Source organism: Patagioenas fasciata, chromosome 1 (assembly GCF_037038585.1).
Source record: "Patagioenas fasciata isolate bPatFas1 chromosome 1, bPatFas1.hap1, whole genome shotgun sequence".
Classification (NCBI taxonomy): Eukaryota; Metazoa; Chordata; class Aves; order Columbiformes; family Columbidae; genus Patagioenas; species Patagioenas fasciata.
Genome location: NC_092520.1, coordinates 99,926,645 through 100,069,709, shown reverse-complemented (window position 1 = coordinate 100,069,709; position 143,065 = coordinate 99,926,645). Strand labels below are relative to the sequence as shown.

Below are 143,065 nucleotides of genomic sequence, written 5' to 3'. Positions count from 1 at the left end.
CAGGCAGAGAGCAGCCCAAAAGTGAGTACAAGAGAAACACATAAATCAGAGGGTACAGATGGATTCTCCCTCACCCAACTCTGCTGCAAGCAGCAGACTGCAGTGAAGTCAGTGCAATATCATTCCCAACATTCCTCGAGAAGCCTCCCTACTTCAAATCCCCCCAACACTGCTTTTTCTCCCCAGCAGCAGGCAGGATCCCCACTCTCTTCCATAGGAGTCTCTTGATGCCAGCTGTGTCCTGCCACCAAAAGGCTGGGATCTTGCCCCACCACTGAGACATGCTCAGGCCAGGGTGAGGTACCCAAGTGCCAAGGTCATGCTGGGGCAATTAAAGAAGTTCAATTAAAGCAGACAGCTGTGCACCGTCCACAGAACCTCTCCTCTGACAGTCACCAACTCTGTTGTGCCAATGGCAGAAAAGAAGTATGTGCCGTGTCTTTGCTGCAGCAGCTCACAGCCAAGGTGCTAATCTGTGCCAGAGAGAAAGCACCCGCCACATCTCCCTGGCGGCTGCTCACCTGCAGAGGGAATACCCTCCAGCAACACGTCCAGGCATATACTCTTAGAAATCATCCCAGTGTGACCTGGCAGAGCTTTATGAGTGGGGTCCCTCATAGGAAGCCTGAACAGCCCCACCGCCAGCTGGCTGGTTGTGAGATGGCCACCAGCAGAGCTGCTGCAGCTTTCCTGCCCCTGCCGTGGAGGTGATCCGGAAAGATGGGTTGTCACCACGGGATTGTAAACTCCTCGTGGCAGGGCAAGTCTTTGATCCCTCTGACAGCACCAAGCACAACAGGGGGAAGCAGAGGGACGGTGCCCAGCTGACCCCTTTTGGCACTCACCAAACATAAATGTTTATTAATAATAATAACACAATAAAGAGAGCCAAAACCAGCAGACCCTGCGAAACAGTGCAACAGTTACCTGCCAGCTGAACCCTCGCAGCAGCACCAATAAACACAGTACAAGCAGAAATTATCAAAGACAACTTGGGAGGAAACCACAAGAAATGGCAGTTGAGCCTTATTAGTGCTATAAATCATAGAACTGGTTTCAGTTCCTGCAGCTCCTCACAAACCGTGTGACGCTGTCTCTCGCACAGCAAGCAACAGGGGTCTGCACAGCCTGGAGGCACAAAACAAAGCAGGCGGGGAAAGGCGCCGCTTTTTGCCAATGTAATTCTTAATTTAATTGTAAATCAAAGGCAGAGGGGTTCTATTGCTGTCTGTGAGCGATGAAGGGCAGAGCAAGACGTGTGAGGCGGGAGAAACGTGGACTTTCTGGGGTTTGAAAACTTCTTTAAGTGTGTGTTCCAGGCAGTTATTCTCACAAGGCTATCTGCTTGTTTATTTATTTATTTGTTTGAAGACTTACCATCCCTGAGCTCTGTGTTTGCCTGGTTGTCCTTACCTCCTGGTATATCTTGAGGTTTTTTCCTCCAGGAGTGATTTTGACAATGGGAGCTACAATGTTCGATTCCTCCTCTGACTCTCCTCTGAAGTGGAAGGGGCATACAGAAGGGTTAGTCATCTCATCTCTAATTTTGACAGTGTTTGAAGCTTCTTGAAGCACACAGTCATTTTTTTTTTACCTGGGACCTTCCCATCCCCAGCCATTGATGTGCATCATTGATTATCCTTCTTTTCCTGCACAGAAAAATTCATTCTATACTGAATTCTCCCGGCAGGACGTTAGACTCACCAATAACCGCTGTTATCTACTTTGTTCAGAGAAGCAATGAACCTAGGAATTAATAATAATCATTACTTATTTTTAGTATTATTTAAGAGCCAGCAATGTGCTCAGCATAGTAAGAGACCAAAGATGGAGACAGCCTAGAAATACCTGCCGCTGGGGAAAATTCCGGCTCCCAGGAGCAGCTCCAGAGACTTTAAAGGGAGTCCCCAACCCAAAGAGAAATCCCAAGCATTAAATTTTGTTTTTAAAGCACATCTAAACAACAGCACCCTGATCATTATGTGATGCTCCATGCACTAGTGTTGCAAGCAATACCTAGTAAAGATAAAACGCCAGTAGGCAGCACAGTGTGGAGCAGTAAAGCAAATGACAAAGACTCAGACCAGAGTGCTCTAAGAAGTTCAAAGGAGGAACAAGTTCTGTGTCTTACTGAGTTTGCTTTAAGTTTGAATTATTGATTGTCTTCTCCTGGACAGCAAGAAGACAAGAGTCACACAAGCCTGATTGCTTTTCTTCTCAGAAACCAATCCTTAACCCCCTCACATGAAATGCAGTAAAAGTTTTCACATCCTTGGGCTCAGGTTAGATGAAGGGATTGTGGCTGGGACTGCACATCAGGAGAGGAAGCGCCACCAGGTTGGTGAAGTCTGATTACAAAGCACCCAGGCAGGCACTGCAATACACTATAGCTTGCTTGGGTCCTCTGCATGTCTGAAATGCCTGATAAATGAGGGACTGTTGGTAGAAAAGAAATTATAAATACGAGGGAGTATTTTTGTCCTGTCTTGTGTTATTTCCCTGCAGCAGCACTGGGGCAGATTCCCTCAGCTAACTGAGCTGTGCTTTGCAATAGCAAAAGCTCAGAAGAGAATGCCACAGTGACTTCAACCTGCCATGCAACCCCTGTGTGATCTTTGATGCAACCACGTCAGCTAGAGACTTCTTTAAAAGGTTAAAGTAACCCACTCTTCCAGTCACACAGGGAAAACGCAGGTTCTACATTGCCAGCAGCTACCCAGAGGCAAAGGCATGGGCCAGATGGACCGTTTCCAAACCACAAGTACGACGCGTGGCTGGGGCAGAAGCAGAAGGCGCGTTGTTCATGCTTCTGAGTGTTAAGCGACCAGCGGCAAATGGCCCATGTAGATGAGCCATTTCTTCTCTGCATTCATTGAGCTGCAGGAGCCAGTTTGGTCTGCAGGCTTGTGTGAGGCCAGGGAAAGATTTGCAGCCTGGCCCTGGCAGGGGACAGCAGCTGCCATTATAGTTTGGTGATCATAGGCTAAGACACCCCCTGCCAGATGAAGCTGTCCTCCCCTGTCTCCTGCCACCAGTTCTCACCCTGAGGTCATCTTTGGTTTTGGCTTCATGAGAACTGATCCCTTTTTTCCTTGGTTAATTTTAATCCGGACTTGATTCAGGTCACTGTGTGGCCTCACATGCTCTTGCATATAGTGAGTGAGTGAGTGAGTGAGTGAGTGAGTGAGTGAGTGAGTGAGTGAGTGTTTGTGTGCGTGTGTGCGTGCTGGAAAGCAGGACCAGGCAGCCAGCAGGAGAGCGTTCTGCTTACTACAGCAACTGCTTATTGCCACTGTGGCTTTTGGGTTTTGTTTGGGTTTTTCAAAGGAGAACTAACAATCATGGGGCAAAACAGTCAAGCTCTGCCTCTCTGCTTATGGCTCCAACACGTTCACAGTAATCTTGTGCTCCTGAGTAAGAAAAACCTGTGAACTTTTCTCAGACATGGACCAACCACATGCTCTGCTAATATGCCTCTGTGTTATGGGCAGCCTCATAAAACTTTGAAGGCATACAGTATGAACTCCACAGTCTTGCTGGGCACACAGCTTCTGCTGACTCTGGTGCCTTGACAAATGTCTAGGTGTAAAGATCATCTGTCCCATTGTCTGAAGTCCAAGATAGCCTAGGCTTCTTGCAGTCATGTTGTAGGACAGCCTACAGAAGTATATTAGCTATTGAAACATTTTGTCTGCAGCTGCTGTTGCTGGTGACTGGCAAAGCAAAGATTAATAGGATACTTAGCTTTGTTTTGACTCAGTCTGGTTGATCTTTTGTGTGTGTGACCACTGCTTTCAGTAGCAATACCTATATATGCCTGCTTGAAATGACTGTGAAGCTTGGGCTTGATCAATCACTATCTTGCTTGGGGAGCAGGGCTTTGTGGAGTTTCTGAAAATAAGCACATGACACCAAGATTTACCCAAAAGCACATCACTTCCTCCTCGTCAAGATCATGAAGCCCCAAAATTCATCTGCTTCTTCCAACATCACCTTCTGATCCCTCCAGTCCTGAGCTGGGAGCCTGGAGGCAGCTCTGTGCCAGGCCAGCTGCCAGCCTGCAAGGACATTCCAGCAGAGTGAGCGTCCAGCAGTCATACGTGGTTTGTCAGAGGTCAGGGAATGAGTGACACTGGGAGCCATCATGAAAAGATGCTGTTCCTGACCTGTTTTGCTGCACAGCAGGGGAAGTCTCCCATCAGGATGGAGGAATCTGTCCCTTTTCCTCCCACACAAGACTGCCACTTGGCATGCTCTTGACAGGGGAGGTGGGGTTGGTATGTCACCTCATCACACAACTATTTTAATCTACCAAGGCTTGCATTGCTTGTCTGAGAAAGAGTCAGACCACAGGAAGTGAGGAGCGGCATGTGCAGGTGAAAGAGGAGGGGTTTGGCCATCTCAGAGAGGATGGTTGCTGGAAAGGAATGATTGAAATGCAATATCCAGTAGCCCTGGACCAAGCAGACATTTGATCCATGATCGCAGCATCCCTTCCATTCTCCAGGCAGTACAACGGAATATCCATAGTACTAAGGATTTTTTAAATAATTAATCTGTAGGAGTCTTCAGGAACTTACTTTGAACTTTCAGACCTTTCTCCTCAATCTCATCAGCACTGAAAAGTAAAAGAGAAAAGAATAGGATGTTTTATTTAACAGAGCACAAACACACAAACTAAGCTAAAGGTCCAGTATGCTGGGTTTGTATCAGAGATGCTAGCTAGGGCCTTGGCGTATCGCTGAAACATCCAAGACTCCATTTCCCAATTTATAATGTGCGGTGTTTGTCTAAGGATGTGAAATGCCTGAGACAGAGTCAATTCATGCATGACACCAGTCACCTTGCCAAATCCAAACAAAACTGATTCCAACATCAGGCTGCAATACTGGAAACAGAAATGTCCTTGACACATGATGGTGAGCATGGTCTGTCTTGTCTTGATAATGTTTCTGTCTCTGCTAGATGCCTTCACTGTCTACAGCCTTTGCCTTCTGCTGAAAATTTCTTTCACCCAGGCTGTCCTCTGCTCCTCTCTGTGCCATACTGACCCAGCATCTGACTTAAAATCAACTTCCAAACACCATTTCCGCTGTCCTGGATCCCTCCATCACTGCGTCTCCTTCTAAAGTGTAACTAGGCTCCAGATTTTTATACAGCTCTGTTACAGGGAATGAGAATCTGATTAGACCCTCCAAACAGCATTATCTTCCCACCCCTCTCATTACTTAGAGCTCTTCTGAAGACAATAGATAATCAGATGTACCCAGGGAAACAGCTGGGGTAAGCACAGGGATAGAAAAGCTAACTTAAGAGAAAAGGCACCAAGAGAAAAACAGTGAACCGCACTTTCAAGTTTTGCCAGCATAACAAAGAGTGTGGGAACAAATTACAACCGTCAGGGAGATACCTCTGGCAATGAAAGCCCCAGTTTCTTCAGGAAACTGGTGTAAGTTATACTGGCAAAAGCTGTATCTCCAGTAGAAGTTTGTCAGAAAACCCTTCCCAGGGCAAGCAGAGCCCACAATATTAAAAGGCAATAATACAGCCCAGCTGTAGGAAGCCTCTTTTCATGAGGAGAAATATTTTCCTGTGACAAGTCTCAAGCAGTTAAGCTCCAGAGAGCTTCACAGTAGAGGCAGAGGCTTTGTACATTCTCTATATGAATATGTATTTAATTATGACTCCAATGCAGAACACATTAACATAAATAAAGAGAAGGAATAGAAAGCGGGGAGGGGGAAGGTCTGGTTTTCACCTGTCTCCGTTAGCAGTAGCCCTGACTCCTTGTCATTCTAGGAAGTACACAGAGCTGTGCTTGGACATTACAGCTTACCCATCTTCTCCCAGCAGCTAGGATCAGCCTCCTCAGCTCTGCTGGCCTTGCTTAGGGACTAGTATACATAGAACCATGGTCAGATAACCAGGAACCAACATGATAAAGAGACATAGTATGCTGAGGAACAGGGAAAGAAGAGGGTGTGGGTTGGGTTTGGGTTTTTTTTGAGGCCATCTGCAGACCCACAGAGCCTGAGAAGAAGAAAAGTTAGCCACAGGAAACCCTCTGTCCCCACATTAGAGCACAAGTCTGATGAGGAGCAGCTGAGGGAACTGGGGCTGTTCAGCCTGGAGAAAAGGAGGCTGAGGGGAGACCTTGTTGCTCTCTATAACTACCTGAAAGGAGATTGTAGCGTGGAGGGTGTTGGTCCCTTCTCCCAAGTAACAAGTGATAGGATGAGAGGAAATGGCCTCAAGTTGCTCCAGGGGAGGTTCAGATTGGATATTAGGAACAATTTCTTCACAGAAAGGGTTGTCAGGCACTGGAACAGGCTGCCCAGGGAAGTGATGGAGTCACCATCCAGGGAGGCATTTAAAAGACGTGTAGATGAGGTTCTTAGGGACATGGTTTAGTGCCAGCGTTAGGTTAATGGTTGGACTCGATGATCTTTAGGGTCTCTTCCAACCAAAATGATTCTATGATTTTCCAGAGCATTTACATTGGGGGAGACATCCCCTCAGGCCAGCAGAGCTTACTTCTGACTGCAGGCATCTCCGTGTCTGAGGGTGAAGTAGGGCTCTCTTCCTGACCCCAGCCCTCCAGCCCCATGACTCCGGTACAGGCCTGGCAGAAGACCTTCCCTGACCTGCTGCCTTTCAGAGACCTGCCCTTACAGAGTAGCTTCCCACAGCTGTATTAACCCTCCACCTCTTTTGCTACGCATGGGCAAGGGAGACAGGACGCATTTCCATGTCTCAGCTCACCTGCTCACGTTTCTCTTCCCATTTCTGGGACGTGGTCCTTCCCACAACGAGAGCACTTTACATTGCCAAATGATGGGCAAAAGGACAGGTGAACAAGAATGGTGGTGCAGGAGAAGCGAAGTTTTGCCTGAAAGCAGAAATCTCCCCCTTCCCCTGCATCCTGCAGGACTGCCCTCCCACATTTGCATGAACATCCAACTCCCCCGCCCAGTATATGGTCATGACTTGTAGCCCATCAGCTTTCTGAAGTACATAAATCATGTGCTTTGCAGAGGACACCAGAAGGTTCCTTCTACTGAAACTCTGCCCTGACTGCTCTGGACCAGAGATAAAGTCTTCACATTTCTTTTGTATTTTTTAAAGCAGCAGCCTTTGCCAGAGACCCTATATTATCTCCTTTCTATACCGACACACGTGCCCATATTCAACTGGGGTTTGCAGCAACATCCTCAAAGATACAATGAACTTCCAAAATCTGCAATACTGTTTGATCTTTCGTTACTGTGCTTCAAAAATGCACTCTGAGGGAAATATAAATCTGAACCACTGACAGAAATCCCTCCCCTTTGTTTGCAGTAAAGGTGTTTTGCAATCACTAGCAGCAGTTGAATTCTACCTCAACGCTAAAAGGCCGAGCAGAAACCAGCTGTGCTGGCTTTGTTTCTAGGGAGCACCCTCACATGAAACCATGCTCAAAGCAGGCCAAACCCAAACAACTCTTTCAATGCACGTGACTACTTGGCATCCCACTTGCTGTAAAGATCTGCTGTTGCCACTGGGGTTGACAGGGTTAATACTAAAAGCACCTTTTTTCTTTGAAAAAAAAAGAATCCATACTGTAGATGGGGTAGAAAGTTTTAGCCTCTTGTGGTCAAGGCTGGCTGATCCCGGTACCTCCATTCAGAGCTGCCTCAACAAGTGCAGAGCTGTTTAATTATTGACAAAGAAGAAAGTCCTCCAACCAGGCTATGCTTCATTTTAGGGATGAAAAACAACTCCAACCAAACTGGCAGTGCTTGAAAGTTTTACTTCTTTGTATTTTTAACATCAGTGCACATTAAAAAAATACAAGGCCGATGCCGAACAGTAGCACTGAGTACTTAATATTCTCTTTGTGTAACCCTAACAAATTGGTGCATGATTTTAAAATGTCACCGCACATCTGTGTTTGGTGTGTGCTGCTGCAAAGTGGGGCAGGAGGAGGGGGAACATGAAGAAGACAAGCAGTAGAGATCCTGCAAGCTATTTACCTCTCTGCTGAATAATTTTGCTGGCACTTGCCGCGAAGCAGAGGTGAGCACTGAACTCCTGCGTGGCCAGGAGGTTGCCCCTGCAGGAAGGCTCCAGGTGCTGCTGCAGCATTTGGCATCCAAGGGGCCACTGCTGCCAGAGGCTGGTAGGGGCTGCCCATAACCTCTGCTGCTTCATGTGCAGATAAGGTCTGTGAGATCTTGCCTTTCTTTCTGTGGTTTTACAACAGTAACAGCTAAGGTTTGCGATGAAGGATGCTCAAAATTAATCTTCTAGTTTTTCTTTTAGTTGCAAATGAGAAGCTCCAGGGTTTTCTTCCAGCAAATCCACTGCTTTTATTGCTTTAATGAGGAAACATAGGGTCTGCTTCCTCCATACATCCCCAGATGACAATTCATAGTCCGTTAAGCAGCACTTCCACAGACTGTAACTGACTTTGGATGAGACCTGGCTTGCCAGAAAAAGCAGGAGCAGATGCAGCTTCACACACCAAGTCACCCACAGCCCTCTGGGTGGGCAGTTGTTTTCATGGTGAGTCTCTCCAGGGCTTCCCCAGCTGCTCCCACTGCCAACCTGATGTACTTCAGTTGTGTCCCAGGCACTGAGCAAATACTAAGTGGGTTGAATGGAAAGTACCGTCATCTCATGGTGATGGGCCACCCTGTGCCTTTCAAAATGTGAGTGGAAAGACATTCTAGAGAACTGTGTACTGTTTGTGCCATCCAGCTCTAGAGATAAATAGGGGACACGTCTCCATGGATGCCAGCCTGACACCTTTCATGAGTAATAAAATATGCTCAATGCTTTTCTACAAATGATCAGAACTGTTTGTCACTGTGTTAAAGGTATTAGGGGTTTTAGTCACTTCTGGGATTATTAAATAGATGCCTTTCTTTCAGAAGGGCATGAACTTTATCTGAAAAGCAGGGTTTGTGAGTTTTGTGCTGTGCAGACAAACTAGCCAGGACAAACCAGCAAGAGAAAAGGCAGGGTCTTCAAAAGGGCTGATTTCCCCGTGTGGCATAGGAGCACAAAGCCCACTTACCCTGAGCATGGTGGCTGCTCCTAAGCCTGCCCCTGTTACTGTGTGGGCTGAAGGGGATGGAGAAGACACATTACAGTGAGCCAGTCAGCCCCTGGGACATGTAGGAGGGTTACTGTAACTCCCATGGTGTTGTGCAAGAAGGGAGAGGACTGAAGGCCAACCTGGGAAGAGACATTAAATTCTCGGTGAGGGAGATGGTGATGGGACATGAAGGAGAAGGTGCTACAGGAGCTGACAGAGAATGGACTTGGTGAGTAGTGCTGAGGAAATAGATCTGTGAGTTGTCAGCACAGAAATGATCACTGAAGTGTGTGGCAGGATAAAGCTACCTTGGGACAAAGTGGGGAGTAAGAAGAGGGACTTAGGCGATGTCCTAAGGAAGGCTGATAACAGGGAGGAGAAAAGTGCTGAAAGAAGACAATGCAGGAACACCTAATGAGGTAGGATGAAAACCAGGAGAGCAAAAGGCTCTGGAGCACCTCGAGAAGAAAGCTTTTCAATAAAGGAGGAATGATCCGCATCAAATGCAGGCAACAGACTGGGAAGGAGGCTTCAGAATGTGCCAGGAATAACAACTGTGCCTCGGCTCATGTTGTGTTCCCTCTTCCCCTGCAGCACCATCCTTTTCTTTACATTTCATCTGTAAACTCTTCAGGGCAGGGACCTGGCCCTCCTCCCTGTCTAGCAGTTCAAGCAATCATTTGCCATTCATACCAAGAATATTAATTGGATAAATGTGCATGAGTGTTTTTAAATACAAGGGGTGATATATCCCTGAAACCACACTGATTTACTCACTGTACTGCCACCCCCGGAGTGCAAAACCCTGCATCAGGTCCTTGCCCTCCTTCCCCTCTATGGAAACTGGGACCAGGTATCAGAGAAGAAAAGAATACGTCATGGAAGAAAAGAGGGAATTGGTTTGGCTTCTGCTTTTTCTGTTTCCCAGGATCACCCCCAACATAGACACAACAATCTCAGTACAAACATCCAGCCTTAAATGCACATAAAACGTACTTCTAATTCTGCAGACCATAGCTACCGTCTCTCCACTCACTTTTGCTCTCCTGCTGCCACAGAAAGCCCCCTTTCCATGCTGGCTGCCAGCCTCCAGAACCTACCACGCACCTCCACTTGCACTTGAAAGATCCAAATTTTTCCAGCCCCTGCCTATGCAGGAAGAGCTGTGTTCAGCCCAGAGAGCCTTTTAATATATTCCAAAATATTTATACTGTAGTTAGCAGTGATCCAGGAAGGAATTTAAGTGTTTCTTTGTGTGTCTCTAGCTCCAGTGGCACTTAAAGCATGTACATAAGGGCTTTGCTAAATGGGAGTGGGCCTTAATGCACACTTAATTACTTTGCAGTCTGGGCCCAAATGTTTGCCTATATTGCAGTGATCAAGCCCTGTCTCTTGATTTCCTGTCTGCGGTACAGGGATAAAGAGAACAGATGATGATGTGTGATGGAGTCTCCACTGGCCTGACCTTGGGATTGCTGAATAACTCATGACTGGCAAAATCCTGGATTTATTTCAGTTGGATTTTATGAGGCATAGAACTGGAAAGACTGATTTTTTCCCTCTTCATTACATGGCAATGGCTAGCCTAGCCATGGCTTCTCATCCTGTATTCAGTATTTCCCATGGCTGCTGGATGCCAAGTACTTTCTTTCTTCTGTTCCTAGTGCCCTGGTTTTTAACCTTTTTTAATTTGGAGACCCTGCATATTTTCTAAGGTAGAAGTGCCCCCCTTTAGAAATTCAGTAGTCACGGGGCTGTCCACACAAGACAGAATTTATTACAATGCTGAAACTAGTTTTCCTTGCTGCTTTCCACAGACCCTTACAGGTCTGCACCAAGTGGACTGTGAAGCACTGCCCCTGGCTCCTACAAAGGCTTTTGTCTGCTCCCAGTTTCAAGTGCCACCAATGACCACCAGTATGTGAAAAGCATTGTTTGGATTTAGATGGAGACAAAGTCCCTGTAAATCAAAACTGCTCAACATTTTGCTTTCTGTGTTCAAGTGAACCTATTCTCTGCTTTCAGTAAATTCAAATTTTAACACTACAGATTTTCTGCAACAGAACACTGCCTTGATAACAATTTAGTATGTAGACTAGGAAGCCATTAATAGCGAGCAACAAAGAGGAAAGAAGATTACTGCCTTTTAATCTTTCATTTTTTCTGCGGGTGGCTAATAATTACTTAGACTTCATGGCCAGTTACTATTACTTGCTAAGTTTCACAAAGCCCTGTTTCTATAGTCATCTTTGACAACAGTAAAGGAAACTACGTATCTAATAGAAAGAAGTTTCTGAGGGTATAGTCACAGAAATCCTAGACCAGATAGTCAAGGATTTTAGGCACCTGATGCTCACTAAACCCAACAAAAATTAGACACCGTTAATGACCTTCCAAATCTGGATCCTTGTGACTACAGCACTTGCTATCAAGTGTTATGATGGTAGAAACCTGAGATGAAATTAAAGCCTACATCTTCTCACAAGGGGCACAAGCTGTTTCTCTGTAGTTGTTTGTATTTTTATTTTTAAACCAGAACTGCAGGGACAAGCCTTTTCTTCCCACTGCCACAGTGTTAACAGAAGCCATATTTTCAGCTTAGATAGTAGTAAAAAAAAAAAAAAAAAGTACAAACCAGTTTTGACTTATTTGTTTAGTATCAAAAGCCACGGAATAAAACACGTAACATCTGTGTCTTCAGCTGCCATTTCGGGGAGCAGACCCCTCCTTCCACCAGCCCGCAAGAGAGGTCACAGCAGCACACTGGTGCGCTCAGTCAGAGCTGGAGAGCGGCCGTGGACCAGGGGCAAGAGCCCAGTGCTGGGCCCCAGCAGCCCGGGCTATTTCTGGCTTCTCTACCGGCTGGGTGAGCACAAGTGAGCTGCTCACAGGGGCGAGGTTGAAAGTCGTTGCTGGCACAAATCACCTGCTTAAATTCTGCAAGGGGTTTGCTGTGGCTTCACAGAAGGTTTGCATGGCAGGTGATGCCCGATCCTCCTCTGCACTCTGCGGGCTTAGCTGTAGCAGCCTGGGCACGCGGGCCAGTCCAGGAAAGCTCGGACCTTCTGGTCTTCCAGGTAAACTGCAAAATCTACCCCTTTTCTTTGGGTTTTGACCAGGGAGGGAAAATACAAGAGTAGTGATTGGCAGGAAGCAAACTGCTGCTGGGTGAGAGTGTTATGTCATTGTCTCCTTTAATTTCACCATCACTAGCTATGTCAGTGAGTTTAAATATGAGCAATGATGCTGCTCAGTATTGTCAAGGGCATGCAGAGCCCCAGCCTGGTATCTAAATGAAATCCACTGAAAAATGACTAAACAGGATTAGCACAACCTGAGTGCAAATACAACACACACGCATGCTCATGAATCATCCTACACCCATGTGCAGATGTGCAACAACACCCATCAGTGACAGCAGAAGAAACCGGTGTTGGTGTAATGGGATCAAGCCCTTCCAACGGGCAGGGCATTGACTATAGCCCCCTGCGAGAGCAAATGCATCCCCCTAAGAGTGTTCACACCCTGGCAGTCACCTCTGGACAACTGAGCAACCTGAGGTGCATGGCAGGGCTGGGAGGGTGCGGAGGGCTGACCCTCCATCCTCTCACCCCTGCCACAGCCCCTCTGCAGGGGCTGGCTGCAAACACTCCCTGGGCTTCTGCACCTCAAAGCAGTCGTGCGTGTGTAGGTGAAACCCTTCTCTGTGAGGACACCTGGAAGCCACAGAGGGATGGAGGAAACTCTCACAAGCTCAGGGTCGTGCTGCAGACAAGCCCACGATGTGGTCCGCACAGGCTGCAGGCAGAGAGCTGGCATTGCAGGCAGAGCTGTTCATGCAGGAGCAAGGCCTCCTCAGGGGAGGGCCCCAAATTCTGCCATTTGTTTCTCTTTTCGATCTGACAGGGCAGAGACAGATTTTATTGAGCCGCTGAGCGACTCGTGAGGCCTGTCTACTCACTGAGGCTTTCCTGAGAGCGTGGGATGAGAGGTTTATTGGATCAGGGGATAATTTAGTATCAATTTTTCACAGCGTGTCCATTCATATTAACCTGCCCTTGCAGTCTGTTTCCCTCCCTGCCACCCCTGGGTACTGGAGGGACAGGAGTGGAGGGAGCACCTTGTTCACTTGTGGTGGGACCCCTGTGTCCCCGGGAGCACGGTGCTCCTGGGGCATGGGCAGGAGCAGGGGGCTGAACCCACCGCACTGACACCACTGCTCCATTCTTTCAGGGTGGGAGGAAGGGGGCCCCAATGAGATCTCTCAGCCCACTCCCCAAATGCCACTCTGCTACCCTGCACCAGCTCCTCCCAGCAGACACAATAGAGTATTTCTAGAAGACAGATTAACTGTAAAAGAATCCATGCCTCATAGACAAAGCCATCTGCCCCACCAGTCAAGAGGCACATGAACATACTTCTCCTCCTGCCTGGCTGCTGAAGAAAACCCAGAGTGGATCCCCAGAAAACCCAGGGCATGTCCCTGGCAGAGCTGCTCTGAGTTCAACATTGGGTACACCACACCTCCCCTGCATGAAAGCTTTCACTGCTGCACACCTGCTGCTTTAGGCGACGGTACAAGTTCTCCCCAGGGGCTATTTAAAGCAGCACCCTATTGCATTAGCCCACCTCAGGCTGGGATTGGAAGCACAGCCCTTTGAATGTGGTGAGTTAGTTGCTTTTTGGAGGGTCCTCCATAGCTGTCTTTGATCCAAACCTCATCTGGAGTTGTCACTTGGAGACAACATCAAGGATGACAAGCATCGCTGCTACCACTACATTAGCACTAAAGGCTAAACAAAGAAAATATAGATCCATTGCTGAATAGGAAAGTGGTTTAGTGACACAAGGCACAGACAAGGCTAAGGTACTCAATGCCTTCTCAGTCTCAATCTTCATCAACAAGGTCTCCCAGTCCTCTGGGCTCAGAAGAAAAGTACCAGCAAGTGGACAGGCATTGACTCAAAGATTGCCTGAGACATCTTGGTCTCTTCAAGTCCATGAGACCCAACAGTTGCATCCAAGAGACCTGGCCCACGTCCTTGCAAGGCTAGTCTCTAACATCTTTGAAAGACTGTGTGGGTCCAGAGATTTCCCTGACAACTAAAGAAAGGCAAATGCAAGGCCTGCCCATAGCTATAGGAAGGTCATCAAGAAAAAAGAACTGGGAACTTCACTGGTGAGTGTGGCAGGAAAACAAGAGGCAGCAGACATTAATTGAAACAAGAGAGATTCAGACTAGACGCAAGGAAAAAATTTCCCCATGAGGACAGCCTAGCAGTGGAGCAGGCAGCCCAGGAGGCTACGAAGGCTCCATCCTGGGAGGTTTCAAACCCCGACCAGACACAGCTCTGAGCAGCCTGGTCTGGCCTGGGGCTGACCCTGCTTTAAGCCTCCCAGGGTCCTGTCCAGCCTGAATTATGCTGTGATCCCATGCTGAGTTAAATTGTACAGCAACAGTAGGAAATTAAAAATACAGAAATATAATCCTACTGTTGACACAAACAGCCCCAATTCTCCAGCCTGCTTTCGTTCTCAGTCTGCTCAGACTTCTGCAGGAAGCCAGATAGCCCTCAGCCAGGGCAGCAGCACAGATCTGTCCTCACTACTCCTTTACCAGTCTGAAGACTTGAGGCTGATGCTGCCAAGAAAGGAGTCAGATGTGTACAAAGCAACTGCAGACGCTGGCTGCCTCTGTAAGGAACCAGTCACCATCACCTTCACTCCTTTTCCCAGCTCACTTTGTCTCCCTGCCGTCTCCCGTTGTTTCTTCAGTAAAAACTCAAGAAAGCAAGCCCCCAGGACTCATCTTCCAGGGTCTATGTCGCACCTGTCCCTGTACCCCTCTACTCCCTAAACCTAGAGGGCCTTCAACCAGGCCACAGTCCCTCTCCTTCGGGGGTAAGGGCAGTGCCCTCCAGCAACCACAAGCTGAGCAGCCTAACAATATATTAAAGCTCCTTTCACCCTCCTTCCCAGCTGCAGCTGAGGCTAAGCGCAGCTCAGGACACATCAGGAACAGGAACCTCATCACAAGCAGCTCTGGCCAGAGAGACGATTTTGAGGGAAGGCTACAGAAACTTCATGTTTAGAAAAGATGCTTGAACTCTCCTTCTAAGTGGCCATGGAAGCTATTTTCATCTTTGGCTGCTGCAGATTTGTTGCTGGGATGGTGGCTGCACCGAGTGGCTGATACAAACCTGAGAATCAATCAAAAGTAATTGAAACAGAAGAGGCTCAGCAATCAACCTATTAGGTTGCTGGAGCCAGAAAAATGCCGCTATAAGGAGCCAGAGAAAGGGGAACTGACTTTCCTTCTGAAAATTTAAAGCCAGGAAGAAGCTTTGGCTGCACCGTCTTTTCTTACAAGAAGAATGAAAATCTGTTGAATTCTTTTTCTATGTATTTTTGTCCCCTTTAATGGGAAGGGGAGAAAGGAAAGAAACCATTAAACCCTTAGCTGTAAAAAAAAAGCCATCTCATTCTCTTTTTTTTTTTTTTCCTTCTTCCCTGCCTCCATATGCAATAAAATGATTCTTTGCTCTCAATTGTTATCTGCTGTGGAAGCAGTTGAAATGGGCTTTGTTTTTCTTCTCTTCACTGCTCCTCACTGGAGGACCTCTCTGGCTGCATCAACCTATTAAGCCAGTTGCTGGCTCAGTTCTGTCAATGGGAGCTGTTGCCAGAGTCCAGTTATTTCCAAACGCCTGCATGAAGCGGCTCCCGCAAAGCCAGACCTTGGAGCTGTCGACAAGAGCATGAGCCGAAGTGTTAGGGGGTTGCCAGCCTCCACTAATTAAGCGTGTACACCCCCCCACCATGCCTCACCCAGGTTTCACAACCTTCTGGCAGGTGCCCCAAGGGGATTTACAGTGGTGAGCTTAAATATTTCATCTAAATCATTAGAGGAAAAAGAAAAAAAAAGAAGATTTAAACATGATCTTTAAAAAGGAGGAGGAAAGCTTAACCACTTGCACTCATGATAAGGTATACACAAAGAGAAAATGAAGCACTGAGAATTCAAATTTGGAAAGGACTGCTGTGTATGCTGGTAAGCAATACCTTACCAGGCTTCTCAGAGGGCTGAAGTCTGAAGGGCCACCCACACTCTCTCCTGCAGAGGTAGCGGGCTGAACTGAATTACTTTGGTTACAGGGGACATACTGACTTGACCCTGATATGAGACTCTTGTTGAGTCTGAATTCTGGAGCACATCCTTGGTTAGACACAGTTATGAAACATAATAACCCCTGTTACTGTCTGGATGAGTCCTCCCCCCACATCAATTTCTAATTAATTTGAAGGGAATGAAAACGAAGTACCCCCTTTCCTCCTCACCTAGACAGTATAGCATGGCAGGGAGGGGGGCAGATTTAATATTGAGGCTTGTATTTTTATATGGGCAGTGGGAAAAAACTAGCTGACCAAGGGGATTTGGTTTTGATTCTGGGGTGGTTAGAGCAGTTCTGCCCTGTCTGCACTGTCTGTGAAGAGCCTGGATGCACAATACTGGCTCCCTACACCAGGGACTTTTCCATGGGCTGGGCATGGTGGGGAGAGGGCACTTATAACAGTGAGGTTTACTCAGGGAGGTTCTACCTGACAGTGGTTTTATAGAAGGGAAATATGTCCTGGGCTCTACAGAGCAGTGCTCTAAGTTTTACTGCTATTTACTGTCTTCTGAGGGTACTACTGAAAATGTCTGTGCAAACTGCAGGTTTGGAGACCTTAGCAATTCACACCAGCATCTAGCCAGTGTCTGTGCAATGGTACAAACTCTGTCCAGATTCACCATCAACCATAATTTGTGTGAGGGATGTGCTCTCCCTGTGGGTTTAAGCAATAACACTCCAAACCCACCTTCAGAAAGACTGTTGCTTTCATGAGAAGTTTACATGAAATAACAGAGGGATGAAAAATAAAGAGGCTGAAATTTTGTCCTATCACTGCTAAGGCAAAAAAAATCAATTTTTCCCACTCGCCCCCATAGCAGTGCTCGATCCAGTATTACCCTCCTCCTAGGGAGCAAACACAATGATGCCATGCACTGCTCAGGAGTAATGCTGGAGTAATACAGGAGCTCATAATTACAGGAGAACATCGTCCTAAAGCCTCTCCTGCAAATGCTGAGTCATCAGAAATGCAATGCCCTTCTGCCATCATCTGCAAACAGCATCTGGAAGAGGTGTAAATAGACCATGGCCTGGAGCTGGGACGATCCAAATTCTGATGCTGGTTCTGGTATGTCCCTCACATGCACCTGGGGAGGGTTTAGTAGGGCTCAGATGTTCAGAGGTTCTTACCATCTGACACTCGAAGATCTACAAATGTACCATGGGTACTTAAATCCTCCAAAAAACTGATACTTAACGTTCTGAAAACAGGCGGAAGAGAAATTAAGTTTATTATTTGTAGTATGCTTTTAAAAAAGAAAAAGGTCCGAGTATTACTGTTAGTTCTTCATTACTCGATGCAGTAGAAAGCTGGAAGTTATAAAGATGAACAGCAGGATAGGATTGTTACTAGTACAGGGAGTGTTGTTGGGTCATTTATGGTTTTTTATGGGTACCTTTATCAAATAAATGGATAGATTATATGCACCGTGAAGGAATAATTCTGGACAGGTGATGTTTGTTCCCTCAAAGGGACATTCCCAAAGGACATGCAAAGTCCCCCAAACTTTCCAGGATTAGCAATGAGTGACCTAATATCTCCTCCCACCACTGGTGCCTAACACTTTACAGAAATTTATGCACAGAATGTGACAACTTGTCATGAAGTGCTCAACTTCATGTATCCCATTTTCCTGTAGAGTTCTCTGCATAATATATAAACAGAGGGGGGTGGGGAAAATATTTCTGAAATCTCCTGCCAGCTCACATATATTTCATTCTTTTATTTTGAAAAGAAACCTATTCCAGATGGTTTATCATTTGAACTTTTAAAATCTCTGGCATTATGAAACAAATATGTAAGGTCAGGTTTAGCATGGCCTGCAGGTCCTCCTGAGAACTTTTCATACCAAACCTGGGCCTGTGGATGCATGTCCACCACAGGAACCAGTGGACTGCCCCAGGTCAATACAGCCAGCAGCCATGAGATATGGCTGGCGAGGCAGGATTTGGGCTAGCCTGTGACTGGACAATCTGTTTTCCTACCCTCTTCCCAGGGCTTGGGCACCCACTGTACCACATGAGCAAATATGCTCAGACCGATGCCAACAAGGTCATCCCTGCTGCGATTAAGGCAAGCTGTCCACGTTTATATCAAGACCCCCATGACGCTCTGCAAACAATATCATGAACAGGAGCTACAGTATCTGCCCCTGAGCTGCATGCCCTCCTGGATGCCAGGACTGCAGCCAGGCAGACAGCCAGCACACTGAGGGATGCCTTAAGCAAGGCCTCTGAGACAAACCTCTGCTTTCAATAAAGTGCCACAGAATTTTTAATGCCCATGCAGAGCAGGCAGCTGTTACCCAGAGAACATTCTCCACCCTAAAATTATATGGAAATTATTTGCCTCTGAAGCTATGTTTAGCCTACAGAGATTCAAACATATAATTCTAGGATACCTAGTTATTTGATTAAAATGCTAATATAGCCACCTAACTGCTAATGCTGCCAACCAACTGGACTCCCTAGGGCAGCGCTGTATGTTTGCTTTTTGTTTCTCATTCTAAGCCAGAGTCTCACCCTGAACCAGGGGATCATGATCACTGCTTTAAGCCCAGGGGTTCACCCTCCCCAGCACTGTGACTCAGAAGAGCAGCCAGCTCAAAGGCTAGAGAGGATGCACAGAGATTTGCCCATTGCTTCATTCCAGACAATCTCCCTCTCCCACTATAAGCTTTCAAGCAGCAGCAGTTGTGGCGGGTTCCTGAAGAAGGTTTGCCTGCTGAGGAGGCAACCCTCCTACTGAGAAACTGAGATTTTTTTTTAAAAGGAGCAGCTAAGTATATGAATGGGTGCCACGAGCTTTCCCCCAGATTTTTTCTTACTCACCTTTTGCTCACTGTCACTACAAGAACTGGGAATTGTGCCTTCGACATTTTCCCTGTGAAGAACAGCTCTCATTTAATCCAGAATTGCCTCTGTCTGACTTGATTTAAAATTCATAGTTTGTCATTGTTAATTATTTTCACTGAAAATCCAGGTACCAAGATGCTCAAAACCAATGTATGAAAGAACTCACTGTGCATCATTTTAAGGTCGTGCTAAGGACAAGCACCCCTACACCCTCTTCCCACCTCAGGGTCTCTGCAAAGAACCATGCCCCAACAATACTATGCGATTTTATGATAAATCGATCTAAGTTCTTCTAACAATTCCTGGGGTTTGTCACAGCTGCTATTCACTTTTTAATAGCCCCTTTTGCTGATAGGGCACAGAAATGACAGCCCTCCTGACGGCGCCTATCCCAGTGCTTCAGCTTGACAGCAGGAGATTGAGCACAAGGCCGGCAATGCTCTGCGCTTCACATTGTCTGTGTCCGTGTCTGTGTCTGTGTTCGTATCCGTGTCTGTGTCCGTATAAGCTGCCTCATCACTGGCTCTGCAGGAATCAGGAGAGAGTATGAGAGGGTACTTTTTCAGTAGAACAAGGAGGGGAAGGATGAGTATATGTGCCTGATTAGTTACAGGCAATTAAACGTGTCTAGCTTCCCCTTGCCTCTCATTCCTAACCTCCAGCCAGCGGAACACCTCACCTAGCAGAAATCCAGCACGGCCATCTTCCGATGTGTGAACCCTACATCCCCTCACCTTTATAACGTAGTTCCTGTACCCTGTCAGCTCCTGGGCATCAAAGCATTTACACCTACTCTCCACAGGAGAGCAAAGCGCCTCAGGACTGTAAGGAAGGAGAGCATCCCTCCCCTGCTGACCGATCCTGCCTCCCATCACAGGGCAGCACCCTCTAACCTGCTCCCTGGAGCTGCCATGACTCATCTCAATCCACAGCAGAAATACAGGATTGCAAGAAACTTCTGCCGCTCTCTAGTTTGCAGGGTTGTGGCCTTCCCTGGCTTCACACTCATTTGACTCAGGGCTCTGTACTTACAGAAACATTCTATCTCAACCTAATTTTTAAAGTGTTTTTGCTCCAGCACCTGTCCTCCCTGACACTTGACTAAGAGCAATGTAGCCTCAGGGGTTCTCCCATAAGCTCAATGCTGTCCTAGGTTGGGAAGGGTCAGGCTGCTTGTCCCCTTCCTCCTGTCTTCCCCCAAGGACTGCCATGGAGCCTTCTAGGACCCCATCATCCACTCCCTCCCAGGGTTTCTAGTACTGTGGCGAAACTCTCCAACAGAAGTCTCACCAGTGCTGGGTATCATCCTCACCCACGCTCCCCATCCTGCTTCTTCTGCCACTTCCACCTCCAGGGAACAGGCTCTAGACTGCTCCTGCCAGGGAGGAACACAGCCTTTTGCTGTTTAAGGAAAGATGTGGGTGGGGAGAGAGTCCCTGGAGCTAAGTGAGGAGGCAAAAATCTGCAGTCAGAACCGCAAAAGCTGTTCCTCCCCAGTGTACTCATCCCTTCCAGGCCACAGCCTTGGCCTTCTCCCCAGAATATCCTTGACCCTGCTGCATTAGACCCTTCTCCACCTGTGATTCCCATTAGCACTTAGAGAAGAACAGGAAAGGTGTCAAGTACTTCACTGCCATCACCCACCACCTGCCCTGCCCGTGGAGCACTGTGACATGCTTTCACATCCCAGCAGATCTACAGAAGGTGGTCACAGATCAGCCACTCCCTGGGCTGGTTTTGTATCAGGAACCCTCTCTAGTCTGACATAAAATCCCATGTATCACAGATTTTTTTTTTCTCCTTCCAGCCTGTTCCTACTACTGCTGAAGGTGTAGTGAGCTGATGAGGCCAGTGCTTCTTTCATTACTGTCTGCACCTCTTCCAAACAGGGTACAGGTACATGGATGGAAAAGACAGAAGAAAAACGTCCATAGGATTAGTCTTACTACAGCATTTACCTGTGTTTGAACACAATCACCACCAAAAAGTCACCGCAACTGAACACATTTTAGCTTTATTTGCAGGCAAGAGCAAATCGGGATCAATTTTAACTCCTGTGATGCCAAGACTTATCATTTTACCAAAAACGTTGTGATACACAATACTCTTTAAAGCCCATGTCAGGTTACATGAGAATCTCACCTTAGTCACTTTTCCACATATACTTGTTTGTGTCTTCTTTTTGCCTCCCTCGTATAGCTTCCTGACTTCATGAACCTCAAAGTTTCAAAAAATAGACAGAAACCCTCTCCATCATTGAGATTTTTTATCTCATGACCAAGGGAGCAGATGGACTTATTTCATACTAGTTTGACTCGTAATATAAGCACAGCAACTCAAATCAGACAAGAGGTACACTTCCAAAATGCCTTTTCCTTGCCAAATCTGACCCAAAAACTATGTCAAATGTTATGTCAAAGAACAAAGCAAATACAATTGTGTTCAGATATGAACAAATATTGAACTGAAGGTACATCTTAGCGCACAGAAGAGGGTCAAAAAGAAGAGTTAGGAAGTTGAAAACATCCTTACCTTTTTTTCAGGTCTCTCTTCATGCTCAGCATCTCATGTCATGGCCCAGATCTACCTCACACAGCCCAAACCTTCTGTCCTACTCTCCCTGCATATCTTTTTAGCCATCTGCTGTATGTTACTTTTACTCAGAATAAAACCGAGTTTTACTCCAAATTATGTGCTGTCAATCCAAAGCATCGGCTCACTCTGTTTAACTATGGGCATTCTGGGAACATTAAAAACTATTTCCATAAAAGGGTACTAGGCTGTTATTTGATACAGGGGTCACAGAGTAGAGGACATGGTCTAGATTTGACCAAGACAGAGTTTAAAAGTGGTCTGGATAAATGGGGTTTCACTGTAGAGTAGACAGGGTTAGAGGTCAGCCTTTGCAGAGAAAGAAGAAAAGAGTACTGATCCAACTAGGTAATTTCTGCAAAAAGCAGACTTATTTATCAAAAACTGAACTGATCTAGCTTGAACAACATTAAAGCCAAAGAATAAATAATAAGCAGCACCTCCATTTGTCACATAGTAAAAAGAACGAAAAGTGCACAACTGGGAAAATGTAATTTGGAGAAAAGTCCAATATGGAAAAAAATAAGGCAGAATTGCACGAGCAAAATAAAACCAACCTGTGATTTATTAGCAACTATTGTGTGCTCTGTGCTATATTTCTTTATTCAGATAAAGGCTTGTTCGAATTCCTCTGAGATGACTTTTCAGCAACATTTAGCACATTGCAAGGCAGGGCTTGAGGGTCATGAGTTCAAGAAAGGACTTGTGTTCCCCTGTCCTCCAGCCACCTGATCTGAGCTACAGACATGACTTATTCAGCTGTGGTGATGCTGCTGGTGAGATGGAATAGTCTGCCTTGTGCATTAGCGTCTCTTGTAAATTATCTTAGGAACAAGACTGATATAGCTACAGACCGAAGCAGCATTTCAGCTGTCCTAGGCTGGAGGGAAGCCGCAGCTGATGGCAAAAAAGGGCAAGAAGCAAGGAAGAGAGAAAAATGTAATTCTGGAGGGTGCAGGATGACAATTCTAACTGCATTATTTGCACAGGCCAAACAGCAATAAACCACAAATGTGTTGGAATAGCTTATTCTCCTCTGGCTTCAAACAATGCAGGAAGATCTGCTGTTGGGTCTCCCGATACCACTTCTTTTTTTTTTTCCCCACCTTTTTAATTATTAGCCTCCTACATTTTCTCTGCTTTTAACAGCAAATTGCTTTCCAGTCAGCATGCTCTGACAAGGCTACCCAGAGGCAGCCAGAGCCCGTGCAGTGCAGGGCCCAGGAAGGCGGCGATGACTCCTATTCACAGCAGTGACACCTCCGTGTTATTTTTCTTACCTTCCCTGACCTTTCAGGATCGGGGGCCCTGACCATAATGCTCAGGCAGTGAAACAACACAAATCCTACTGGACTTGCAGCTGGGGGAGAAACAACCCCAGGAACTGGAAAAGGAGCTGTCAGCCTTCATTATTAATATCCAACTGTTAATATTTAATGTCATAAAACCGCGGCTCCCTCCACAGCCTCGTCATCAGACATGCAGGGGTCACACCAGCTAGAATCCTTTAGACAGATGATTCAACGTCCCTGTGCTTTAGCTTCATGCCAGGACTGCTAAAGGTGTTCTGGATATATTTGAGATGAAATGCTAGAAACTTTAATAAAGCTTGAGATTTAAAAAAAAAAAAAAAGGAAAAAGGAAAAAAATATCAGTTACGTTCCTGCCTTCCCATCCATCTCTGCTTTTCAGCACTGACTGACCGCGTCCACTAAGCCAAAGGGCACCTGCAGCTGGCAAAACATAAACAGCCAAAGCAAGATCAAACATTAGCATAGCATGGATGTCACCTACTGCTGCAGCTGAATCTGCAGGGCAAATGCGCTGCCCTAGGCTTGGTGTCCTGGCACAGAGGAAAGGTCAGAACACAAGGTAAAGGGAGGGCCAAGATTTAAATCCTTTAGACTACCAGAGCCAGATGATGCTAGGTTAGGAGAAAGACCATCTAGTCCACCCCAGTCTGTGTTCCCGGACACTGTGGCACACGCTGAGGCACGCAAGGCAAAGCACGCTAGGAAACGTGTGATCTCTTAGCAGATGAAGGGTGACAGAGAGAGAGCCTCTATCACAGGGGCCAGGCAAAGGACATTTTAGTGGTTATTTTCAGAGCCTTCATCCTCACAGCTTCATAGAAGGGTCAAACGCCAGCGTTGCTGGCAGGCAGTTTTCCCTTCGGCGGGAGTGGGAATGCATCACCTTTGCTCGCACAGAGCCATGGGTCAAATTTCCCCCTGCAGATCCTGGGCTCCTCTGCTAGCATTTCCGTCTGCTCTGCCAGCATTGCCACTAAAGCTGCCTCGCAGTATTAATTTTTAAAGACTCCTTCCTCCTCCCAGGTATAGATTCAGAGACAGCTCAAGAAGCCCACACAGACACAGCAGCGTAGCATAGCAGCCAAACGCGTCAAACGAGATTTTTAAGGGAGAATGGGGAGAATAAAAAGCACAGCCAGAATGTTTTGGCACGCAGCACAAAGATAAGCGTGGCACCCCGTGCTACATCTGCTACGCCTTGGCCTTTCCTGTCTCTCCTGTTTCCACCTGTAAGTTCAAGATAGATTTCTTTCCTTTTTTTTTTTTTTAACAGAGCAGTGTTGTCAGAGGGGCTGGAGCACCCCAGGCAATGAAGAAACATAAGTAATGAGAATCCTCCAAGTATGTTAGTCAGTGTGACATGAAGACAGCTGAGACGGTCCACAAAGAATCGGACAAATCCAGCAGAGCTCATTAGCTCTGGCTTGGGGCTACTTCTGCCAGACCTGGGGTAGCACGAGGTCCCAGGTGTCTCCGCGATGCACTCTGGGCTCCAGGCTGCTGCATCAGCCCAGCGCCGGCCTTTGCTCGAATCGTGGCCCCATACAGCGCAGGCCTCAGCTGGGTGAACCGCTGCAGAGCACCATGCACAGACATCTGAGTGGCTCTTCGAGAGGCAACCTGGATGTAGCAGTGGCCGTACTGAGATGGAGCTATTTGACCAGCTGTGAGGCACTGGTGAGGCTGCACCTTGAATCCTGTGTTCAGTTTTGGGCCCCTCACTACAAGAAAGACATTGAGGTGCTGGAGAGTTCAAAGGAGGGTGACAAGGCTGGTGAGGGGTCTGGAGCACAAGTCTGATGAGGAGCAGCTGAGGGAACTGGGGCTGTTCAGCCTGAAGAAAAGGAGGCTGAGGGGAGACCTGATCACTGTCTACAACTATCTGAAAGGAGGTTGTAGCATGGAGGGTGTTGGTCTCTTCTCCCAAGTAACAAGTGATAGGACAAGAGGAAATGGCCTCAAGTTGTGCCAGGGAAGGTTCAGATTGGATATTCAGAAAAATTTCTTCACAGAATCGGTTGTCAGGCATTGGAAAAGGCTGCCTAGGGAAGTGGTGGAGTCATCATCCCTGGAGGTGTTTAAAATACGTATGGACGAGGTTCTTAGGGACATGGTTTAGTGCCTGAGCTAGGTTATGGTTGGACTCAATGATCTTGAGGGTCTCTTCCAATCAAAATTGTTTTATGATTCTATGATTCTATGAAACCTGGCTGGGCTTGAGCTGACTTTATGCCATGCCCTCACGTGCCTCTGTCTTCCCACCCTAACTTGTGCTTTTGGGAACACAGTGCGGAGACACCCCAATGTCCCTGCCTAAAAGGCCATCTCAGATGTGCAGAGACTAGTAGTGCAGAGTCAGCACTCTGGGAACACATGAGGTCCAGGCCCTGTTTTGGTCTGGAAGTGGAGAGTTGCATCCTCACAGTCCTGTGCCCAAGGGAAGTTCCAGCTTTGTACCTTTGTGATGGATAATCCACAACCCATCTAAACTGCCTACAGATGGTGAGGAACTGACTGCAAGCAGGTATTAAAAGAGGGTGATGAGGACTGCAGTGGTCAGATGTGACAAGCAGGACATGGCAAACCTCCTCTTTCACCACACTTGGTCATGGTAAAAGTGACTATTTATAGATAGTGTCTCCCTGTCTGTGGGTAAGAGTAACTTCAGACAGATCCTGCAAACCAGGACAACAAGTGATCTCTAGCAGTTAATTATAGTAAATATTTACGTAACAGCTGGGCCCTTCAAATTTAGAAGGAATAGTTAATGCAAGGACATGCCCTTTAACCACCCCATTTTATTACACAAACCACTAGGGAGCCCAGCATACTAAGATTTGCAAATGAAGTGTTTGATATCGGCTGAGACATTAAACTACTTACCTAGCGCTATAAAATGCATAGGTACAGTACATCATTCTTTTTGCAGAAATTTCAACCCCATTTACTTTAGTTAACTCTTCCTCTGCATTTAATGTTTTGTGTACCACAAAGAAACATAGTACATAGTCTTGAATAGACTCAGTGCCACCGCTTAGCAGAGTCTGACTTAAAACTGTTTTCCCTTTTGCTGTTACTAAATTTGGCGTCACTTATGTAGATTCTATTGATGTGTCTAATCTACTTAACATCCTCGATGTTCTCCTGTTAGCTGGTTGCTTAGGAATTTGCCTTAAATGAAAGATTCCGCTTCTACGTCCCACCTCCTGCTTACTCCACACATGCACCGTGTAATTAAACCAGGTTCTGTAAGTGGGGTGATATTTTATTATCCAAAATGACTTGGTTCTCACAAGCATTGTAGCGAGTCCTGTAATAGCAAATGCTGTGGATGCTGGGACTGAAGGTGCTGCATGGTTTCCAGCCAGGACCTAGTTTTAAAAGGATCATGGTCTGAGGTTGGGAATCCAAATCATTCATGAGCACCCTCGACTGGCAGGATTCAGATGTGCCTTGGATCAGGTGTGGTCTACACCAGGAGCAAGATGAGACACTGGTGACTCTCAGGAGATGCCAGCTGTCGCCAGTGGCTGGTGTGACTCTAGAAATACCTGAAGACAAAGCGCAATGAGCTGATCATCTTCAGGAGCTCAGTGTGGAAGAAAAAGGAAAGGAATGAAACAGAAAAAAAATCCCAGAAGACATTTCCTTTTCCCTGCTACAAAAAATTGCATTCCCAGCTGTACAAATCAAATATGGGAAAGGGTTGCCCATGGTTGCATTAGGCATAATTTTTAGGTGGTCCATAAAAGAGCTCTTCTTACTGAAATGTTATCCCAGGTAGTATTTACTGCTCTATGACTTCCTTTCTAGAGGATTTTTGTGTTACCGTAGGGAGGAAAATGCTGAAAGATATAATAAGTCAAGGTGCCAAAGTGTGTGGTGTAAAATTAGCTGAGAAGAGAGGATGAAGCAGCCCAAGAAATGGTCAAGTTTAGCCAAGGGACAACTGCTGAAAATCAGGAACCCAAAGCACTTAATAAATGGGGGATTTGCATGTATCAGAAACCTTCTGCCAGGCTGGCTGATTTATGTGACCGAGAAGGCGCAGATGAACCCTCCCTCCTGAGCTTGCTCATAGCATTATGGGATAGGCTAAGAAGGTTACTCAACATTATTACTGCTGTTGCTGTTGTTTCTTTATTAATACATCTGTATCAGAGACCGTGGCTGATCCTGGGAGTCTCGCTGTGCTACGTGCACAGGATGCAGAGCAAGAAAGATCAGCCCCTGCCCAGGAGAGTTCAGGGGGCTCCCTTTCTCCAGAACTGGAGCAAGCTCCCAAAGCTGTTCCCAGGGGACACAGATCCCCCCCTTTGCACTGCCATGTTGGCCACTTATTATTTCCCAGCATAAATATATTTTATAGAGAAATAAAGTCTGCAGTTGTGAAAAGGGAGTGCTTTCCCATACCCGCTCCTCATCCATAAAGGCCCATGATTTGGCATCTCAGGTTAGAGTATGAAATTATGACAGCAGAATTGACTTTAGGAGTTTCTGATGCTTCCTTGGATGATTGCTTCTATAACTTATAGAGACAGGGGAGCGTTTGTATTCTAGTGAACACATAAATTAATATCCATACATGAAAACTATATGGAGACAGCAAGACTGGGGCAGGGATGAGTTTTCTACAGTGCGTAGCATCAAAGAAGGGCTCGTCAGCAGCGGTTTCTGTTGTATTTGGAGTGTTGTGGTGAGAGTCTGCAAGTGTAATGAAGTAAAATAAAAACGTTTTATACTTGACTTTTTAAAGTAGCTGAGAAATTTACGGTCTTTTCCATCATCATGCCATTTTGCAGGGGGTGAAAGTACTACTAAAAATAAATATATGTTTTGATTTTTCCTGGTAGATACAAACCAGATTTTCATATTTTCACATATGCTTTTTATACTTTACACCATGAGCAGGGCATGTTATTTTGCAGAATATGACACAGATGTAAAGGTATCAGACTCTGTCCTTATAATGTATAAGAGATAGGGTTCTACTGTCCATGCTTGCTAAAAGCTTTATTTTAGTCTGTTATGGCAGAGATGGAATCATTTGGTTTTGCTTCTTCCCTACATTTCTAACAGCAGCAATATTATATCTGTTGAAAATAAATTAGAACAAAATAGGCAACAAGAATGCCCCACCCCCTGCATAGCCTGTGGATCTCAAAGCTTGTTAAATCTATGTCAGCATGGTTCTAAAAGCAGAGGGGATGAAAACCCCAGCTCCACTGAAGTGAATGGGAAGCTCTTAGTGAGGGACAGAAAAACGAGGGGCTGGGTTTCACCGTGTTAGAGATGCAACAGCAAGGAACTGGAGACCCAAAGAAAGCCTTGATGGGCTCCTGGCCCTACACACTGGTGAAACCATAACGCTGGGTGCGCAGAGACAGCAGGTAGGACGCTCCCGTCGGCACAGCACGTTGCTTGTTGGATGCCACTGCCATGAGGAGCAAGAGAAGAGCTACATGACACGCACTGGTGGCTGGACCAGATGGAGGCTTTGGACACCACTGCAACATTGGAGTTCTCCCCGGATCTGATGGCAAAGTCATATGCCAGTTTGTTAGACTAGAGAGCTCAAAGCAATCCTGAGAGAAACCCTTGTTCCACATAAATTGTGGAGCTGATGGATGGCATGAGCCTCAACTATAAAAATCTCAGCCAGAAACATGATAAATAGTTGCATCCTGTTAAAAATAGGTGGCAGAGCAGCAGTCACATACATTGGCTGAGCAGGGATGCCAGTCAATGACTGCACTGCCAAGGCATTTTGGCGTTCAGCTTCAGAACAGGATTTCAGGCTGTTCTTGCAAGTGAACAACCTCTGTACTAACCTCATTTTGAGTTCATGTTGAATTTCCTCTGGATACGTTAGGAGCTGGCAGAAGCAAGCCCAGTGGAATGTTTTGGTTGACTCTGGTTTTTATATACAGCAAGTACTGAAGCCAGCTTCTCCTGGCCAAAACCAAGTTTTTCCCTCTGGGCATCATTTAAATTTGTTTGCTTTACCACCAAATTCTTATTTTGTATAAAGTAATCAAGGGGAAAAGTTGCCTCCCTGCCTCCTCCACCAGCGTTTCTGCGTTTACTGTAACAGTAGCATGTTTGCATGGTGTCTGCCATATTGGAGGCTTAGACTCCCATAGTGCAGGTAATAAACAAATACTACCATGAGCATTCTGGAGCAATTTTCTCCTTCATTAGAACTTCTATAATGTAACAGTCACTAGACTACAGACAGAACAGCAAACAGTCTAAAAAATATCTCTCAACACTTAAAACAACAAATTAAATATATTGGTCACATGGGGTTTTCTCCATATGCAGGGCAACTAATGAAAGCTTGCAAATTTGGGCCATGCACACCAGAACTTCCTCTCTATGACACTTAAAACTTCATCATAGTATGAAATTTCCACTGTAGCACCCCAAATCCTTCCCAAGCTCATAGTCTTCAGCCTGTTATAGCTTCAGGTGTCTTCCATGTTCCTTAAACACCCAAACTAGGTCATCTTTTCATGTCTGCGGTGCCCTCCTCCTGCCCTGTGTGACTCCCACCATGCCCACATATGCCCTCACACCACTTGTCCAGGCTTTGAGCTTGGCAAGAGACAGCACATGCCGTGACTCAACCAGAAATGTGCAGATTTGGATGGGGGATCTGTCAGATGCCAAACAGCATGGGTAACATCTTTTCTTAGGTGGGAGTACTAATTAGTGTCTTTCTCCTCTAAGCACTGCCATCACCACTGCCCTCTGCCAAATTTGACTCCCTGCTGACCAGCGGAGCTCAAAAGCTCATGGTTGGGGACTAACAGATAAACCATGTGTTTGTGGAACTTTCGTGTCCCTAGGAAACAGGCTCAAAACAGGAATATGATCTATATCCTGTTAGCATGTTTACAGATATCTTTCTCGCTAATATTTGAACTGTTGAACTCACCCCTGAGACTCTGAGCAACCCAGTGCTAAGCACTGTATAAACAGATAGCAAGGCATGGTCTCTCCTCCAGTTAAAGAAGGCAAGTATGACAAACTGTGCTGTTCTGCTATTAAAAATAATGGCTCTTGTAAATATGCAGTGAGGAATAAATTGCACACAAACATGGCACACAAATACAGTGACAGCTTCAGGCTGGGGTTGTCCATATCCGATCAGTGGCAAACATAGACAGATCCAAGCTTGTCCTACCTGAACCCAACTTTGAAAACATACATGGCTTGAAAAAGGCATTCAAAGTAGTTCAATGCTAAATACAAAGCCCCCTCTGCTAGTCAGGAGGAAATGCTAATGAAAGGGGTAAGGTTTAAACCATATCCCTTGTACAGAGTCAGTCTCCCAACTTCAGACTGACAACAAAAGCTAATACTCTCTAGATGCTCACCGTTCTGCTCCACTGCCTCATGATTAACCACCCGTCATATTTTCCTCCATAACCATGAGTTCAGGACACCCACTGGTAGAGGGGACATGTCTCAAAACTCCACTTGGCGCAGACTGGAACTTCAATGGGTGCAGCCTCTCCCAATGCTGCTGTTTCACTTCACGTTTCCTTCGAGCAGACACTGGCATCTTGTTCTACTGTAGCTCAGGGAGATGCCCTAGCCACAAGATCACAGTGTTAGCAACCATCTTAGCTCTAATATTTCATCAGTCTATAAAGTCATGATGTGCTCTGATTAGGATAGTCAATAGCTTGATGGTCAGGCCGCTTTGCTAGGAGAAGCACTGAGATCTGCCCAAATTACAAAGGGTGAGGTTCTGAAAACAGGTTTTCCATCTGTTAGGAGATTGTTCTAACCAATGCATGATGGGTGGAACTTGCCCACAAACTCAGGTAGGAGCTAAGTGGGAAACGCAGGCACCTAAGCATACCTAACTAGATGTCTGAATGCCTTAGCTGATTTAAGCCATACTTTAAAATTTGATACGTGTGAACCAAATCAGACCCGAGTTGTTCTCCATCAAGGCTCTGTAGATATGCAGAACACTAAACCATTGCTCTTCTTTTCCTTTGCTGCTTCAAGAAGGAGTTACGCGACTTTTAACTGTGCTGATGAGGACATACAAAATAGACCAAGCCCTTCCCACAGAGTGTCCCTTGGCCATCCCAGGAAGCTCCAGCATGCGTACTTGGCTCGGTGTCAAGCTCCTAAAAGAGTTCATGTCGGTTCTCAATGTCAGCAGAACATGACTTGAGACCAAGGTTTGCAAAACACTGCCATGATGACATCCAGCAAGTAGCTAGAAGTTAACATGCATTGCAATAAAAATGAGCATGTAAAGGTCCTCCTCACTGGTTAATCTGATTTGGATTTTCGGTTTGGGGTTGTTTGGTGGGGTTTTTTGAGAGGGAAGAGGTTTTGGGTGGGTGTAGAAGGCTTAGCAGTGAAGCATCAGGAAAGCAAGTCAAACAGAGAGGCAGTGAAGACCTTAGGTCTTGTGTCTCTGATCTTGAATCCCAGCTTTCCTGCAACTAAATTCATGGGGAGGGATGTAGGGAGAAAAATCCCCACTTACTCATTTCTGGAAGTTAAGATGAAGTCATTATGGCTTGCACGGTATGTTTGCTATTATGAAGCTGCAAACAGAGCTACAGAAAGGGCATTTAGTGGGAAATATTGTTAGCTGGCAGTCTCAGGCACTTGAGTGCCCTCCATAACATGCATAAGGGAATCAATTTAAACGTAGTGAAAGGGACATTGTCTGATAAAGTAATTCCTCTTTGAACACAAGATGGCAGCCTTAAATAAATGCAACCCTGCACAGCTTTTAATCTTACACATCATTAAATTCCTAATTTACACATTATGTTTTCATGGGCCAACCCATAACTCATTAGTGTTGAACTCATGAGTTGGAAAGACCAACACACTAGACAAATGCTGGTTTCTTTATCCACTTTTCTTTGGGTGGCAGTTCTCTTTTAATTTACCACAGAGCCAAACTTCAAATTCAACATTAAGAAAGGTTTCTGATCTTGTGTGCTTTGTACACCATCTATCCCAAAGAGAAACCTCTCTGATTGCTGCTCTGTACGCACAGGTTTTACTGACAGAGAGTGGAGTAGGGAATGAGGAATACCAAGGGTTTTCTCCTTGTTCCAGATACTGGAGTTCCTTGGAAGGTATCTCTTTTCTATAGGAGGATGTCAAACAGGCCTTGAAGTCAAAAACAAAACAGATTGCAAAAAGCATAGGGTTTGGAGTTGGTCTTCCCACTTTTCCACAAAACTTAACACACCAAATAATGTTTTGATCACTTGTCTTCCATTCTCTTGTCCATGTGTTGTCTGAAAGAAGACAAGTCACAAATGCCCTCTGAAGAGGAAGGATTCCATAGTGCTCCAATACCATGACACTAGAAATAACTATACCTGAAAAGGTGGCAATGGCAAGAGAAAGATTGCAATAACATTTTCTGCCTTGGAAACTGCAGGTCAAAAAATGTCAAGCATAGAAGAAGTCTTTGCAAGAGTCCCGGTATCGCTTCTTTAATATTGCATGTAAGAACATAAATGGTTATTGGAGTAGGTCAGGTCAAGGGCCTTTTCAAGACAGCCCCTGGTCTCAATTTCCTGATGCAGGCAGTGGCAGTGGGGAAGTGTGTCACCATGTGGGACCATGGAAAGTAGAGCAGCAAGGCAAGACTTGAGGCTAAGTTTGCTCTTCCTGGGCTGGGCTGCAGTTTGTCATGGCTGTAGGGTCACTGATCTGCAAGAGCAGCTACTTCAAGCAAGCCAAGGTCCAGCAGCCCAGGGCCCTGTATGCCTTGCTAGAATTGGGGTGAGGTTCTCAGATGGCCGGGAACACTGCTCATGACAAGGAGAAGTTCAGGATCAGCCGTTTCCCCACAGCTGTTGGGTAAAGACAGCATTCCTCAGGTGAATGTTCTGCTGAGCTACTGCCCAAGGAAAGTTACAAACCTAAGAGAAAGCAACATCAATGAGAAGAGAGGCGGAACATTCCCACCCCAAGTGTAAACTTGCAGGATCTCCTCCCCATCCTCCACTAAGCCAAGTGAAGACCATCCACAACACGAGCAGAAGAAATCTTGATGAAAGTCCCCATCTGTACCCTTGCCAGTCGCAGCTTGCAGGACTTGCACCTTATAGACACTTCGACCAGAATAAAGAATGAGGGTGTTGACACAGGTCATCTGCTTGGCATCTCCCTGTGGCTTACTTCTATTTCCTGTAGCATGGATGTCTTCACCCTCACCCAGTCCATTTTTCTATTTGTTGTATTCCATGATTATTCATTTTTGCCCTGTTTTCTTTATTCATCCCCTCTCTTGTCTTCTGGTGGGGAAGAACATACAGTTTTGTTCATGATGAGCTATTGTCCATCTAAAGGGGAAAAGTCAACAGAGAAAGACACAACAATCAGGCAAAGTATCTTTCTACTGTCACCAGTTTCTCAGTTGAACATCCCAGAGAGATTGTGAATGGTGAGGGACAGCCAGTGTCCAGCAGTGGGGGATGTGCAGCAGATAAAGGGACTGTGTCTCTTTACAGAGAGTAAACTACCCGGAGAAGAAGGTGGGCTTATGATGTACAACTGAACAGCAGCAGCAGGTTTTGCTTTCATATCTGGCACAGTTTTTCAGTATGACTTAAAATCATACCGGGCTTCTCTATACCTCAGTGTACTCCTGGGGGAAAAGGGTTTAGCACCCAGAGTATTTATGTGATGATTCCACTTCACACTCTTGCAAACACATTGAGACTTGGAGACCCAAGTTGCATTGTATTCTTCTTCCACGTCCTTCCAATTACTGATCACTCTAGAGGTCTAATGCAACCCCCAGCAACATCTGTGCAACCTTGTAAGGACATAATTTAAAAACAATGGATTGCACAAGCATACCAGGAAGGGATGGATTCCTTTCGTGGTTAAGGCATAGCAGGAGGCCCTCGAAGATTTAGGTTCCAGTTTCAGTTCTGCCCAATATTTTGAAGAAATCATTCAATCATTCCAAGCTTCCAGTTCCCCTTTATGAAATGGGGATAGCTATGAGGATTAATGCACATGTGTGAAAGAGATGAGAGTCGTATTCCTAGATGCAAAGCAACGAGTACTCTCCTTGGCTTGCCAAGTCTCCTTTACTCCTGCCAGAGATGGGACAGAGCCTCCAGAGGTGGCAATTACACTGCCAACTATTGCAGCGATGCATAGCACAGGGCACGGCCACCCCTCCTTGGCAGGACGCCTCTCCAAACAGGGCTGAGCCACACAGCTGCTCTGGGTAGGGCAGAGCCCGTGCGGGCAGCCCATCCTTCCCCATGCTCACTGCCTGCTGCACAGTGGTGGAGCTCAGTGCAGCCTGGACCAGCCCGTGCCCTGCCTGTGCCCTACCTGTGCTGCCCCACTGCTTGGCCTGCATGCACCCTGCCTCTGCTGCCTGCATCCTGCCTGCCCTACCCATGCCACCCTGCTGCCCATGCTGCTCCACTGCCTGCCCTGCTGGGGTTGCTCACACTACCCTGCTCCCCATGCCCTGCCTGTGGCACGTTTTACCCTGGCCATGCTGCTCCCCTGCCTCCCCAGAGGCTCCCAGGGAGCCCCCCACAGCCTTTTGTTCCTGCACACCCCCTAGTTCTGCACAGCCCCTCTCCAGCCAGCCCTCACCAAGTCCTCCAGAGTCAGCACTTCCCAAGTGTCTGCCCCTGCTGCTGATATCCACACACACACAAACACGGAGTTAGGGTTGTACACCATTCCATGCACCCCATCACAGCTCACTCTCATGGGCACAGCCCACCTGGCCACATGGCCCAGCAGCCTCTACCTCTGCACACCTTTTCCCTCACCCACAGCCCCTACACAGCCTCCCGTGTGCCCTCTTGCCCTCCCCCCCGTCCTCTCTCACATGGGGGACTCAGGCAATCCTCTGCACAAGGGCCAGCCCCTGCAAGCCTCCCCAGCATATAAACAAGACATACCCTTCAGCTACACACTGACAGAGGCAGCACCTCAGGCCGTGCAAAGGGTTCCCTCTCATCTGGCCTCCTTTGCATACCAGACGTACTCCAGACGTACTCTACACCCTGCATACACCCTCTTGCTCCCGAATATAGCCACATACAGCTGAAGCGTGCACATGCCAGTAGATCCAGAAGCACGAACACCAGAGGTACATATAATCCATCTCTTACAGATGGGAGAGGGAGTGGAAAGACAGCAAGGCAGTGTGATTGGACCATTAGAGGAGAGAAGCCCAAAAATCCAGCGCTCTGTAGTCACAAGCCAGCATGCTACTTTTTAGGAAATCTTACCACTCTCGCAACTGCATTCACCTCAGTCAGAAGCCAGCTCCATTATACACTGTGTCACAAGTTCTTCATCTGTACTCACCACTTGCCAATACCCCACTGATATTTACCATCCAGGCTGTTCTCAAACAGCGCTATAATGGACAAAACCTATGGTAGAAACAACTTCTCCATATCAAACATATCTCTCCACCAGTCTTGCTCTGCATTTGCAAAGCCACAAGTCCTGGCTCCAGGGTTGTACTCCCAGGCAGTCCCCACATAGCTCTACACCCATATACTTTACAGACAGTACATAGTTCTATAAGTATTCCAAATAGAGCTCCTACACCTTCTACAGGAGTGACTTCCCAAACTCTCTGTGCAACTCAGGCACCATGAGTACATCCACACATCCCATATCGATTTTCACACTATCCAAGCCAGTAGGTCTCTACTGGCAGGGCAAGTTACGTTGTGGTTGCCAAAACAAGAAACAGATCCCTTAGATCTTCATTAGAGGTAGATGCAGTCTGCCCAGAATGGAGACTCAGACTGCTTTTATGGCTTTTATTCAGCTTATTTCATTTGTCCACTTGTATTTAACGAATTAGCAAAAAAAGCCATTCTAATATTTATCTCTGTTTTTGCAGCAAAACGTACATCAGGATCCCATTGTGTCTGATGCTGTGTGAAAATAGATCAAGAGCTGACCCTTGCTCCAAACAGAATATATTTGAAGTAAAAGAGAAGACACAACAACCAGTAAGTACTAGAGGTGATGGCATTATGCAGAGCTGTTCTCTTCTCTCCTCCTGCTTTACCACGTGAATTTACTTTCAAAATTTCATATTATTCTTAACACTACAGTGGGCTGCTCAATGCCTTCCTGCACTTTGGACATTAGAAAAATACAGGTTTTTTCTCTCTGTCACACTGGTGGTGTCATCAGGTCTGCCTTGGTTTTCCCTGGCTTCTGTCTCCAGTTTCTGGCCATGGGTAGTGCGTTTGGTGAGATTTCACTGCACTTTATGCCCTTTTCATTGTCACAAGGTCGTGTCACTTCCTCACAAGTGACCTGATGTGGTCAAGGTTGTTTTCCCTGACCTGGTTTATTGCCTTTTAAATGTTTTAGTGTTTTGACTGTTTCTCGGGTTGAGCACAGGATATTTGTTGCACTGGTAAGAGGTTAGGACTGTGAAGCCTAGGGAGTGATATATGAATGGCTCATGCTTTCTTTTGGATTTAATTTTTCATCTTCTAGTGCTCCGTGGTGAAAGGACTGTTTGCTGCTTGCCTAGGGAGACACCTGACATTTAGACTTTATCTTCTGTAAAGACTTGAGCCAAAATTCTCTTCTCTGACTTTGGGAGTGGCAGAAAAGGACACAGAGTTGAAGGAGGGGGAAAAGAGGGTTTTACACCCTTCTGATCCCACGCTACAGTAAGGAACTGTACTCTGACAAAAATCAGTTGCTCCAATATAAAGGGGCCTTTAATTCCCCAGGCATCTTGCAGTTTGCCCTGCAGAAACTCCTCAGTCCCGTAGTACTCCTGGGACTTGTGGTAGAGGAGAAGAAAAGAAGAGCAACTTGGGCCATAGTGTCCTGCTATAAACTCCTAACCGGGGGAGTCCACAATGTCACTTTTTTGGAGCTTTCACAGCCCCTGCACACCCAAGTAGAATACAAAGGCTGAAGAAAAGGGAAGGTATCTTCCCCTTGAATACTTTGTGCTCAAAGCACTGAAACGCACAGGGTTTTCTTTCTTTTTCTCTCTCTCTCTTTTTTTTCTCTCTTTTTTGGCTGAGACCTGATTTTGCATTGTCCTAACCTGATTTTGCTGCCCCTGCCTCTGGCTGTAGCTCATGTCCTGAGCCAGTAACGCTGATTTAACAGAGACAGATCTGACAGGAGCAGAAAGAACAGAGAAAAGAGACCTTTACGGAGATAACCCTCCAGTGTGAAATAGATAGGTGTGTGAATCTTCCCACCTCCAGGGGCACCAGGGAGCAATGACCTCTCCCTCCAGATCACTCACTTTCTAATACTGCACTGGCTTTCAGAAACTGTCCTTAGCTGCTCAGAGCTGGTTTGCTAGATGGGGCTAACACCAAGAGATGCTATGTGTACACCTGATATTCCCATAGCTCCTCATTCTTACTTTCCCTGACCAGCCACAGCAGCAGAGGACAGTTCTGAAGGGGATGGCAGCTCTGTGGGGCATATGAATGGTTAAAGATGCCAGGAGAGGTTTCTTCTGTGAATGAAATGTTGCAAGTTCATGTTCCCCACTCCTAAGACACAACTATCATGTGAGGTTAGTTCGCACTGGCTGTGCCCACACCTGCACCTTCCCAGTCATTCAGATACATGAGCTGCAATGACTGATGTTCCCTTAATAGCTAAAAAGCCCCCTTGGCACAGTTGCTAAAAGAGGTATGAACTTTCTGTAAATGGCACTGTGTTATAGTTGTTGGAATAAATGCTGCTTAGCTGGTTTCTCAATTTTAGATAAGGTTTTTGTGTCTTCCTCGATGAGCTCAGTGTGAGAAAGGACCAGTTTGGTTGCATTTCATACTTGCCACTGCTGGCCTGCCTATGGATAAGTAGTGACTGCTCGCAGAACTGTAGATGAAGATCTTCTGCATAAATCTTGCATTTCATCAAGTATGATAGGCTGTAGAAGTTAGACCTGCAGCTTTTACACCTATGCAAAAAGGACAGAGCTATGCTCTGTCCAGCTCTTTATTTTAATCGGCAATTTCACTGGCAGGTGTTGTCTATCAGGTGTATTCTTCATAGTACAGAAAGGCTGGCGAGCTTTCCTCATCACGCTTTAAACAGAGGCCTGAGTGTCCTTGGTCTGATAGAATTTAGAGTGTGTTTAATTTCCATGTCGCTGAAATAAAATAGTATTTGTTTTAGAGATTTTGTGAAATACTGCTGTTGTTTTCTAGGCTGACCTTTAGAGGCTCTGTATTACCGTGGCAGTATGTTGCTATGGGGATCACCTCACATGAGTGAGAGCACGAACTGGTATATAGAGATATACTGGGTGCTTTATGCTGTGCCTATTCAGTGGTGCTGTACAATTGGAAATTGCTCCCAGAAATCTGGTACAGTGACTCATAAAGATATAAGGAGTGCTTGTTTCAACTTACATCTTTTTTTCCTGTATATTCATGTATTTTTTGGTGAGGGTAACTTTTTTGTAAGTTACTTATTTTCAGTGATGTCATATATTTTCCTTTCTTCTACCAAATACAACTTGCAGCAAATTGAGGATCAGTCCTAGAGGAGTCAGATTAAGCCAAGGGTTTAAGCTATATATATATATATTTAATGTAATCAAGTACTTTCTTCTTTTCTTTTTTTTTCTACTTTTGTTTTGTTTTTATTTTTACATCACCTGTAAGGCAAAAGCATGTAAGTGGTTAATTTCCCCTGGAGAAATCCAATACAAATTCAGAAATATTTTGCTGTTGGACAGATGGCTGAAAGGAAAAGATTAATCTACTAACCTTGGATTTAGGAGATATGGATTCGAGTCCCTGCTTGCTGCAGATTTTCCATGTGACACTGATGCGTAAATATCCTAGAATATGGCCACTAGCCTCTGCGCTTGAGTTTGCAGACTGTAAAATAGCATCACCCTGTCTCTCAGGGCAAGGTGAGAAGAATGAAGGCGCATGGCCTCAGTTGGGTAATCCTTGCTCCTCTACAAAGGAGGCTGCAGGCCCACGGCGACCCAGTGAGCAGAAAATTACTGGGACAGTACATGAAGTGTGTGTGGGTGAGAAGGGGACACCAAAGAATTTTGTTACAGTTCGGGGGCAGTGTGGACATATATTACAAACCAAGGCTGTTGGATGCTGTTGGGATGGGTACCAAGCAAGTGCCTGGCAAAAGCAAAGCTATTTTCGGGAAGCTAGAACATAATTGGCAGGTACTCATGCTGACACAAATTTTTCTGTAGTTTCATGTCTTGAGGACACTTCTGTTCTGTATGGGCATAATTAGTACCACTGACCGTCTCCCAAGGGAGTGTCTGAACTGGAATGCAGCCATCCTGACAACACAATATCGTGAGAAGGTTATCTGAAGAAAACAGGCACGTCCTCCTAATCCCCCTACCTGTTCTCTTTCTCCATCCCCATATCCCAAATGCAAACTCTGTTATACGGATCCAAGAACTTATTAGTTCCTCAACTATTCTGAAGGACAGGCCCGATATTTACCAAAAAGCTCTCTCCTTCTTTGGCATCCTGCATGCAACATGAGAGGCACCATAGGCTGGCTGTGGGCATCACATCCACTCTTCTAACACCACCACACAACTCAAAGGCATAAGTCCCACAAAAGGAGTCTTTGCATGTGGAGTGTACTTGTTAAACATCTAGTGACTAATCTACAGGGGAGAGCAGTTCATATTTGTTGCTATATGTGCTATCTTCAGAACATCCTAAAAAGCAGAGATGAAGGCACACAGACCCAGTGTTCCACGCAGCCCCTCACACATCTTCCACAAAAGCACTCTCACCCCAAAAGCAGGGCTTCTGTCTTTTTCATGACAAACCTGTCATCAAAAGTATGGGGAGGGGGGGTGTAAGTGAATTCAGAAACCAAGTTTCTGAGCTTCTATCTTCTGCAATTTCCTGAGCCAACCCCACTTCCCTACACAACTTGTTGTTTTGTTTGTGTGCTCTGCCTGTTCTACTCCCAAGAAACATTCAAAGACATTGGCTACAGGCCTTAAAAGTACACATGCCTGCACATGGCTGTCTCCACACAACCTGAGGCTGTGTAGGCTGAATTTTCTAGGATTTAGAACTTGGAGGAGGAATGCATCAAGCAGACAAGCCACGGACAGGGACTGGGAGAGGTATTGCCAGGCTTGACTATAAAGGCTGATATGCTGGAAAGAAAAATCGCAAACATTTCCCAGCAACTGGAATCATGGTCCATCTCCAAGAAGGGCTTCACATCTGGGAAGAAACTGCCTGCGGGTAATTGGGTTTGCTAGAGTTGCCTCTCTAATTAATAAGTGATTTGACTTGGAGATTGGAAATAATAGTTGAAATGATGGCATAAGCACAAGGGCATTGGGGCTGCTGCTGCTGTACTATTAAGAAAGGACTTTCCTGCATAGTCTAATGACAGTATATGGCGGTTTGAGGAATGTGAAGTTGTTTGCCCAGGAGACCAACAATGTGATAATATTGGCATATAACCTTCTAGTATTTGAGTAATTAGTTGCTTAGCTACTTTGGATAGGTCATTATTTTGCAAACTGGAAACATTTGCAAGTGGTGATATTTTCCTCGGTATGGTGAAAGAGCTAAACCTATTCTGGCAGTGTTCAACTCCTAGAAATATATATGCATAAATTGTTTCTAATGAGACCATCTGCCTTTTATAGCCCCTTTGGAACTAAATAGTACCCAAAGACCACTCTGTCTTTTAGATATCCGTGGTCAGAAAGATTGCTCCTGGCAATAAAAGTATATAGTTTTTTGCAGATTGAGAAGCTTTTTGATTCCTACATCTCAAGACATGTGTTTGTGTGTATGGGTGTGAGTGCACCCATGATACTGCTTTTATTTGTTAAAATTATTAGGAATCACTGGCCCAAATCTCTTAAGAGATAGCATCTGGAAACTCCTCTGCTAAATTAGTATTTTGAAGATAACAGAAAGTCCGATCTTTCACTTTCAGTGCTGGGAGGAAGGTTGCAAAGCTTCTTCGCCATGTGAGTATCTTCCTGTGTTTGCAAATTAATAGCATTATTTTAAAGGAATACCCTTGATTTAAAATCACAGCTGAGTTGCTCAGACTCAGCATGTCACGCTGAAGCACTCGCATTTTGACTCTGGTATGAAAACTGTGCGGCATGCAGGGCACTGTGTAGTCGCAGCTCCCGCTGAGCCCAGCCCATTGCCCAGCCAGTGGGGGACACAGGAGGGCTCAGCGCTTCTCAGTCTCCAAGCAGCTGTCATCCCGGCACCCACATCAGGCCTAGGGAACAAGTTTCTTCTTTTACTTGTGTTTACGACCATACACCAACTACTACAAAAATAATACAGTAACCTGTAATTCAGCGTTTGCTTCCTCCTTGCCTTCTTTTGGCTGGAGACAACTGAGTGTGAATAGAGGAGTCAGGTGCCTCTCTTCACGGCTAGCTTTTAGTCAAATTCCCTTTCAAGTCCTTCTGTGGCAACACGGATCTTTAAAAAGCCTCCACTGAATGTTTATTTGTTGTTTTGCTCTGTGACCACATGCATGTGTTGGCATTAGTCTGAGGATTTGTAAAGCCATACTCTGTGTGGTTTCTCTTTAAATACTCCCTGTGGTTTCTGCCTGAGGAGATGGCTGTAGGTATGTGCTCGCTCTGCCTGCACAGGGGAGAGCAAACCCGCCCGCCTCAACCCGTTACAGCAGTGCCAAGGGCCACAAACCTCCGTGCCACAGGGCCATGCACGGCTCTGTCACCTGAGTACATTAAAATACACATTTTTGTCTGCAGCATTAGCTCTGTTTACCCTGTCTGGTGCCCAGCTGACTGCGACTGGGCACACTGGGAGTGCTGGGTATACCAGGCACGCTGGTGAGCAAGAGATTTTTACTCATAGAATCATAGAATGTCCTGAGTTGGAAGGGACCCACAAGGATCATTGAGTCCAGCTCCTGTCCCTGCACAGGACAACCCCACAGTTCACACCATGTGTCTGAGGGCTTGTCCAGTCTCTTCTTGAACACTGTCAGGCTTGGGGCCGCGACACCTCCCGGGGGAGCCTGTAAAGGTCCGTAAAAGGTCTGGTGAAGGAAGAGGTGCACTGGGCCTTCAGGAGAGAGAAGGGAGAGGAGGAGGTTGGGCACATGGGCTGTGTAGCAGGGGGCACAGTGTTCCTGCTGCTGAGGAGCCTGGCTGCTGAGCCATGAGGTCACCTGGGGACTGGCAGTCTTGAGATAACTCCACAAACCTCCCCTTCAGAGCAAATGTGCAGCCTGGACAAGCTCGTGGCTGGGCACACCTGGCTTGGAAGGGAGCAGCCACAGGTGAAGCTGGCCAGGAAACCCACACCCTGCCCCGGGGAGAGCAGCAGTGAGGGCAAAAGGAGCCAGAAAACCTAGTGTAGGCACAGCCTTGATCCTGTTTCTGGATTAGCTCAACTAAAGGACGGCGCACAGGAGGGGTTTTTCAGGGTGTACCAGGTAGGCGACCAGCCTTGAGGCAGTCAGATGTTTCCATGATACTCTGCCTTGAATTAAATATTATCTGCCAGGTCATGTTAATTAACATTCCATCTGTCATAACACAGCAGGGTAGTGAGCTGAGGGGGGGAGGATAAACACTTTCCTATTCACTACCTGCTGCTAATTAGTGGAGAAATTAAATAATAAAAAATAAAAAAAAAAGGTTGCTCTCCTGCACTCTTTTTAAGGGTTGGTGAACCAGAGCTTTGTGGCAACTCAGCTTCTTCAGGTGAATCTAGGGTCTCAACTATAGCCAAGATAAATCCAGAACTTTAGTCAGCAAACCTAGTGCATATTCTCTTCTTGATGACAGTGTGACAGTAGCCATGCTGTGTACAGGTTGGGACAAATGCACACCGAGAAGGTTTAGGGTTGGAGTTTTTTCAGCCATCATCTCTGCACCCCAGGAAAAAAAAAATCTCTCCCTTTGAAATCTCACTTGCCCTATTTCCTCTTAGAGGAAAGTTTTTTCTGGGAAGTTTGATGAAACTCCTTTGGTGTTTTTAGAGCTTTGAAATGTATCTGAACTTTCCTTTAGACAACTTTTTCTTTTTTTTCCTTTTCTTTCTCAGCTCAAACACACTGCAAAATTGCCTGGCCTTGTTGTATACCTGTCTGACGTAGGTTAACTAGCATAATAAAAACATCGACCAGTTAGTGGTTTGTCCTATTTTTTTTAAATGTGATGAAATCCATTTTCTCAGGTCAAGCATCCAGTAAACACCGCAAAATTTGTTATTTTAACTTACTTTAAGTATTTGTAGGCACATTGTAAGAGATAATATAACCCATAGGAGTTCTTGTAAGGTGGACAGCTCTGCACCTAGGGCATCCACCACCACTGCCATGCCCGTTGTAAGAAAGCATTAGTGTGATCCTGCCTCACACAGGCACATTCATGCCAGACTAACCTGTCATGGATAGCTTGAAGTCTGCTGAAGCTACTTGCTTTGCTCTTTGCCAGGGCTGTTTCTGTAGTTTTATCTAGCCAGCTTTACTGCTACATCTACATTCACAATAGAAGCACTTCACCAGTACAGAACAGCAGTATTCCCCTACCTACAAAGTACCCCGATGCAGATTCTGTGTGACTTAGCACTAAGAGGACAGCTCAGCCCCTGTTAGTCTTTGTTCCTGAGATAATGGGATTTTCAAGATATAGGGAGTGAGGGGAGAGTTTACTTGTTTTTTTGAATAAAATGACCTAACTTGGTTTTGGTATTGTTTCCAGTGAAACCCACTTTAAAGCGGAACTTTGTGTTTTTTTCTTGATGAGCTTGTTTGTTTGCAAGTACAGAGTCTCTATCAGCAGGCCAGGTCTTCTTCAAGTATGTGTCTTAGTGTGGTTAAAGGCCATCCATATACAAAAGTTACCATCTGGTATGTAACCCACAGCCCTGGGGACTTTCCTTGCAGCTTTTAGCAGAGCTCCAAGGTGCCTTCCTCTGGACTGGGCCACAGCTCTGAACTGTAGTAACGTCATTACACGTCTTTGTGCATTTCAGTAAAAACAAGCAAAATTTCACATCTTGGTCAAGAAAAGACAGCAGCCATTACAGTAAATCAACACGAGCAAATTGCTTCTGTTCCTTTGAGAATGGTGTGGCCAGCGTCACTGTTACGCACATGAATGAAATGTTACATGCAGGCAAGGATGTTCACCACAGGCAGGAAAAATAAAAGTTCAAAAGAAAATGCAGGATGTAGGCAGAGCAGAGTCCTGTCTCTCCCTTCCTGTACGGAACCGGACAATGGGAGATGGACAGAAGGTGAGGAACAGGGATGAACCTATGGGAAGTCCAAAAGTGTGCCAGGTTTAGTCCCTTTCATTGTAATAGTAATCTGCTGCTGTGACAGATCCCCTGCAGAAGGAGGGAGAGGTGACAAGACAAATGGCTACATTCATTTTCATAGGTTTGGGCGCTGAAGGGCAGAATCCAAATTTGCAGAGTAATTGCTGTCTTGTGGTATTTCACAGGGTAGAGGCACCAATATGAATTTTTGCTCCTTAACATCTCCAACATAAGGTGGGCTCAACAGACCATACTTGCCAGGGTCTGACTTACATCAGAGGTAGATGAAGTGGTCACATTTTAGGGAATATTTCTTTTTTTGTCATACTGTGTACCTTGTCTGTAATTAGTCTGAGAGTCTAAGACATGTACACAAATGCTATTAAGTAGCGGTTGGTTCTGGACATGGTTGTGACACAGGCCCAGCACTCCACCTGTGAGCAAGCTCTGTGTGTGTCCTTGCCGAGTCAGTCTCACACCAGGCAACGGAACACTGACAGGTTCTGTGGCTAGCAGGACCAGGGCAGTGATTATCCCCCTGTACTTCGTGCTGGTGAGGCCACACCTCGAATCCTGTGTTCAGTTTTGGGCCCCTCATTACAAGAAAGACATCAAAGTGCTGGAGAGAGTTCAGCGAAGGCAATAAGGCTGGTGAGGGGTCTGGAGCACAAGTCTGATGAGGAGCAGCTGAGGGAACTGGGGCTGTTCAACCTGGAGAAAAGGAGGCTGAGGGGAGACCTGATCGCTGTCTACAACTACCTGAAAGGAGGTTGTAGCATGGAGGGGGTTGGTCTCTTCTCCCAAGTAACAAGTGATAGGACAAGAGGAAATGACCTCTAGTTGCACCAGGGGAGGTTCAGACTGGATATTAGGAAACACTTCTTCATGGAAAGGGTTGTCAGGCATTGGAACAGGCTGCCCAGGGAAATGAGTGAGTCACCATTCCTGGAGACGTTTAAAAGATGTGTAGATGACATGCTTAGGGACATGGTTTAGTGGTGAACTTCGCAGTGTTAGGTTTGCAGTTGGATTCAATGTTCTTGAAGGTCTTTTCCAACCCAAACGATCCTCTGCTTCAATGAATTCTGGCTCTCAGATGGGTCAAGATCCTAATCCACTGGGCAGTGTTCAACACCTCTCTTACCAAGACCCATATTTCAGGCAGCAAGCGAAGCAAAATGTTTTGACACAGAACGCTTGTAGAGTTCGGCTTTGCTTGTCAGCCGATTGTGGTTACCTTAAATAATGCAGTGACAGTCCCACTAGCAGCATTAATGGGAAAACATTCTTGCAATCACCTTTCTGAAGGTTACACTGATAATCTTCCATCTTCTACCCAGCCGTAGGTAAACTGTGAGAGGGTGGGGGTCTATGTGTGCTGTGTGTACCTGCACACCGGGACAGGGCTTCCCTTTAGTTTTTCTTCCTCAAGTATCCCCTTTCTGACATGAAGGACGTGATCAGCAGCTTTTCCAGAGAAAAACTGTACGTATTTCTGGTGTTATAATGCAGTCAGGAGGGAAAGTGTCTTCACCCCCACCTGCCAATGCAGACAGCACTCACAGACTGCTAGAGACAGCAATCCCTCCAATAAGTCCTGGTGTTAAAATGTTACATAAAACACAGCGATTGATGGGATCCTCTCTTTGTGTTCTCCTTCTGCCTTTTCTTCCTGGTCTTTCAGCTCTGTCTCCCTAGTGCTGCTCCAGCCCTTTCTGGTTTTATTTTATTCTCTTTGCACAAAGTTTGTTTTATTTTAGGACTTATCCCTGTTCCCCAAACTATTTTTACCAGTTCCACCTCAGTCTCTTCCCTGTCTGACTCACTGCTGGGAATCCTCTCTTGGATCATTCCTCCTTCTCTCGTCCTCACAGCATCACTCCTCCCCTGCTAGAGGTCGGAGCACCCTTCTTGATTCCTGGCTATAAAATAAAAGGAACATCTTGGAAATCCAGTGCCCGGGGGGCAGCTCGGTGGTTGCTCCTTCCAGAAGCAGAGCAAACAGGCTTCCCTGGCTTTCGCAGGGCTGAGCCAGAGTTCCCATCACCCATGAGGTTTCTACACTGGAAGAAGTCTCTCTAGCATTTCTACTTGGTCCCTTTGCATTGTCCTTTGGAAGCTGGGCGTCTGCCAAAAGGGACTGCGCACTGAGTGGGAGCTGGCATGCTATCAACCCCTGCATGCTTGGGTGCAGCTTCCCCCCAGAGCTGACCACCTTCAAAGGCAAAACTCTGTTTCTTGCCCCTGCCTCCTGACGTTGCTCACACAGAAAGTTGTTCTCTTCGTCCTGTTAATTCCGCTTCTTTTAATAATTCGTTTTCATCTGACCAGATTCTAGGCTCTCACTTTCTCCTGGGACTTTGCAGACAGCAAGGAGCCAGTAAACCGTACCGTTTGAAAATACCCATGCTCGCACACCTGCCCTCAGCCCCCGTTGCTGCTCGGGAACTGCGGGTTCAGCTGGCAGGCTCGGGCTGCCTGTTAGCAGAGGCACCGGGTGAAGCTGTGTCTTTAAGAGCTGCATCCCTTCCCAATGCCATGCCTTTGGGGTTGTGCTCTCCCTCCTCCAGACCTTCGATTCCCTCTCCGCAGGATGTCAGCTGTCCTTCTTGTCCCCTCCCTTCAGTGGGATGGCTTCCTCTGCTCTTACTGTGATAAGAGTTTGTTTTCTTCTCCAGCATACCCTGGGCTACTGCCGCTCTCTGCATTTTTCTGCTTTGATACCTGCATTTATGTTCTGATTTCTCTCTCTCTCCCGGGGCCATACCACTTTTCTTTTCTCACTCAAAGCAGCTCTGCTGTAAAGACAGGTATAACTAATAGCACTGGGCTTCGTCAATGAAGCAGAGTTCAATTTACCCTTTGCCGAGATCGTACGGAATCAGGCACAGGCAAGAAATGTCGGGCTAAGATTTATGTGGGACTGTTTGTCTAAATGGGTTCCCTACTTCCTTATTTCCACGGAGCGAGGAAGCTGCCGACATCTGCTCTGTGCCTGATACTGCCTCCAATTCCACCAGTAGAAACTTTTCCCAAGAGACAGGAGCAGGTAATTTCCCAGGCTGGTGGGGGTTTTTGTATCAAGGGCTCCATTTCCACCAGGGAGATGGATAGTTGCCGAGTGGGGGTTTGCTCTGCAGCTCCAGGCTGCTCGCAGCCCACGTGAGCAGTAGAAATCCTTCGCTCCAGGCAGCTTGTCACCACCTGTTCTCCACAAGAGAGACGTGCAGCTTCAGCTCAGCCCTCTCAGAGACTGGTGGGCATGAAGCAGGGGAGCTCTGGCTTTGTTCAAGCACTATGCATTTCAGCACACCCTGCCCTCTTCAGAGGGAAACCCCACTGTTGCTTCCATTGCTACTGTTGTGCAGGTCTGATACGAGATGTGATGCTTCTCTTGCTCGAGCTGTGGCAGCCCTGTCTCCTGCGGGATGGCATGCTGCTACGGGAGAACAAGGAGCAGGTCCAGGGAAAGCTGCCTGGGTTTGCAGCTGAAGAAAGACTTCAGCAAGCTGCAGATCCACAGGGACTCTTCCGCACCCAGGCTTCAACTAGAGAGAAATTCAGTTTTATGCCTAAAAGTTATGTGTTTTATGGCTTTTGAAATGTGCACTAAAGCTCTTATGTATCACATGCGACTCCCTGCACGGCTGTGCAAGTGTCCCGGGATTTTACTGTGCAGATCCTCCTACCTTCAGATGGAAGGGGACGCTGAAACTAATGGAAAATAGGCTGGCTTTATACTAGCCCTGTAACAAAATAAATTGAGGGGAATGTGTTAACTTTTGTTTTATTTAACTTTGCCAACTTTCAAGTCAGCTCTTGAGCACCCAGAAGGTTTTAGAAAATGTTTAATCTAGCTCAGACAATTTCCTGAACTCCCTAACTGGACCACCCCACTTTCTGAAACACTGCCAAAAGGCTTTAGCTACTCACGGGCTCCAGCGTGCTGCTCTTTCACAACTTCTTGCCGTCCTCTCACCCCCACCCTCAAGCCGTTGTGTGCGCCTTAATATAGTCCAGAAAGAGGAACCTCCTAGACCTCGCTGTCAATGCCTGATGAAGGAAGCCCTGCCAATAGCCACTGATGTGCCTGGCAAACGACTCGCCCTGGTGCACCTTGAGGTTGCACATGGTGTGAGCATAAGCAGGCAGGTGTCTGTGCTATCCTGCCTGCTCCAGGAGTGCCTTGCCCACCCTCCCGGCTCCTCTTGCTTGTGGCATGAGTCCTTGAGCTCTGCGTCTGTCCCTAGAGATCCCAGGCATGCTCCCTGTCATGGGCGTACAGGACTGTGGTGTAGTCATTCTTCACCCTGGCTCATACGCCACATTTTCTGCCCCGATGCCCTGTCCAGAAACCACTGCCAGTGTTCAGCAAAAAGGAGCAGGGGCTTTAACTCAGGGTCACAGGACAGGTACAATGGTGAGCGTCACCTCTCTCCACTCACCTCCCTCACCACTGCGCGCTATCTATGCAGCTGTCACAGGCCAGGGAGCAAGGAAGAGCATGCAAGGCACAGAAGGATGGTATGCTGATGCCAGACCCCTCAAAGATGCAGCCTTCAGACCTTAAAGATTATATCTTTTTTCAGCAGCACCAGAGTGTAGCACAGTTTTAACGGAGCTGCAGCTCACTGGGGTTTTAGTCACTCTCTCACTGAGCGATGCTTGCTGTTTGGGGGCTAATCATTGTGTGATAAAAGTTTCCTCCTGAAATAGTTTCCTGCTTTTCTCCTGTGCTTCCCTCTGTTGTTCACCCACGCCATTGGCTTAGAATAGGGCAGAGAGCTCCCTGGAGATCTCCACCACCTACTCATCACCCTGCTGTCCTTCCTCCCCTGCCCTCTTGCCCTGTCCCCTCTTGGTCACAGAGGAGGTGGGAGGACAGGAAGAACTGGCTGGGCTTTTCCGGGGATTTCTGGAGGGATTTGCTCTCTTTCTCTCCCCAAATCTGACTAGCCCATCTTTAGGACTTTTACTGGAAGAGATGTCATTCAGCCACTAACCCAAATTAAATAAGTTGGGGGGAAGAGGATAAAGACAGCAGTAAGAAAAATTATAAATTAAACTGCTAGGGTCACAAATCTGTCTGCAACTTCTTCCTGGCTAAAACTGACAAGAGTTCATCAGAAGCCATCCAAAGCTCATGGGGTCAGAGCTAGCCTCGCAGCACAGACCTGCTGTGGGATGCTCAGTCCCAGCATGTGCAAGAAGCGGGGTGGCATCCCCAACTTCCCAGGCAGGGCTGGGGAGTGCTGAATCCTGCAGAGCACAGGGCTTTCCTCCCCTCTCCACTGGGAAGCAGCTCTGCTGCAGGGGAGACAATGCCAGTAGGGAACAGCAATTTTCTCAAGGCAAACTTTAGGCAGGGGCAAGGGCTTTCCTGGGGCAGAGCCATCCCGAACTGGCAGAGTTGGGTTTCACATACTCAAGATGACTGTTTTTTCTTGGGTCTTGTAGGTGTCGTGCAGGTCTTAAGGAGGTTAAACCTCCTGCTTGCACTTGCTGGAAGTCTCTGCTCCAAGCGTGATGGCACGCAGGGTCTTCCACAGCTTCAAAGCCAAAGAGTTATTGCTCAGATGTAATTTCCCTCTCCTTCCCAGAATTATTGCAGGAGGGAGAGAATTAGCAGGTATGCAAATCACAGTGGGTGGGGGAGGGAGAGCTATGGTAAAAAATTAATAAATGCCACGGTGGTTTTGCTGTTCAAGCTCTCCCGTGCCTTTTTAGGAAAACTAATGTGTTTGCAGGGCGAATGCAAGCCTGATGAAAAGAGGGAACCAACCTTCCTCCTCCTGGCTCCTGCGCTGGGTCCAGGAGGAGCTCCTGCAGCAAATGCACACATGCATGTGCACACACTGCGCAGAACTGCGGCGTCTCCCCACATCAGATGCTTGGGGCTGCTGCACGCTGTGGAGAGGAGACAGCAGGTGATGGCAGGGGCACAGCAAAGGCTCTCTGTTATGCCAGCATCTGAGTGAGGGATGGAAGGGAGTCCCCAGTGTGTCCGTCCCTACAGGGACTGACTGTGGTCCCTGACACACTGAGTTGCATTGGGACATCATGCCATGCTGCAGCCGCACCACGCACCTGCTCCTCTCATCTCATTGTCATCTGTCAGTGGCCAGTGCCAGGCAACAGCCTGGGGTGAGCAGGCAGCTGAATCCTTCCTTCACCCTGGGTGTCTCCCCAGTCACCCTGTCCCACCTCCCAGCCCCCTGCCCAGCTCTGATTTAAAAGGGAAGCAGCACATCTGCACCCCCACCTCACCTAGCCCAAGAGAGCACATGCTGTTGGGGGGGGGGGGGTTGGCTAAATGCAAGTTAGCCTGGTTTGGATAAGCCCCTTAGTGCCCATCTCAATTTCTAAATGAATCTGCTTTAAATTACATTGATTTATGATTCACATATCTTTATTTGATCAGTCAGCAGTGCTGCAAAACCTTCAGGCGCTTAAGGTGTTTCTAATCTCCCCATCCTGTTGGAGGGAGGCACCACTTGCAAAATGCTTGGGTTTAACCCCTGAATCCACTGGCCACTCAGCCAGGACCTGCCAGAAGCATCTCCTGTCCTCTTAATGGGGCCATCTCTTTTCCTGGCTCCTGTACATCATGGTGGCCCAGTGTTATCATTGCTTAGATGAGCTGGCATCTCTGGGGTTCCCTGTTGTCATGCCAGGACACTGAATGTGAAACTGGGGTGAGGATATTTTGGACACTGGTTGTGACAGTACACATCTCTGAGAGTTTACATTTTAACATTTGTACTAGGAAATCAGCTCGCTCTGTGTCACAGGGTTAGACAAATACCTGAGAAAGAAATAAACCTGTCAAATAAATTTACTTTACAAAAAGACCGAGCCCTGCAGAAGTCTCTGTTGTGTATTTTAAAAATGCCTTACGCCTTCACAAACAGACTGCCTGGGATACCGCATTCCTCTGAACTTTGGAGCTGCCGGCAGCAGAAGAGGACCGTCCTTGGGGCTTCTTTGCTGTGATGGCACCAGCTGCTGAGCAGACCCACTCTTTTCCCCCTCCTCTTCCTCCTCCTCTTCCTCCTCCTCCTTTTCCTCCTCCAGTGCTGGCTGGGTGAGGGATGGGGCAGTCTCACCTCGTTCTGCCTCCAATGCAACACCTAGGGCCCCACCAAGCACCCAGAGTTACCACAGGTGAAATTAAGGCAAACATTGAGTGGGAAAGACTATAACATTGTTAGAAACTTCGCCAGATGTTTGAAACCCTGGCAAGTCAAACACGGGCTGAGCACAAGTCTGTCATTTCCAGCTGACATTTAGCTGTAGAAATAAGCCCAGGAAGGGGTTTTCTCCATTTCTCCAGCCTGCGCTGCCCCTGACACGGCTTCTGCTGCGCTCACAAAAAAGCCCAAGCCTGCTCGGGCAGCAGCATGTTGCTTTCCTCCTGACAGCACTTGTTTACTATTAAATAACCTTGAAAACAGAGACGCTGCGTTGTGTCCACAGAGACATGAGCTGGTCTGAGCCACTGGTTTCTCCAGAATAACACACCCTCTCTTCTCTAATGTTTCCCAACAGCAAGAGCTGTTGCTTGTGGCTACTCAGGACCTTGATTCCCAAACTAACAAGGCACCTTTTTGCTGCAGCATATTTGCATCTCTTTGTTGACTTTGCTAATCAAGCTCACTCCTGAGCCTTTGAAAACAGTGGTAATCAAAGGCACGCTGGCTCTTTGGGCATGGCAGCCATTTCAGGCAAAGTAACACCTTGGGGATCAGGCACTTTTGGTCACTAGTCCGTTAACAGCTGCGTGGAAAGCTGGTGGGTGGGCTGAGCATCCACACTCAGGAGGGAGGCACAGATTCACCCATCTTTCTGAACCAAGGTAAAGCCACACTGCCACCAAAAGGGCAACACTTTGTTGCCCATCCCTGACCCCTTGTCATTCTCCTACAGCTGGGCAGCACTGCCTCCTCCCCCTGCAGGGGGCTGGGATGCTCACCCACCCTACACCCCCCCGCCCCGAGAGTCTCCTGGGTCTGGCATCTGCTGGGTGAGTGCAACCAGCTCATGGGGGTGCAGGGGACATTCCCAAAGGGACCCACCTCATCCAGCAGCAGTGACCCCTGAGACAGGCCCTGCTCTATCCCGTAGCTATCACAATCACTACCCTGCTGAGCTGACCCTGCGGTCAGAAGCCCCAAGTCCCCAAGTGCTCACAGCAGCCAGCCGGTATCACAGGCAGGCTCCCTGCGCTGGCGAAGCCCAGTCAGCTAGGGCAGCTGAGCAGCTAAAAAGCCACCCTCATGACATGGACCTAGGCGCCAGGAAGATGAACTCTGCTCTGCACCCAACTCCCATCCCATGCTTAACCCTGCTCAGGGGCTGGGCCAACTCAGAAAAGGAGATTTCTTTTGTGTAGACTGGTGTATTACAAAGATACTTAAAACTGGTATTTCCCCATAGGTGTCACGAAGCGGGGGAGGTAAGACATCCAGCTTCAAACTATTCGTTTCAGTTGCTTCAGTGCTTTATGCCAGCAGTTTCTGGATCTCAGCAAGGGTGTCCAAGCCTGGTCCCACTGAGCATTCAGACACCAAACACCCATTAGATTCCTGTGATGGTGGAGGAACTTCTCCTAAAAAAACACCCACAGACCACTGACTTAAGACATGGCGGTCACAGCCCAGGTTTCCTTTGCTCCCAGCACTGGGCTCTGTGATTAGCAGCGGGGATTTGAGAACAGCCAGGCCAGGCTGTTAGAGAAGAGTCCCTTCGGTGCATATTGGCTCCAGTGCTAAATTTGCATACAGTATTTGCCAAGGGTTATTAGTGTTGATCAGCTGTTAAATAATCTGCCCTTTTCATTTCAGGAGGCCTGTCAGGACTTGCCTTCGTGTAGGCTTTACTTAAACAGGAGTTTTATGGCATATTGGAAAAGGGTTTTCATTAGGGAGCCTTTTCCTTGAAATTTCGACAGCTACAAATACTAAACACTGTCTCTGACATCAGGAGCATCTGCCACATGTGTTGCCTAACCCTCTACATCCTAAGTGCATGGAAATGACTGCAGGCTCTCAGCAGTGGAAATCATGATACAGTGCCGCCAGCACCCCTTGGTGTGCCAGGGAAGGACCCAAGAGAGGAGATGGACAGATCCCACATCAGGAAACAAAATCATTCCCTGTTGGAGAAGGGCACTGGGAGGTTGCTGTACACAGGTTTTATGAACAGCCTCACTGTGCTATGCACCTGCAGGGATGTACTCTTTGGGGTGACTTGTGGTTGCCTTTCACTAGCCTCAGTTTTAGCTGTGTCCCTGCAGGGCCATACACCCTTTGCAATTAGCAACAGGAGCTCCTGAGGCTGGGGGCATGGACCTGCCATTCAAAAGGGGTAGCTTGTGACTCACAAGGAAACAGCAGGATGGGGTAAGAACCGCATTTGGCCTCATGGTTAGGCAACACCGTCAAGGGCCTCTGAAAAGTCAAGCCAGGAAAAAAAACCTGGGGACTGAGGGGAACTTCACAATAACCAGCTGGTTCCCACACATGTAATTATGCCCACTACCCTACAAATTGTTAAAAGAGCCAAAAACAAATGAAAAATATGGATGCATCAAGGATCTGAAGAGCGTTTTGATAGGCTTATCAGCAAGTCTTCAGTAGCCTGACAGAAAAATGTCATACTGCTTTGTGGGACAGGACTGTCTCCATGACCAGAAAGCAAATCAAAACACCCACCTACAGATCAGCCTCACACCCTGCATCTCCCCTTCCTCCTGCCTGCAGATTTCGAGCAGGTAGTGATCTCTGGGCGGCTTTTCCCCTCAGTTGCTTCCGCACAGGGATGCACCTTCCCCACTGTACCGGTGGATAAGGACGCTGCCGACCACCTGCCACAGCCCCAGTGTCCATGCTGTGGAGCCACCGTGACACCAGTGAGGGCTGGAGCTCTGGCCTCCTTCTCCCCAGGACTGAGCCAGGGAAAGAAACACGAGCAACTATGAAAACCAAACCATTTGACCGTAACACACCATAAACATGGGATCAGCTGTCTGCCCCTTGCCCACCTCACTGGTACAGTGACTTGGTTGTGCCTTGCTGGTACTGCCTGCATTATGGTCATTAGGCAGTAAAGCCAGCAGTTAGAATTGATTAATTGATTTGAACATTAAATAGGTATTCCTTCTCAATTATTGGCAGGTTTGTTAATGGATTGCTGTTTAAACGATTCTGATATTTTAAATTACGTGTTATTTTATAGGTGCACATTTACTTAAAAAAAAAAAAGCACCCCTTGCATCTATTAACATATTAAAGAGAAAATAAAACATCCAGGCTGATATAATGCACAATGTGGCATTACTCTGGGTGCTTCCTCAGCTAGGGAAATCTTATTTGTTTAATAATAAGTTGGTCATGAATATGCAAATCTGCATCAGTGCAGTACCTCACTGCTGTCACTATTAATGAGTTGCAAATTAATGTGACAACAAAAGGAAAATCTATTTAGTGACAGATTTGTGGTTCATACCTGGCTCAAGAGAGCAACCATCTACAGTCACATTGGTCTGCTGGAGCAAAATGTGCACATGGTGTGGACAAGGTTTGCTTCAGGGCTGGCAAACCAGAAACAGGCAGCACACTGCCTTCACCCCCAAGGGGAGAAGGCAGCATTGCTCCTAATGATCCATCACACTTAACTTGCAGGAAAATACCATCTTTCACTCTGCAGTCATGGTGAACCCATGCAAAGCACACTAACGGGGGAAATGCAGAACTAAGAAGACTGATGTAGGTGGGAAGACAGTGTGGACATCTAGACACGGTACTTAAAGACAACTTCATCTTCTTCAGATCTATTTGGGGATTTTTTTTTTTCTCCTGACAACATTACAAGCTCACAAAGTGAAACTTGCTGGATTCCCATCACTTTCTTCTCCTGCCCCTCCTTCCAGCAGAAATACAATGGCAAATAAGCACTTTGAGAAAAGACCTAATACATGTCTTCACAACTGTGGCATTCAACTCTTCTGGCTTGTGTAGTGGCACCAAGCCCTCTCCTACCAACACTGGACCCATACTGAAATGAAAATATGATGTTCTGCAAACAATTTTAAACAGATATCATGCTATTTTTTCAGTTAGCTTGTATCTGTACAGGTTTAAAGTAGCAATGTGTGCCTTTTTCCTGTACAAACTGAAGAAATGATGCTGAATGTTTACCAGCAGCCCCGCAGAGCCTGGGAATGGTAGATGCCTGCATTTACCACTCCCTGACACCTTGTTCATATTAATGCACAAATGATGGGTCTCATCCATAGTTTCGTTACTTAGCACAGAAATGAAGGGAGGAGTCAGCTCCAAATTCTTTGATTCATGGTGTGAGCACTGCCCCTGGGAGCAGTTTTTAAGACAATTTCCATTCTGCTCCTGTGATCCTAAAAACTAGAAGCTGGGTTAGGCTTCCAGTGGGCCCTTGCCCCTTTAGCAGATTGCTCCCCAAAGAGCACAAACAAGGACCAAACGCCTCTGTGCCTTGCTTCCCACCCACTGTATCAGTGTCTTTGGCACAAGTGTCCAGACAGGCCACCAGAGCAAAAGGGGGAGAAAACAGCAAAGCAGAAGAAACAAGAAGAGTGTCCACAAGGAGAAATAACTCAGACGGAAAACTCTCAGGGCTGATCCCACTATGCAGAATCCAGTCTTCTTGGGTAAGGCAAGAAGGCAAAGGAGAAGTTCAATATTTTTCTGTCCTCAGCAGCATCGCTTATCTTGGGGGAAACCTCCCAACACTGCCCGTGCTGTGGCTTCCCCTCCCACTCCATCGCCCTGTCAGGCAGCCAGCCCCGAGCCGGGTATTTCCTGGGATTTCCCAGCCAGCACCACGTAAAAGTTTGACAAAGGAAACTCCCTTCAGTGAGGCTCACCTGCCAGCTCCAGCTGGAGATGGGGTTTTCCCCTATTGCACCAGTGGCTCTCCAATACCTCCACCAGGCAGCAGAACCTCCCAGCCAAGCAAATCCAAGTGATAAGCAGGGGAAATTCGAGGAAACACCTTGGCTTGGGCCCCAACAGCATCAACACCACATTTTCACCTTGCAGAAAGCAGGACATGGGATTGGCAGGGTTTTACCATCCCCAAAGGCTGCGTTGCTGTTTCCTCGTTTTTTTATTAACCTGGAGCAATGCCAGCGGTATGAAGCGAGTGTCTTTGGTCCAAGGAGGATGCACAGGAAAGTGTTTTAAAAGAGAGCGGCGAGAGTCCAGAAGCTGAAATGCTGAACATCAGCCACTTCCCAGCCCTGCCCCGCTGTGCTGGTTGGAGCCAGCTCAGTCCCCGGCTCTATGCCATGCAGAATTTGGCCCTTCCCAGTGCTGTCAAGGCAGCCGGTGTTTCCACTCCCCTGCCTACATTTACTGTCACAGAGTTTGCTCCCTGCAGGCATGCTGCCATTGCTCCTCTCCCCAAGGTAACTATTCCCTTGCCTCACGTACTGCAAAACCACATGCACTTGCAGTCCAGAAAGGTGATCGAATCTTGGGCTGCATCAAAAGTAGTGTGGCCAGCAGGTCGAGGGAGGTGATTCTGCCCCTGTGCTCTGCTCTGGTGAGACCCCACCTGGAGTCCTGCGTCCAGCTCTGGAGCCTCAGTACAAGACAGACATGGACCTGTTGGAGAGGGGCCAGAGGAGGCCACAGAAATGATCAGAGGCTGGAACAGCTCTGCTGTGAGGACAGGTTGAGAGAGTTGGGGCCATTCATCCTGCAGAAGGCTCCAGGGAGACCTTATTGTGGCCTTTCAGAACTTAAAAGGGTCCTATAAGAAAGATGAGGACAGACTTTTTAGAAGGGCCTGTTGCGATAGGACAAGGGGTAATGGCTTTAAATTAAAAGAGAGGAGATTCACGATAGACATGAGGAAGACCTTTTTTTACAATGAGGGTGTTGAAACACTGGCACAGGTTGCCCAGAGAGTGGCAGATGCCTCATCCCTGGAGACATTCCAGGCCAGGCTGGACAGGGTTCTGAGCAACGTGATCTAGTTGAAGGTGTCCCTGCTCATGGCAGGGGGGTTGGACTAGATGACCTTTGAAGGTCCCCTCCAACCCAAACTATTCTATGATAAAACTACACATGCAGCCAGCCCATCCCATGGCAGCCTCTCCCAAACCTCCCAGAACGGGAGTAGTCAAGACAGCCCCATGCACCCAGCAGCACGGGATGCTGCCTTCCTCCTTCACTGAAACCTCCATGCTCTCTCAAGCACCCTCACACAGCAAAGTCTCTTTAAAAAAGTACATCCTAGAAGATAAAATGATTGCATTATGTCAAGGGACAGGACTGTGATCAGGTGTTCCCCGCCACAGCCCTATTTTTAGAGTGCAGACGATGGGCCCTGGGGCAGGCATTACAACAGCATGAGGCTGTTACTGTATTTCAGCACAGATGCCAGGCCCAACTGTACTCGGTGGAGATAGTGGAAAGCTGACTAAGCGCAGACATTTGGGGAGCACGTGCTCAGGATCATTGAGGAGCCGGCCAAAAGTGGAAGCTGTATCAATCTGCTGTTTGCCTGCAGGGCACGGCAAAAAGTGAGGTGTCTGCCATGCACCCCTAGACATGGTATGAAGCTGATTTATGCTCAGCTCAAACCATCCAAGCATTACGCAGCTGATCAGATAAACGAGTCTGTAACAATTGCTTTTAACATTCTCCCTTACCTTCATTTTTCTGGCCCTCCTCTGCTTCCGGAGAAAATCAGGATGTAAAAGCAGCCAGCACTGGAGAGTAGGGATGTCTGTGTCTCAGTTCCTTGTAGAGCTGAAGATTGGCTTAAAGGAAACCCAGGGCGTCTGTGTAAGCTGTACAGGAGACACCATCATCATCCTTATCCAAAGTCTGGGCGAAGATGTCGGTGGTTGTATTAGGACTAAAAATTCCCTGTCTTGTGTGGAAATGGGACTTTCAGCTGCCAGCAGCAGCCATCGGACCCTTCTTTCATCTCTTGGCTCAACTACAAAACCACCTTGACCCCCTGCAGCATTCCCACAATAAACCACAAAGTACAAGCATTTGGCAACACACCGCAAGAGGCACCAGCTCTGCATCTTTCCCTCTGGGGCACCTTCAGGAACGAGGCATCCTTCTCCCTTACCTTCAGGACCAGGGTAATTCACACCATCTCTTCAGCTCCCCCAAGAGCAAAGACTTAGCCTGCACTACACTGACCCTTAACCAAAACCTCCGAGTTTTGCTGCTCCACAGAGAAACTTTTTCCAGGTGTTTTCCTCCAATGTACCAAGTGCTCTGCTCGAGACCCTTTTGGTGGGTGTCCTGACCCTTGTAAGAGCAGCACAATTTAAATGTCTCAGCTGAAGCATTTGGCTATCACAGGCCACACTACTGTTAAAAACAGCCCCAAAGCAAAACTCAGAGCACAGCAAGAACGTCTTTCCACAAGGGTAGACCCAAACCCTTAAGAGAGGGCTTGCACAAGCCCAGGGAGCTCAGCCTCCTAAGGTGCAAGTTCTCAAGCCGTGTAAAAGTCACATTCTGCTCACTCTCCCTTTAGATCCCTCCAAAAGGTGCTCACAGCTTTAATGCTATACATTAAAACTAAAGCATTTCGCTTAGTGCTATTTTCCTCCCCTCTGCAGACACCACTGAAAAAAAAAAAAAAGAATTTAGTCAATTCAACTTAAAATGATGACAAAGAAGGGAAAATAATTGAGCCTATTCACAATTTTCTAACCGAAAGGCGATGCAGAAAGTATTGTGAATACCGCTTCTAAACCTCTGTCCCACAAAAGATGCCTGCCTGATGTTTTCTTGTAACCTTGAATTTAGAAAGCTGAGGCAGATTGTACCTCAGATTTCATCAGCTGCTCGCCAGCACCTGTGCCAGCTCTGCTCCGCTTCAGGAACCGCTCGCAGAGCCTCCTTTCAATAAACATTAATGAGTCGGAGCTCATTTTGCAACCAGGCACGGAATTAATGGGAGTCACTTTAGCCTCTTCATTTCTCAACAGTTTTATTGCCTTTAAGAAAATTTTTGTAAAATATAAATACAAAGGCAGGAGATTTACTTACAAAGTTAAAACACAGATCTCAAACATAAACACACAATTCAGAAAATTTAGTTTATGTACAGTTTCAAGCAACTTCAACATATGTTAGTTTTTCAATATTTTACAAGGTACAGAAAAAATAGTTCAAAGTCTTCTTTAAATAAAGAGCATAAAATGTTTAAACATATATAAACAATCCGGTTTGATGTGTGAAAACTAAATTTCACAGCTTTTAAATTAGGATATAAAAGTTCTTACAATTAGTTGATGCGTATGGATATGGTTTAATTTATATTACAAACTACTGAATTATATTCAATAGTGCTTACCTGGCCAAAGCAGGTAATTCTGTAAACAAAAAACCAAAAATAATATCACCAAGTGCCTTACCGAATTCTATCTCCCAAACAAGCCACATGACTTTGATCACATCACCTAGAAAAAGTATGTTCTGTGTAATCAGTGCTTTGTATGAAACAAAGTCAATGTGTGGGTGTGTTCTTTAAAAAAAAAAACGTGTTCCGAGTAATAACAAACTTATCCCAAAGCCTGTGTGCATTTAAAGAAACGTTATATAACAATTTTGTAAAAACTGATTGAAGTTAAAAAAAAATTCTTCCAAAATCCGTCCAACTGGAATTCAGATCTCTTATATAAAGGAAAGATATTTTTATATTTAATAGTGTCCTTTCTTTACAGAAACAATTGCATTTGAACACATATACATAAAGAAGTAACTGTATAGAGCACTGTACATTAAACGGCCTGATGGTTCACCAGAGGATGTCGAAGGGAGGGTCCTCGTGTGGATGCAACCAGTGAAGTGAGGAGCCGAGCAAAGTCTTGAGTTCGCTTGTAAACTCTACCAAGTCCAACAGCTCTTTGCTCTCCGGGTTAAAAGCTTCAAGGTCCGTTGCACAAGAGAACAACTGGCTGAGGGAAGTCTGTTTGTAAAACTCTGCCTCCGTGATGGTGACAACTTCCAGATTGGGGAAGTTGCAGCGGAAGATGCGAGATGACATTTTTAGCCTCTTCACCACGTCTGAGAGCAGAAGCCAGTTTCGCGGTCTGTGGAAGCGAAGGACAAAGAAGCTCCAATAACCAACATTAAGCCGCAGGCTTCTTGACTCTTCACCGTATCGCTATGTGACAAACCCTCCCCAACAGTACTCGCACAAACAATCCCCCTGAAGTCAAGGCCATAGCCCAGGGCGGGGAATATAACAGGTAACTCATCGTACAGCTGCCCACAGCTTTGGGGAAGGAGGGGGACCAGGCATGCAGGGGCACTGGTGCCTCTAAACCCCAGGCTCCTGAGCACACGTGCATCAGCAGCCATCCCAACAGCTGCCCACACGGGTCAAGGTTCACCTGGCTGAGTCCGACTCACATTTAGCAAGTTAGGAGATGGTTTAGAGTTATAATCAGAAATTTCAGCACCTCTGACTTCCAGGGATGCCAATATTAAGTACAAGCAGCAGACGGGGTTTTCTCAGATTAAGAATACAGTTTTTAGTTCAATCTTTGTACTCGTCCACTTTGAACAACTTAAGTTATATACATAACTCAAATTAAAAAAATGCTAAAACCCACGCTCCTGCGTGATGAATATTTAAAACAATTTTTCCCATGGCTGTCATCAAAACTGGTTCATATGACAAACAGCAGCTGTTTATGAAGCTAATTTATATCTTCAATATAACAAATTATAATATTTTCCAGGTCTTTGTTTATTATTAAGTATCATAGTATCTTCTGCAATATGTTTCTTCATTCAATATGATTCACGGCTTTATCCAGTTTTGCTGCAAAGTCTAGAACAGCTGTAACAGTGTCATTTTTGAATCCGCAAAAGCATGTCCGCTCAGCAAAACAGAAAAGCCCATTAAATAAAATTAGGAACACCTTAGAAGCATCATAACCAAATTCAAGTGCTAGAAGCACTTGTATTTTTGTATGTTATACCAAGATGCCTGGCCTGGGGTGAGGGAAAGAATCTGTGTTCAGACATAATTTGTTCAGTTCAGGAGTATGGCACTCAAAACACAGCCCTGACAAATCAGCCTTTCCCCCCCTCATCTCCTATTAGCTCATTTCTAAGAAGCCCGGCAGTTACAGTATTGCTCTCTCATTTACGTTAAATAAATGCAAACACATCTCCCCACAGACGCAAACTGCTGCCATCTCAAGCAGATCATCTCAGCTATTTTTACCCCAAACCCTGTATTTGTTCTTACCCCTGAGAGAGACACACTTGAATGTTGTAACATGGCAAGGGAGGCTCATCCGAAAATTCAAATTCAAAGACATCGCTAAAGCCATCTTCATCTTCATCACCTGGGCCAGGAGGATTTGCCAAGATGTCAAATCCAGATTCATCTTTTGGATCTAAATAAAAATGAATAAAGGTGCCCAGTCAGCATTGAAGAGACTGTTGCAAGTCTTGCTTTTTCTTCCAATAACGTGATCTGTAAACAAAATCAGTTTGCTTCCTTCCTAGCTTCCTCTACCATAAAAACAAAAGAGCCCCCACCCGCACGTGCCACGTGTTTTGAAAGTCTCCACATACAAAGAAATAAAGGGTAACATTTGCTCACCGCACACAGAGCTGCCATAGAAATCCCAGTACAAACCAGGGTCATCAACACTTCGACCTTGCAGGTCAGTTAAATACTCTGGAGAGGAAAAAACAACAACAAAAACATAGTGATGAGAACAAAAAGCTGGCAAGTTTAGCAGACCATGTGTCATACAGTCTAACTGTGCATCTTCCATACCTTCCAGCAAAAAAACCCCATACCTGATGCGCATGCTACAAACAACAGCATATACACACTATTCTCACTAATATTCCTGGAATTTGCTTTTCTCCTGCATCCTTTCTCCCATCACATCAGTTTATGACCCATCACATCAAACAATCACCCACGGTCTAACAGGGGCAGACCCAACCTTAAGCTTGATAAACCAAGAGCAGTATTTTATTTTTGTGAAAGACAGGATGTACCACACTTTTTAGCCTGCAGAGTTATTCTGGACACCAACTTGGGTGCAAAACAGGGTCCCCAAAGAAACTGATGGAAAAGGTTTTTCCACAGAGGCACATTCAGAAGATGTTAATTCTTTTCTACTGGGACTCAAGATGTTAAGAAGTCCAAGACACTGGACTTGACTGGAGTCCTGATACACCTATGCACTTTCTACACTGCACCATTTAAACAGGTAAGTGGATAAGCACTTACACTCATTGACTATGAACACTGCAAACATTTTCAGAGATCAGTTATTAGGTAATGCAAGTGTCTTTATCCAAAAGTAACAGGAAAAAAAAAAAAAAAACAAAAACAAAACATAAAACCATGTTAGAACATGGAGACATTTAAAGACAAGAGCCTTTAGTATAGGTTAGTTTACAGCATTTCAGATACAAAATGAGGCGGAAGTTGCAAAAAGACGAGTACTAGAAGGATAAAAAGCAACACTATGGGAAAACATGTTTATATTTAACAAACAGCTATTCAATCTAGCAAGTTTATTGTTTTCGTTTCAAAAGAAAAGTGAAGGCACTGACACAGCCTGCTGATCTCTTACCTATCAAATCTGATAGAGGCATATAATCCTTATGACTTTTATTAAGAGTTTCAACTAGGACCTCCTACGCGTGGCTACGCTTCACACCTGCAGCCGCTGGGTTTTTGCAGGCAGAGAGGGAGCTGCTGCACTCTCACACTCCTCAGCATGAAGCCATCCCTGCTGGGCAGCAGGGACTTTGGGGAGCCAGGGAATGTGTTCCCCCCACAGCCCTGGCAGTAGAACCCCAAGCAACATGGCCACGCACCTGTGAGGAAGGTCTCCATGAGCTCACTGTGGGTCATCTTCACGATGGTCCTCCCCGAGTAGGTCGCAAGCGTTGGATCAGCACCATAAGACAGTAACAGGCGGACGATTTCCAAGTGATCGTTTTCGACCGCATCATGGATTGGTCTAGGGAAATAAAAAAGATCACGGCGTTACACTTTGACTCGATAGTATTATGCAAATGTATCTGATAAGAAACTTCTGACTTCAGATCGAAGTTATTTATAGAAAATAACACTATTAATACAGTTGCCAATCATCTCATTGTTGGTTTTACTTGCGCATCATCCCCCTCCCCTCTCGTCTTTGAATTCACAGTCATACTGCTCACAGCAGATATTCCTGTTACGTCTATTCACTGCTGTACATATTTTGAGGGCCAGTAAAATAACTGCACCGCTGTAACAGAAAGCAGGAGTTTGCATGGAGTCACACAAACATCACTTTCCTGCAAGTCACTCTACCGTTCCAAATCTCTGCCAATTTAACAGCGTGTTGTGAAGTAAAGGCTCATTCAGCCTGTCTCTGAGATAGTGCGGAAATCAGTTACCCAAAGCTCCTAAATTATGTACACAGAAATAAGTTATGAAAATTCACTGGGAATTAAACTTCTACACTATATCCTCTTTAAATAGCACTTGTGAATATATTTAGAGCACAATTCAACCCTTCTACTCACAGGACAGAAACACATGTTATTTTAAGTTTAGTCCACCCAGAAGTTAACGCATTCTACGTGGCATGAGCAATCTATACAAGCTCAGATATACATTTTGTGAGCCTACAAAAGGATTATTCATTAATACACATGCCTGTAATTCCAGGTTTAGAATTCCTTATCACGAATTATAAATTGCATTAACTTTTGCCTTTAAAATTGATTATATGAAATGGAGAGTAGACTGGAAGTAGAACATATTACCCTTCAGACTAATGAAGATGTGTTAAAATCCCATCTTTTCCTTAGACAGCGATGAAGAGGGAACTGAAAGGGGAGTCCGATATATGACCAGTGGCCATGGCAGTTCAACTCAACTCCGCACTCTTCCTCCTCCTTTATGCTGTCAACACTGCTACCCCCCAACAAGGCTTTCAAACTCTCAAACAGATGTATTAAAAGGCAAGAAATGTAAAGAAGGACTTTTACTAGGATCACATACTGCTTTCTTGGAAGGCTTTTAAAATGATGTGACAAGGAGAAGTCACCTGAAAGCACAGACAAGCAAAACCCTCAGCTCCCTCTACCAATCGGCCAAACAATTCTTGGTTAATGACTAGGGATTAAATTCCCTCCGGTAAGGAGGCCACCATGTCCCACTATTCCTCTTGCCACACACAGCAACGTCCCCTCTACGCCACCATTGCTTTGGTATGGGCTGCCATCCATGTGAGCTCTGGGCCGGAGAAGCAGATCAAACCAGCCCCATCTATCAAACAGCAGTGCCAGTACGAGGGGGACTGATCTATCTCAAAAACAAGTATGTCCCAAGTGTGTTTACTCCAAGTACTTTCCAGTAGGCTGTGATACAGAGTGAAGAGTGCCTCACAGGTGAAGCACCCTCGCTTGCCCACATCTAGCTGGAAAGCCGTATGCAGTTTTGGTTTTGACATATGCACGCTATATCAACATGAGGAGGTGCGTTTGGAAATTTTGTGGCTCGTTCCCTATGGAGAGAGCGCTCATCCCACAATGCCTGGCTCCTGCACACCCCAGGCCACCCACACAGCGAACAAGCAGGTGACCCTCGAGTGGCTGAGCGCAGTCCTCAACCCAGCTCGTGCCACCCCTCAGACCCACAGCACCAGAGAGTGAAATGCGTTGTGCTGGTTTGACTGAAAGCAAGTTAATTTTCTTCATGCAGTTAGAAACATTTAGTTTTTGTCATTGAAACGTTTCTTTTTTGGTCATTGTTTGGATTTAGTGTGAGAAAAAGAAGGTAACACCCTGGGACAGGCCTAATGTTTTTAATCGCTGTTGTCTGGGAGCCAAGGCCTTTCAGAGCTTTCTGCCCACAGGTGTGAGGCATTGAGGAAAGGGGGCTTAGATGGGGCAGAGCTTGACTGACATCCAGACTGATCAATAAGAGTATTCATCCCACTTTTAAGGAGAGTTGTGGTCATCCAGTGAGGGATAGAGGCCTGTTCAGGTTCTGCTCTGTTTTGGCAGAGTTCTGTTCAGGACTTTCTTTGGTTCAGCCTTTTGCCAGCCTGTGGTTTTTGCAGAGGCCTCTGGGCCTTTCTGCCTTTGTATCTTTTCTCTCTCCAGGATCAGCTGTTTGGGACCAGGTGCTGCTTCCTGGTGGCTTGGTGTGAACACAGTGAATGAGGAATTCCATTTAGTATATTTTATTTTATATTCTATTTCCATTCTATATATATAGTAGTAGTAGTATATTATTTTGTTATTTTATTAAACTGTGTTTATCTCAATCCACAAGTTTCTCCCTTCCCTTTCAATTCTCTCCCCTGTTTGGGGGCTGGAGGGGGGAGAGTGAGCGAGCGACTATTGTGGTTATATAGTTAGCTCGGGTTAAACCACCACACACATGCACGCCTTCGAACCTTGATATGCCACTTTGCAAAGCCAGTTTTGAATGTGAAGAACAGAATGGTTCATGAGGATCACTTGCAAAGGGTCAGGATATCCCTTCTCAGTTTCTCAAGGAAGTCTTTAATGTAACACTGAAGCTATACGACAGCCTTGAGATAGAGGGTGCTGGAGAATCCACAGCATTCCTGTGGTTCCCCCCAAGCCTCAGCCTCCCACCTCCACCTACTGACTCTGCTTCTGCACAGGGACAGCTGCAGCATCGTGTCCCTGCACAGCACCCAGCGCATCCCGGATCCAGCCAGCGCTAAACATGTGAGGCGATACACCGCGAGAGGTAACAAATAACAGGGGTGCTGACACGGAGGCTGAAAAAGTATCGGGTGTTTCTGGCTGTCAGCAAGCATCTGAGGCCCGAGCTGTCGGGTCAAGACACTCTGAGCATCCACAGCGGAAAGGTCAGCCTTGCTGCAAACCCTCCTGTCCCCCACTGGGCACGAAGCATCCCTGGCTGAAAGTCTGGCAACAGACACCGGGAATAGATAAGAGTTACAGCTGCCGCCAAATGCTGGGGACACTTTTTCTCCCCCGCTCTCTCACTTTAATGTAGTCTTACTTTTAAACTGGTTTGCATTTTATTTTAGAATTAGGATTTTCTGGTTGGGGAGGGAGGAGGGTGCAGAGTGTTGTGAGTTTGTGGGGGGTTTTGTTTGTTTTTTTGTGTGTGTTTTTGTTTTGTTTTGGGATTTGGGTTGGTTTTGTTTGTTTGTTTGTTTGTTTTAACAGATTTACCTGAGTGGCTTTTGAAGCCGTAATGAATTCAATACGATGCCTTAACTTACAAAAAACAGCACCTAAATCACCTCCCAGTGTTTCAGTCAATTTAACGACACCCTGACAAGATTATTAAAGGGTGTCTGGGCATTCCCCTGGAAGGAAAAATTGTAGCACATGGGCTGTAACCCCAGAATTGGACCCCCTCTCCCTTTCTATGGGTCACCCAGCTCGGTGTGATGGTGCAGGCAGGGGCAGCGGGGCAGGCAGACCCGTCTTTGCCGTCTGTCGGAGCCTCGGGACCGAGAGGGGACTTCAGAAAGGCAAGGGGAAGGAAAGGCGCAGTAAAGCTGCGCAGAAGGAGGAAGAACAATAAATAGAAGGAAGCAAAGGAAGGAAGGAAAGAAAACACTGGGCAGTGTGTGTGCGTGGGGGGGGAATGGAGATTCCCAATAGATAAGGCAGGGGAAAAAATGCAATAACAGAACACTGACAGATTATTTTACTGGCTAGCACAGCTTCTTGGCAAGCTCACAAGCAGGACCATGCAAAGGCACAGCTACTCCTTTGCTTCTCCCACCAGGACCCGCAGAGGAAAGAGTGTTTTTCAGTCTTGGCAGAGCTGAACCATCCTCTTTGTAGGATGCAAAAGTAACTACTGGATTCAGCAACATTTTCAGATGTGAAAAAAAGATCCCTGGGAGTCCTCTCCTGGGCTGCTTTGCCCATATAATCTTTTCCGCCCTGAGCATTGTGGAAATAAACACTCTCTATCCCTAATGGTACAGTTAACAGTAGCAGAGCTCGTTTCTAAAACAAACCCTTCAAAAGGCCCCAGAAGGATCTGGGGACATTCGAGATCTGCAATATCCTACCGGAGACACACATCTCAACCCTCTCTCGTGTACTGTCGAATTCTTCCTACTATTTTTACCGCTACTGGAGTTAGGAAAACATTTCACTGGGGGCTTATCATTCCACCACCAAAATTATAAACTATTTAGACCAGCCAGGGTTTACTCTCAGCCTTTCAGGCACCATCAGAATCTTCCTCACTGCAATAAGAGGTCTCGTAACTCACCGAGCAATACCGTATTCTTGGCGTTTTATTTTTATTTCCATCTACTCTATTATGCAACGCTGCCCCATGGAAGAGGCAAGACACAAGTTGCAGGAGGGCAGCTACACCGGCTGCCTCTCCTTTAATGCAATTAGCTGCTGGAGGGTATCGCTGTGCCAAGATCAGCTGAAAGGACGCAGGGAGAGAGCCATCTTGGCATGGTCCTCCCAGGGAAAAAATAAAAAAGGCTGAGCTCATCAGCCGCCAGCGAGAAGGATAAAGCAAAACTGGCTGCGGAGAGCGAATCTAGCGAGCGGACTCCGAAGCAATGGAGAGGCCTCGCTAACAGGCAGGAGATGCCTGTATTTTTGTCATGCGGCTTTGTTCTTAAAGCAGCACTGGTTCAGCTAGGGCATGATGTGGAGGAGAACAAGGATGAGGCCCAATACAGCAGTAACCATCCTTGCAAACAGTGGGCACTGGTCATCAAACCGCCTCTTGTTGAGCTACTGCACTTACTGGGGTCCTGTCAGGGAAGGAAAGCACTCACCTCTTAAGCACAGTCTATTATTATTTATAGGTAAGACGATTAAGAGCCTTTAGTGACTGTGGCACCTCAGAGACGGGTCTTAAAGATCTCGTCCTGTTCTATGATAATCTTTGATTAGCCACTAATTCAAGCAGCAGACTACTTGTGTATTCAGGGTCTGCAGGCACTGCATTTGGAGAGCCACCACCATCAGCACAGTTTTAGGGGAAAAACATATCAGACCCCTGCACTTAGTCCGGACAGATGTACTGCAAATAGGACAGCCAAAGGGACACTGTGCACCGCAGGCGTGCAGGCAGAGCCCCAGCACTGAACTGAGGGTAAAGGGAAGAACTCCCCAAACACCATCCTCTCCTTGCCCTGCCACTACAGTCTGGTGCTCAGTTTGGTTTTGGCCTCGCGAAGATTTCTGATAGTAATCAGGAACCAGAGGCTGAAAGCCAATCTTATCGACTGAACTCAGATGACAGATGGGCTCCAGGTACATAAAAGCCAACACCAAACCAAAAGGCTCAGGTCTTTGCCTCACTTTCAAAATTTACACATGGATGCAAAACCACCACATCGATGGGAGCACCTGCAGCACTTCAGACAGGACTTACGAGACACACAGACTTTGCAGAACTTCCTACAGCCTTCAAGTTCATATGGACATTTTGTGCACACTGAAGCCATACCCTCACTTGTCACAACTTTTCAAAGACCGTCCTCCAAAAAGCTGACCACAGAGGTGGCAGGCAGCAAGTAATGCCAACTGAAGCTTCAGGCAGCTGGCATCCAAGTGTCACCCCAGGCTGCCACAAAAACAAACGTAGCGAATGCAGGTACATCACAGCCTGTGCAGTTACATCACTCCACGATGTGGATTTACTATAACTGGCTGAACAGAACTACAGACATCCACTGCTACTGTCTGGAGACTTGAGAGCTTTCAGCACAACCAAAAATATCTTTGGCTAGTGGGGTGGTGGAGGGGGCAATAAGGCATATTCAACTAATTAAAAAAGCAGGGGAGGGGGAGAAGTCTCTGATGGTGGGTTTGTTTGGTTTTTTTTTTGCTTTTAAGACTTTTAATATTTTTTCAAAGGGGTGAAGGTGTCCAGGAATTTGTATGTAAAAAGCAACACAGTTGAGGAAGACTGACACTTCTTTCCTCCTAAAACTTCACGGAGAAAAATTTACTGAGGCTCCAAGAGAGAAAAGGGATTTATCTTATGCATGTAATGATTTGCTCTACAGAAACAGAGAAGTCTGGCCCTGCCAAAAAGCAGTGGATAACCCTGACCAGAAGTCCTTTACAGAAGCTTCTGTTCTCTGTCCTGCCCAAATCATGGCAGCTAGACCATCTCGTATCTATACATTAGATGCACCTTGGATTCACGCTGTCTGTTGAGCAGCTTTTCAAACATAAAGTAAGTCTGACATCACAAAAGAAAAGGAACCAATAGTTGAGTTCTAACATTACCATTTAGGATCAGATCATTATTATGTTAATTTCAAAAATGCATTTTCCAAAAAAAAAAAAAGCAACTTTTCAGGGTACAGAAGCCAAGTTTCTTTCTTGAAAAATCAGCTTCATCTGTGAATAGAAATCAAAGGTGGACTCAGAACTGGCAGGTGATTAAGACTGGTCAGAAACTTCCTGGGGTTAATTTTCTATAAAGGTTTTTTCAGCAAGTGAGACAAAAAAAAAAAATTAGGATTCTTTTCATGGCAACTTGCCACTGTTGCATGGGTCACATATTAAAGCTGGAGGCAGCAGAAAATACGAGGCTGTTTTTCAGCCTAGAGAGCTGAGAATTCTTACAAAGAAGTGGGGAGGGAGAAGGAATCTGACAATCCAGCCACAGTTTTAATGTTTCTCCAGAAATGTTCCCTTTGGGCCACGATGGGCCGGCAACGACTGACCATCACGAACTTCTAATGGACCATCCTAACCAGCCCTCTTGGGACTTTTGTTTTCCTGACTCCCCCCTTCCCAAGTTAATAAATAAAGAGCTTAGAAACAAAAGAGGCAGACTCTTAGTTATGCTAATTTTACCTCCTCGGCTATTTGGATGGTGATAATGAATGTGATAAACCATTTAAGATAACAAGCCGCAGGAGCTTCACAGAATACAAAGTGACCTGTCCCCAAAATGCATAGACTGGATAATGTTCTGCATATGCTGAGGACAAGTTACCCCAAGGTCAGCCCCGCAGAGGCGGTCAAAGAGGTACTTTAGGAGATGCACAGGCAGCTTAAAAAACGGGCGGAGCAGCATTTCCGTCTCCACAAAGCAGAAGAGAAAAGCTCACCATCTATTCTGCAAGCACAGAAACTGAGCACCCCTATTACACCGTGAAACTAAAGAAGGCTAATTCGGGATTAAAAAAAAATTCAAAATATAGAACGAGCAGATAGTTAAACAGTTCAGTAAAACAACACTTTTATATAGTGTATATAGCACTCGCACACCCAACTGCCACAAACGCCTGAAGTGCTCTTAAAAGTAACCCTGCCAACAAGGTAAAGGCCACTCTTTCGGCACAACTCAGAGGACCTAGAGCGCACAATGAGCAGGGCTGCACCTCAAGTTTCTATCACTCCTTCCTGTCCTGCAGCTGGAAATTTCACAAACTCTTAAAACAAAACCAAAACCAAACACCAAACAAGAACAAACAAAAAACCCCCCCCAAAGTTATTAAAACTCCCAGAAGAAAAAAAAAAGTGTTGGTGACCCCTTCCAGTGCTGGGGTGGGGGTGCTGCTAACCTGGTTCCATCCTGAGCGCTGCAGTTGACGTCAGCCCCATACTCGAGGAGATGCCGCACGATGCTCAGCCAGCCCCTGGCGCAGGCTTCGTGCAGGGCACAGTAACCCGCGTTGTCACGATGATTCACATCACACACCTTGCTTTCCAAGCAATACAGAACCACTTCCTGGAAAAAGGAGGAAAAAAAGAAACGTCCGAGTTATTGCTTGCTGCGGAGATTACTCTTCTTGAAGGAAAAGGGGGGAAAAAAGGCAAAACCACGAAATCCCTACAATATGCCTTAGTTACCCTCTTTGAGATGAGCCAGTCAAAAGGAAAAGAAAAAGGGGAGCCACTGAAGTCGTGTTTCTACAGGAGACATAGAAGAGACCACAGCTTCCCATGAGCAGAGTAGCTTGTGCGAAGCAGCACCGAGAGCCCCGCGTTCTGCAGAGAGCTCCCTACGGTCCCCAGTGTCAGGAATCATCACAGAGGGGGAATGTGCAAATTTCACTGACAAAACTCAGAGCTTTACGCTTCTCAAAACTTACACACATAAAGCTAGCAGGAAGGTTTTTACTCTTACATCTGCATTTTTTAGCAGAAAATTCCACAAGCACAACAGCAGCACAGCTGATGTCAGTTTGATTTTGAAAAGAAAAAGCGCATGACCCGAAACAAAACACATTTAAGACACACAAAGGACGGTTTGCTATCAGCAAACAAACCAAAAAAAAAGCCCAACTCTATCAGGATTGGGGAAATCCCATTTTCACCCACCCTGGTTTTCTGCATGCAGAACTAAAGCCAGGCGCCAGGTTCCAATAATGAGCCCAGCATCGTGGGAAGCCATGTGAATTTAACACAATTCATCTTGCAGTCAAATATACCACGGTCGAGAGGCTAGGCCAGACTCAGCTCTATGCTGTCGTGTGGCCTTGAAACAATGACTGCTCCATCACTCAACCAAAAATTTAGGATGCTGTGAGTCTTCTTCGATTTGTCCCAGAAGCAAAAGAAGGAAAAAAAAACAACAACAAAAAAACCAAAACACATTTCTAAGTGATGCTGCATGTATAAAATAGCCTCTGCATTCCCGGATTAGCGGCAAGCCATTAAATTTGCATTTGCTCCTCTCAAAAGCGGAGCGATGTCCTCGCAAAGTGGGATGCGGCATGAAGGGGGCGAGTGTTTGCTTTGCCAAAAGAAGAGAATAAAACAACTGCCGAGTGCGATGCATTTATTCTTTCCGTTTCAAAATCTACCAGAAAGCCCATAATAATCTGTGTTCTGGGTACACCTGACCTGAGAGCTGGTATCCAGGATACAGCACGAAGCTGCTCTTTTAGCAGGCCCTCACTAAGCAGGCTAAAGCAGGGAGGTAATGAGGTGCCCGTCCCAGGCACCAGAGCATCCCCCTCACCGGCTGCTGGGACAGAGTGGTCCACCCCCTACCCCCGATGCACCCACCAGTTTAACCTGGGATCCCCGCACTCCCACCTCTCACCAAACAGGGGCTCTTAAAGGATAAAAGTCCATCTAGAAATGATGCTCTTTACCCTGCACTCGTTCAAGCATATGAGAAAGGGCTGTGCAAAATTATACCCCAGAGGTACGAATTTTCCTTCAAAACCAGACCACCATGCCAGGCAAATTAGCAGATGGATATAGGTAGCAGAAGCGGTTGCCGTGTTCAGCTCCACTTTTAGCATGCAGTTATCGTTTAAAATAGATTCTGCAACTCAAAATAAAAGACCTTTCATCTATTTTCGTCAGAAGGAAAGGCTCATCCTAGGGTGGAATACCTACTACTGGACAAAAAGGCTCATTTTGTTGGGCAATTCTCTGTTAAGAGGCTATAAGAAGAATGTCATTAACCACAAAATGTAACCATAAAGACCATAAAACCCTACATCGTTAATTAATTAAATGCCTCATTAACTTTTTTTTAAACATGATTTATTCAATTTACAAAAAAATCAGCCATCACTGCCTAATACAGGAACATGTGGTGCCACAAACACACTTTTGGTTTCACAAGCATCCTTTGCTAACATTAGAAAACGGCTGTGAAAGTGCCATGGGGCAATTTAATGTCTGTTCAGGCGCTCTATTTAAACCAGCAGTCTGAAAATCACTCACAGTAGTTAATCCAAAGAGTCCAAGCTAGCACATCTACAGCAAAGATCTGTGCCGCTGCTGCGCAGCCGGCAGGTTGTTAACCAAATTGCAAACAGCCACCTTAAAAGGTGCATCCTCATCTCCAAAGCGGTGCCCTTCGCTTTAGTCTCTGCAACCCACGCTCTGAGGTGGCTCCTGCTCCTTTCCCAAGGGAAGAGGGCAGCATCCCCCCGTGCATCTCCCATGCCCTGGGCATGCATGCTGCCAACAAGAAGCACTACTCCCCTCCATCCAACGCCAAAACATGGTCCTTAGGCAAGGCACTATAACTTGAAGCGAAAGGCTTCCTTCCCTGCAGTGCCGTGCCAAACCCCAGAAGTGCTGCCAGTTCCCAGGCAGAGTGCAGGAGCCCCACGGGAGCTATGCAAGAGCAGAAGGATACTCAGGAGCTCTTGCAGCGGTGCCACCCAGGGCCAGACCCTCATGTGAGGTATCCCCAGGGCAAACTCTCTCCCCCTGCCTGGATAACCCATGTCTTCCTGCATCTTTCCCCAATCCCCACTACACACCACACATACCTCTAATTTCAGTGCCTTTCCAGGCAGGATTGAATCCCAGATTCACCAGAGAACTCCCCAAGTCCAGACACACACCAAAAAGCAACAAGAGGCACAAAGACAGCCAGTGTTTCCTCTCCCATCAAATTCATTACGCAAGCCTTTTGTAATTTTTTCCCAAAAAGACTTTACGCTCCCTATAATTCCCCTTTCACAAAAAGTAAATTACAGTTTTAAGGCTACTATTATCTCAAGTCATTTGTTTCAAATGGGGAAAACAGAATGGATTCAAGAGCGGCTGTACACTGTGATGGGTTGCTAACATCCTGATGAAGTACGGCCTGGCCAGCAAAGAAAAGGCAAAGCTTCCCACCAGCTTCAGCAGGGTTTTGCTCAGACTGTATGGATTTCCAGAACCAAACACCATTTGCCACACTGTCTTTAAGTAGCCTTGTTGACTGCAGCCCTGCAATTTATCTGACTATTCACAAGGCACATTTGTCCTTCCGTATCTCACTCTCACATCAGCTTTTACACGAAAAATCATAACTGCTTGTGTCCTTCTTCCCGCAACTGTCTGGGGCACATCCATACTGGGCAACTGAGAGTGAGGCAGAGGCACCTGAGCATTTGGGCTCCCCACAGGTCCAGGAGCAATATGTACAGCTCACCATCACATTTGCATGCCAAAGGTGCCGGTTCTACCTCTGGGTTTGGGGTGGGATCTCTGCATGGGCACCAGGCATCCCTGCTGAAAGGCAGGAAGGCTGCCAAGGGCAGGCACAAGCTCACTCAGTCTCAGAGCAGAGCTGCTGGTGCTGTTCTGCCCCAAAACAGCATCCCTGCTGCCATCAGGGCTCGGTGGTGCCTTGTGGTGCCAGCTACTTCCAGCTCCGAGTCCTGCACCAGCACTTGGCATCCCTCTGCAAACCAAAGCCCTAGTGGCACAGACTCATTAGCCTCCTCTGCTGCTGGGCTGGTGAGGGGCCACAAGACTGCCCACTGCCACCACAGCAGCTGTGAGATGCCCCCACATGCCTGTGAGCATCCAGCGCTCCCACTTCAGCATCGGCTCCCGACCATCACAGTGCAGCCACCAAAGGTTGCTGCCCCACTAATGGGGATGGCAGAAAACAGATGTGTGCAGCTGTCACAGGTCACAAACCAGCAAATTAGCCTGAGCCACTGAGCTTTTCTTTCTTTTCTTTTTTTAAACAGAGGAATTTGTAACTTCTTGACCACTCTAGTTTTTCTGGAGACAAAGGAAATTTAGCTTTCTTATAACTGCAGTACTCTGGTCGCCAGCACGAAAAACAACACAGCTACAGAACTTCCACAGCTAACGAAACTACCACAGCTCACCCCAGGCCAAATGAAGCCCCAAATGGGTGGTGCAGCCACCCACTGCTCTGGTCCTTGAAAGACACAGCTGATGCCAGATGCTGACAGTGGCTCAGGCACACAGACCAGGCTCTCCCCCCTGTCCCACACTCTGCCAACAACAGGACCTGCTGCTGCACTGTCAATGCCGGCAAAACAACCAAGTCAAACGAATGGAATATTTAAGCCTATTAAAAACATAGTGTTCACTTGAACTTCTGGGGAGAATTCAAGTCATAAAATCAAAATCCCAGATCAGTTGATGACGGGAAGGCATGGTGAACACACAAGGTTAACCCATGGCCCCAGGACCCCCACCTTGGTGAGCACAGGCTTCCTCAGGTTTCTGCAACTAGCCTGCGAGTGGCCAACACTGTAGAGAGCTCCTGCTATCAGCAAAGCAAACAAGAGAGCTTTGGCCCCTGCTTGAGCAAGACCTCAGTCCATCTCTAAGTTTTGGAGCTGCTCCCATTGAGCTGTGCTCAGTGGAGCGTTCCAGGTGCAGAAGGCAAAGTGCACAAGCATCCCATGGCAGCCTGCTATGTGTGAGCGGTACTCACCCCAACAGATGCTGCTGTGCAGGAAGAAAATACACTCCAATAGCTTGGAGCACATGCTACAGCACATTTTGGTTTTGGATCCATGGGAAATTTTAGGTCCATAGGAAATTAAATCATTTAAATGATGGAGATTACCATAGCAACATTGCAACAACCACTTCTCCTCCTAACTAGAGCTGAAGTGCCCTGGGTTAGAAGAAGCCTCTGTCTAGGGTAAACAAAACCTTTCCAACAAACCCTGTCTTTCAGAGCCGGAGAAGACCTCTCTCCATACAAAAGTGTCCAGCTATACAAACAGCATTTTGAGGTTTCCACAAATCCCTGAGGCTGGGCAGGTCCCACCAGGACCTGGGCTGATGCCACCTTCCAGGGAGGGCTTCAAGCCCAGCTCTGAGGTGCAAGGTCCTCTCTCCACCAAGGCAAACCCTGCAGCTGTGTCAAAAGCAACAATCACTCCCTGCGATGAAACACTTCTTTGCGAGTTGAGCAACAATGATTCTCACACCTACATGCCCCTATTTCTCCAATAAAAGCATGCTTCAAAACAGCAGAGCTAGAGGATTCATTGGTTTCTGATTTTTGTAGCAACAGGGGTGCTGTTTCATTAGACAATATTGTTCCAGCTACACTGAGCATCTCCAGACTCAAAGCACAAAGCATGCAGAGTGCTCCTACGATGCATCTGATCATGCATGAGGACACTCCAAGCGCTACATCCTGTGTCACATCCTAGATAATCCTTGGAGAGTGGAACGAAAAATAAAACCCTTCTCCTAAACTACATACTCTTCACAAATAACAAAAGCAAAAATTGCACAGCTCATTAAAGATAACTATAAAGACTACTTAAAAAAAAAAAAAAAAAACACAAACAAAAAAACCCACCGGTTCTGTTTGCAGATGGCTTATATTTAAACAGAATCAAGGGTTCCCAATAAAACTTTACCCTTTGCTCGTCCACACAGGATGCTGCGCACGCTACATCCCTGCTAACCGTGGGGACCCATTCCCACAGGGACCTGCCTCCAGACCCAGCGCACCAGGAAAGGGAATGCAGCAGGGAAAGGGGGCTCGCAAATTTCAATGACCAACCTCAAAGCTGCCACTTGGCAAATTCTCCACCTCTCAAACTGGAAAGAGGGTTTTAACCTCACACAGTGAGAGACCCTTACCTCATAGCCCAGGCGTGCCGCTCGCTGCAGCAGTGTTTCCCCCGCGTTCTTATTGACAATAAGCCTCCGGGCTTCGGGCGGCATGGGCCGGCTCGGGGTGGTGTCCTGAGGGGGGTTTGCAATCGGCAGCTGCGAGGGCTGCGAGGCGGGGAGCAACGCGGGAGTCTGCTGCAGGCGATCGTACAGCTTCTGCTCGTACGCCTTGGCTGGTGAGGAGTCGCAGTCTGAAGCAGGCTCTGGTCGCTTCCTGACTTTTCTTGTTACCGTGACCTGTCAAAACCATTGCTGTGAGGGGTTTTTTATCCTCGTTTTTACTATACAGCCACAGGATTATATTTTGCCAACAAAGAACTATACTTTCCTCTTGACATTAATTTTTTTAAGAAAGACCGGTTACAGCTTTTAAATGCAAGACGTCTAACCCCCTGCAATAGTGCCTTTAAGTCGGGTTAAGAGAAGCAAATACAAAATGTGCAAAGCATCCACAGATGAATTTGAATGCAATCCCCGCTACCCTGCATGCATGACAGCGCATCAGTTTTAAGCAGGCTGGCGCTGCCTTCTGAGAGGCTGGTGGACAATTAAGTCTAAATAAAGATACCTTATCTTCAGCATTTTCGATATCTGTGGTGTCATCTCCTGTCAGAGATGACCTCCTTCTCCTCTCCTGCAGTGCCAAGTGTTTTGTTTTACACTGACGTTTCCCTGATGGCTTCTCACACTCGCTGTATTTCTGCAGCAGAGATGCATGTTGGAAATCCTCCTCTTCGTCTGTGTACGGCCCATCTGTCTTCCGGCTTTCTTTAATTTTCTGCTGTTTGGCAGCCAACCTCGAGGCTGGAGTACAGCTTGGCTGAGCCTGCCTTTTGCTGTTTGCATTGGTGGATGAAAGGCTCTTCATGTGCGGAGACACTGGGAATACGGGCAAGCCTAAATGGGAAGGAAAGGCATTACACGTTGCATGGTGTGTTAAAAGGAAAACACATTGCTAGCACTTAACACAAGCTCCTCGACTGCTTAAGAGATCTACCAATTACATTTTCAAATCATTAATATTTTAAGCGTTCCGCGTTCAAATCGTAAATAGCATCTTGCCAGTTATAACGTTACGTTAACAGTTGTAATGCTAATTTAAAAAAAAAAAATCTCTAAATGAGATGCCCGCTGCCAGGTGCCAGGGCAGGGCGAAGGCCGTGGGGTGCTGAGCTGCGCTGTGCCAGTGCAGGGCTGCTGCAGGCGGGAGCGGAAAGCCACTGCCACACCACCTCGCCAGGTAAAAAAAACTCGCCTCCTTACCTGGAACTGCTTTATCTGACAGGGAACCAACTCCTCCAGCAGCCTGGGCCCAGCCGGGCTTGCCCGCCTTTGACTCGGTGTAGTGGCAGGGCAGATACAGGGATGGCGGGGGAGGAGGGGAAGGCAAGAGAGGCCAGGGCATGGATGAGGTCTTCATGGGACAGCACAGGGGGAATGGTGAGTTTAGCCCTAAGAGGGCAATAAGATGGGGAACAACTCCTTAGCGGTGTTTCCTCTTGAAAAGCACACCAAGAGAAGAAAGGCTACTCAAGCAGTCATCCCTGCAGAAGCCCTGTGCAAACTCTCTATCAAAAGGTGCAGGGGTTTTGCAGGAAAAGCTATCAGCTGTGTTTTTGCCAAGGACTCTGACCCAAAGTGACTCTTTCTGTGAGATGAGAAAGCCCAAGGACATTGGGCAACTAAGACCAGTGCTCTGCCCCCCACTGCAGAACACTGGCAAGGCCGGGTTTTCTCCCCGGGTTAGCTGTAACAAGCTGGATCCCACAATCTGGGCCACATGCAAAAAGCATGGCTATTTTTTTTTTCCAAGAGTGCAAGCAGGTTTACAACAAAACAAGGACAGGAAAGTTGACTTTTTATAGTCTGAATTTCCCTCGGGAAGAAAATTGAGGTGACCTCAGAACCAACCTCTCTGCAGAAAAAGGAATTAAAGGTTGCTGGAAAGGAAGGGGCACTTCAGCCAAACAATGCCACGCCACTGAGAGAAGGTACGGAAAAATCCCCACGCACTTGAAACGAGGCTCCTTTGCTCCGAGAAGTCTCTGAAGTGATGCTACTTTCAGAATAGAAGCTATGACAGGAGCAATAAGGCTGAATGCAGCTCAGAGAGATCATTATTTAAAGAAACTCGATCCAGAGACAGTCGGTAAAAAAGAAAATAAAATCTAGAATCCTCTTGGTGGGCAGCTTCACACTTTTGTCTTCCTTTAAATAGATCTGTGAAAGTAAGTTGCAGAAGGCTTTCTAGATTAAAGATGAAAACAGAAATCCCTCAGTTCTTTCAAGCCGCTTTCTAGAAAAAGATGCATACCATGGCTTGCCAAACAGATGTCAGGGAATTTACGGGACACACAATGTGCAGATTGTTCAGCAAAAATCCAGTAAGTTTTTTAGGCACTGCAATCCTGAAGAAAGCTGCCTAGTCGTAGGCTGAGCCTACGGATGCAAGGCTGTCTTTCCAACTCTGCAGACAGCATGAAGCAAAGAGCGTTTAATTCTCCTCTTCCCAACTAACCTAATTGGAGTAGCACATGAAAAGCCTTATTCCAATACATAAGTCTTATCATTATCTCCTTAAACACTTACTAAAAAAATCGCGAAGATGGAAAGCAGTAGCAATGAGGTTACGAAGGAAGTAAGAAACCACTGCACGTAGAAAAACAAGAATAGAAAGAAAAAAAGCCCCACAAGTCTGGTGAAGGACAGAAATACTTAAAGGATGGAGGAAAAAAACACAGGAAGAGGAGCCTGTCTCAAAGAACTGCAGGCTTTCCCATGCAGGGATGCTGAGGCAATAAAAGCAGTTCAATCACACAAAAAAATGGGTAGTCCAGCCTGCAAGCTCCACATGAACTCTGTGCTCCACTTCGACCCTCCCACAGCAGTGACAGCAGGCACCAGGCTGAACGGGTGTTGCAGCTAAGAGATGGAGAGTAGCAACACTATGCCCAGGAGTTTCAGGATCAATAACATCGCAAGAGGTCAGTGCTATCCAGAAAAAGCCGAGCATCAGCCTTGAAAATACAAGACACGCTGGCAGAAAAAAGGCAAGCGGTTAATCCTGGAATCCCACCCCATCTTTCTGACAACTACGTATGTGAAGGGAGCAGCCACACGAGTGGGCAAGAATATCCCCAAATATCCATGAAAAAAACCTACTTAACCAAAAACCAAAAACAAAACCCCAGGCCTCCAACTGATGTGGGTTGTGGCACGTCTGACTCAGAGCAGGACCTGCCTCCCTTCCCGCAGGAGCGGGCTGCAGAAATGTTCCGCACAGAAAAGCAGCTGCTGCCGCGTCACCTGAACGCCGGCTTGTTCGGCTCCCGCCCCGGCAGCTGCCTCCTCCTGCCTGCCAAGCCAGCAGCCGCCGCGCTGCCTGCAACCCGTGGTGGCTCCGAGGGGCAGGCAGCGGCTTTCCCACTGGGAGAGATCCTCCCAGCTCCTCTCTTCGTCAGCTTTTGTTTCCGTGCTGCCCAAGCAGCTTGGTGATTAAGAGGACCGCCAGGTTTTCTCCTTGTGCCGCCTGAGCGACTGCGAGTCCCTGGGGGACCATCGGAAGAGCCGGCTACCATGCCGCCGGCAGTGCCAGGAGGTGATTGCTGAGCCGGGACACCAGCAGAGACCGCGGCTCCTGCCTCAGCCATGGGCCTGGGTGAGCGGCACGGTGCCCTGAGGTTGCAGGCATCTCCACATTCAGAGACCTGCTGCACCCTAGAGAGCTGGCATGAGCAACGTCACCTTGTGAGAGGGATGAGGCATGGCCCTGAAATTGTTTTGGGCAAGCCACATCCTGGTTTTAGTGGTTCTGACCTGCAAGTGAGGCTGCAAGGAAGCAGCAGCTGGAAGAGTCACCAGGGTGACACTTCCAGCAGCTACTGCTTGGTCACCCAGCCAGCAGGCACTGACCAGGGGACAGAGGGGTGACAGGCCAGTGGTGGCTTGCAGTGCAATACATGACGACTCCTACACTAAAATCCCAGCTTGAACACAACTGGAGAAACAAGCCCAGAAGTCAGCACCCATCATCTTCCCAGAGATTTGCAGACACAGGTGGCAAACCATCCTGCTGTTAGACTAAGGCTTCAATGGTCCAGTGGCAGACCTTGACCTTCTTGGGATACAACCAGCTTTCCAGCAGCAGACTGACACATTCACAGGCAGTGCTTGGGTACCAAGAACAGCTGTTCCCAGGCCCAGAGAAAAAAAAAGCTGCCAGCGACAGGGTATATTCTCATATTCACAACATCTGCTTGCTTAAGAAAAGTTTGAAGACTAGTCCTGGGCAAGAAAGACAAGCTGCAAGTTTCCATCCCCCTGCGACTGTCATGCTGAGGATGTTCTGTGACACCAAACAGGAAAAATGTCCTTGTCCTAGTGCGAGATTTACAGGTTTACACTTCAACGGGGCTGGAGGAGCAGGAGCAAAGTGATCTGAACAATCTCCAGTGCCTTTACACAATGAACGGCAAGGCACAATTTAGTCAGGTTTATGGTACTATAGCGGTTTCAAAACCCAAGAGGTTTTTCACAGCCATGGGGCGACTGAATCTGAATGCCTTTGGGAACGGTGCCTAAATCAAGAGCCACTTCTTCTTCTTTTCCAAGGTCATGTGTTAGAGAAGTCTGTCGCTGCCATGGGAGGCATTGCAGGGGAAAGCTAGAGCATCCTTACACACTGTGGTTTCTTGTTAGTGACCCTCTTTTAATCTCTACAAGGTTTCTCTTTCTGAAAGTATAAAGGGGAGCAGGTGATGGGCAGGGATGTTTGAGCTGATACCATGCACACCAAGCAGCACATGAAGCAAGGGAGGAAGAGTCAAAGCTCCTTTTAAACTAAGTTTTGATTTCCCGTTCCACAGATCCTTTTGGAGAACCTTCCCCAACAATAAGCATCAAAGTTTGGGGTTTTCTGCCCTCAGATAAATGGGGAAAGACCGGTGAGGAGCTTTAGGACAGAAGGGAAGCTGATACTTTTGCCTGTGACCATTTTGGAAATGCTACCCAGGAAAACTCTCACCGGTACAGGACAACCTGGACTCAGTCCTTTCCATGGCATGGGACAAGAAGATCCACTCCCCTCATTCTTCTTCTCTCTTTTGAGGAGTTCTCAGCTAAACTACAGGTTAGGCCAGCTGGAGGGTGAATGTCTACCAGTCAGATGAAGCTTCCAGGTCTCTGAAGGAGGAATGACCCCAAATGTTCAACTCAGAGCTCCCTCTCCCAGAAACAGCCAGTCGAGGCAGAGGAGTTGGAGGAGTAAGAGGAGGAGAGGAAGGAAGGAAACAGAAGTATTTGCAACCTTTTACCTGAAAAGCTGAACGAGGAGACCAGGGCTGCCTGCTGTGCCCAGAGGAGATGGGGATGCAGAACAAGATGCAGGGGATGCACGAGGGGGATCAGCCACGTGGGCTGTGTGCTGCCGTTCCCCACCCGTCCTCCAACCAAGCTACGGCAGAAAACGTCACAGGGAAGGGGAAAAGCAGCAGAGCAGACTACGCCTGGGGGCTGAGGACAGTGGGGACAGGAGAATGTCCCGTCCATCTGAAGGAAAATTTGGCAGATTGCCTCCATGGGTTCTTCCCCAGGATAGGGACTAAGCAGAAAAGAGGGAGAGGGAGGGAAAAGGAGGAAGCAGAGTGAGGGGGAAAGAAGCAGCCAGAAACAAGTCAAGGAAAGCTGATGTGCTTTGAGGAAGTGAACCCTTAGAAAACAGACACTGGGAAGATCTCTGCCAAGGGGCTGGGGAGCAGGGCGCAAGGGTTTGTAGGACATGCCTGCGGCGAAGCAGCAAGGCATGATCTTTGGAAGGAGGATGAGCCTTGCTCTTGTGCATATGCCCTGGGAAAGACAGGGAAACCCAGCAGTGCTGAGGGTGCTGGAGGCGTTGGGTTCCCGAGATCAAGAGCTGCTAGCTGCACTGATGCTGTTTCAGAGGGTCACAGCCCTTCAAATGCTATGTGTGGTTAAACACTCTTATACCAACTAGCAGTCTGTTTGCTCCCTCCCTCTCCCAGAAGCATGCCCGCGTTGTATGCCCCCCCAGCTCTCCTCTAGAGACGTTAACTTCATCTTCACGTTATCTATGAAAGAGTATTTAAAGCCAAAACACACACACACACATGCACAAACACAAAGTTACACACACATACACAAACACATTTTCTTGTCTGCCAAATACGAGCTACAGTGCAATTCTTAAAGAGGTGTCAGTCCTTATACAAATGGACATCTACAGAAATATAATTTTAAAAAAAAAAAGTTTAAAAAAAAAGCTCTAAACAATTCCTTAACATCGGTGGCAGCATGCGTCACTGTAAATGCTAAAGCCAGCTGTTTTCCCTAGTAGTCTCTGCATACCTTGTTCATTGTCACTTGTTTTGAGGGACTCTTCAGACCAACTTCTATTGCTTTTGGCCTCTGACCTTTTCTTGGTGTGCCTTTCTTCTGTGAAGTCTTTGACCTTTGCAGTGGCCTCTGGCTGAACAGCCTCAGCTAAATCTTTCCTGCTTTGCCGGCCCAACTTGCCGGACGGGGATCTCTCTGGTGACACCTGCTGCTCCCATAGTTCCCTAAGATGCTGCAGGTGACGCTGCTTTTTGGGATGGAGCCCTGTTAATTCAATGCACACCTTCAGGTTGGTCACCTCATTACAATTGGGCTCTTCTAAGTGGTTAGAGGAATTGTTTGTCATTTCCCTCTCAGGCCAGTCATCTAATGGAAAAATAACTAAAAATTAATCAAAAAGCCCCCTCAACTTAAAACAAAAGCTACATTTCACTTTCGGGGCATATAGTCTCAGCTTTACCACCACACTATGCATTTTAAAGGTTTGCTCATTAAGGGTTACATGCACTACAGTAACTTGCACTGCTGTGGCTACAGTGTCCAACGACTAGTGCTTTACCCTTATATGCCAAGGTTTTTATATATACATATATATATACACATATATATACATACATATATATACATATATATAATTTTAAGTGAAATGACAGTGCTCACATTAGTAACTATCAAGTTCAAAAATGGAAACACATTAAGGCAAAGGGACGTTCCTTTCACAAGACATTCCTTGAGAGAGACCAAAGCAAAATGCTGTCTTACCTTTGGGGTTCTTCTTCTTTTTTGCTTTTGATACAAGTTCATCCTGCAGTTCATCCACAAAGTTTTCATTTTGGCTGCCATCATTTTGCACTCTCTCACCAGAGTGTTTACGCTTCCTGTCCAGACGTGGACATGGATGTTGGCCAATATCGTCTGTTGGCTGGTCTTCTGCTTTTTCATATATAGCATGTCTCTCTAAATAACATTGCTCATTTGAGAGATTTTTTTCCTCAGGAGTTTCAAGAAAGTGACCTTGGTTGTTTTCTGTACTAGTAAAGTTGCCTAAAAATAAAAAACAAACACCACAAGGCCTAATAAATATAAAACAATTCATTGTGAGAAAGTTATGCTCTCTGATCTCTTCAATGTCATCTTCACCATGACTTATGGTTTATGAGGCATGCAAACAAACAGAAAATCTCACTTCAGAACAAGTCTCTGGCCAGCCTAAGGCAGTAGTTTTCTCCTAGCACAGCAACCCCCAATAGCACAGTATTTTGTGGGTTTTTTACACCAATTTAAGTAGTACAACATTCACAATACTTAGAGCCATAGAAACATCGCAATAGGCTTTTTTAAAGAAAGAAACATCTTTTGATATCGAAAGCACAGACCCTTTTTAGAAAGCAACCTCACTCCCCAAAACCATGGTAGGTAGTAATCCAGGCTTCACTTTGCAATGACTTTCTTTGCAGAAATACCTTATGATGGTAATAAAATATTAGTCTTTCACTAATTCCTATCCTTCCCTAACTTCTCACATCAAATTGCAGAGTCTGACTTAGAAGCGTTTGTCCCTCCTTCTGTAGATATAAATGGGATACGGAGCACGCACACACATAGACGGTAATACCACTAAGAATAGCTGTGATATTTTGCAAAAAGCACTACTTGAATCCAAGGTTATAAAAAGGCTTCCTCACTTTAAGTAACCAGCCAGTCACTCTACCTCACATGATCTCTGTCACCCCCTTTCAAAAGAGACCTCGGTTTTTTTCAGGGAGTATTTCCAGGAGCAGTGACTGGTTGAGCTTTGTAAAGCTTACTAGAAACTAGTCTGACAAACTACCCACAAAAACACCCATGTTGTTATGCTTGCCCTAACTTCAGGTCCCCCTCTCTAATAATGTTCTCTCTAAATTTAGAGACAGCTTAAGTAATTTTAAAGGGATGCTTCACTTAAAATGGCACTTTATCATCGTATTGAACAGGGGGTTTTTTCTGGGCTTTAACTAAACTAGCCGAGACATCAGCTTCTTATTTACAATTCTCACAAACAAGTTGTTTTCCCATGCGTTTTAGCCCTCCTGACTGACCAATATACTCTTTCTGCACATCTGCCACTTGTCTGGCAAACTGGCTCTATGCTCCCTCTTACTTCCCCACGGCTTCCTCTTTCTCCTCCTTGCCCTTCCTCCTTCTCCCACTTCCCTTCCTGCAAACACATCTGCTGGTTTCCTACCCGGACTCTATGCCCCTTTCCTCCCCATCCTTACTTCGTCTCCTCCCCCATACAGCCCGGCCATCAACTTCTGCTCTTCCTCCTCACCAGGGCAGGCATTGCTCCCCTGCAGCCCACTCTCCCCTCACGTCCCCTCCAAGACCCACCACACCAGCTTCCAGACACTGGCAGCCCCCAGGGGCAGCCCAGGCTTACCCTGCCTTATCCTGGGAGCACCTCTGCCAACACCTTTGGTTTCATCACCATTCTTGACAAACCTCTCGTCAGCAATGGAAGGCTGAGGGGTGGGGGTCGGAAAACCTCTCTGATGAGATTTTTCTTCACCACAACTTAGATATGGCCCCAAGAAGTACCTAAGGCTCTGGACATACATGCAAGCACCAGAAGACACCACATCATCATTTTTACGCTGCTTGGGAAGCTGCCTGCAGGGCTGCTTTATAAAACAGCGGAAGATGTTTGGCCAAGAAAATCAAATCAAAAGCTGACTTCTTCCAGGCAAGTGGGATGCTCGGGCCATTCTGTTATTTGGCAGTGCTCCTCTCCACAAGGCCGGCTGGCCAACACCTGCTCCCTTCAAGACTTTAAAACACAGTTTGTCACACACCTTTTGGCCAGCAACGATCACATATTCCGGAAAACAAGTATCTCAGCTACAACAAGTGTGTCTCTAATTGCCAGTGTCCCCCAAACCAGAACAAATCTGGCAACACCCCGAGCTTGCACATCTGGCATGAAGATGCTACCCAACAGCTGTACCCTATAACCATAATGACAGCACTGGCAGTCCTGTTTCACGCAGAACAAAAGATACTGGACCAGCCACGTTTTAAATATCACTTCAGAAATGCTTCTATCAGATTTCATTTTACATTTTTAATGCAATCTGCTATTTTTCCCCCTTACATAAGGAAACATTATACTTACACGCTCGGTTTCCCCAAAGACATCAGGTAAGGGCTCCCTCCGCCACACTCCCACTGTTTACAGCCTTCGCGTCTCCAGCCATCCCGGCAACTACACACCATGGAGTGACTGAAGAGTTGCTAGACTGGGACATGCTTTCCTGCTCCTTATACTGTCTGGCCTGAGAAAAGGCAGGCACATCCTGACCAATTCCCGGAGAAGCTTTTGCGGGGTCAGAGGAAGTAGCAGGCTGTAGAGAGGGCGGGTGATGGTCTTAATTCTTTGGGGCTTGCAGGAAACAGTAAACTAATTCCAGCCTGCCACCACCGAAAGCGACCGGCCGCAGATTAATTCTGTCTCTATCTACAAGAGAACTTGGCACAGGGATGCTGAGCGCCGCTCGCTCAGATCATCTGCACTGAAAAATAAAAAGGAGGGGAGAGACATTTGCTGTAACCTCGCTAACAGCTCATCACCATCAGCGTTTCTCTGGGGATCCACGTGCCAAGGAGAACAGCACATAGCTTATCCAAAAAGTTTATCCAAAAATCCCTCACTGCCAACAGCTCTGTGACACCTTTGCCTCCGCTCTCCGGTCACATCCGAGAGGGATCCTCAGGCGACCAGAGCTACGTATCCTTGGCCGCCGAGCCAGAAATCCCTCTCAAGGGCTGCCTGCTGCACACACGTCTCTGAAATCCGTCCCGCTAGATGCGGTTAAGACCATTAGAGGAGCGACATCTCCGCACGTTAATCCGGGTTGTGTAATAATCCTGCATCGACACGGGAGGACAGCGCCGGCAAAGCCGGGCAGCCACGTCCTCGCCTATCTGCTCTGCTACCGACGCTCTCCGCCTCTTCACCGCAAAAGAACAAAGGTCAGTCGCCGTTCGGGACACAAGCTCTCTACACAGTTTGCACGGACACATCGCACGCCCAGAGCTTTTTCCCCTTGGCACAGTGGTAACTGACTCGCAGCGCACAAGCTCTATTAATATTTTACCACCAGATTTCACTTGTCCTCAAACTGTTTTGCAAGCAACCTGGATCAGACACAATGTCTCCCCAAATTAAGATATAAATGTCAACATGAGGCACAGCAACATAAGCATTATCGTGCACACCCAACAAGGACAAGGAGAATTGATTTGCTTTTGTTCCCCCCTCCACCATGTATCTACGACATCCTTTCCTCCACCCGAGGAAGAAAACAATACTTGGAGTTTTTGTATCATCATTATTCAAATAGTGACGAGGCAGCCAGAAACACAGGATAAATGCTGAGTTCTCATAGCAACACACCTCTATGAGTAAGGAGATTAAACTCCTAGACGTGTTCCTTCCTCAAGCCTCCAGCATTTGCTGGTCTCACATCAGCTGTGAGAACCAGCACCAACAACCCAAACCATTTCTCACTGTCCTACCCAACTAGAAACAAGGAAGAATTAAGAAGATGCTTCTTCCCATATGGTTTCTGTCTGAAGTAGTATCTCCTTAGTGCATGGGTTACAATCTCACAAGAAACAGTTACACGTATGCACAAACATGCTGCCCCAAAAAAACTTTCCTTCATTTTTCCATCTTCCTGTTGCTGTCAGCTGCTTGAGAGCAGGTCCTCCCATACGATGCAAACAAGGAAACACATCTGAGTGTTTAAGCTGCAATTCTTTTGTTCAAATAACATGGCAGCTAAAAACAGCCTTTCCTCTTCCCTGGAGCAACCTCTCACTGTGCTCACTTATGCAAGTCACCCTTTACTCATCCGAGGACAGTAATGACTATCCAAATGCTAAAACCCAGTATTCAGCGTAGAGATCACAACAAGATATGCCGTAAGTCACCTTCAGCATCCAATTCTGAGTATCCTACGGGGCAGAGGGAACCCAGCTGATTCCATTTTTCCCTCCAACTACCCCTCCTTGGGAGCCTTCCACATTTGTTTCCTTCTGCCCAAGCCCACTGTGCTGCACAGACAAGCAACCGCCATTCTCCAGGCACAGACTTTTGTTTTTTTCTTTCTTTTTTTCTTTTTGCACTATGTCCCACCACAGGAAGGTAATAACTGACCAGGGCAAAGGACATGTTTACTGTCTCCATCTTTAATTTGTTCAGGTACACAGACAGCCCAGTGAGAAAAGCAGCAGATGACCATGTAAAGAAACACTGGCACCTCACTCCAAGGCTGAACATCAGCTCTCAAGTCTCCAGCACATTACACCATATACTTTCACACATAGAAACCACTTCAACTTTTTCCCCATGACCTCATGCCTTAAGATCACATTTTTAACACATGAGGTTTTATTTTTCCCAGCTAAGGTTTAAACGGGCAGTCTCTTCCTCCTATAAAATTAGATAAACAGGTAACTATGTTCCTCAAACAAGAAATTCACAGCTTGTAGAATTTATTCAATCTTTCACACCTGAGTATGACTTTTCAATACCGCTAGAAGAGCTTTGTTACAAACCGACATGCGATCATCACATGTCTGTATTGATGCTCGTGTCCCTGCCAATAGCTCAAATCACCTGATCTCTGAACAATCCTATGACTCATGACATATGCATCCCATAATTTATCATGTTTGTGCTATGGAAATGCACCGGAGCAGCATCGCCTCAGCAACATTTACAAGTCACCTTGGCAACAAAGCAGCTTCGTGGCTGCTCTCAGAACACCCGGCAAAACCTAAACAAGATGGGAGAGAATTAAAGCACTTCTACTTTACTCCTTAGCTTTAACTGCTCATTAATTAGCTAACGCAGCTATCTCCCTTAAATCAGGCCTTAAAATTAATTAATTAATTAATTGCATTAAATTTAAAAAAAAACACAAAACACAAAACACCATCACCACCTTTTTTTCCCTTCTCCAGAAGGCACGATGAAGCTTAAGAAGGTTCTCAGTATGGGAAAGCCATACATGAGCAAGTCAGAGGAAAAGTTCAAGGAATCTGATATTTTGTCTTCATTTGCTTAAAATAAAGTCCATACACATGCTATAAAAGTAGGAAAATGAGCAAGTCCAAGGGCAAGCTAAAAAAAGCGAGTTTCCATCCCATCCCTCTGTAAGCATCACCTGCCTGTGTGATTTAGCCTTTTGTTTTTGCTGCTGTCATCACACTGGTAGATTTAGAGGATTCAGGGGGGCGAGCAGCTGCTGCGGCCCCGATCAGCTCCTGCACCCCCCGCAGGCAGAGCTGTAGCTGCACCGAGGCGGTGGCGGAGGAGCCTTGCAAGCCAGATCCGTGCCACAATCACGGTTTCGCTTGTGGTTTTCCTCTTCCCCGCTGACACCGAGCAGGTGAAGCACTCACAGCAGGGGTCATGCCTAACAGCTCACCAGTTTTGCTCCTAAATTCCCTGCTCACACGCTTAAAAGCAAACTGCTTTGCTTGTAGTCAGGGCTGGAGGAATGCTACATAAAACGAGGTGAAGCATCTTTTCAGCAGCAAGATCTCTTGCAGGAGGCAGAAAGGAAAACAGAAGAGGTTGCAACCCAGCAGCTTAGTTCCCGTTCGAGAGTTTTACAGCCGAACGCACCAACAGCGTGGCTAGAAATTGCGGGGAAAGGGAAGGCAAAAGATAAGTAGCCCCAGCTCTCACTGGTGAAAAACAAAGGGGAAGAGCAGTCAAAGCACATTGCCCCTTTGTCAGTTGTTCAGCGAGAGATGCATGAAGACCACTGGCAGCTCAAAGCCCCGCCAGAGCCCAAGCCACTACACCAGAAGCATTCAAGAAGCGTAAAACTTGGTTTCTTGATTTATCAGCTGCTAGCCCGAGGGGCAGGAGGTGAACCACCACGATAAAAAACTTTTACTGAGATCTGAATCTGTACGAGTAAGTATTTGCTGTTGTACAGGCAGGCATACAGGAGAGGAGCTCCCTCAGCAGAACGGATCTGCGCTTTTAGGAGTTTAGACATTCAGCCAAACTCTGAAATAGCCTGTCAAATCAGAGCTAATTAGAACAGGAGAGGAACAAACTAATATAAGACGGAACATACTTTCCCTGCTTCCAACAGTTATTTAATAGCCTCCAAGACATTTTAACCAGCAGATTCAAGTGCCAGAGACCTCACTAAATGATGAATTTAAGGACACACCATATCATCAGCCTTTTGCAAGGATGGGAGGGTGGATGTTTCACCAAACAAGGATGCTCGCATGCTCTTCCTCCCCGTAGTGATCCCCCCCAGCAGCATTCCCCCACCTCAAAGTAGGCTCTGCCTCCCTCCCCTGCGCCCATCCCTGACCCCACAGACCACCATCCCCCTCTTACCCCAGACCCATCTTGTCCTGCTGCCAGAACAAGCTGCGAGGACCCTGCTGCTGTTCTTTACACTTTCCAGCACACCCGGGGTGGGATTTAACAGAGGGCATCATCAGGGCACCCCGAGCCCTCTGAGGAGCAAGGGGGGCTGTAAAGGGGAGAGCTGGGGCAGTAGCCTGCCGAGCTTTCGCCCTTAGCAGGGGGACTGAAAGGCAGCAGTGCCTTTCTCCCTGAAGCCACCTCAATGCAGGCTGGAGAAGGGAAAGCCTCACTCATCTTCCAGGGGCTCAGTCTGCTTCTCCCCACTCCGGCACACTCTCCACTTCCACAATTAAAACTTTCCTTTGCTATTTTGCCAGGCCGATTTTTGTTGAGGCTGCTGTTGCAGTGACAGCAATAACACAGTAACTTGATTTAGGTGAGGAACCGAGCAAGTACGATTGACCAGCATGCTCTCTGCCAAAAGCATTAACCAAAGACCAGAACAATAATTCAAAGTTATTAAATTGCCTGAATGAAATTTTCTACTAGCCCTATTCATGAATCTCAACCTACAGAAGAGCACACTTAACCATCAAGTTACACAGTGCACACGCACACACACACAATGCAGTCTGCAGTCTGTTTCCTCTTGTTTTGCAATACTTTGGGTACGTATTTTTTTTGAGTTGTTAAAAACAAAGTAGCGGCAGGAAGAACTGATTCATTCCTTAATTATATAGGTAAAATTTAAAAAAAATCGGGAAAATGGACCAAAGCCAGATGCTTACCACGAGTTTAAAACAAAACAAAACAAACTTGCATACAGTCAAAAATCATAACTGATACAATTTTTTCTAAGTTTGTCTTGCTTTCAGGACAGTGCTGCTAGCACACACTTTCCACAGTCCTCCTATACCTTGCAGCAGCCTAGAGGGAGTAGCCAGCCCCGCTGGCCCCAAGGGGAATTTTGTATCCTTCCGCCTGCCGGCAAGGACCTGTGCCAGCCAGCCACACAAACCAATGCTCCCCGGCCACTGCAGCACAAAGTCACCCAGGCAAACTCATTTCTCATAGTTTGGAGTTTTATATCCAGCCTTTACAGCTAAGCCAGCCTGGCAGATGATGCCCTTTCCTGCTCCCCATCACCCTCCTGTCCTCCATCCCTGCTTTGCCTGGAAGCTGTGCTATTGGCATTTCCCAGCGCTACAGCACCCTCAGGAAACTGCACTCCTTGTTGCCTCTCACTCTTCCCCCGTCTCCTGCTTTTGAAACAGAACCTTAGACCTTTGCTTTCACTGGTTGATGTGGTATTTCATCAATTAAACAGACGATCTCTTTAGGACAGTAACTTTGGTGACAGTTAACTATCTCCTGAAAATCGAGTACAACCGTAACTGGTAACTTCCAGACTCCAAACCAAGCACGGAGAGCACCAGCCATGGTAGCTCCATAGCCGCAGGGGCCAAGGTCAGTGACTTTAACCAGCATCACCACGAGAACACAAAGATTACACTGCCTGCACAGCTTTGCTGCAAGCTGCCGCGGCACAGAGACACGTACACACTTCAGAAAGCCATCTAAATTCGCTTACATCTGTCATTGTCATTTTGGTCGGCAATGGCATCTTCCAGAGCGACAGACTTTGGCTTCTTTTCACCGTTTCCTTTCAAGTTTTCCCAGTCTGCCTGGCTGAATCTGCAGACCTCTGAGTCTTTGGTAGCTGTTTGGCCTTCTCTCTCTTTCATCTCCAACTCTGAGAAGCGCATCATTGCACGCTAGAAAGAGAATTGATATGAAAAAAAAAAGTCTTGCAATAAAAGCTACTTCATTTACCTTACCTTATATGAAAGCATTTCCAAAGGAAAATCAGCTCAAAACCAAAGTTTCAGATAGACAGCTAGGGTAGGAGTTTAATACACCTGACTTGCAAAACAGTGTTCTAGCATCTATATGCAAATAGCCACACAATTCTTTCATATATAAGCATATACATGTAAGATATGTATATAAATGTATGTTGTATATAAAACAAAAACATTCCATTTTGGAGGTAAAAAGAGACAAAAACAAAAAGGGGGAAAAAACGAAAAAACAAAAAAACCCCACAAAAAACAAACAACACAAAACCATACAATGAATAAAGACGACCATGGCCCACAAACTTCCCTTTGTGTATTTGGAAATGAAATTTAACTCAAAGGTTTATGTAAGAGTCTAGTAATAAAAATTTGAAGAACTGACCTCACAGTAAGCAGCAGGTAGACATAAAATACTGTCCTCTTGTAATCCTTCCATCTATGTAATTAAAATGGGCACTCAATGGATCATTTAGATAATTTCATCCATTTTTATAAGCATAAACCAATTCTTTTCTTAACAATGCAAAACAATTTGGCTTAACTCATCCCTTCATTAAAAGTAAAATACCTTAAGGATATTTCAATACAATATCTGTCTGTCATCCCTCAGCATCAACCTCAATACCGCTCCTACTCTTTTCTACGTGTTCGCTTAGCACAAACGTTGCCTGAGACCCGCTAACGCATGGCTGCGACTCCTCTCCATCAAACTGCACATTTGGTATATTAATCGCCACTTCTGCGTGCGCTTTGCTCGCTGGCACTGCAGGTCAGCTGAGAAATCACAGCCATCACTAGTGCCAAGGTAACATGCATGCCTGTCCGACTCCCCTCTGAAACTGCACAAACATTTCACACTTAGATTAACATTCTTATCAGATCTTACTAAAAGCCCTTTAAAGTTTACTAGCATGTACACATGTAAAAACCATACATACTATTCTTTACATCACTTCGCTTTCAGTAACAAACTTACTTTGCTATTTAAAACCACTTCTGGTGAGTACACCCTAACAAAAAAATTTGATTTCCCCACCTGCGCTGCTTCTCTCAACTTTTTAAACTTGACTGCGACTTTCAACAGAGAAATAACAACAAAAAGCGCGGCGGTCGTTGGACCGCGCGGACTCACCTGCAACGCCCGCTGCTCCCGGCTGAGCTGGCTGGAGTCTGCATACAGTTCGGTCGTCACACACTTGAACCGGTCACCTACGTAACCAGCAGAGTTTGCAATCCTCTTGGCCAACTTAGACGGCTTGGGTTTCAATACTTTGCCATCAGCAGATTCCACATCCTCAGCTCCGTCTTTGGTATAGGTCTGGTTGGCGTCGATGCTCGGCGGCGCGGTCCCCATGCAGAATGGCTTTGCGTCCTCCTGCACCTTGCCAAAAGCCAGAGCCGGAGCATCACTCTCGTGAGCGCTTTCCAAGAAAGCGGGCGAAGGTTGGACCGCCACTCTCTCTTTAGGCTGGCTCACAGATAAATCTTCTTTCCTTAAGCCAAACACTGATGAACTCTGGGCTTGCTTGAAATTATAGGTTTCATGAAGATCATTATTTCTTCCGAACTCCTCTCTCATTACAATAAAATCCCTGTGCTGCGACGCCTGCTCTATCTTGTGCTTTGTAGGGTCATTAGCCTGATTACTGCTTTCCGTAGCAAAGCCAGCTTTCGTTATGTTTGCTTCACTTTTAGCCTCTTGCTCGTCTCGCAGAAGATCTGGGAAGAGGTGTTTGTCACTTTTGGCCGAGTTTTTACCGTGCCCGGAGCTCTGGTGCAATTTCATGCTCTTGTCGCCGGGTACTTCAAAATGCATCTTCCCGCTGCTTTCCAGGAGCTCTGGAAACCTGCCTCGCAGAGCCGGGTCCTCGTACCGGACCCTCTCGTGAGACCGCGACCTTCTTTCTGCCTTCTCCTCCTTATTGATCTCCAAAGCCGAATGCTGAAGGAGCATGGGGTGCACCATGCCCACCCCCAGCGCGTCCTGGTAGGTTAGGAACTCCCCCCGCCCCGCTGGCAGGCTGTAGGGGAGGCCAGGTTTGGGCGCCAGCTGACCCGGGTAGAGGCTCCCGTTGGGCAGCAAGACCGGGTGAGGATACACGTGTCCTTTCCCGTGGAGGGAGAGAGGGCTGATGGCTATCCCCTCCGGCACCGGGTACGGGAGGTAACTCCTGGGGTAGGGCAGAGGCGGGGAGCGAAATGCCTCGTTGGGTGGCAAGAAGATGGGGCCAGATGCCAGGGCGGTCTCGCTCGCCTTGAAGTTGGCTTCCTGGCTGCAGGATTTGGCCACCTTATTGCTGTGTTTCGCAGGGGTGGCGACAGGCTGCCCGACGTGCTGTATGACCGAGGCGGTGCTCTCCGCAGAGCTCCTGGCCGTCTTGGCGCAATCCACGTTGGCGTTGGGAGCCGGCGACGCCGATGCTGGTCGCCCTCCTGCCGACACTGTTCCGGAAACACTCCCGACAACCGTTTCCGTGCCACCCATTCTGGGGCAGGAGGAGCTCCGTTGCTGCGGAATCACCCAGTCCAGCGCCTTGTTTTTCAGCTGGACACTCTTGCCGCTCTCCTCACCAGGGCTGGGACCAGGAACGATCCAGGAGGAGGGCGCTGTGCTGATAATTTCAGGCCTGTATATGGGGCACCCATTCCCGGGAGAAATGGTTTCTTTCTGAACGATGTCGCTGCCGGACAAGTGCGTCCCCCCTCCCGCCCTGCCGTGCACCAGCACCGTCGGTGTCATTTTCTTGCTGTGGTCTGACTTGCTGGCGGTTTCTGCATCAACGACTTTTGCCGACAAGTCCAGCGGTTTGTCAGTGACATCTTTGGTCGGGGTCTGTTTTTCCAGGAGCGGGGGAGACCTGCCATCTTTCCGGTCGTGGCCAACTTTCCGCGTGTGGGGGGTGGCTGGCTGAGGTGCCTCCCCAGCATCGCTGCCTTTGGGAAGCTTCCCGTTGGGGAGACGGGAGGGTGGAAATTCGCCGCCAACGTTCACGTAGGGCTTTGGGAGGGTAACAGCAGAGGAGGGAGAGGTGGTGATCCTGGGGAAGTGTTTGTGGAAATCAGCATAGGAGTCCCCTACCTGGGAGGGCAGGGGGAGGCGGGGGGACGGCCGAGGCGAGTGTGGCAACAGGAGCGCAGGGTCCGTTGGCATGTTGGTGGGGGCTGGCTTGGCAGCGGGGACCCGAGGCTGCTTGCTGCTCTGGATGTGTGGGTAAGCATGTGCATCGACAGGGGTGCCGGGACTGACTCCCATCTTCCACGGCAAGCTCTTATCCGGACAGTGCACCAAAGGTGGGATCGCTGGTGAAGCCGAAGCAGTCGAGAGCCTCATGGGCGATGCCAGCGACGAAGGGATGTGGGGGCCAACATAGTGGGAGGGAGGCAGGTATAAAAAACGTTCACCGTTTGTACATACGGGTGAGTAAGCCAGGTGCTGCGGTAAGCTGTAGGTGGACTGCTGAGGTAGCAATGCCTTGTACATGTTCAATGAATACTTATTTGGTGAGTCAAGGAAAGGATATATGGTGGGTGTCGCACCCTCCATATAGGGGTTTACCCAGGGGAGCCTTAGGTAACTAGCACCATTGACAGCAAGAGGACTCTGCTTGTCACCCGCAGCTCGGTCCAAACCCAGCGTCTCTCCCGTCGGAACAGAGTTTTTTTGTATTCCAGGTGGTGTTTTGTATATACCACTGAAGCCATTGGGGGCTTTTCCAGAAACAGCCGCGTTTTCTACCACTTCAGGGGGATTAGACTTAAACTGTATCTCTGGATTTCTTTCAGGAGTAAATCCAAGCCCAGGTATTGAACTCGTAGCATCCCGTGATTTTTCCGAGCCGAGTCCGCACAAGCTGGAATAGACAATGCTACTGGGGACTCTGAGTCCTTCTCTCATGAGTCCAGACCTGTCCATACTCAGGGCTGCGAGACTGTCAATGCGATGTGCTGTAGTCGCATCCACCTTTACAGAACAAGAAGTATGTTACTTTCACATTTCGCTACAACGACTACCACGCAAACTACAGACATGTCAGCATTCAGAAGAAAAACAATGCCAATGCAAACACCTTGTTTGTTGGGAAAACATAGAGGCTGATCACACTGGAGAACGTTAGAATGGGAACCTGCAGAGCAATATGTATCACCACTAACATCAATACAAATCTCTCCACACCCAAAATCCATGGGTTAGAAGCAAAAGCATGAGGACTCATAGTTCAAGCAGCCAGAAGTGGCCTGGAGACAATGCCCAGTGGCATCGCTCCCATGTGGCAACCAGCTCCTCAGCCCCAGGCCCGCCAAAGCAAGAGCACGTGGGCTGGTGGCACGAAGAGCAGGGAGAATACAGAGCCTCTCCTCCTCCTCCAGGACCTCTCTCTCCACCACAGCTCTGCTCCGGGGCTCATCACCACCACAGGATTCACAGGCCCAGGCATCTGAGGATGGAGCACAAAGGAAAGTCCACTGCCAAATTTCTTCCCCACTTGCCGCTCCCCACGTACGCTCACAGAGGGAGAAAACCACCAACTTTGCTGCAGCATTGGTGTAGTCAACACTTAGATGAACTATTATTTAATGTTAGACATGCGGGTGCACTGCAAGACATTATTCATAACAGACCAAAAGTAAAAATACGATGTCATACAACAACAAAACTCAAGGAAGTCAGCATCAAGAGATTAATGAGATAAATAAACAAAGTCCCACTTCACTGTTTCACAGAAACAACTGGTACATGCCTAAGCCCGCCTAGAGATGCAAGAGGAAGTTATTTTAATAATTTCTCCAAATTGATCATGTAATAATGCCTGGGGGTGGGAAGGACAGGCACAGATTCAGCTGCAGCATGAAGCTGTAAACTTCTTACCACACTGTGATTCAGGTGATTTTCTTCCCTCAGCTCCAGTCTGCTTTTCGGTGCATCGCCATCGTTAACGGGAATTTTCCTATTAAGAAATAAAAGCTTACTGAAAACATCCTGTGCATCCCAGATCAGTACAAGATTATATCACCTCCATATTTTGATTCCCCTAGAGAAGACCCACATGCCATATTTATCATTCTGTGTACTAATGCACAGCCCCTACCTTAGAAAGCAAGGACCATTTGAGAACAGGTATAAAGGGTTTTGACAGCAAGAACACACTAAGAACACCTCAGAACAGCCTCTTCCAACACAAATAATTTTTGTCAAAGCCTTGCCCTTTTCTTTTTCCAAGGAGAGAATATCCCATTTTAAACATACTCTGTTCATGTACCATCCATAAACGCTGCTGAAGAGAAAATTAGAACACACACACTAATATCATATGAATGTCAGCTGTCCCATGCTAAAGAAGGAGCTGCACATCTGTGCCATACCAGTGTTGCAGCACTGGGACTTGTTATCACAGAAAGCACTGATAAAGAATATACCTTAGTGCCAAATTTCAAATCCCAGGGATAAAAATTGCTGACGTGCAGCAGAAGCAAAGTTTCGGCATTATCCAAAAGAACCCCCTTCAATCAGAGTGCTTAAAGGCACATCATCACCTTCAAGCAGAAATGCAATTTTAATGTATTTGTTTATTCATTTTTCAAAGATTCATCTTTCTGCAAGTAGCAGGTAAAAATATCATGCCTAAATAACTGAGAGGAAGGCAGAGTGACACGGTTGACCATTTTCCTCCAGTTTATGCTTGCAAATAGGTTTTCCCTGCAAGACCAAAAACTTTTCCCTGCTTCTCAGAGGCTTTTCACACAACAGTGAGAACACAGGCTCAAAGATAAGACAGGAAAACACTAAAACTGCTCAAAATTGGCACAGAGAGCCAGAGGCACACCTGCAGCTTCTGTTCAGTGACATTTTGCTTTTTAAAAAGCTGTGGTTTAAGGGAAGAGGACAATGGCCAGTGCCTGCATCACCCCATTGAAAATTACTACCGACTGTAATTTTAATCATTTAATTAATTACATTCAACAGGAAAAAATGTGGGGAGGAAGAGAAGTTGACCTGTGGGAGACAGAAAAGCCGCTGTTCCTATTTCATAGGACAATCCATTGGTGCGAAAGCAGGGAATGCCAAGTCGCAGGCAGGAGCTCCTCTGCTGTACAGAATCACCGCAAGAACGCGTGCACTATTTGGTTTAATTCCCCTTCACAAATACGAATAATAAATTAATTGTAAAAGCGCATTTAAAGGCTGCTTTGGGGAGTAATCTCTTTAAAGGGCGTCCCCACTTCACTGACCCAGGTTGCCTGTTAAATAGTAAATCAGCGGCTGCTCTACTGCTCTCAGGCACGTCTTATTTCTCCCCCCACCCCTCTCCAAGCCAGGCTGATCTCGATGCAAGGCAGCAGCTACCTACTCTGGCATTAGGGAAGCGAGCGAACTCCGAGACCTCACGCTGCAGAATTACAGTGTGGTTTAACTTGCCAGAAGCTTAAATATTTACCTGTCTTCATTAATTCCACACATGCGGACCCTTTCATTGCTCATCCAGCTATGAACGTTGCCATACAGGGGAGTTGCAGAAAGCATGACGTCTTCTTAAAAATTGACGCTTTTCTTCACAGTTTTATATTCTATTAAAAAAAAAAAAAAAAAAAAAAGTTGAGCAGATTTGTCTAGGAGGAAGTGCAAACATCACGGTGGAGCAGCCAGCCTCCCTCCGGGTAATTAATAATGAATGCAGGATTGGTGCGGGGAGTGAGCTGCCTACGTTAACCGCTAAGGGAGATACCCTGCAATAAAGGAGCAAATTGAGGGCATTTATAGGTCAGAGGAGACGGATCTTTTCCCCAGCACACATCCAGAAAATTAAGAATCATTCCAGGCTATCGACAAATAAAAGTTTCTCCACTGCATCTCATTTGAACAAGACATGACTCAGCCAGCCAAGTATACACCAATCCCCAAACCTTCATCTCACATACACTGAACCAAGGAGGGAGACCCTGTGGGTTGGGGGAACATGCAAAACTACCCACAGGTGCTCACAAAAGCCCTGTATTAGGAACGCACAGGAGCAGGAACAGGAGCAAGAACAGCCACATACTGTGCGTATTTGCTACACTGATTGCTGATAAAGCTTTCACACGAGGACTTAAAACCGAAGAGACGCAGCTACAGAAGGGATCTAAATAAAAAACTCCCCTTTAGCATCTGCACATGACTAACTTGGAGAAAGGGGTTAAAAATAGTAAGTGGGTTGGCGAGCTCCCCACCCCTTGATTTGATTAAGCACCGAGCCCTGGTGGCTTCTGCATCAGGGCTGCTGCTGCTGCTGCTGCTGCTGCGAGCGCTTTCAGTAATTCAATGATGCCTGTTCACTCCAGGGAAAGAAATCATTAGCGGGCTCGCTGGAGAAGTATTAGCAGTCCAAGAGGATCGGCACTGTGTGCAGTCGGAGTGGCAGGTGAAAGGTAACCACATTTTTGCATCCAGTGGTGGATGGGGAAAGGGTTTTCCTCCCCTCTACCTTGCCTAACACCACCTCCACTCGCATTAAATTCTAGTTTGCTGCATGAGCGAAGCGTCAGGACAAGCTGCGTTTTATTAACAGGATTATCGCGGTGCATGATTTATTCCAGTGCAAGATTTTAATTGCTCTTTGGAGGTTGAGTCGTTTCTTTTGACTGAGCTTCAGCCTGCATCCTGCTGCTAAATGCTGGGTTAATAAGTAGGGGGAGCCTTTAATGCACAGGATATCCCTCAGCTCTTCCTCTCTCACAAAAATAGAAGCCTTTAAGCAGGAGGCATGATACTCCTTTTACACACGCACACAAGCCAGTAACGGGCAATTGACCACTGGGAGTTTATGCCTAACGTCTCCCAAAGCACCCATGCTTCCCCAGCAAACTCATTTCCTTTGTCAGGCTACAAAATATGCAAATGATCACTTTGGCATTTAATGGGGAAGAAGCCCAGATCGGGCCTTCAACACAATACTTCACACACGTTCAGAGAGGTTTAAGCACTGAAACGGCAGGAAACCCTTGTTCCCCGACACTTTTTTCTCCCCTCAAAGAGGCCTTTTGTGGAAAACTCCACGTCTGGAACAAATGCATATTAATGAAACAGCGTGTTGACCCTCCTCTCTCCAGAACGGTTAGCTTTCCCTAATGAAGTCCACAAAAAATCGCTGCGAGGAAACAACAATCCGCAGAGAATAGATACCACGCTATCATTCAAAAGGAGTTATTTCGCTGGAAAGACGGTTTCTGGACAGATTTACTGTTTTCCAGATGTGCCGCTCGTAATGTTTTCAATAGAGGCAGCAGCAGCACGGAGAGAGTGATTTAGGGTTCTACATAAGGTTAGTAGCCGCCCCGTGCGCTGCCTCATCCGTGAGGGACGGATGCTGGCTTGGAGGAGATGGGCCTTGGCAGCACACGGCCCCGCTCCCCGCTTTCCTTTGGGGGCACACGAGGCCAATCCAACCTGCTCCTCGTCCCTCCGAGGGGCCGCCTGCACCCGTCTGGTTTCTTCAGTGGAAGTGTATCATTAAGATAAGGTGCAGTGCCCAAATTAGAGCCCGTCAATCCCCTGACATGTGCAGATAGCAAAACACTGAAGTTGCACGGGAGGCCAAGAGCTTGCCCAGCCGCAACGGGTAATCTGGAAGCCCCACGTCCCACCATCATCGCCAGAGCAGGGCAAAGCCTGCCAGGGTGCAGGATGTGGGGAGGCGGTGGGATGCCCCAGGGCCCACTCAAGCGAGTCAGAGCCCATACTTCCAACAGCTGCCAGCTGCCAACTGCCATCCCCTTCCCCAAAAGCTGCCCTTGGGTGCTCACCGCCCCGGAGGCACGTGTGTGTGCAGTTATAATCGCCGCCCTGATGAACTTCTTGTGAACTGTTTAAAAGTGGAGGTCTGCTGAACGAGCAGCGGCGCCACTGCCAGCCATAATTTCATTGCAACAAGCAGCGAGACTTTTAACTCTTCGCACGCCCCTTCCTCCCCTTCTCTCTCTTTCCGCAAGCAGCCACCCGTCGGGGTCAGCGGCTCTCAGGAGACGCCAGCGGCTCGGGCAAACGCCGGCAGCTCCGCAAGCCCTCAGCGCTGCGGGAATAGTGCGGGGGGAGGACCGGGGATGCAGGGGGAGAGAGCACCGTTCCTATTTATGCCCAGCTTCCGCGGGGGCGGGCACAGCCAGCTCCGTTATGCAACCCCGACGACGGGCTGAGCGCCCCAGCGTACAGAGGAAACCGAGGACACGTCTCCCTCTCCCTCCCCGTCACCCGCCGGGCCACCATGCACGCCCCCCCCCACCGCCACTGTCAGCGCGCCCCAGGGCGACGCAGCCCCTCTCCCCTTCCCCAGCCTCCCCCGCTGCGCGGCGCGGCGCGGAGCGGGGCTCGGCCGCCGGAGAGCGCACGGCATTTCCTCCGGGAGGTGTCTGGCCGATAAAGCCATTTGCAGCTAAATATAGACGGTGATGCACGGAGGAGGGAGGGAGGGAGTGGGAGAGGGGGAGAGCGAGACGCGCAACGCACACGCGGTTCCGCAGCGATGCCGCCGTGTGAAACCAGTTGTGAAAAAGCCCCTGCAAGCACTAACCTGCCTCCCGGCGTGGTGCCGAGCGGGGCCCCGGCGAGCCGCGCCGGGAACACTCACTGCCCCGCGCTGCCCGCACCCCGCGCCGCAGAGGCAGGCAGAGACTCACACCGCGCTGTTTTGGGCAGCTGATTAAAAAGGGAAACGTTTGGGTCTCCCTCGCAACGTCAACAGACTTTTGGCAGCCATTGACGCCAGCAGCAGCAAAGTTTTGTTAACACGCTCCTGGCGTGGAAACGAGAAAAACCCGATGCCCGCGGGAAGGCGGGGGGGGAGGGGAAGGAGGAGGAAGACGCCGTTTCTCCGTGTCTCCGGGAGAAAGACAAGGGGAGGGCAGAGCCGCCCAGGCCGAGACAGTCTCCTCTCGCCCCCCGGCCCTGGGGTGCCCGGCAGCGAGCGTGAGAGGTGAAAGTCTCGGCGGGGGGGCTGGGGTGTGGAGTGGCGGAAGCCCGGCGGGGCCGGCGGCTGCAGCGAGCCAGGAAGCGGGGCGGGAGGAGAATTGCAACGGCGCACGAGTTCCCTTTTGGCGCCTTTACTCTTTTCCACCTCCGAGCTCCGCCTGGCAGCCTGCCAGTTTCCACTGCACAAGCCACAGAGCCAGCAACAGCGCAACGCCAGCCGGCGGGGAGGGCTGCACGGGGTGAAAAAAAAAAGTCTGCGAGCGCCTGTGGCAGCGACGGAGCGGCAGGCGCTTCGGCAAACAACCCGGCCTTTCGGAAATTAAAAGCGATGCAATAAATTACCCGGCTCTGAATCCCCCCACCTCCGTCGGCGCCCGGTTCCAGGCCACTGAAAGGATCATTTCTAGATTTGCGAAAATCCCTGCGAGAGGAGTGAAAAGCAATCGGGGACTCGTAGCGATCTCCTTCGATTAGCCCTCTACCTGTTCATCTGGAGCTTGATTTAAAGGGCAGCGTTTGTACGGTATTTATAAGCTTAAATACGGACAGCTGCTTATGAATGTGTTTAGGGACCTCGTTTATCTTGTACCTCCGACTTACATATTTACGAGTTATAAAAATAACGACCTGTGCCACGGGTAGAAAGGAGACTTTAAAGACACTGTATTGCCGCACAGTTTGCAGTGCGCCCTATAAAGCTCTGGCAGCAGCTAGCGATCTAATATTAGACAAGTGTTTAAAGAACAGGGGTGGTTGCAATTTAAAAAAAAAAAAACACGGTGGATTATTTTTTGCAATCTCCAAACGGCATCACCGCTAGTGACACGTTTTGTAAACCAGAGGAGGAAGCTCCAGACTAAGTAGCTGCCGCACGGATCCGCGGATTAGAGAAGAAGTTTGACCTTTACCCGGGACGTGTGGCATTTCATTTAACCATAAAGCTAAGCACAATGCGCCAGCGAGATCGCTAAACCGATTTAAAATACATATTGAGTCATGCACGACAGTAATGCATTTCGGTTTAGGCAGCGCGCAGGCAGCGCAAAGGGGTCGACGTCTATTTTAAGGCTCCTGTCGCAGCCGCCCCCTCCGTCCCCGTCGTCCTCCGTGTCCCGTCCCCCCGCGGCTCCTACACCGTCACGTGTCGGACGGCAACCAGGACTTTCTACCGTGTAAACACGGCGCGACGGAGCCGTCCGAGGACAACCGGGGACGCCGGGCCAGCACCAGCGGCTTCGGGGCATCCTCCCCGCCGCCGGGCACGAACGTCGCGCTGTGCCTTGCTCCGACCCGACGGAGAACCCCCCCCCGCCCCGCTCCTCCGTCCGCAGCGGGGCTCCAGCGGGGCGGCCCCCCCCCGGCACAGGCTGCCCGAGGGAGAGGCGGCCCCGGCCCCCGTGCCCCCCCGCGCCGTCTGTCACGCCTTGGACCCCGCACAGACAGTCGCTGCGCCGTAGCGGCAGCGGCGCTTTCCCCCTCTCCCATATGCTGCGAGGCGAATTACTGCAACGCTCTCAGCGCTGGCGGCAGCCAAAAAGGGAAAAAAAAAAAAAGTTTTCAATTAATGATAAGCCTAGGAACTGGGGAAGGGGGCGGGGGAGGAGGCCTATAAGGGAAAGCTAAAATGGCTGGCGATCCTTCAAATAACCCTGGCCGCCTTACCCCAGAGCCAAACAGCACCGCCTGCCGCGGAGCCCCGGGGGAAGACCCAGACCCCCAGAGACACGCCTCCGTGGGGCAGCCCGAGAGGCCAAGGCTGCCCCGGCGATGCCCATACCTGAAGGTTACGGGACGTTCGCAGGGCAGGAGCCTTCGCTCCCATTCCCACCCCGTGCCCCCCGGTTTAAAGGCATCGAGGACGTGCGACAGCGAGACTGAAAAGGCTCCCCCACACACACCTGGGGGAGGTGAGGAGACTGGTACCCAACTTTGAGGCATCGCTGCGTGAAGGATTTCCCGGGGATTCGCGGGAAACACCGACCCCCTCCGCCGCCCCGGCAGCCCCGCACCGCCGCTACCGGCGCCCGCCCCGGCGCAGGCGATGCCTCCGTTCCCCAGCACAAGCCGCGGCGGCAGGCGGGCAGGCTGCTCTCTGCGGGGGGGCAGGCAGGGGTTTCCTCCCCCACACACCGCGGCGGGCAGCCCGGCAGTTCAGCGTGCCGCCGCTCTGGTCATGCCATGAACAAGGCTGCTGGAGGAGGAGGTGGCGGAGGGAGCCGCAAACCGGCTCCGCTGCAGAAATCCCCGGGCCCCCGCGCAAACGGGGCCCCCGGCGAGAGCCCGGCCTCCCTCCCTCGCCCACCCGCCGCGGCATCTCCCTACCCAGGCCGTCCGCGCCATTTTAGAGAAACACACCCCCACACACAGACACTCGCGCACACACACACGCACGGGAGCAAGGTTTCCGCTGCTGCTGCCAGAGACAACAGGCAGCAGCCGAGCCCGGGCTGGGAAGGAGGAGCAGCGGCAGCAGCGAGAGGGACACGCACACACACCCACGCACCGCGGGCCGGGCAGAAATGTGCATTTCAGGTAATTTAAGGCCGCATTCCCGGCGTGGGGAAGGGAAAGTAGAGCCCAGGCCTGCGCGCCCCCACCCCATTAACCCGCTGCGCACTCGGCATCCCGGGAGCCCTTCATTGTTGCCTTTATTCCGTGTGGCTTTTGCTTTTCAGCAGGGGAATATAAAGAAAAGAGAGAGGGGAGGAAAAGAAAAAAAAAGAAAAATACCACCAAGCCAGCCCCTTCCCCCCCCCCGCCCGTCCCCCATTGTTCGGCCGCGGAAGGCTGGGCGAGCCCAGCGCCACGGGCTCGCCATTCACCGGGCTCCTCTGAGCCCCGCCGTCCCCCTCTCCCCCCGATATCCCCAGAAATTTAAGGGATTGGGGGGGGGGGGGCGACCCAGACACACATTAAATACGAAAGTCCCAGCGCTCCTGCGAGAGAGAGTTGGGCGAAAGGCTGCGCTCACTTCCGCAACGTTATCCTTGCAGAAATACCGAAGCACGGCCCCCGTTTCCTTCCCTCAGCCCCGCCGCACCCCCGAGGGAGGGGGGTGATTAATGGGACATACGCCCTTGGTTTCCCTCCGGCCACCCCGGCGCACCGCTCCCCGGCGCGGAGCCGCCGCGGCACGCCGGGCGGGGGCGGCCCCCCCACGCATCCGTCGGGGACGTTGGGAGATATTGATCACGGACGACTTCATTTTGCATAATTGCGGCTGACAGGGCCTGTGGTTCCCTCATTTACGGAGCAACAGCTTCTAGGGGGCTGATGGATGGGGAGCGGCTCCGTCCGCTCCCCCCAACTCACCCTCCCCCCGCGGCATCCCCGCCGGGAGACGGCGGCTCCGCGCTTCATGCAGCAAATCGCCAGCGCACAACACCTAAATATCAAACTTAGGTGTCTCCGTCTCTCGTTTTCCCTAGCGCGGCCGGCCTGCAAACCTCCCGCTCCCCGCAGGGCTTTGTCTGCACAGCCGCGGCGGGGCGGGCTCCAGCCCCCGGTGCATGGAGACCTTCGGCGGTCGCATCTAAGAAAAAGTGCTTGGGAACTTGGGGCTTTCTCCTCCCTTTCCCCCCTAACAACAAATAAACAGCTCGGTTTCTGTTAAACAATGCATAAAAATTAGCCTCTCCCCAAAGTTTATGTTGCGTTTACGGCGCTAACGTTTCTCCTTGATGGGAAAGGCTTTCCTGAGCAGTTCTGGAAAACACTGGCGAGCCTTCGGTTCCGAAAGCGGCATTACAAGTGTCTCGGAAAACGCCTCCGTAACTCTGTGTCCCAGCATCACATCACCTTCTCCAAACCTTTAGAAGAAACGCACGTTCAGGGCGGGCACAGTCAGCGCTGCGCACCACCCGTTTCACCGTCCGGGAAAAAGTGGGGGGGAAAAAAAAAACCACAACACACCAAGGCTCGGCTTTTTTGTGGAAAATTTTTAAAAAAGGGGGGGCGAGGGGAATAAAGTTGCCGGTGGCGGTGATTCCCAGCCAGAGAGGAGAACAGCGCTGAGGCCGCCGTCGGCCCTGCCTTCCCATCCCGGCGCTCCGCACCGAAACAAAGCAGCGAATCAACTGCCGTGCAGATGGGCGGCTATGAATTTTTTTGCTGCTTAGAGCTTTAATTACTCGTTCTTGATCCGTGGGACTACGACACGACACCGCCAAGGTTAAAATGCCCTGAACAGCTCTGAGCAGATGTGAACGAGTTGGCAGACGCGCAAATGAGGTCTGCCTCTAAGCATGATAACAAGTGACTAATACATTGCATATCGCTGAAAGAAAATTATTTTTCTCTAATTTGCATTAGCTTTTTTCTTTCTTTTTTTTTTTTTTTTTTTTTTTACACCAGCGACATTCTCTCCTCAGAGGCAGCAGCATAATCCTGAAAATTTTACTCCGTGACTTTAAAAGATTGGGAAGGAGGCAGAGATTGCCAGTGTTTTGGCTATGCAGGCTTGTTTATCTTTCTGCCTTTGCTCCACGGTGAAACTAGTTTCACAAGCAGTATTCTTGCAGAAAAATTGTACATGTCATATAAAACAGCGTTTTATAGGAACTGATGCTAAAATTGTTGAATACTGGCGCACTTTCGCCACTAATAGCAGAGCGTAATCCATAAAGGACCAAGGGGACAGTCAAGGCCGAAAGAGAAAGAAAAGAATAATAGATTGACTGGAGAGAAATACATAAAGGCAACCCATCAAGCAAAATTGCAAAAAGGGAGGATAAGGGAGAAAATAAGCATCTCCCCCTTCTACCTGCCTTCCACCACAGAGCCACCTTATCAAAGAGACAATAGTACGTGGAGGTCACTTGCTATAAAAAACATAGCGATTCTCGTAGGTAGCAAAACTATGTCAGGTACAAATATAGGCCGGAACCCAGTTCTCCAAGTTCCCTCGACTTTCCAGAGGCTCTTCTGAAAGGGATGGGAGATCACTTTGGGTACCGCAGCAAACGTCAAGAACAGGCAGCATTTTATATCCCACACTCAAAACGCAAACCAAGGGGTTTTGATGCAGAGGCTTTGATGAGAAATAGCCACTTGGGCTATTTACACGGGAGGAGTTTTTCAGTGAGGACCTGTTTCAGGGGTGCCTGTACATCCAGTTTACCAGGGGCTGCACACTGCCATCTCAAGAGACAACAACTCTTCCACCACCACCACGTGCTTGGGAAGCAAAACCCGCACAGCCAGCCACCGTGCCGTGCCCTACCCGAGGCCAGAACCGGCTCAGAGCAGGGCTGCCCTCACCTCCCGAGGGGCTGTCGGGACGCCTTGCCCGCCGCTCCTGCAAAGTCACCTGGGGCCGGCGCTAATCTGCCGCCGTGAGGGATTTCCCAGTGCTGAAGCCGGCCGGGGTCGGGCGCGGAGCCGACCGCTTCTCCCGCAGCCTCCCTGCGCTTATAAATCAAACGGAGGAGGAGAGAAACGGGGGGGGGGTGGTTTCTGCCCGCCTAGCCGCGTTTGCTCATGCGACGCCGCCACGGCAGGGGAGCAAGGCTCGCCGCCCTGCCGCCGCCCGGAATGCCCGCCGGGCCCCGGAGCGCCGTGCCGGGCCCCGCAGCGGCGGGCGGTGCCTCCGGGAGCGGCGGGGCGGCCCCTGGGCTGCTCCGGCCGCAGCGAGAGCTTTTGTGTGCGAGTGCCGGCGAGGCGCGGACTCTTCGCGCTTCAACAGCTGTCACATTATTTGCACTGGCTGTAAACAGCCTTCGCCTTCCCCCCCCCTCGCCACAGAGTTAAATCCAGACTAACAATCCCCAGTTCGAGATCAAACCAACAACAGCAGCATTGTGTCTTGCCTTCATTGCTTTACCATCAACTACTGCAGCTGGTTTACTCGAAACAAGGAACACCCTCTACCCGCCTCCCCCGCCCCGGGGCCAGAAACGTGCTTGTTCCCGGCGGTTGGTCAGGCGGTGCCTCGCTGCTCCGGGGGAATTCTGCCGGCCGGGGGATGGGTTGCTCCGCTAACCCGATGCCAGCGGGGTCCCAAGCCTTGAGGGGCTCTCCCCCCCAGGCGGAGAGGGGTTTGCAGCCCGCACTCCCGCCCGACGAAATCCCTTATCCGAAGCTGAGCTCCGCTCTCGGTTTGGCTTTTGGGAAGGGCGAGGGGGAACCCCACAGTAGCGGGGAAAGCCGCGCCTGCAACTGCGCAGCGCCCCACGACACACGACGAGCTCGCCCCCGCGGCGCGTCCCCGGGAAGGCCGGGCTCCCCACCCCCGCCTCCCCTGCCCTTCTGCCTCGCACCGGGCCGGCGGCAGCAGCGCCCGACCTGTTACCGCAGCAAACCTCCCGCCGGGGGGCCCCTCCGCCGCGGATGGCCGCCCCCGCCGGCCTTGCCCCGGGCGATGACCCCGCCGCTCGCAGCCCGCGGCAGCCCCGGCCTCGCTGCGCAGCCGGCCGGCAGAGACGCATTTCCACTTTCAGCCTTTTTCCTCGTACGGAAGGAAAAAAAAAAAGAAAAGAAGAACCTCAATAACCTAAAACACGAGCCCAACTTTGCTTGCGATACAACCACCTGGCAACAAAGGAGTGTGCTGCGCACTCTCAGCGGGCCTTTTGTTGGGCACAGCTGGAATTTGAGTGTAAATCCCCTGTACCTCCTTCCCCGCCCTTAGTCATTCTTCTATCAGCATCGAAGTTATAGGAGAGGTGAAATATACTGAACAGAAGCGAGGGAAAAATAAATCAACTCGAGGAAAGCTTTCCTTGCTCAGTTTGACTCCCAGCACTACCCAAGTTGTGCATCTCTAAGGGAAAACCACGACACAGCAACTTTCCGAAATTTGTGTACCACACGAACTCTTGAAGAGGACACAGGAGCTGGAAGCGCACTTTCTAGGTGCTTGTATGCGGTTTGGGAGCCGGCACTAGTAACGGAAAATAGCTCATTTTATTGGGAGGACACCTCCGTCTTGGCCTGACTCCTGCCAAAGGGCAGTGCTCCACAGGCAGGTAAGGTGCTTCACACCAATGTGATACCTTCCAATCGACTTCCGAATCGGATTCACCAACAAATTATGCCAGTACGTACTCACAGGTCAGGATCATCGACTGCTCATTGCCTATACATAGCTAGAAATCTGCTGGCCTGGTAAAAACCACTGCTAACAAAACAATGTCAGCAAAGGCTGCAACACTCTTGTGAGAGACTGGCGATTCGTGCCTACTGAGGCTCTTTCAGCACAAAGGCTTTTAGAGGAAGAAGAGAGAGAAGGGGGAAAAAAAGGAGGGAGGGCTCTCGTGTTTCAGGGCTGCTGTCCCTTGGGAACCAAGAACCAAGTGTAGCTTCAATCAAATGCTGACTTCTCCTCCGGGAGCTCAGTAGGAAACCTGATCTCACTAGCTCATGCCTGCCTCCGTGCATATAGGCTGGGTTTTCTTTCATACCAGCAATTTGTATAAAGAGGAGAGCCAATACAGTTTATTGCAAACGAGATCTCACAGTAACGGATCTAGAGAGATATTTCTGTAGCTAAAATAAGACAACCTTCAGCCGCCTGCTCAGGGCAGGCCGCACTGCAGCCGCCCCCGGCTCCACACGCACGGCTCTGCCGTGGGCGCCCCTGGCGCAGCACAGCACGGCACCACCTCCCACGCATCTCCCTGAGCCCTGCATCCTCCCCAGCTGGCAGCAGCCGCCTTGGGTTGGGTTTTTGTGCAATGCCAGGTTACACTTCCATTGAAACATTTACCCTGGGAGATCACTTCCTGCTTGCAAGTATTGTTCCAGCTTCTCCTGCTGCTCCGCAACTTTAGCCAGAGCGATTTCCTTGCCCACCGCTGTGTGGAGACCCCGGGAAGCATCCACCCCTGCCTGATGGCCCTGGTCTGCCCTGGCACTGCAAAGCATGGCACAGCACGGGAGGTCTGCCGGGTTAAGGCAGGCAAGTCCTCCAGGAGCAGCTCAGCATAACTTTGCACTGGGCTGCTTAATTCTGCACGGGGCTTTGCTAATCTGCTTTGTGCTTGACTACTGAAACGGGAGAAAAGGAAAACACCGCACAGAGAGCAATACCAGGCCAGAGCAAGGTGAGCCAGGGAGGACCGCATCCTGTGGGAAGGGCTTCCCTCAACGCCCAGCTCAGCCTCCTCCTGCTGTGGGCAAGTCAGAGAGGCTTAGAGCACAACCCAGCACACTGGGGCGTGGGAGCAAAGGGGATTGCCTGGGGATCAGGGATCCCTGTAGGATCTCTCCATAGCCAGGAGCTTTCACATGGAGAAAGTCTGGCTCAGGGAAGGAATTTACACTTGGAAAGTAGAGGAGCTCTGCCTATCCCTCCTCGTGCTATTAGCAAGTTCTCTGTGAATTTCCAGGAGAGCTGAGAATACACCCCTCCAGCTTTTCATTTCACTTGTCTCTCCCTACCTGCCACCACGAGCAAATGCCATACTAAAGCTGTGGCTAAATGAGCCCACAATGCTCTCCCACCCCCTCCAGGAGACCCCTGGCTGCAATGCTGCCCCGCTCCTGCAGAGCAGCGGGGAAACATAGCAGCAGGTGAGGGACGGGCAGCCTCATGGCACCCAGTCCACGCAAGCACAAGGACAGCCACCAGGCTGCCCCAGGCACAGGGTCTGCTGCCCGTGCAAGTACAGGCGTACTTCTCTCTGCTATCAACTGTGCCAGGCACCAGCTACTCCGATACTCCTGTGGAGGAGATCTGACTGTTGTAACTGAGTATGCAGGCCCAAATGTTTTGTAATATGCAAATACGGAGGCCCCTAGGTGAGGTATGCCTCAGCGTTAAACGAACACCTGGGGAAAGAGCAAGAACTACTCCAACTGAAAATGAAAAACAAAACACGCACTGAGAAATAACAGGCTGGCTGGCAGCACTGGCATACTGCAACCCACCACAGGCTGGTCTGGAGGTGCACAGGGAACGATCCTGCACAGAGCTGCGCCGATGCAGCTCCCGGCCGTGGCAGATTGCTTTGAGAGCAGCAGGAGCAATGGAAAGACGAGCGCATTTGGCTGGGAGCGCTGTCACCCCTCCTGGCCGAGGAGCAGGCGGAGGAAGCACAATGCCAGGCTTTCCCGTGCCGGCTCAGCCGCCGAGCGCAGCCTTGAGCCTCCCCCTTTCCCCAGTGTTCTATTGAACACACTCAGCTCTTTATACAAGCCATTCCCAGTGTGGCTGGTGGATTCTGCGCTTTCCACTTTAATTGTCTTATCCAAATAAAGCTTTGTTTTCCTTAGCACGACAATCCCAACATTCAGGCGGAGATTTTCATTGGACAGAGGAGATATTTTATTCTCTGATTGTTTAGAGAGTCGGGGCTTACACAGAACAGCCCAGGCTTGTGTGCCTCCGCTCACAATAGGGTCTTTGCAGTGCTCGTCTCCGTCATGTAGATTCATTTTCCAAAGTGATCGGGATGAGAATAATTTTTCTCACAACTTCATAGCTTTCCAAGTCTAGCCTAGACTTTAACAAGTCTTTTAGTTTGCACCTAGACAATAAATTTAGTTTAATTTAGCTTCCGGTCTTTAATTTTAGCAGGTCTTCTTTTTGCATGCAAATCAATATGGCAATTACCATCTAAAAGCTCGCCCAGCCCCAGGTCAATGTAAATTGATCATTGTCCGCCTTCTACAAAATAACACCGGGAGTCTGTGGTGCATAATGAGATTATACTGGAAACTGTCTTTCAGATCACAAATTATATTTCATGCTGTCAGGATCTTCTCCAAGCGGACTTCCTTGCATGTCTAATCATACGGCACAGAATCTATTAGTTCACAAGGCAGGTTTGGGGTGAGATGAGCACCTATATGCACAGGGAAGGAGTCTCAAATAATTCAAACGGTTTAGGAAAACAGGCGGGCAAGTACTGAAGCATGCTCTCACTCACTAACTTTCCCAGCAGTGGAAGAGTGGAAAGGGAAAAAAATCTCCACTCAGCCAAGAACTGCTGTCCAGCAAACAAGGAAAAATTAATTCCCTGCTGGAAAGCGGCAGAACTTTCCTAAATCCACATTTGCAATGAGTTCTTGGCTGCCTCCTTTCCGTCTCCACCTTGCCTGCTCAGCTATTTCAAGGCATGCAGGCTGCCCGCTCCGGAGAAACCCCCACGAAAGACATGCTCCCCCGGGAGAGATGCCCCTGCCCGCCACAGTCTCAGGACCTGAGCGGGTCGGGTCGGAAGGAAAGGTCGCTTGGGAGCAGCGACTGCCATAAGTCCCTTCCCAGAAAGGACAGGAGGATTAACGGGAGCTGCTCAGGGCCACGGGAACTCCCCCTGCCTGCAGCCCAGGCCTCCCGCATGCAAACACACGGCCAGAGCTGCCCGCCAGAGTTAAACGGGGTTAGCCTGGCTCTCCCCAGCCAGCCAGCTCGCCTCTGGCGCTCAGGGAACTACAAAACCAAGAAAAAGAGGGGAACAGGCCCGATCTGGCCATCAATTATGTCTAAAGCGACACCAGCCTAAGGAGGAAGTATATAAGCTCGGCTTCATGTTGCTCTTTCTAAGCCCACATTAAAATGCGATCTATTGCGGTGTTTGGGGGAAAGATAGCGTACGGCATATTACCTGTGCAACCCAACTATGCTGCCGAGTCCCAGCAACAGCCCACACCTCTGTCAAGACGCGCAGAAATCCGAGCCCGCTTCTCCTCCATGCCAAGCACCAATTTACTCCAAGCCCTGTTTACTCTCAGGGCAACAGGGCAACGTGGCTGCCAGAGCTACAACCTGAGCCAGGGCAGGCCTTTTGCCTGTCTTTGCAGGGGCCACTCACCGGTCAAAGTTGAGAGACCTTTTAAAGAACAGCCACAGATTGCTAAAACTACTTTGGTATGCACAGCATTCATTATTTTGGGCTGTGGTGCTATGGGTCCATTTTCTCCACAAATGGAGACCCGAAAGCATGTCAACAACTTTGTGTGGTCTCACAGCTGCACAGATCCACAAAGTGTGCTTGCATGGACTGTACAGGAACCCCTGGAGCTCAGTTGCCTTGCCTCTGGCAACCCTGTCAGGTGGACCCTGGCTTCTTCATCAACCTTAAAAAAACCGCAGTTATCATGGGGTGGGGGAACAGGAGGGAAAAGGGACAATAATTTCAAACTGCCTGAGAAGCTGCAGCTCTTGGCACATCCTGGTAAGGACAGATATGATACAGTGCGTGACACGGAGCCTGGATTGTCCACCAGCACAGGAATAAAGCCAAGGCACCAGTATTGTTTCAAGACCCAGTCCATATTTGGGCATTCAGTTCACACATCCTAAGTATTGCTTTAAATATTAGAATAGAGGCATTTGCCAATGTGGTTCATAATGCACTCAAATGAGAGAAGTCATTTCTGTTCTGTCTCAGATTACTAGCTTGGTCTTGCTGGTCTTTTTTTTTTTTGGGGCGGGGGGAAGAGAGGGAAACCCTGCTGAGTCTGTTTGCACTGGTCTCTATTAGATATGCAACAAATCTGCCATTTCCGGCGTTGCTTCTATCTAATTAGAGATGTATTTAGATGTGACGTGTAAATAAGCGCTGAGCTGCCTGCTGCCCTGGCTGCGCGGACTGCTCGGGAGCATTTCCAATAAGGCTGTAGCGCCCGGAACCGGGGCTCAGACAAAGAGGAATGAGAATGGTCTGCGCTGCAGGCGAATCCAACAAAACCAGCTTTTATCTATCGCTCTAAAGCCTTAACTGCTTTTAATCTGTACCGCCCAGGCTTGCACGCCACGATCAGCGCAGCATCTCATCCACCGAGGACATCTCAGTACAAAAGCAAGCACACACGCACGCAGGAGCTGCAAATAACCCCCAGCCCACCCGACCCTTAACGCAGACCCTGCTCTTGCACTCCACGAGGTGTGCGTACCCCCATGGGCTTCCAAACACCCCGAGGCAGGTACGCCCGGCTTCTCCGTGCACAGACACGAGCGGGAGGCTGCGCCACGCTGTGAACACGCACGCAGCCCCGTGGGGCAAAGGGCACCGAGCTGCAGGAGAAGTTGACAGGACCTGAAAGCGGCCGCGGAAACTCGCTCCCCTCGTGGGGTCGGGAACCTCCACCGCGGGGTTTCCACTGCAACCCGCGGGAAGGGGGAAACACGACGAGGCCGGGGGAGCTGGAGAGCCGCTGGGAACCCCCCCCGCTGCCGGGGCTCGGACACCCCTGGGGCCCCACCACCCTCAAGCCCATGGGACTGCGGAGGCTTCCCTGGCACCACGACCGCCCGACCCTGGCTCCAAGCGTTCCTCGGAGTTTCCAGGGAGAGGAAACTCCTGGGAACGAAATAATCTGGCGTTCGCCTCGTGAACTCTTTTCCTGTTGTGGGAAACAGCTTTTATAAAGCCATTAGATGAAGGGGGCAGCGCCGGGGGCCCGAGGTGCGCTGCCCCGTCCTCCCCGCAACCTCAGCTGCTCTCGCACCCTTCCAGGCCGGAGTAGCCAGCCGCGATCCTCTCTTGGTTTTAAGGGTTAACAATCATAGCCACCAAAAAAAAAAAAAAAAATCGCTGTGACCTTTTCGGCTCCGACTCCCCCACTCTCCCTTTCAGGCTCCGGTTCCTGAGCTCGCAGGGAGCCTGAGCGGCTGTCTAGACCGATCTATCACAGACGGACAAACAATACCAGGAGAAGCCCCTGCCCGGTCCCTCAGCCTCCACCACTCACCTTAGAAATGGCGAAGAACAGAAAAGTGACCGTGATACAATCCTCCCCGGTATATTTATAGCCTTCCACACAGCCCACCTTCATGCCTGACAAATGAGATTTTGTCTGCTCTCTCAGCGTACGCTCCAATAAACACATGCACACTTTTTTTGTGTGTGTGTGCCTGTTTGTTTTTGGTAACATTCCGGGCTCGTCCCTCCGGCCTCGGGGTGGGCGAGGGCCCTCCACGCCCATGTGAGGAGGCAGGTTTGATAACCGGGACGGGAGGGGCGAGGGGAGCAAGAGGGACTCGGCCACTAGTCCACAGGCAACCTCCCAACCTGGAAACTTCAATGCCCGTATTCATTATGCCCCTTCGCACCCAGCCCCCCTCACCCGAAGTGCTCCCTGATCCCTGCCCGCCCTCCGGGTTGCGTATTAAAGGGGTATATACGAGGCGAGAAGCCGCAGGTCCAACGCTGCAAAAGGCTGGGGAATAACTAATGAGCTGTGCAGCCCATTGATCCGATGCATACTTCCTAATTAACTCTGAGTCACCTATTTGTGACAGCAATTCAAAGAACTGCACCAGGGATAAACTGCAGCCCCGGCGCGCGAAAGCAACGGAGGGGGTGTGGGAGGCTCCGGGGCGGGGGGGGGGAAGGAGATGGAAAAGGAATTTGTTCCTAATCCTCCTAAAAGCAATTAGAGTGAGCGCTGCGCTGGCTACCTCTCGGGGGGAAAAAAAAAAAAAAAAAAAAAACAACAACAAAACAAAAAACAACACACCCAGCGGCTCCGACAGCAGAACCGAAAGGAAATGAATCGGTGTGTCGCAAGCGCGACAGCTCCGGGCTGTAGACAGATAGGCAAGTACCAGCGTCTCAGGGACGAAATTAGGTGAGAGCGGCGGCCGGAGGAAGCGGTACGCCGGGCTCGGCGGGCACAAAGCTGCGGGAAAAGCGCGGGCGGGGAGGGCGCAGCTCAGGCGGCGGCGAACCAGGCGCGGCGGAACCAGCGGGGGTGCGGACGCTGCCCCGGGGGGCGAGACCCCGCACCGCCCGCCCGCTCTCGCCCCCAGCTTTGTTCCTAAGCGGCCCTGGAGGGGCACGGCTCTCCCCGGCCGCCCCCTGCGGTAGAGCCACGGGGAGGGGACGGGGGGAAAAGAAAAAAAAAAAGTTAATAGAAACCTTTGGAAAATCCGGGCTTTGCTACGGGGTTACGTGGTGCGGGCTGGGCTCATACAGCACCCGTCTCCCCCCGCCTTTTAATACAAACACGAATACAAAAGCTGCAGGCCCCAAAGAGCAGATGAAAGCAATGAACGGAGTTTCTGGAAAAGATTCATTAGTGGGAATTAATGCTTCGAGGAGCTCCGAGGCGATACCATTAAAGCCAGTCATCACACTTTGTCAGTTCTACACCGCTCACTACCGCCAGGGCTGGTTTTCTGTGGGTTTTTTTTTTTTTTTTTGGTCGAGGGGAGGGGGGCCGTGCTCTTCGCCTCCCCCTCCGCAATCATCAAACCCGGGATCCGACAGACATCGCGTAAACGAGAGGAAAAAAAAAAAAAAGACCAAAAAACACCACACACACACATCGAGAAAGAAAGAGGAACGCGAACGCTCCGCAGCCCTCGCCCCCGGACTCGCTCCACGAACATCAAATGCATGCCTCATATGCTGCGCAGAGCCGCCCCACTTGGCCCCGGCTTCACAAAGCAGCCTCCGCTGCCTCCCTGCCTGGCCGTTCCCCTCCGGCCGGCCCTTTGATGGCAAGCCCCGAGCCTCCCTCCGGCTCGCTCTCCAACTCCAAACTACATTTTAGGGCTGACTAAACTTCCGTGTCGCGCCGGACCTCACGCCAGCACAGCTCCGCGCACGGGAAAACCCCGGACCGCCCTGCCCCACGTGCGCGGCGGCGCCCGCCCAGCCGGGGCGGAGGGAAGCGGGGGGGAGCGGAGCCCCGGGTTCTCCCGGCGAGGGAAAGGCAGCCCGCTGCGGGCTCCCCCCGCCACCCACCTGCCCGCCGTCCCCTCCTCTCGGCGGGGAGCGCGGAGCACAACCCACCCGCGGCGGCAGCCGTCCTCGCTCCGCAGGTCGGCAGCGCCGCTCCTCGCTCGCCCCGTCCCGCGGAAGCCCCGCACCGCCGCTGCCCCGGCGCTTTCCCGATCGCAATATGCGAGACGACGGGAACACCATCACTACTCCTCACAGGCGCACTGGAGCCAACAGCACGACCGGCAGCTTTCCCCGCCCGCCTCCACTGCCCCAAACAAGCATCTTTACAAGCAACTGCCTCCAAACTTCCCCTCTACCACCGCAGCCCAGGAGGCGCACAGGGAGACCTCTCTCCCCCGCCGCCTGCCCGCCACCCCTGCTTGAGTCCCGATGCCCCGTGCCGTAACTTTCGGCGACGGCGCCGCCACGCCGCCGTTCCAGCGGCGGGGCGAGTGGAGCCCCGCGGCCACCCCGTCACCATGGGACCTGGCGGCGGCGCTTCCGCACGGGAGCTGTTCGCGGAGCGGAGCACTGACCTTCCCGCCGCGCCGCGGGTCCCCACACTGTCGCCGCGCCCTGGTGCTCTCACGGGAAGGGCAGCCCCGTCGGGGATGGGGGGGTGAGAAAAGTTTCCCGATCCCGCTCCCTCTTTCCGTAGGTGCGTGTGCCGCGTCTTGCCCCGACGCGGAATGGTGCGAGAAGGCAGGGAGCTGCAGGGCGCGGGGAGAAGGAGCGCGGCCGCCGCCTGCGCCGACGGGGCAGGTGCCCGCGGGAAGGGCTTTGCTTCTCGGCTCGTCTGGGCTCAGCGGCGGGAGCGAGAGCGGCAGCCCGCGATGCTCATTCCGGCTGCCGGCTCTGGTTTGGCAGCGCCATGTTGCTGGCTTGCTCCGGGCGAAGTTCCTGCGCTGGCGAGCGCGGCGTTCCCCACATCTCGCCCGCGCCGCCGTCTCCCGTGCCCTGGCCGCCGCGGCTTTGTGTGTGTGTGGCTGGGGATTTAATTCTCCTCCTCCTCTTCTCCTCCTCTCTCTCTCTTTTTCTTCCTCTTCTCCTCCCCCCCCCCTCTCCTCTTTAGTCCGCCGGGAAAGCCGCTCTTCCTCACCTTGCCGCTGGGAGACCGGGCTCCGTCTGCTGCACGCTGCGCTCCCTTCGCATCCCCCCTCCCTCTCTCCCTCCTCCTCCTCCTCCTCCAGCCACCGCCTCCCCTCCCTTCCCCTCCCCCCGGGCAAGCGCTGCACCGAGGGAGCCGCCGTCAGCAGCGGCGGCGGCGGCAGCAGCAGCGTCGCCACCGCTTTTTCCCTGTGCAAGTTTCCCCCTTCCCTGGCTGCGTTTCCCTACCCAGGCTGGGCTCACCCGAGCGCTCGCCCGCTGCCCCCCCCTTGCCCTGACTAATTGATTTACCCACCCCTGCCGCACCGCCGGCCCCTCGCCTCGCCCGCTCCCCGCAGCTGGCACAGGTCGCTGCCAAGCTGCGGCGCCCCGAGGGGGACTCAACGCTCCCTGGCCGACAAGGAGAGGAAAGCCGCCCCCGCCCCGCCGATACTCCCCTCGCGCGCTACCCAGAAGGCCAGTGGAGAACCGCAATTACCATAAAGCTCCGCTCACTCCGCTCCGCCAAGCTGTCAAAACCCCGGCGGCAGCGGCGGCGGCGCTGCCAGACATCGCTGAGAGGCTCCGCGGCAGGTCGCGCCGCGCTGCCGCCCCCCGCTATCCCCTGGCCCCTCCGCTGGAGGCCCCCGGTCCTCCCACCTCAGTTCCCCTAGTGCGCCCCGCCGCACCGCGGCGCCCGGAATCCCCCTTCGGCGGTGCTGCCCGCGCCCCCCAGCCAGACCCGCCGGTTCCGGGTTTCCCCCGTAGCGCAAGGGCATCCCCACCGCCCCAGGACCCGCCGGCGGCTGGCAGCCGTCCTAACCCCCACACAGGTCACAGCGCGCACGGACCCTATCGCTCGCAGCCTCCCACCCGTGGAGGGGTCCCCCCCGGGACCGGGGCCCTTCTCTGATCCCACCCGCCGCCCCCAACTTCGTGGGGTCCGCGGAACGGACGCGCTGATTTGTGCCTTCCCCGCGGTTCCCTTCTCCAAGCTGTGAATCGGGATGGAAAAAAAGCCACTCGTTTGTCAACGTCTGCATTGCGCGGGGAGGGGGGGGGGGGGGTTGCTTATTAGAGCGCGTTTTCGCCTGAGCCGGCTTTGGCAGCCCTTTACGTGTTTTTTTACCGCGTGTGAGCGGTGTGGCAATCCGGGGTGGGGTGGCGACTGAAGTGCCGTTTCCCTCGCTGGCATTTCTACGACTGCCTTAAAATTTCTGCCCGGATTGAGGAGCCCTTTAATCTCCGGGTTGGTAGTTATCGGCTGCATCTATTTACTTTGGCAAGGCAACTTTTGGCTCGGCGAGCTCGACTCGTAAATTTCACGTTCACAACGCCCAGCCCCGCCGATACTCTTTGGTTTGCTCCCGTGGAGCCCGTGGTGTGGAGGATGCCGGGGCGGCCCCATCGCGGGCCCGGCGGGCCCGCAGACCCATTGCTCCCCCGCACCACCGGGCGCCTTCCCGGGGAAGCGGGAGTTTTGCCACCTCAGCGCCGCCGGCGCCGCATCGAGCCCTTCTCGCCGCCGCTCGGTGTGGGAGCGACCGCCAGCCAAACGCCAGGCGATTAATGCGGACAGTTCCTCCCTCGGGGGATTTTTAATCGCCACGTCCAAGACGCTGCACGAAAAGGCAGCGGAGACGGGGGCTTTCCTCGCCGAGAGCGCACAAGCAGGGCGATGAGCATTGAGCGCCAGAACAGGACGGCCGGGGGTGCCTGCCTGCTCTCCGCCGTTGGTGCTTATCTCCGAAGATGGGAAAGCAGGAGTTCCCGAAAGTCGTCTCTGCCAAAGCGCCCCTTCCCAACAAAAAAACGCCCATAAATTTTTAATCGAGAATCTAAGCCACGTCTTGAAAAAACGCGGGGATTGCCAGCTGCTCGGGAAGGAGGACACGGCGTACACACATACACACGCAGCCGGGTCACGGCCAGCGGGTTGGTATTTCATGAAAGTGCCATCACGGGCTTTGGGTGTTCGCTATGTCGCTCTTCAAAAACTCGCCCGTCTCAAAGCAGAAGTGAAATATCCATCGTCTGAAAACCGAAACTCCAGCTCGGCTTCCTCGCAGGGGAGCCCGGGGAGCCACGGAGCACGGCGGCCGGACTGCGGTCCCGGGGCGCCGGCCGAGTTTATTCACGGCACGGCAGACAACGCATCTGAAAAGGCTCCCACACGTTTTTTTAATCTCTGATAACAACCAGAAGGACACCTGGCCTATTACGCTGTAAAGCTATTTTTTATAAAGATGTTTTAGAGCTAGACATTAAAAGTTATTAGACTGAACACACGTGAGTTACAGACACACAGCTGGAGGAAAGGCCTCTCTTCCTTTTTTTTTTCCCCTCCTTTTCCTACGGAAAACCTCATTAAAATTGCTCATTTCGGTAGAAAATCAGAACTAGCCCATCTCCCGACGAGGTGGCTGCAGCCGCGGCTTCAGGGCTGCATGGATCTGGGCTTTGTCTTTTCCCGCAAGACTGGATCCACGATGCCATCGGCCCACACTTATATCACAAAAGTCGTCCGCTTCCCTTCCCCCGGGCTGCAAACTTCGGATCACATGTGTGCACCTACAGCATGGGGCTGGGTGGTTGGGTCTGTTGTATTGTGTTTTGTTTTGTTTTAACTAATGACTTCAAGTTATCGGGGTAAACTCGCTCCACTTTTCTTTTTAACCGCAGTAAAACTTTCTTTGTAAACGCAGTTTCCTCCGTGGCGGGGAAAAACAGACCCGCGCTTGTTCGCCTCTGTGCCTTTTTTGTTTCCCGGGTCCCCGAGCTTTGCAGCGGGAGGCTGGCGGCTCCCGGCGAAGACATTGGGGCTTCAGTTCGCTCCTCTCGCGGCCTGGCTCGGCCCGGCTGCGCGCCGCCTTCCCCTGCCGCGGGTGCGGTGAGCACCGCCGAGCTAACCCCGGAAAATTCAAGAGCATGCTCTTGCTTTGCGGATTACTGGGCCGCCTCCCCCTCTCCCACACGCCCCGGAGGGAGCTGACCCCCGGGTCAGGCCGCTGCACACTGCTCTCTCTCCGGGAGCGGCGGGAGGGGGCTCCGCGCACAGATGCTCGGGGCTCAGCCCTGCTGCTGCTGCCGCTGCGGAGCCGGGCGAGGATGCGCTCGCTAAAACGGCTGCTCCGATAATTCTAAGCACTTAACCTCCTCGTAAAGACAAATCCATTGTTAATGGCAGAATGGGCTTCTCGCAGGAAGCTTCCAAGTGGGATGGCTTTACGCCGGCTCTCATTTACCTCCAGCGCCTGCTCTAATTGGAAGCCTCCCCCCTCTCTCCGCCTCCGGTTCCCACACCTCCGAAAGTTGGGGGTTAAAGCCCAGGAGCGACGAGGCCGGCCCCCTCTGCCCCCCGTTCCCCTGCTCACCAAACGGCAACCAGAGCACGCGGGTCCTCCCGAGCAGAGGAAATACGAAAGAGGGGAAATGGGCGCTGCGAAGGTAAAATGAATTAATGCAAGCGAGGTGCTCAGACAGCCTGGTGATGAGTGCTAGGAAAAACCTATAAATAACAGATCACTGTCCTAAGCTCTGAATTGCCCTGCTTGAGTGTGTCTTAAATCAGACCTTTATCATTTCTTATTGTAAGACTGTTTTTAATGGAAGTGTAGAAATCTGAATAACAAAACAAGACAAGCCTCAATTGGCGTTATACAGGGTCTGCAACGCTTTCAGACCTGACATGATGCCAGCATATGGTTACACCGCCATGCAAACTCCTCGTGCAATCAAAGGGGTTTTGCATAGCACAAGTACTATAATTTTACTTCGTAGTTCAGGGCCACTCTGTTGACAGGAGATTCATTATTTTCTCTCCTTCTCCCCAGAAGGGCCAGAGACGCTCTCGGTTCACGGACTAAGCGCCGCTATTTTCCTTACAAAGGCGAATGACAAATCTCTCCAGTTGCGTTTGCTTGCTCCGCACCCTTTCCCCGCTCGACGAAAGAGTGGAGATGCTCGCGGTCCTCCGGGACCCGTTTGCCGTCCGGAACGGACAGCCCAGGAGGGACAGGCAGATAAACACACACACCACTCGGCCAGTCCCCAGCTGGAAAGCTCGGCCTGCCGACGGCCGCCTGTAGCAGCGGCCGGGCGAAGCGCTCACCGGGCCCGCGCAGAGGTCGGTGAGGAAGGCGCAACGCCGAGCCCACCGGGGTGGCCGCGGAAGACGGGTTGGAGGTACGGGCCGTGCTCTGGGCGGGGGTAGAGGGGCGGCAGCCCCGCTGCAAGCTGCCCCCTCCACTTGCATACCTCGGCCATTTTGTCGGCTTGCGGCGCGCCTGTCACCCCCCGCCCTGCCTCGGCACTGTCTGCTTGGGCAGAGGGCTACTGCGGGGACCCTGCCGGTGGTGGCGCGGATGAGCCGGTCGGGCAGGAGGTGAAACCAGGGCCGCCCGCAGCCCCGGCCGCCGCTCCCGCCAGCGGGGAGATGCAGCCGCGAGGCAAGGCCCTGCAGGGGAGGGGGCGTGCGCCGCACAAGTCTAAGGAGAGGAGTAAAAATAGCCCCGGCGAGGCTGTCGCTCTCCTCGCCTTCCCCTACTCGGCGGGGGGCACCGGGCGGCTCGGCGGGGAGGACGCCGGTGGAGGACAGAAGCCGCAGACAAAAAACCGGCCGCGGCCGGAGAGCGGTGCGGCTGAGGTTTAGTCTTCGCCTTTGAATGCGATGCACGGGAGCCGGGCGCTGCACCTCTCTTTCCCGGTGGGGTCCCTTAGCCCCGGGGGACGCGGGCTGCGACCCGTCGCCGTCCCTCGGTGGCCTGGGAGGAGCGGCAGCGAGCGCGGCTCGGCAGGGGCACGGCTGCTACCACGCTCTCGACTTTAAATATAATACAGTGGCCGGGGAACCGCCATGGTTTGAAGGTGTGTTTGTGCAGACTACAGCTTGTATGTTAATAATTGGATACAGTCGATGAATCACCTCCGTCCTCCTGTTTTTGTTTTTGTGTTGTGTTTTGTTTCGGAGGGGGTGGGGAGAGAAAACGAAGAGACGATGTCGTGCCTCGGCGCTGAATACCAGTTCCGCGCCCGGGTTCATAAACACTGGGGTTATTCACTCCGCCCCAGAGGTGACAGCGGAGGCCTCTGCCGCCCTCCGCGTCCGCGCCCCGCGGCGCGGCCCCCAAGCTCGCTGATGTGCGGAGCGGGATTTGCGCCACGGCTGGAAGCCCGGCAGCGGCGGGTGGCTCGTCGGGGTGCATACATATGAAATGAGAGCCTGCAACATCAAAGAGGCAGCGGAGAGGGGGCAGGGAGGGGCTCTCGGTGTATACACGTGTGTAGTTTTGCAGAGAAAAGCCCCTATTTTTTCAAATCGGATTTTTTGTTTTTCATTCCCATGGCAGACACGCCGAGAGATTCTTTAGTCCTGTACTTAACACTTCACAGTGTTTTTAGCAATTAAGGCGAGAGGGGGGTGGGTATAAAGATAAGCCACTTTTTCGCCCTGCAAGTGTGAAAGATAAGATAACAGTAAGCTGGGGCAAAACGTCTGCTTACAACCTCCCCCCAGCGATTCTCATCGGTCACCTCTTATCGCATAAAATGTTCATTTCGAAAGCAGCTTCAAAAAAACCAAGGGAAAATAAAAGTATTTTCCGTTCAGAAATACCATATAAAACCCCGTCCTCACTTCATCCGTCTATGTCGTGTCCCCCTCGCCCCGGTACCCAAACCAGGACAGCAGTTGCTTCCTAGCGCGCCTCTCGGAAGCCAAATCACGCAGGTAAATCAGGACTGAAACCCGACAGGCGCCGAGATTAGCAGCGCGCCCCGCTCCGCGGAGCTCCCCGGCTGTGCCCGGCCTACACCGCAGTCTCGGGTGGAGGACACAGCCCGCCTTACTGGCCCTTCGATGCTTGTAAAACGAGCAGGGAGCTCCGCTGGGCAGAGCCCTACGCAGGCACCACACGAGGCAGCGGGTGAGACAGAGCGAAAGCCGGGCTGGCTTTTCCAGGGAGTTTCACGGCAGCATCCCCGACGGCATTGCTCCCAGCCAAGCTGCAGGATCCGCCGTCGGCGGCCACGCTCGGCGTCGAGTGGCTTCGGCTTCCTCCCCGTCCGCCGCCCAGCTCCTACAGGCGCTTCCTACTCCGCGGACGCCCCCGCGCCCCACCGCCCGGCAGGCACAGGCAGAGGCCGCGGGCGGGCACGGCTCCCGGCGCACACGGCGGCGGCCCTGCCCTCAGCGGCACCGGGCAAGGCCCCTCCGCACCCGCTACGGAGCCCGCAGGCAGGATATGGGCCACCGCTCCTCCTCAGCCGCCGGGCCGCAGGGCTCAGCACGCCCACGACCGCCGCCACGGTGCTGAGCGTTGCCTTCCTATCCCCGGGGGCCTCCCCCCAGGCTCAGAGTTTCCCCATGCCGTCCTTGAGCCGTCGCCACCTGCGATAAGCCGAGATGCCGAGTAGAAAAGGCTTCCCGATACCTCCTCGAGGGCAAGGCACGGCCACGCCGTGTCCTCGCTGCCCTGGGAAACCTCCGCTCAGGCCTCCACGCGAAGCAGTGGACTGTGTATGGCGCGGACCTGCGTGCATCCCTTCGTTCCCCGGCAAAGCCAGATCCAGGACCCTGCACGGGAGCCGGGATGGTGGGGACCCCGCGTAGCCCCAACGTGCTCGGGGCAAGAATGGACGCGGGTTGGCCCAGTAGGGAGCCAAGACGGTGGGGGGGGCTTCCCCGGGCTCGCCACATCCCCCGTCTCCTCCTGCCGCCCCTTTCTCAGAAAACAGTCGTTGCCGTGCTCTCGAAGTGAGTGGGTCAGCAGCTGATGACAAGGGGAAAAAAGAAGAGAGAGAACGAGCGAAAAAAAAAATAACACCCTCCCAAGCCCTAGCCTAGCGCGATTACTCATCCCCAGAGTTCCCCTAAGTCAGAGAAACTTGGCGAAGTCCCAAGGCCGAGCCGTTAGCACGGTCTGAGGCTTCCCGGGCACCTTCTGCCGCGGGGCCGGGGCCGAGGGCTCGGGGCACGGTGGGGGCGGAAGACCGGGGCTGGGGCTGGGGCTAGCGCTAGCGGAGAATACACATCCCCATCCCCAGCGCTTTTCGCGCTCGACTTATTGTGAAGCGTTTTATCTTCACAGTCACATCGGCAGCTAACGAAGCTCGGCGGCTGCAGCCCACACGACTTTGGTTCTCTGCATTTATCCTTCAATAAAAGCCGATTCCTTTATTAGAAACAGGAGACGTGTCTCCTACCGCCCCTATCAAATCCCAACTGGCAAGGCGCAGCCGACACCTCCCCCTCAGCCCCCCCCGCCCGAGAGGGGCAGGCGGAACCACCCCGCGGCCTACGCCCCCCCCTCCGGACCCCCCACCGCGAGCATCCCGCTCTCCCCCTCTCCAGCCCCTCCACAAACAGGGTCAGCTCTCACTCCCTCCCACCGGGGCAGGCAAGACCCCCTCCCTTGGGCAGAAGCAGCCGAGGCCAGCCAGCATCTCACCGTCCCGCGCCCCCGCCCCAAACGCCCCGCGCCGGCACGGAGAGCCGCCTCCCCCTACCACCAAATCAATCGCCCCCACCAGGCGCACCCACACGACTTTCGTTCCCCTGCATTTATCGTTCAATAAAAGTCGTTTCCTTTATTAGAAACAGAGGAGACGCTTCTCCCACCGCCCTCACCTCATGCCCCCTCCGCGGGCGCAGCCAGCGGCCCCCCTTGCACATCGCCCCCCGCTGAGCGCAGCCCGCCCCACCCCCCCCCCGCTCCCAGCCGCCGCCGCCCCCTAAAAATAACAATAACAGTAATAACAATAATAACAGCCGCCGTCCCCAGCAGTCGCAGCAGCCAGGTCCCCCCCCTCCGCTGAGCCCAACCACCCCCTCCCCTTCCCTCTCAAATCCCACAACGCTAGGCGCAGCCAACCCCCCCCACCCGTCCGCCTTTCCCCAGGCGCAGCCAACGACCCAGCAAATCCCCTCGCCAGGCACGGCTCGGCCCCCGCCCGCCTCGCAGCCCCCCCGCCCGGGCACCGAGCAGGTCTCTGCGGCGGCTGCTTGTGTGACTCCGACCGGAGCTGCCGCCGCGGCCACTACCAGACGGGGAAGGTTTCCCCGGGCGCCTCCGGGAGAGCCGGTGCTCGGAGGATGCCAGCCTACTGTGTCGTGCCGCTCGGTGCCGTGCCCCACCGTTCCGTGCCACTCCTCCGCGTCTCGGCTGCGGGGAGAGCGTTCGGCGGAGATCTCCCCACCGAGGAGAGGCCGGGACGGAGCGCGCTCTGTATCGCATTAAATTAATCGCCCGGCTCCGGAGGAGGCAGGTGATTCTGCCAAACACAATGAGGGGTTTGAGCGCTCCGGAATAAAGCGCCGTTCATGGGGCCGTAGCCGGCAGTGCCCGGCTCTGCCGCGGGATCGCCGTGTCCCGGGGGATCCCGCGGGGCTCCCCACAGCCGTTCCCAGTGCGAGGAGGTCGGGCTCGGCGCACCTCGCCCTCGGCATGGAGTAAGGGAGGGCGCGGAGTAAAGCTGCGAGCTGCCTCCCCGACACCGAGGGAGCAGTGGCCCCCAGAGACGGGGGGAAGGGCTGCACCCCCCACCGCGCACCCCTCTGGGGGCGGCCCCCTGGGATGAGAAGACAGAGCATCAGCCTCCCGCGGGGAAGCAGGGGCCGAGCGGCGGGGATCGCGAAGCCCGCAGGGCAGGGCAGCGCTGCGGGGCCCCCGGGCGGCCCCCGGGCGGGCGGCGCTGCCCGGGTTCAGGCGGTGGCAGGCGTTGTTTTCCTCGGAGAGCGGAGGAGGAAATCTCCGGGTTTTTAATGAGGGGGTGCAGGAGGGCTGAGCGCTGGGATTACACAGCGCGGAGACAGAGCTGCGGGCTGTGTGTGCGCGCAAGGCTGGTAGTCTCCGCCCGTCTGCCTGCTAATCGCACGTTTTCCGCTGTTAAAAAGAAACAGAGACGCTGTGGCCGAGCCCAGTGCTGTCTCTGTGACTGTGACATGAAAAGATGGCGCTCTCTCCCCTCCCCCAGCCTCTCCCTCGGCTTACACTTCCTCCCCAACAGCTTTTGCCTTCCAGTTTTTTAAAGCCCTCTTTTCTCCCTTCCTTCCCCTCCTCTCCCTCGGCCGGATACCACCAGCTTCCCAGCCGATCGGGGGGGGGGGCCTCGCTTGCGACTATTTTTTTTTTTTAATCTCTACCTCGCTATTTTCGCCTCTCCCTTTTCTCGGAAACCTCGATCTCCCTTCTCTTTATGTCTCGCTCCTTTGTGAACTTCTGCGGCTAATGGGAGGCAGTTCGAGGGAGGCGGGGGGGGAGATGAGGAAAAGGGAGGAGGGGGTTACCCAGCCGATTCTTCCCCCTTCCATCTATTTCCTTCCTTTCCCCTGAGGCAGCAGGGGTAGGAAAGCGAGTCGGATCGAGGTGTGCGCCTGTCGAGGGCACAGGATCCGGGAGGAATCTGGCCGGGTCGGCGACCTGGTCGCGCTGTGGCTGCCCCCGCCGCCGAGGGAGCGCCCGCCGAGGGAGGCCCGGGGGGAGCCGTGCTGGAGCGGCTGCAGGCATCCCCGGCGGAGGAATCTACCTGTCTAAAATGTTTTACGATGCTGCGTGCACTAAGGTGGTCCAAGCCCCCGGAACGGGTCGCGGGACTGGCCGCAGCCCCTCTCCGAGGCAGGAGGGCTCTTCTGCCGCCTTCCACCTCTCTCCTCGCGTTCATCACCAGACCACTCCAAGTGCTAAGTTGTTGGGTTTTTTTTCTTTTTTTTTTTTTTTTTTAAAGCCTGCAAATTAGATTCAGCGCCGCTCTCTCCTATTTTCGTGTCTGTTATGTTAATTGCACTTAGTGCTGGGGCGCTGCTCGCCAGGGATGCATGAAGGCCTCGGAGATTAACCGCAGGCTCCTATTCGGACTTTTTTCTCAGCAGCGAGTTGCGAGGCGCTGCCGAGGAGTTCGCACGATTCTGTGTCCTTTCGGGGCGTGCTGCTGCCGGTCGGCCGCTCTGAAACCGGGGCCAGTGACTCAGAGTGGCAGGGGCACCCTGTCCGCCCGCAGATCTATTTGCGTAAGGATTTGCATTGCGGGAGGACAGGTATTTTTCGTCCCCGCGGATGGTAAAAATGCAAAATTAGCGCCACTGTTTCCAGGCAGAGACGCCACGATTACGCGATCTCGCTGAACCTGTCCGTTTTGATTTCTGGAGCAGGGAAACCGGACACTTTTATCAATGACTCCTGGAGCCGTTCTCCCGAGTGCCCGCCGTGTTTATCGCCATCTAACCCCAGGCAGCTCGCGAGTGCCGTGTCGCAGCTCCTGCCCTTGGATATCCGCGTGGCCAGCTGCGCCCCGCAGAATTACTCGGCCTCACTAGAATTAGTGGGTACGTATGGCCTTCCTAGACTCGTCCTTTCTCCAGAACCTACTTCATCTTTTCGTTATCAGGGGACAGAGTGTGGAGTGACTGAGCCTAATAAGTTGTCCACTTGTTCATTTCAGGAGCATTGATTTCTGGTTCCAAGGCACTCTGTTCTAGCACTGGCTACAGCTGCAGGGCATTTCGCAGCTGGTCCTTCGCCTAGACAAATATCAGCGAGAATGTGAGCGTTATTAGCCACATAAATAAATCATTAACGTGCACACAAATGTTATTTTAGCATAACTTCCAAGGAGAAAATATCCTGGCGAGGCGGCGCATTGCGTTGGACCAACCTCCACGCAGCCTCGTCGGTAGCGGTGGGCCGGGGGTCGGCACTCCTGCGGCGCGGAGCCGGGAAGGAGAGTCACAGCTCCCCCGCTCCCGATTGAACATTAACAGGGCCGGCCCGCCGTGGCAGGGCCGCGGGGCCTTGCCTCGCAGACCTTTGTCTGGTCTCCTGAGGCCGGGCGGGGACGGCGGGCGCTTTTCTACCCAAACGCGACGGCACTAATGAGATTACCGCCCGGCTGGCCGCAGCTGATGTTTCGAAGCGCCGAGCTCGCGGGCACAGCCCAGCCCAGCCGCTGCGCCTCGTTAACGCGGAGCCCACGGCAAAAACGACGGTTGCTTTTTGCCTCCCGCGAAGGGCTGCCGGCTCCCCCCGTGCCCGTGCCCGGGTGGCGGGGAGCGGGGAGCAGCAGCCGCCGCCTGGGCCGCGCTTGCCCTGCCCCGCGGAATCCCACGGGTGCCAGTAAAGCCCTGCCTGGGAGCCCTGCCAAGGCGGTCTCGCTTTGATATTCTGCACCATGGCCGCTCCTCCGCTTGCTCCTAATCACGCAAATGCGAGCTTGCTCCGGCGATCTCCGTAATAAACACTGAGCGTATTTCGCCGGGCTCCCAACGTAAATATTGTATCGGAGAAGCGGGGCTGCTGTGCTGGAAAGCTGAAATCTTCCACTTTTTCGCACTTAGCAACCGACTGAAGCGTTGTGCCCTCCCTCCCCGAACCAGGCTCGGTGTGATTTACTTTCTGGTTGCGATGCAGATATTCACTTGTCAGTTCAAGGGCAGGACAGAAACTGTGCAAGCGGAGTCTTGTGAACGGAAGTCTCCCATTTACGAGATTCTGCTCCACCACCAAAAGCCGCTCTCCCACATCTTTGTTCTGCATACAGCTGTTTTTATCTCCCCCCCTCCACCCCAGCAACATCTCCATACGACCCTTCTTCCACGTCTCACTCTTCAGATGAATTCCCAGTCTTTTCCCGACTGACCCTGAGGGAGGCGGCGGGGAGGGGGGAAAGGGAGGGAGACCTGGAGAGGTTGATGATGACTGACAAGGCAAATGATAACAGCCGAAGCGACAGCAAAAGCAAACAGAAGTGGTCTCTGCTCTCTCGCAGGGCCCAGCCCCGTCCGCAGCCCGGCGAGTTGTGCCCGTGCCATGAAAGCAAGGTTGGCCTCCGCAGGCAGCCCGGCTTCTCTGGGGCGAGATAAACACATTTCGGTCACGTGGCGAGCCTATACGGTTCCATACTCCTATTTGCCTTCCTCGCTCGCTTTTCACAATAACATGTCATCCGACAGCCAGCTTTGGGGCTAACCTCACCTCCTTGGCTCCCGGCCAGCCGGCCCCGGCCCGTCCATGCAGGGAGAAGCCGCCGCTCCCCCGGGAAGGCTGCACCCCAGCCTGGGGCTGGGGCTGGCTGCACCCGATCAGGAGCAGGAGCCGGGGCTGACCGCATGCCCGGGCAGGGCGCGGAGGGAAAAACGGTGTCCCCGCTGAGCTGTGGATGGGGTTTCGCCCGGGGACCGCAGGTGTGGGGCGTGTGGGGGAGGTGTCGGGTTCGGGGTGGGGGGGAGCCCCGCATAGCCGGGAGCGACGAGCCGGGCGCGGAGTGGACTTCGAGCACAGGTGGGAGGCCCGGGCATCCCCTTCCTGGGAGCACCGCGGCCGCCTGCGACAGCCCCGTCTGGTTACGGGAACAATGAGCCACCGCGGGCGCGCCCGGTGCCTCCCCACTGCCGTGGCCGGCCGGGGGCAGCGCCGCGAGGCCGGCGGTGCAGGCGTCGGGGTAGGCGTGCGGGGGGAGCGGGAGACTGGAGCCGGCCAAGTGCTTCCCCGCCCGGAGGAGCGAGTGTGCCAATTAATCCCTTTATCCCCACTCGCTGGTGGCGGTGCGAGCCGCCGGGCCGGGAGCCACCCGCCAGTCGCCCGGGGAGGCGACGTGCTGGCTCCCCGGCGCAGATGTCGCCGGGTGGGAGCAGGGAGCCGATCCCCACCAGCACCAGCTTCACAACAGCAGCGAAGGGAACGAGGGGGCGGCCTCCCAGGGACCTGAGCACCGCTCGGCCGCGCAGCGGGGAGAGGTCGGTTCTCGCCCTTTGGAATCCCCAAGAGCTCCCTGCCGTCGGGCACCGAAGCTGTGCCCCATCACCCCGCGGCCTCCGTAGCCCCGCTCCCGGGCCAGGCCTCACTGTCTCCACGCATCAGCATGGTCTGCAGCCTCCCCTCTTTCTGGGTCTCCCAGTCGAGGCGAGGAGTAGCTCCCGGTGCGGTGCCCAGGTTGGCCAGCCGCTCCTCGGCTGCCCGTGCTCCGAAATCCGGCAATTATGCAAATACACGGGATGCTCTCTGCTTTGATCTGAACTTCCTCGGAATGATCCCTTCTCATTATGGAGCATGAAAATGCCCCTCGGACGTGTAAAGTGAACTACAGAGCCCCTTTCATCCGCTTTTGTTACCCGCACTGGGCTCGCCTCTCCAGCCCCGCATTCCCCAAACGCCGGGAAATTGGAAGGAAAGGGGCTCCCGGGGGAGGCGACGGGACGTGGGAGCAGTTCGGGCCGCTGGTTGTCATGGCGAGGCCAAGCGTCTTTCCAAGTTATGTGCGACTAATGGGTTTGTGCCCCGCTCGGCTCCGGGTTCACCTTTCTCCCCACTGCTCGGCTCCCCGCCCGCGCCCCAGGAGGCAGCGGCTCCCCCCGCCCCGGCCGCCCCACCGAGCAGCTCGCCCAGCCCCGATGCCTCGTCCCTCTGATTCACTGCCTGCATATCAAACACCGTGGGGTTTAGAAGCGGAGGCGGATGGGGGAGTGAGGACTCCCGCTGACTGGAGCCCAGTCCCTGAGCGACTTTAAACTCCACCTTTTGTTGCGCTCCTTACCACCTCTTGTTTCAGTTTTGATAACCGAGACTAGCGAGGCACTGAATGTATCATAGGTTTAGTATGTTTGCGCAACCGTGGATATGATTTTTAAGACTCCCGAGAGCCATGACTGAATTTTTTGTTATCTTCTTACTTTTTTTTTTCTTCTTCCCTTCGAAGATATAATAACAAAGTTTGTGCTGTCTTGAAAACTACTCCTCCAGTGTAAGAAAAACATTCTGACCATTTGCTGGAGGCCATTTTATGAAACCTCAATGAACTTAATAGCTTGTATAATTTCAGGAATACCAGGTGTCTCCTTAATTCCTTTTTCCCTTTCCCTGTTATTCATTCAGACAAGCCAGGAGCTCTACAGGCCAAGCACTCGTTTGACAGACAATAGATTCCCACGTATCTGAGGGGCCTGCACTAGAAAACGGATGGACTTCCCTGCTCTGCTCATGTACAATGAGGAGAGACAGCCTGAAACGTATCTGTGAGGCTGAGGAATGCACGTGAAGAAGGGCATGGAGTAAGGGGGCTACCCTAAGTACGTAGGTTGCTTATTTTGTTTTGCTGGAATTCGCAATTTCATCTGGAGAAGTATTGGGAGATGCAGCATGAATGAAATTGTGCTGCTGCAAAACAAAGCTGAGCAAACAGAAGAAGGCAACTTATTTGAACTGTTTTTAAAATGTTGTCATGTTTAACAGCTGCTTAACTCTGATGCCTAACAATCTCTTGGAAAGGAAGTTTTATTAATGAAAAAAAAGAAAAGGCAATCCCCCTACCTGCTTAAAATTAAATTATTACTGTTTATAATGCATTCATTCAAGACCTCCAGTAACATGGGGGCTCGGGGCACTTGAAATACCTAATTCATACATGCTTTTAAACCAAGAACGGACCATTGTGATCGGCTGGTCTGACCCGCTACATATCATGGGCCAGTGAATTTCAGCCAGACGTTCTTGTATCCGACTCATAAATTCTGGCCGAGCTTTTAGCCCGGCATCCAATCTTGCTCTGAAGACGTTTAAGTAACAGAAACCCACTGCTTGCCTCAGTTGTTCCAGTGGCTATGTCCTCTCACTGGTTTAAAAAAAATGCACCTATTTCTGCTCAGAATTCATAGAGCTTCATTTTCCAACATAGGATCTCATTATGCCTTTGTCTGCCACATTAAAGAGATCTCTACTATCAGAAATCTCCCCATAGAGACACTTAGGGCACTTAAAGACTATGATCAAACCAAGTCATAGCCTCCTCTTGGATAAATTAATAGATGGGATTTCTTTAGTCTTTTGCAATAAGATGCGATTCCCACACCCCAAATCACTCTTGTGGCTCTTTTCTGATCCCGTATTAATTTGCCAATGCACTTTTAACATGCAAACACCACAACAGAGCCGGACACGGTATTCCAGCAATGGTCTCATTCACGTCAGAAGTGTTAATGGCATCATTAAGTTCACTTGTTTAAAACCCTATGCAGATTACCTTTATAGATAGTCTCAGCAATATGGACTTTATTAAAACCCCATTTAAAAAGTCACCTGTTTTCACACAGGCTAGTGTTGTTCATCAAATTCACAATGCTGAGCATCGCTCAACCAAACTGCAAAGCTAGCTTAGTTTTTCTGTCTGGGACTTTTTCAGTGCTTCATCGGCCCTACCTAGCCTTCAGTAGGACTTAATTTTTTTTTTTTTTCTTTTGTCTGTAAGAAGGAACTGCTGCATATTCTCACAGTGGCATTGGCACTGGCCCTGGTTGTGCACTAACAGAGAAGCTTATACACAGAGCTCTCTTCCCTCTTTTCCCTTTTCCCCTCCTGCAATGCGGAAACCCCAGTTAAGTTTCAGCAAGACTAGGGGTAATTCAGTCGTTTCAGTGACCGTGGTGGGGCTCAGTTTTGCGGCACTCCTCTTCAGACAGTTCACAGCTTCCATGAGGGGTCCTTTAACCATGGAACATGGTCTGCTTCATGCTGGGGGTTGGGTTTCCCTTTCGTGGACACACATGAATGTCTGCTCCAAAGGACAGACAGTAAGCAAGGCAGAGCTGTCCCACTAGATACCAGATGAAACGTGTCCTCTGGTAAAGAAAGAGGAGCTGTCCTTCCTCTGGCCATCCTGCTGATGCCCATCTGATTTTTAATCTATCTCAGCTCCTGAGACAACCTTGCTGTGCAAAGGCAGTGTGGAACTGCAGGATCTCGGAGGACTAAGCTCCATGTGTTACAGAAGCATTAACTACACTGCTCCAGTATCTTCCCAATCTCTGATCTTACCGAGCTGCACCAGGAAATACCACATGCAGTGAGTGCCATTGCACTATGTGCTACAAACATGGACTCTGTTCTGCATGAGACGTGGTCTGAGTTGTAGCCGAGATGCCCTGGATTATTTGTGTGAGACTGGCACCTGGTAGTCTCAGCTGTAGCTAGGTCTGCATTGTGCCTGGTGAAACAGTCTGCAGCCCAAAGATCTCTTTTCATATCATTTGTACCCTCAAAAGCAGAAAATCATGTAAGACAGACACGGTCTTGGAAATGGCTTGGCCTCAGCTTCATACATGGTCTCTGTACTTCCCAACAGGACTCATATTTGAACAACAGTCCTTTATTTATTTTCCTACCAATTATAGGTCTGTTTCCATAGTCCCTGTTGGAGATTCATGTTAATCATGCATCAGACCAAAGGTGCTTTTCCCACCAAAGGCAATCAGACTGGCTCACAGCATCTTCTAGTTCACTCAGTTCCACAGGCTGTTCCTGCTGACATCTCTGCCCTAACAGGGGTCATGGTATGTGCTGGAGATGAGGTGAGCATAGTGGGCCTGCATTGTGGGCATCTTTTAGTGGGAAAGCAGCTATGACCTGCCAAGGAAAGCTGTTCCCCATATATTAGTGTTTCTCCATCTGCACAGAAGTGATTAGGGGACTCATATACTACTTATTCTACTACTGCCTCCAGGGACATGGCGCCAGTACAGTGTAAAGCCTGTGTAGTTATGCTTTTGCCCTGGGGTGAACTATGATGAAGCTCACACTGTCTTAGAGGACCTTGAAGCTGCTGCTGCAACACCCAGAGAGGCCCAGCCTGCATAAACCAACACCAAGACAAGAGCAGCAGAGGATTAAGGGTTAAATTGCTTTTGTGTATATGCCCTGCCTCCTGGTCTATGCCACACAGTTTCACCACAACCACCCCTTTAAGCTTTAATTATCCACAATGAAATTATTTTTCCCATGACACATGGCACAGCCTTCATGTCCTACTAGTAGCAGCCCTCCCTTCGTTTATACTTTCCACGTGCCCTCGTTTTACTATGAGTCAGACACACTTGCCCTCTCTTCCTATGACTTACGCTTTCCTGCCTCAGAGGACACATATATCAGAAGATACATCTGATGGCCCAGTTTATGGATGTCGTCTTGTACAATTGGCATCACCCCTTTCCAAAACCACTGCTAGATAGCCATCGAGTTCAAATCAAATTCTCTGTTAGCTCCAACCATGAAAAAGCAAACATAGGGAAGTCACCTTTGTTGTAACAAAACACCCTTGAATTATACGTAATTTTAGTAAGCAGCATATTATCCTCACTTGCCGTATCAAAATGCAATTTATAATTTAAAAAAGCAATAACAATTCAAACCATCAGACTTGCACAGCTTTGAGGGACTGCTTACTGCAGGATGGGATTGCTTCTCTTCTTTCTAATTTACCTGCAAGCACACATCACCCAGCAGCTCGTGACAACCTGTTCTTTCTTCTTTCCAGGCTGCTGTAGCCAACAGTATTTGGGTCTGAGTGGCTGTTTTGGGGTCTGCTCTCCTCTAACCCTCCAAGGGGTTTGTCATTAGTTTTCATGGAGAGTAGAACAAGGCTGTATGTGGAAAACCAATATTGACATTTCCTTGTTTAAATATCATACATCAGAGGGGGGTCACGGGAGCCAAGGCCACCAGAAAGGGTTCCCCCACAAGCTATTATTTCCTTTTAAAAAGCACCAGGGACCCAGCAGTCTCTGCTGGGCCTCACATCCGCACGTCTGCTCTTCTCTGCGAGCTGGCTGACTGCTGCCGCTGCCACTTAGCAAATACAGATGTTCAGGTCTTTTTCTTTCACTGTGGGTCTCACTCATTGCTGCGCAGAGCCCTGGTACTAAATGAATGCCTCATTTAAGCCCTTTTTTCAAGGCTATACAAAATACACTGTTCACGCTCACCTCAGTCTTCACTTGCAAAATTCTACAGCAGTTTCCTATAAAATTTGCAACAAATGGCATTCAAACTTATTTTAAAAATTAATTGAACCAATACATCAACAACTTTCATGTTTTCAGAGCCTGCACAGCCCTCGCCTGGGAAATGAGAACTGCAGGAGGGTAATTTTGCGTTTAAATCAATGGAGCTCTCTTTCCTGACAAGGGTGCCTTCACACTTTGTAAAGCCAAGCAGTCCTACCGGGGTTCAGAAGAAGAGAGCCCGTTAGGTGTCCTGCACCTACAGCACACCCCATCTCCCTGCCGGGGGCTTCCTCAGGGGCTGCAGGGGTGTAATCCCCATATTGTACCACCCAGTGCAATGCCACTTTGGGGTACTTCCATAGCCCTGTGCCCTGGTTCTATTCTCCTCCCAGTCATCCAAGCAGCACCCTGCCTGCCCTGCCTTATGCCTCACGTTTTCCCCCTGTTCCCCACATGAGAGTGCTTCACTTGGAGGGCATGCAGGTTTTCAAGGTGAGATTGGATGCTGAGCTAGGAAAAAGGGTATTTGGGAAAAAGGATCAGGGAAAGCGACAAAAGACATGCCCTTTTCCAGTGACGGAACAGCTACAAGATTTCTCTTTTAATCTAAACCCCTGAATGGATTTGCTGCCAAAAGAAAGATAATCCACATTATGTAGAAACAAAATTATATTCACATGAACACACGCACACAAACGCACACTGTTCTCTTCTAACTGCAGGACACAGGCTTTGGGAGCGGTGGCCTCAGAGAGCCGCAGCAAAGGAGACCAAGGCTGAAGCCAGGAGCTTCCCTGCCTCACTGTACCACCAGCATGGCTCTCCTGGTCAGTTGCCGCTGTAGTTTTTACACTTTTGCTTCCCTTTTTTGGGCGGGCAGACACAATCTGCCTCCTGTGCATACAGAGTGCCCAGCACATTAGAGCTGCTGACAGGTAATACAATACTTGCGAAGCTGGCAAGATAAAACACCACTAAAATTTAATGTGTGTCCATCCCTCCATTTATTTCTACATGTCCTAAGCCTTACTCTAGTCCAAAACTTCTCCCCCCTGTTTTGTGTTTAGATCATAGCCACAGTACACTAGACGATGCAAGGAAGAGTCATACCCTGAAGAGCTTACAAATCTAAACAGAGCACAGACAGGCAGCATAAACAGAGGCTATAAGAATATGAAGAAATTGTTTAGGTGGTCATGTAGAGGTCTTTAAGAGATCTCAACAACAGGACTATTGAAAGATTTTTCCCCTTCTCAGGAGTGTTCTGGAGGTGGTGAGATGCTAGGAAGTGGTGAAAAACAAAGACATTGTGACTTGACAAACTGTTACTGAGTGAACATCAAACGTGTAAGCCCAGCTACAAGAAGGGCTGCAGGCTGGTAGGGATGGGGTGCCTGCAGCCTGCTGTTGGTGACAGGAAAGGGATGGGGCTACACAGCAAGACTGGATGCGCCTGTGCTCCAAACTGAAGCAGCTTTCATATGCTTCCGTGTCCCTGCTGACTGCTGCAAACCATTGGGGTTTACCCATTCTGCTTTAATAGTGCTCTTAATTGTTTTGTTTCTGAGGCTTAGCCATTGCTCCATAAGAGCCCTTCCAAGGAGATTTTTAAAACGCCTTCGGGACAGCAGCAGGAGAACTATCTGAGCCACTTTGGTCTGAGACATTTGGACTTAGATCCATCCAGGCGTTAATTCAGTGAAAGCCAGACAGGATCAGGCTGAAAACGGCATTATGCGCTGTTGGAAGCAAATCCAATTCACATAGTTTTAAGCACATGCAAACCATTTTCTACGGGGACTTGGAGTGCTTTACAAGAGCGCTTGAGGGACCAGGTGACTTTTAGTGTGGTGGATTTCAGTAGTGTAACCAAGGTTTAACATCGTGGCCATAGCTCTCCCTGAGGTAGGGATGACAGCAAAGACCAAGCCAACAAGTTGGAAAGGGTTTTTTTCCTTTTCCATTGCCACTGTCTTTTTTTCCAGCTTCTTGTTATGTATACTGCTTGAAGAGAAAACCACAGTATCTTATCATCATGACACAAGCCTGTGTTTATCTCTCCCTGCTAAAATGCTGGTGAGAACAGCTCTGTGCAGAACCTGCAGGGAGGTATGGAGACCCTGGGGCCATTTTTGCCTACTGCTTTTCAGGTTGCTGAAAAGTTTTGGTCTTACCTCCAGTCAGTGAACAGTGAGGCCCAGAGCTAGAAACAACGGTCGTGTATAACACCTATGCAATATCTCTCCTGTAGCAAGGCAGGGACGCGTCAGCTACACCTAAACCCCATCAGGCCCCTGTGAAATGGGTTCCAGCACTGATTTGCCACAAACCTTGCCCCAAATATGGAAGAAGCGCCTTGTCTCAAGCCAACCTGAAATAGTTATGTAGACACACACATCTCTGCTACTGTCTCACTCTTGCAATCTTCCTTCAGGTGCTTCCTTGCTGTGCGAGGGGGTGTCCCCAGGCCATCACTCACATGTACCTAAAGGACTGTTTACCAGCCACAGCTTATATTCAGGTTTCCCCAGACAAGAGTTGTTACTCTGACATTTTCATGTACACATACACAGGAATCTTTCTGAACGCTGTGTGCATGGTGTTTTTCTCTCCCGCCCCCTGGCCAACCTAGGCTCAGCCTGGCCAGACACATGCCACCCCACACCTGGTCTGCATGCTCTGCATGCTCTGCCCAGGGTCTGTCTCATCTCCTGCTCCTTGCACAGCTCTGACACCAGCTGTGTCCACAGCACCAGAGCAACCACTTGAGGTGCGACAAGGGCACATGAGTCACTTTCCTCCTAGCCAGCCCTGTCTGCTGTGCTCTTGCTCCCAGTTCTTAAGCAGCACTCAGAGTTACAGGCCAGTTTACAGATTTTTGCCCCTCTCTGGCTTTTCGGCTTAGCAGCACTGCTTTGTACTCGGCACCCAGGCTGTCAGCTCCACTGCACAGGCTGCTGGCTTGCTGCTTTCCTCCTTCACTTGCCCTGCCATCTCCGATGCATTAAAACCTCCCCTGGATCAAGGAAAGGACACACAGAGGGAGCAGGTAGGCTCAGTGGGCACCGGGGCTGGGAATTTTTCCAGGGTGCTGGTGACAAACATGGAAAGTAGCTGGCTTGCTCTGCAAATCCATGGCAGTTGGGAGCAGGGGTTCGCAAGCAGGGAGGTGTCATGTGCATAAACTGGAGCAAGGGCCACCACCAGACTGGGGGCAAACCACACTGGCTGGCTCCAGTCAGGCTCCCATGGGACTGGGGCACGGCTCACTGCAGGGCCAGACATTGCTTTTAGCCCCACACTGTGTCTCCTGGAGGGCCTGCACACTGCTCACCAAGACATGTCCCATCCCCACAGGCCTAGAGAGCTGTCCCCGTGGGACAGCTGGGGCAGCCCTGCCCCGCTGCTGCCACCCCAGGCCCCAGCCCCAACAGCACAGCCCTGCGTGCCTCCCGTTGGGCTGTAAGGTGATGCTGGCCCCGGCAGCGGGTGTTCCCTGGACTTCGGGACGTAGCCTAGATCAGCCCGAGTCACAATCCTGGCAGTGCACATCACCCTGTCATGGGGACAGCTCACGATGTCCCACCTGGCTGAGGGTAAGGGTGTGCTCCAGAAAACACCGAGTGTGTGCTTGGACTGCATAAAAGGTATTTATTTTGATTGTCCCTTGGCTATAACTTCCAGTGTTCCCCTTTGTTTTACAGCTGCTCAAGTTTACTTGCAGAATTAAGATAGATTTTGGGGGGAGGGGGAGGAAGGGGGTAGGAAGCCTTTGTTCTCCGGAGTGTGCTTGTCTTACTTTTGCATCATGTGGCCTGAGCGGCACCCCCTCCCAACCGTATTTACTCTATCTCGAGTGAGTCCTTTGAAGGAGAGGGCAGAGTCGTCGTTAACCCTGTGCGTGCCTGCTGGGCCCTCAGCCGGCAGAGCCCGCCTTCGGCGGGGCCACAGCGCATCCTGAATCCCACAGTCGTGGGCGTCGCTTTGACGGTGTGTCCCCCACACAAAAAGCCCCACAGCGCTCATCCCGCGGCCGGTCTCCGCACCAGCCGTGCGCACGGGGAGCCGGCAGCGGTGGGCCTCTCAGAGAGAGCCCGGGGATACCCCCTTGATCACTAGCAGGCTAGCCTGCTTAACACGAGGTTGGTTGGAGATGCCTATAAACTCGAAACAGCTGCCGGGCTTATGCTCTGGCCTGCCTGCTAAAATATGCCGATCTCCTTTTAATCTGTTTCATATTCACAAATTAAGCACTTAGCCTAGGTAATAAATCATGAGGCAGTTTACGAGGCGAGCAGGAGACAAACAAGTGGAAAGGGAAAACAATCGCCTAAAAGTGTATTCAATGTAAGCGGCAAGACGCGCTCGGAAAACCCAGCCCAGGCTCCCCTGGGCGGCAGCAGCACCCTGCAGCCCCGGCCGAGCCTCGCCGGCGGCCGGGGGGGCCAAGCCGACCCTGGCTGAGCGGGCAGCGCCCGGACTTGCCCACGCCGCGGAGCTCCAGTCGCAGCCCAGGCTCCCGCCTTTTGTTTCCCCGGGTACCGGCCGCCCGTACCGGCTCCACCTGGGAGAGACTCCCGCGGCAGCCTGCCTGGAAATAATGACTCGGGCTGGCGATAACCTCGTCTCGCAAACACACACACACCGGCTTGGCCTCGTCTGGGCCGGGGGGCGTGAGGAAAGGCATGCCGGAAAAAATAAAGTGAGGGCTCCCCTCACGCCGCAGCTGCTCGCAGAGCCCGTGGGGGACGTGGCGCTCCGCGGTGTCCCGAGCGAAAGAAGCTCGTAGAGGTGCTAGGGGCCCCGGAGCCCACATGCCTGGCCGCTTCGCTCCGGTGCCGCCGGGCACGGGGCGGGGGGGCAGCTGGAAAGTAACGCTTTGCTTACGAGAGTTGCTTCCGGGCCCTCATCCCGGCATGGCCGGTGGAGGGGAACACCGCGGCTGGCGAGGGAACCCTACCTTGGACCACTGTCACGCTCACCACGCGAAAGGGCGGCGCGGGTAGGACGGGGCTCAGGAGGGCAGGACTTAACCTGAGCCCCTCGGCTCCTGCGCCGGGAAGGGGGAACGAGGAGGCAGTCAAGCCTGCAACAGTGCCGGTCGGGCGCTGGTAGCGGGGGATCGGGGCGGTGCTGCCCGCGGCGGCAGCCCGGGACGCTTCGGTGCTTTCCCCGGAGGCTCTTCCCGGGACGGCCGCCAGCCGCCTCGGGGGACGCAGGCGGAGGCCCCAAGACAAAAGACCCGGCGCTAAGACCCCTCCTGGCAAAGCCACAGCCTGCCGAAAGTATTTCAGCAGAGACTTTTCTTCCTCCCCCTCTCCTCCCCCCGGCGGGGCTCTACGCTGGGCCGGTGGCTCCGCGCCGTGCCGAGCCTTGGCAGCGGGGCTGCAACCGGCTGCAGGAGGAGGTGCGCACAGAGGACGGTGTGCGGGGCCGGGGGGGAGAAGGTCGCCAGCATCCCCCGGGAGAGGTGAGGCGGGGAGCGGTGATTTAAAGGGACTGCCGCGAAAGGGAGCGACACAGACCTGCGGCTGTTCGCCGAGTGCAATCTGCCGAGCTGCGGGTGCGAAGAGCGCTGTCAGGGGCTATTTATCTCTCGCCGGAGCGGAGGCTTCGGTCCCCGCATCGCCCGCCGGTAACAATGGCAGCGGCCGGCGGCTCTCCACGCGTCTGGGAGGCGGAATGGATGGCGGATGATGCCGCCGCGCTCCGTTCAGACGGGCTCGCTCATGCATCCCTCTTGGCCAGAGCCTCTCTTTACTGCCGCTCCGCCGAGAACTCTAGCCCGCTCCCCCCCCGCCTCCACCCACCCCACCCCCGCCCGCCCTTCCCCAATTTTCCATTTTCAGGACTTTGGCGCGGAGCCAGAAATGTCAGGAGGGGATGAAACTTGACACAGAGATCTCAACCCAGAGCGATTTCCTCCCCCCCCCCGCCTCCGCCTCCGTCCCCAGCCCCTAACTTAACTTGAAGATAGTTTGGCCATATTTCAGTTTGAAAAGAAGGGGAAATTGCAGGTCACTGGTGCATGGTCGGGCTGGGTGCATTTTTTTAATTTAAAACGGTAGACACCGAGGCCTGAAAAGCATCTGCAGCCTGTGCACTTAAACTGCTCCTCCCGGCCGCGGCGCGGTTAACCCCTGTGTGCCTCGGCCGCCAGCTTTCCCTGCCCGGGGGGACTTCGACCCCGTCTGGGCAGCGAGCCCAGTGCAGAGCCGCGGAGAGGGGCCAGGGCAGCAGACTCGAGCGCCGCACCACCCCGGCTCCCCCCAGCTTCGCCACCGCACTTCGGGGCTGAGTCGCACCCGCCGTCAGGATGAGGCCCCAGGCACGAAAGGGCCGCCAAGCAACAAGCTACTCGTTGAAGGGAGCTTCCCCCCTGGCCCCCCCGCTCCCGCCGTCTTGGCCCGGAGCAGCGCTTCCCGCGGAGTCCCCGCAGCACCGGCAGGGCAGTCCCGGAGACCCGGGCACCGGGAGGGATGCTCGGCTGCTCCCTCCGCCCCCATCCCGGCCCCCTCGGTCCGGGACCCCCGGGAGGGCTGCCTTCGCCCCTGGCCGGCTGAGCGTCCTGATAAGGGCGAGCAATGGGCGGGGAAGGGACGGAGTCAAGGTGCGGGAGGGAAAGGTCCTGAAACGAGGAGCGCAGGGAGTGAAGCCCGAGCTAACTCCGGGAAGGATGCCTCAGCACTTTCTCTATTATGCATTTCCAGCACAAGGAAAGCTAATTCCTCCGCTGAGGGCCTCAATCAGGCATTTATTTGACACTCATGATGCATGAACGGCTAAACACTAGTCTAAGCGGAGGATCAGCCGCTAGTTTATAGCTTGCGAGGTTTTTTTGATGCAGGTGAATTATGTTGATCTCTGAATGCCTCGTATTCCTGGGGGGAGAGAGAAAGAAAACAAGATGGGGGGGAGCGTGGGGGCGATAAACTTCTTCAAGCTCTTCTTCCGCACACCCAGGAAACTCTGGCCAGGAGTTTGGCTGATACCCTCCCTCCCCCCACCCCGGCCCTCTCTCGAACCCCTGCTGTCTCTCTCCCACGCCCTCGCCCTTCCGCGGTGCGTGCTGGCCCGGTCGAACGCCTCAGGCATCCCGGCCGAGCCGGACCGCGCTGCGGGGCCCCTCCACCCCGCGCCGGGGAAACGCTCCCCCGGGGGCCGGAGGCGTAACATGGAGCGGGGAGAGTCACGGAGGCAACATGGAGGGGGGAGAATGGGAGGAGGAGGAGGGGAGAAACCATATGGAGCAGAAGGGAGGGAGGTGACGCGGAGAAAGCGAGCCGGGAGAGCAAGGGAAGGAGCGGGGAGCCGGGCGGTCCGGGGCACTAGGGAGGGTGAGGTGACCCCCGCGGGCCCTGGGGGGCT

At 50.1% G+C, this 143,065-nt stretch overlaps 1 protein-coding gene and 2 long non-coding RNA genes across 9 annotated transcripts; 2 read left to right on the top strand and 1 right to left on the bottom strand.

Moving 5' to 3' along the window:
• Nucleotides 1-59,300: 59,300 nt before the first annotated feature.
• BCOR (BCL6 corepressor) lies at nucleotides 59,301-141,469 on the bottom strand. 7 transcript variants are annotated; one of them, XM_065860061.2, is made up of 15 exons: nucleotides 141,223-141,469; nucleotides 98,730-98,859; nucleotides 97,163-97,241; nucleotides 93,428-96,256; nucleotides 92,678-92,731; nucleotides 92,028-92,211; nucleotides 83,815-84,096; nucleotides 83,065-83,418; nucleotides 77,270-77,598; nucleotides 76,669-76,938; nucleotides 70,899-71,065; nucleotides 63,193-63,338; nucleotides 61,952-62,029; nucleotides 61,592-61,742; nucleotides 59,301-60,422 (listed from the first exon to the last, which is right to left on the bottom strand). In XM_065860061.2, exons 2-15 carry the CDS (start codon nucleotides 98,813-98,815, stop codon nucleotides 60,128-60,130), a joined length of 5,304 nt encoding a protein of 1,767 aa, XP_065716133.1. In that variant the 5' UTR covers nucleotides 98,816-98,859; nucleotides 141,223-141,469; the 3' UTR covers nucleotides 59,301-60,127. The 7 variants fall into 7 exon arrangements, with proteins under 7 accessions (XP_065716133.1, XP_065716141.1, XP_065716125.1 ...); XM_065860069.2 differs by lacking the exon at nucleotides 141,223-141,469 and adding an exon at nucleotides 117,950-117,968; XM_065860053.2 differs by lacking the exon at nucleotides 141,223-141,469 and adding an exon at nucleotides 117,387-117,932.
• Nucleotides 104,358-105,862, top strand: LOC139828555 (uncharacterized). Its single transcript, XR_011740298.1, has 2 exons — nucleotides 104,358-104,767; nucleotides 105,664-105,862. It is a non-coding gene; the product is annotated as an uncharacterized lncRNA (long non-coding RNA).
• Nucleotides 125,922-128,510, top strand: LOC136097366 (uncharacterized). Its single transcript, XR_010650776.2, has 3 exons — nucleotides 125,922-126,201; nucleotides 128,084-128,257; nucleotides 128,374-128,510. It is a non-coding gene; the product is annotated as an uncharacterized lncRNA (long non-coding RNA).
• Nucleotides 141,470-143,065: the final 1,596 nt, after the last annotated feature.

Coding starts and splice junctions, on each gene's coding strand:
- BCOR (XM_065860061.2), bottom strand. CDS start 98,815: ATGCTTTCTGCAACTCCCCTGTATGGCAACGTTCATAGCTGGATGAGC. Junction 96,257..97,162: donor ATCACCTGAATCACAGTGTG/GTAAGAAGTTTA, acceptor TGTTCTGTAAAG/GTGGATGCGACTACAGCACA. Junction 76,939..77,269: donor TCGAAAATGCTGAAGATAAG/GTATCTTTATTT, acceptor TGGTTTTGACAG/GTCACGGTAACAAGAAAAGT.